This window comes from Schistocerca piceifrons, chromosome 11, assembly GCF_021461385.2.
Source record: "Schistocerca piceifrons isolate TAMUIC-IGC-003096 chromosome 11, iqSchPice1.1, whole genome shotgun sequence".
Taxonomy (NCBI): Eukaryota; Metazoa; Arthropoda; class Insecta; order Orthoptera; family Acrididae; genus Schistocerca; species Schistocerca piceifrons.
In genome coordinates, this window is record NC_060148.1 from 122926036 (window position 1) to 123070214 (window position 144179).

Genomic DNA, 144179 nt, shown 5'->3' on the forward strand with positions numbered 1-144179 from the left:
ACATGTCGCCGCCTTCACCACAAATCCACCTTCTCCAGTACGCCGATGGCACCGCCTTCCTTGCCCTCGCCCCCACCCTGAAGCGTTCCCAACACCTACTCCAGTCACATCTTGACCGGTTCACCACATGGTGCAACCAGTGGTTGCTTAAGGTCAAACCCTCCAATACCTAGGAGATCATTGTAGGCAAAACCACCCCTACCTTCTGCCTCCTCGACTTCTATGTCACCATCTATGGCCGCCCTATCGCCCTCACCCCTACCCTTAAATACCATGGCATCACCCTTGACTGTAGCCTCTTCTGGCCCCCCACCTCCAGACAATCCAAGCCAAGGCACGCTCCCAACTCCGTCTCCTCAAGCTCCTTCCTGGCCGTACATGGGGTTTGGACCCCTCCACCATCCTCCACACCTATAAATCCCTCATATGCCCTATCCTCTGCTACGTCCACCCTGCCTGGATTTCCGATCCTCCTACCTTTACAAATCTCTTCAGATCCTTGAACGCCATGCTCTTCGCCTCGCCTATCACATCCGTCTCCCCTCCCTAATGTGGATCCTGTCCAACCTTATTTCATTCACCCACCTCCTCCTTTTCCCCGAATGGATACGGGTTCTTCTACACTTCCCGTAACCTCAATCCTCCTCTCCTGCTTGTCTCTCCCATCCTCTCCCAACCCCGCCTGCTGCTGTGCCTGTATTTCCACCTCCCACAGGCTCTCCATCTCTCCACTCTTCTTACCCTCTCTCAAGGAGGCTTCCACCAGCTCCCCCTCCCTGATGATGACCTCCTCCCCTCCATCTACCCCTCCTACCAACATTGATACTCCTCTCCCTCTTCCTGTGTTTGTTCCTATGGGTACCCTCTCTCCCTTCTTTCCCCCTTCCCTCCCTCCTCCTTTTCCCCCCTCCTCCCCAGCTTCCCCTGCGCCCATACCTTCATTCCTCCCACCATCTCCTCTGCCATTGGCATCTTCGCTCTCCCCTCTCCCTCCCCCACCACCTTCTTCCCCTCTCGGCAGGTCCCTGGACTCGCACAAGTTCAGTGGACATTTGCACGCCAGATATCATCGCCATCAGTTTCTTGTGTGTGTGCCATTGTGTATGCGATTTAGTGTTTTTCGCCACCACGTTCCTTCGTTCACTTGTACCGTCTAAGTCATCAGTGTCTGTGCATAGTGCTGACAGTTTCTTGTGTTTTTCGTCGAGTGTGAATGCCTTTGTGTTTTTAATTTTTGTATCTATTTTTTTTAACCACCAATCTGTTACTTTCCTGTCTTCATTGTCTCTTTTATTGTAATGCTTGTGGCTGAAGAACACAGTAGATTTATCCGCTGCAAGCCCACATTTGTATAAGGTGAAAAATAACAATAAAGAAAAAAATAATAATTTCCTCTCGGCCAACTGGAATCCCTACCAGGATACCCTCTCTATCCAAGTCGATAGCCACCCGTTCACCTACCACCACCCTGATGATATTACCTGTGCCGCCTCCTTTCTCCTCCAGACATTGTCTGAGGTTGTGGAGGCCCAGTCCCTTCCATCGCCATCCACCCCCATTGTCCTACTTTACCATCACTTCCATTTCCGTTAATCACGCCGTCCCTACCGTTCCTTCCTTCACACGTGTGACCCGGACACACTACAACGCCACCGGCAACTACAACGACACATCAGAAACTTGCTCACGGCTAAGAAATGCTGGGACTGGCGACAGACATGCACCCATCTTAATGCTACACTTCCTATCAACTCGTCCAAGTACTGGTCAGCCTTCTGCCGCCTTACCGGATCTAAACCCCCTCCCTACTACCCTCTCCTTCATGATAATCAATCCTTCCCTGACAACCATAGTAAGGCCAATCACTTTGCCTCCTACCTCTCCGATGTCTTTACCATCCCAGATGGTATCCACTTCCATTACTCCCTCTTGCCAGATGTCCGCAGTCGAACTGACACCTCTGCCTCTCCTCTCGCTCCTGGCTTCCAGTTCTTGGACAATATTGCACAGAACGAATGCAATGCCCCATCACTACTCAGGATCTCATCACTGCACTCCGCATGAAACGCAACACCACTCTTGGTTACGATTGTGTCACCTATTGCCAACTTTGTGAACCTCCTGCCTCCTTCCTCTCCACTCTGGCCAGGCTCTACAATGTAGTTCTGCCGCCGACTACTACTCAGACCTGTGGAAAACCTCCCCCATCCTGATGTTCCTTAAACCTGACAAACCACCATCTGCTGTCTCCTCCTACAGTCCCAGCAGCCTTACCTCGGTCTTCAGCAAGGTCCTGGAATCCATCCTCACCTGACTCATCCACCAGCATCTCCGCCAGCACCGCCTCCTTCCCGTTACCCAGTGTGGATTTCGGCCGTCCTTCTCTACCGATGACCTTTTCCTTCACCTCACTCATCTCCTCTCCAAACCTTTGCCCTTAGTCTTAACTACATCCGTCTGATTGGGTCCTTTCTTTCCCAACGTCCTACCTAGGTCACTATCCATAACACGGATTTCTACACCTTTTTCCCCTCCACTGGTGTGCCCCAAGTTTCTGCCTTCTCCTCTCTTCTGTATCTTTAGTATACGGCGGACAATCCGGCACCTTCACCCCCCCGTCCACCTTCTCCAGTACGCCGATGACACCGCCTTCCTTGCCCCCACCCGCACCCTGCAGCGCTCCCAACACCTTCTCCAATCCCATCCTAACCAATTCACCACTTGGTGTTACCAGTGGTTGCTCAAGGTCAATCCGTCCAAGACCCAGGCGATCATTGTAGGCAAATCCACCCCTTCCTTCCGCCTCCTCGACTTCTATGTCACCATCTATGGCCGTCCTATCGCCCTCACCCCCACCCTTAAGTACCTTGGCGTCACCCTTGACCATTGCCTCTCCTGGACCCCCATCTCCAGACAATTCAAGCCAAAGCACGCCCGTGACTCCGTCTCCTCAAGCTCCTTTATGGTCGCACTTGGGGTCTGGACCCCTCCACCATCCTCCACACCTATAAATCCCTCATCCACCCTATCTTCTACTACGCCAACCCTGCCCAGATCTCCGTCCCTCCTACCTTTTTCAAATCCCTTCAAATCCTTGAACGCCATGCTCTCCGCCTCACCTATCACATCTGTTTCCCCTCCCCCACGTGCATCCTGTACGATATTAATCCATTCCCACACCTCCTCCATTTCCTCAAACGGATACAGATCCTCTACACCTCCTGTAATCTAGATCCCCCTCACTCACTTGTCTCTCCCATCCTCTCCCACCGCTGTCCACTGTCGCACCTGTATTGCCACATCCCACCTCCTCTCCATCTCTCCACTCTCCTAACCCTCTCCCAAGGTGGCTTCCACCAGGTGCCCTACCTTGATGATGCCCTCCACCCCTCCATCTACCCCTACTATCAACTTTGATCTTCCTCTTCCACTTCCAGTGTTTTTTCCTCAGGGCACCCTCCCTCCCTTCTGTCCCTCCTCCCTCCCCCAGACATCCCATACCCGAACACCTTCTAATGTTATTTAAAATCCGTCTTGATTCCAAATTTTTTATTCATATGACCGGTTTCGGTTCATTCAGAACCATCTTCAGATCTGTAAAAATAATGTTACTATTTTACTATTTCACGGAAGCAAATCTTTTTCATCCTATCTAATCAACATCAAATGTACCAGAACGTACCTGATATTTCAGTTACAGGAGTAACCCATCCAAATCCAGTACGATCTAAAAAACATAGGGCGATTTATATATTTATGGTGCTGGTGGGAACTTGTTTTCCTCTACGGTCGATCTGCTTCCGCGGTTTCCGCCATTTCGGTGTTGTGCCGCGGTCCGCTCAGACGTCTGATGTCCATCACCGCGGGCAAGAGGGCTGCACAGGAGGGCCCCGTCAACGACGCCAGGCGCTGCACGCGTCTTCCGGCTTCTCCACCGCGCACCATCTCTCATCCCTCGGTCTGATCTCCACACGCAATCTCTTAGTAGGTCGTCATAAGTGCTAAAATAGGCGTTACGATTGAATTCGCTTTGCTCGTTGAGGATTAAATCCGGATCTTTATTTTTGTGGGTGTATATTTGAATTTCTTCCAAAATGTTAAGAAACCGTCCCTTATGAGCTCTATGCAGTATGTCTAACTTGTTCGTGACTGAGTGCTTTGTCGCAGCCATTTGCACCCCAAAAGCTGTTTTGTTTTGAGAGTAGGTGTGCTCCCTGAATCTGGTTTCAAAGTTCCTACCAGCCTGCCCTATACATTGTTTACAGCAGTCATTCCATTTGATCTTATATACCCCTGAATCCTGAAATTTATTCCTACTATTACATATTCTATGCCGGAGCTTCAATTTTAACGTGTTATTTGTTCGGAACCCTATTCAAACGTCGGATTTACGAAAGCATCTTTCAATTTTATCTGTAATTCTTCCATTGTACGTGAGAGCTACATATTTTTTCTTGTTGTTCCTCTTAACTGCTACTTGACTTCCTTCTATTTGTTCCACTTTCCTCTTCTTTGTCTTCCTATAAATATTCATCACCTGCTTACACGTATATCCGTTCGCTACGGTCACTTCTTTTAAAATACTTAACTACTTTTCTAATACCTGTTAGCTTAGTGGCAATCTTAGTAGCCTGTATACCATCCAAGTAAAATATGCCCATTTGTATCGCGGTGGAGGTGGAGGTGGAGGTGGAGAGAGGGGGGGATACAGTGATACAGGTGCGGCAAACGGGCGGGGGGTGGAGAGGAAGGAGGAATCCAGTGGGTGGGGGGGATCAAGCCTGGGAACAATGTAAAAGATGCAGAGATGTTGGAGGAACAGGAGGAGGTGGGGGAAGGGGATCAGTTCATACAGGAGCCGTGTGGGGGAAGGAAGGCAGATACGGAAGGATAGGCGGAGTGTATGGCGTTCAAGGATTTGGAGGGCCTTCTAAAAGCGAGTGGGGGCGGAGATCCAGGCAACGCTGGCATAACAGAAGATAGGACGGATGAGGGATTTGTAGGTGTGGAGGGTGGTAGAAGGATGCAATCCCCATGTCCGGCGAGACAGGAGTTTCAGAAGGCGGAGGCGGGATTGGGTTTTCTGTTGGACGGTCTGGAGATGAGGATTCCAGGTGAGGTGTCGGTCGAGGGTGAGGCCAAGGTATTTCAGGGTGGGGGTGAGCTGGATAGGACGACCATAAAGGCTGTGGTAGAAATCATGAAGGCGAAAGGAGCGAGTGGTGTGGCCTATGATGATTGCCTGGGTTTTGGTGGGGTTGAGACGGAGGAACCACTGGTTACACCAAGTGGTGAACTGGTTAAGGTGGGTTTGGAGGGTACCTTGAGACCGTTCTTTATTGTAATTTTAAGCACCTCATACAAGGCGGGCTGTCAGCAGCATATTACGCCGCTCTTCAGCCTTAAGGGGTACAATAATATGACATAGAGGTGACACAAACAATACAAGAAAAACGGCGGGCAAAGAAATGTAGATACAAAAACAATAAACATGAAGCCGTTCACGCTGGACGAAAAAACACTAACACTTGTTGACACGGAGCACAGAATAAGGACTACTGCGACGGCACACGTGAACAGTTTAGGCGTGCCAACGAAAGAACACTAACCGCAGACGAGGCACCCACACGAGACACTGGTGGCAATGATCTCAGGCGTTCGAATGTTCACTGAGTGCGTGCGAGTCTGGGGACCTGCCAAGATGGGAGGAGTGGGGGTGGGAGAGGGAGAGGGGAGAGCAGATGCCCTGGGCAGGGGAGATAGGGGGAAGAGATGAAGGGGGAGGGGAAGCCCAGGGCAAGAGTGGTGGAGGCAGGGTACAGGGGAAAAGGAAAGAGAAGTGAGGGAGGGTGCCTAAAGGAAAGGACACAGGAAGCTGGGGGGAGGATCAAAGTTGATAGGAGGGGTAGATGGAGGGGAGGAGGGGATCATCAGGGTGGGGGAGCTGGCGGAAGCCACCTTGGGAGAGGGTGAGGAGGGTGGAGAGATGGAGACCGGGTGGGACGTGGGAATACAGGTGCGGAAGTGGGCGGGGGCGAAAGAGGATGGGTGAGACAAGCAGATGAGGAGGATCGAGTTTGTGGGAGGTGTACAGGATCCATATCCTTTCAAGGAAGAGTAGGAGGAGGGGGAAGGGGATGAGATCATACAGGATCCGCGTGGGGGAGGGGAGACGGATGCGATAGTCGAGGCGGAGAGCATGGCGTTCATGGATTTTGGAGGGATTTATAAAAGGTAGGGGGGGCGGAGATCCAGGCCGGATGGGCGTAACAAAGGATAGGGCGGATGAGGGATTTATAAGTGTGGAGGATGGTGGAGGGGTCCAGACCCCACGTACGGCCGGAAAGGAGCTTGAGGAGACGGACTCGGGAGCGTGCCTCGGCTAGGATTGTCCTGAGATGGGGAGTCCAGGAGAGGCGACGGTCGAGGGTGACGCCAAGGTACTTAAGGGTGAGGGCGATAGGACGGCCATAGATGGTGAGATAGAAATCAAGGAGGCGGAAGGCAGGGGTGGTTTTGCCTACAATGATCGCCTGGGTTTTGGAGGGATTGACGTTGATCAACCACTGGTTGCACGAAGCAGTGAACTGGTCAAGATGGGATTGGAGAAGGTATTGGGAGCGCTGCAGGTTGGGGGCAAGGGCAAGGAATGCGGTGTAATCGGCAAACTGGAGACGGTGGACGGGGGGGTGACGGCGGCGGCATGTGCGCCGTGTACAATAAGTACAGAAGGGGAGAGAGGACGGAGCCTTAGGGCACACCGGCGGAGGGGAAAAAGGTGTAGGAATCCGTGTTATGGATGGTGGCATAGGAAGGACGGCGGGAGGGAAAGGAGCCGATCAGACGGACGTAGTTAATGGGAAGGGCGAAGGTTTGGAGCTTGAAGAGGAGACCGGAATGCCATACGCGGTCATAAGCACGTTAGAGGTCCAGGGAGAGGAAGATTTCGGGAAGCTGTTCGGAAAGGAGATGAGTGAGGTGAAGGAGAAGGTCGTCGGAAGAGAAGGACGGCCGAAAGCCACACTGGGTAACGGGGAGGTGGCGGTGCGTGCGGAGATGCGGGTGGATGCATTGGGAGAGGATAGATTCCAGGACCTTGCCGAAGACCGAGGAGAGTAGGGGGAGGGTTTAGTTCCGGTAAGGCGACGGAAGGCTGACTAGAACTTGGACGAGTTGATAGGTAGGGTATCAGTTAAATGGGTGCATGTCTGTCGCCAGTCCCGGCGTTTCTTAGCCACGAGCAAATTACGAATGTGTCGCTGTATTTGCCGGTGGCGTCGTAGTGTGTCCAGGTCATGCGTGCGGAGGAAGGCACGGTAGAGACGGGGCGGGATTCACGGAGGAGGAGGATGGCTTGTGGGGGTAAGGTAGGACGGTGGGGGTAGATGGCGACAGTAGGGATGTAGGCCTCCACGGCCTCAGACAAGGTCTGCTGTAGAAAGGAGGTGGCATGGGTGACATCAGCGGGGTGGTGGTAGGTGAAAGGGTGGCTATCGACCTGGGTGGAGAGAGTATCCCGGTAGGCATTCCAGTTGGCAGGGGAATAGTCATGGACGTACTTAGGTGAAGGGTCATTACGAGGGTCGGAGCAGGGGCGACGACCGTCTGAAATGGTGAGGAGGACAGGGAGATGGTCGCTAACAATAGGCTGCAGGACATCCACTGTTATGCGGCCAAGGAGGTTGTGGGAGGAGAGGATAACATCGGGAGTGGAGTTGGATTCGGGACGGGTGTACTGGGGGATGGGAATGAGGTCGACTTGAAGGGAGGAGAGGAACCAATGCCACCGCCTTAACTGGGCAGCGGAACGACTATGGATGTTAAGGTCAGCGGCGATCACGTAGGAGGAGAAGGTACGGTCGATGTAGGAGAGGAAGTCGAAGGGAAGAGGGTCGTTGGGGCGGACATAGATGGTGGCGCATGTAATGGTAAGGCCGGGGAAGAAGAGACTAAGGAACAGGTGCTCGGTGGGGTCGGGAAGGAGACGTTGGAGCCGAATGGGGATCTGGCGGTAGTGCCCAGGAGGAGGAGGAGGAGGATATTAGTGTTTAACGTCCCGTCGACAACGAGGTCATTAGAGACGGGGTGGTGCCCGATGGCAACTCCGCCACTCGCAATCGGGAGGGGATTATCAGAGCAGTGGAGGAGGTATGACGAAGTGTGGATGGTGTGATGGGGCTTCAGGAAAGTTTCATTGAGGACGAAGGCATCCACGCAGTGGGTGGCAAGGGTGCGCAGGTAGAGGTTTTTGTTGGTGGGAAGGGAGCGGATGTTGTTGAAAAGGATATGGTGCTGCCGCGTCATGACAGGGATTTAAACGAGTGTGTCAAGACGGGAGAAGGTGAAATGGGCCTGGTTCTTGGAGTAGGTGGCGTACATTCAGAGTTGGAAAACGGAACGGGCGGTGAGGGAGATCTGTTGGAGGGTGTGCGGGCGCTGAAAAGGATGAACATTCTGAAGGACAATGGTGAGGAATCTGAAGATGTCCTCAGCGGTAGGGGGTGGGTGAAGGGAGTTACCGGGAGGGGTGGGGGCGTCCAGAGGGCGGACAGGAATGGTGAGTTCAGGAGTGGTAGGAGGGGGCCGGGCCTTACACTTCTGGGAGTAGGTAGGATGAGGGAGGTTACAGGTATTACAGGGGGGGGGGGGACTGGAGATTGGGGCACTGCCGTAAAAAGTGGGCTTGCCTACAGTGCGTGCAGGTGGGGGCCTCGCGGCACTCAGATGTTGGGTACGCATGATACCACAAGCACCTTTGGCAGCGGAGGGATTGAGGAGGGGAACGGGAGGGGTCAACCTTATAACGCTGGTTAAAAAGGAGGGCACCCTCCTTCAGGAGACGGTCTATTTAGGGGGTGTGCCCAGAAAAAACCCGCATAAGGCTGGTGGGTTCGGCAGTGTTGTGGATGCGGCGAGCAGCACGCACCTCCAGATGGGGATGGGCCTGGAGCTCCGCCAACACCTCCTCCTCTGTGATCACTGGACTGAGCCGAGTGATCACGGCGGTGAGGGTCGGTGGGCGATGCGGGGGTTGGGGTTGGCGGAAGGGAGCTGGGGAAGGAGCAGGGGTGAGGGAGGCATGAGGGTCAAAGCAGGTGACAGGGATGTGGGAAGGAGATCGTTGTGGAGGGTAGGGCTGGGGGAGGAGGTTAGTACCGAATCACGGTGAGGAGTGAGGAGGGAGACTCGGGCACCAGGAAAATTCTGGTGAAGGAAAAGGGTGAGGTTCCGGGCTTCAAGGAGGGAGGGATCAGTACGGGAGATGAGGTAGTGGCAGGAGGAGGGGGTAGGGGAAGAGGAGGAGGGGGCAGGGACAGGTGGAGAGACATCCATGGCATCAGGGGTGGGGAAAGGGGGATGAGGCGGAGCCTTTTTGGGAGCAGAAGAGGCAGGGGTGCCACTGGGGCGCTTGACGGCGGTGGAGGAGGTGGGGGGGATGGGAACAACTGGAATGTGGCGGGTAGTGGCAGGTCCCAGGGCGGGAGTCGGCGTCGGAGATGGTGAGGGCGATGGCGAAGGCGATGGCGAAGACGATGACGAGGACGATGAAGATGAAGGTGAAGAGGAGAGCGGAGCATGGGCCGTAGCCCGCCTGGCGACCACCCTGGCGGGGGCCGCAGAAACGGAAGGAGCAGAGGGAGGGAGTGGAGGGAAGGGATCAGAGGAGGCGTGGAAGGGAGGAGCCGGGGACGGGGCGACAAATAGGGAGGGAGATGAGAGAGTGAGGATTGGGGGGATGGACTGAGGGGGGAGTGAAGCGGCACACCACGTGATAGTGGTGGCAGCAGCAGAGGGAGAGGTGTATATAATGGCAGTGGTGGTGGCTGTAGAGGAGGTGGTGGGGCTTGACATTATGATAAGGGGAAAAAAAACACAGTACTAGACAAAGGAGCAAACAAGAGACGGGCAGGGCAACGAGAGACACAGAGGAGAAAGGGATGGAGAATGACGAAGGAGACCGGGGCCTAAGCACCACTCTGCTGCCACTGGGGAGGGGGGGACCCGGCTGGCTGGCTGGCTGGTGGGGACTCCTCTGCTGCTGCTGCTGCTGCTGCTGCTGGTGGTGGATAGTGGGGGCAGCTAGGACCACAGCTGGGCGCTGGCTGCGACCACTAGTGGCGGGGACTGCTGCTGGCTACTGGCTGCAGCTGGCGCAGGCGAGGACCGCTGCTGGCTGCTGGCATAGACCGCTGCTGGCTGCCAGTGGTGACCGCTGCTGGCTGCCGGCGGGGACCTCTGCTGGCGAGGACCGCCGCTGGCAGAGACCGCTGCTGGCTGCTTCCTGCTGCGTGCTGGCTGGACTGACGCACGCCGACAGGCTGGCTGACTGGCTGGCTGGCTGGCTGGCTGGCTGGCTGGCACCTGCAACACCTATCACTTCGATCGGTACCAGAATAGCACAAATCGAATTCAAACGAATTACCGCCGGAGATGACACTACTACTTGCGATTGCATTTATGAATAGCATTTGCCGTAAATAGCAGAAACGAGTATGAAGCCGTCGTCAGGAACCATTCAATCTAATTCTCACTCACATGATTATCATTAAAGAATAAATATCTTTCTTATCTAAAAGAATAAATATCCGAACAGGGGCCGTAAACCCGACTTTTACGTTAGGCAGGTATCGAAGAATGGCACCACTCCTGCCGTCATCAACAGATGGACGCACAGTAGCCACTCTTGCAATTGCTGCAGTGCCGATTCTTTCTCCCTTCAGTTTTGACTCCAGTTTAGAAGAAAGAGTGAGTTGAATGATTTAATTAGGGTCTGAACGTGTTCGCCAGAAAAAGATAACAGACTACCGCCATATGTATTAAGGCAGTTCCCAGTAATTGCGTGACAAATGCTTTCTACTGTGATGCAGCTGCTTCAGGAAATTGGCGATGTCACCTGAAAGTGGCAACCTCCTGTATCCTGATGTTATCCAAACCAAACAAGCCTCCATCTGATTCCTCTTCCTACCGTCCTATCTGTCTCACATCGGTGTTCAGCAAACTCTTGGAATCCATCCTTACCCGGCGCATCCATCACCACCTCCACCAAAACCACCTCCTCCCTGACACCCAATGTGGCTTTCGACCTTCCTTCTCCACCGATGACCAACTCCTCCACCTCACTCATTTCCTCTCCCTCCAGCTTAACTCCCATCGCTCCGCCATTTTTGTCTCCCTTGACCTCGAAAAGGCCTACGACCATGTCTGGCATCCCGGTCTCCTGTTTAAACTCCAAACCTACACCATTGCTGTCAACTACATCCGACTGATGGCCTCCTTCCTCTCCCGCCGCCCCTCCTACATTACCATCCATAATCCCAATTCCCGCACCTTCTACCCCTCTGCCGGTGTGCCCCAGGGTTCTGTCCTCTCCCCTCTCCTCTACCTCCTGTACATGGCAGATATGCCCCAACCCCCTACCAGTACACCTCTTGCAATATGACGATGACACCACATTCCTCGCCCTCACTCCTACCCACCAACAGTCCCAAAGCCTTCTCCAGAATCACCTTGTCCTTTTTTCCGCATGGTGTAACCAGTGGCTCCTGAAAATCAATTCCTCCGAGACCCAGGCAATCATCATAGGTCATACCACTCGGTCCTTCTGGCTCCTGGATTTCTCCCTTACCATCTGTGCCCGTCCTTTCCACCTCAACCCCACCCTCGCCTACCTTGGCCTCACCATTGACCGTCACTTCACTTGGATCCCTCATCTCCACTCCATCCAATCCAAGGCCCACAACTGCCACCCACTCATCAAACTCCTCTCTGGCCGGACATGGGGGTTGCACCCCTCTACCATCCTCCACACCTACAAATGCTTAATCCGTCCCATCCTCTGTTATGCCAGTCCCGCCTGGATATTTGCTCCCCCCAAATGCTATAAGTCCCTCCAGATCCTTGAGTGTCATGCAGTCCCCCTCGCCTTCTGTATACGCCTCCCATCCCCCATGCGGATCCTCTATGACCTCATTCCTTTCCCCCATCTGCTCCTATTCCTCAAACATATCCGCATACTCTACACCTCCCGCCGCCTAGATCCCCCTCACCCCCTGGTTGCTTCTCTCCTCTCCCATCCCCACCCCCTGCCACCTCTCCACTGTTGAGTCACCCTACCCTCCATCTCTACACTCTTCATCTCCTTTCCCAAGGTGGCTTCCATCAACTCCCCCTCCCTGATGATGCCCTCTCTCTCTCCATTTATCCCTCCTATCAACTCTGATTCTCACCCCCTCCTTACCTCCGTCCTTTTCCTGGGCTCCCCTTCCATCCTCTTTTTTCTCCACCTACCATCTCTGTGCCTGCCTTCTCTCCCCTGAGTCCTCTTGCATTTCCATTCTCTGCCTTTTCCCATTCCCTCTCGCATCTGCCCTGCCCCTCCCCCCCTTATGAGTCCTCTACCTCCTTTGGTTCCTCCCCCTTTCGTTTTTCCTCTCCTCCCTCCTTGTTTTACCCCCCCCCCAATCTGTCCAGCCCCCCTATCAGCCCTCGGCTATGGTGTGACATCTTTGTGCCAACATTTTAGTGCAATGTTTACAGTGAGTTCAAATGGTTCAAATGGCTCTGAGCACTATGGGACTAAACTGCTGTGGTCATCAGTCCCCTAGAACTTAGAACTACTTAAACCTAACTAACCTAAGGACATCACACACATCCATGCCCGAGGCAGGATTCGAACCTGCGACCGTAGCAGTAGCACAGTTCCGGACTGCGCGCCTAGAACCGCGAGACCACCGCGGCTGCCTTACAGTGAGTGTTCAGTGTTGTGTGTCTTTTCCGAAGCGCTGTGAACAGACGTCATACTGTCGCTGGGTGTGATTTTTATATCTCTTGCGAACAGAAACCAGACTGTGGCCGTATTTTTTAATTGTCTGTTTACTATGTTACCTGTCTGCTTCCTGTGTATCTAATTGGCTTTGCCAACCGTTTGCTTTATGTTTTAGCTTTCCACAATTTTCCACCGTTTTACAATTTAAGTCACCGTTTTATCCCCTGCTTTTATTGTTTCTTATTTTCTTCTTACGTTTTAAAAAGTCTGTAGGCTGCAGAGCAGCGTACTAAGCTGCTGCCAGCCCCCCCCTTAGGGTGGAATCGAGATTCAATAAAGGAAAAAAAAAAAAAGAAATGGAAGTGGCAGACGCTAGCGGTAGACATGGCGTTATGGATATGGAGTTCATCATAAGAATAAACCTGGTGTAAAAAAAACACAATCGCGATGATAGGTTAGAAGCATTAGCAGACGTACACTGGTGTTATTACGTTCTTGGAAGTAGGTCCTCCTTACGTATTAGCTACATTAAATGAAACATTATGATGTTCAAATCTATTGAGAGCCACCAACCTTTTTCTTAATAACGCTTTAGCTACGTATTTAAATTTAATTTCAAAAATGCTCGTCCGCAGCTCGTGGTCGTGCGGTAGCGATCTCGCTTCCCACGCCCGGGTTCCCGGGTTCGATTCCCGGCGGGGTCAGGGATTTTCTCTGCCTCGTGATGACTGGGTGTTGTGTGACGTCCTTAGGTTAGTTAGCTTTAAGTAGTTCTATGTTCTAGGGGACTGATGACCATGGCCGTTAAGTCCCATAGTGCTCAGAGCCATTTGAACCAGCCAAAAATGCTCTACAGTCACAGCCTCTTTATTGTTGAGCTCTGATTGTCGGGGTGTTAATACGCGGAATGAAAATACCTGAGGCTGCAGACTGTTCCATAGTGAAACAGGGTTAAACAGAGGGCCGAAAAATAGACTGTTCTTAATGTTTTTCATAAATTTACAGAGGTAATCGGCTTTGAACTTTTCTGAGGGACTGTGTTAGACACAGTGCAGTTACGCATCTAAACTGCAGGTTTCGCTGAATGGTAGCCTGCTGTGGGCGTTTGTTCCCTGGTTACAATTTCCCCATAGTAATTTTTTTCTCATTCGATTTGAAATAGCTACATCCCGTAATTGTAGAACTCATCATAACTTTTTATGAATAATGTACGAATTCTTCTTTCTAATTACATATTACATGCGAAATTCTCGTTTTTATTGGGTATATAAATTCTGAATTATCGATTTTTATAAATGACTGTTAACAAAAGTTGCTTAAATTATGAAAACATAAGAATATAAGTTTTAAGACAAAAATGAAAAACCAAACACTTTTTATTTGAATTATCTTCATCGTTTTATACCACAGATGTAGATAAGCCTCGTAGAAACATGAAAAACAATTCTTTTCACAGCATCGAGCATGGCATACAGATTCTAGATTTTTACATTTGTCACTGTACCATTACAATACGAACTCAGCAGAACTGATATGCTGCCAAATGAAGGGAATTGGCCCAAGAAATAACAAGACTTGCCAACTGCCAGACGTAGACTACTGGTACAAACGCACGCAGATTTTTCACACGTCACGCAGTACGCTGGCGGGATACAGAACGGCTCATCAAAAAAGAAGAAAAGAAAATGGGGCGGCTGTTTGGCATCGTGTATTCTGATGTCGATAGGGTCGTTATCAACGTAGCAGGTGACACTTCTAGAAATGAAATGTATTTCTCCGACTCCGATAACGCAGGAGCTAAGAGATCACCAGATGACTGACTATAATAAATACATTAGTGGTTTCAGTGTTCAACAGTACGATGAAATCCCTGCAGTATTCTTTTACATTACACACAGCTCGCTATGTTTAAGTTGGAAATTTTCATCACTCTTGTTAGTAAATAGAACACCATGTCAGGTGACAACAATTGCATTTCATGCTTGCCGTCTGGTGACTGAGAAGTGAGCGGTAGTGGTGGAGTTTCTCCAAATATAGTTTCATTCTGTTTAAAAATTAAATGACATTCGAAGCTATCTTGTTTCTTTCCTCGTCTCGTTTTACATCTGAACTGCAACTGTTCACATCATTGCAGGTAAGTTGGACTGCTGGCTGGCCAGTGCTGTCCAAGTTTGATGCTCCGGTATAGCTGTTGTCCCGCATTATCGCTCCGTCTGTGTGTGTGTAACACAGCACAAAACGTATCCTTATGATCTTACTTGACTGTACTGGTCTGAGATTGGTTTCCGCTCCACGTGAAACGAAATCCAAGTATATTGAAGCAAACATACAAGAATACATGACGTAATGGTTACATCAGTTTTATTCTTATGATGAACAGATTATACTGACGCTGTGCAGTCTTCCAGCATCGTCATTATATCTGGCCGGCGAGTGCATTGATAGACGACATTCTTTGGAGGCAAACGACCGATCTGAATACTACACGGTTCGCGTTATAACATTGCCCCGATTTTGAGAGAAAAACATACATAAAAATAATCTCAGGGACGTATGAATCAGAATGTGATTGATTAAACTGCGAATGACCGCTAACAGTGTTCGGCCATGACCCCCAAACAATCCCAGAAACAACTTCTCTCCAATACAGCCCGAAACTGCACTAAGAAATCCATACTAAACTCATGTGTAACGTGAACAGCAAGGAAAGGGATCTTCAAATGAAACACGGCTACTTAAGATGAAATTGACATAATTATTTCACTACACTACACAGCTTATCTCGGTACCGCAGGACAAAAGAGAGAGGGGAAAACAAGTCGCCTTCCGCTTTCTTGTCATATCGTTAGACAAACGAGCGTACCTACTACATTTTGTTTCAACATTTTAACTCAAAGATACTTCTTTACAAAATAATTCATAAATAACTAGAAATACATCATCTCATTAGTACATCGTTTCTTTCAATTATAAACAAATATATTTTTATATGCAAAATTATTTACGATATTTTCAGGCGATGATTAAGACCAGGGCTACTTCTTTATACATTTATAACGTAACATTTCAGCACGCTATCTGAACGTGCGTGAAGGGATGTGGCGGGACCGCATGTGATGACCAGTTATGAAAGAAAATGTAGCACTATGGATGTTCGGACATACAACCACCTACATGGTTGAGAACAGCGATGCTACATCCTTCGAATATCTGCCCTACGTTGAAGGGGAATATTTTCGGTTGGCGCGCGATGACAATCATTGGAAAACTTTTGGCAACATGCTGCATATCATGACCATGGAATCCGCGCAAGTACTCTCGATTGCTGCACTTAACCCATAACCGACACGCTATAGAAGAATTCCGTACAATGCTATAGCCTGTTCATGTGGGTGATATAGGTGCCCAAGCACTTCATTTGTGTATATGGGAGAATTTATCTAATTAGTAGTTACTTTATTATATAGAGTGGTACGAAACATGCAGATACATTTTACACTGTGACAGGGGAAAAAGAAGAAAAAGGTGCACCACAAACAACTTGTGCAGATTGGTCAAAAATTGAAATGAATGCAGATATCGACAGAAAATGCAAATTTGTAAACTTTGGTGGTCGATGAATGAATGTGTGACGCTGCAGAGCAATTTCAACGCGCAACTGGCGAAGTTAGTAAACGAGGGACATGTCGGCAGGAAAAAATACAATCTTTACGAATTTCATTCTGTGTACTCTTCTGGACAGCAATTATGCCTGGCAGACAGGTACGTAGACACTATATACAGCTGTAATCATTTGGGAGACTTGTTGGGCCGAAAGAAGGCAGTTGGAGTAATAGACGAATCGCTCGTCATCTGAGGGGAGTGATGGCACTATTTTCCTATGTTAGCAGGAATGGGTAAACAGTGGCCAAACATAGCATCAAGAAGGAAGCGCTTGACCTCGGGAGATGACAGAACGTGAGGTCGGAGCAGTCATCAGAGAGACACTCAGAGCGCCGGATTTATCATTATTGTCGAGCTGACGTGCAACTGGTACTTCATTTACTGCAGGGACTATTAACAGGCGGCTCACAGAAAGGAGCTGTGGCCACGTCGCCCCTGTACAGAATCAAGCTCGTATTCAGTGGTGTCGGGCACATTCGGCCTGGAATCTCATTGAGTCGAGTAGAATTGTCTTCAGTGATTAGTCACACTTCAAACTGAGCCCCGAATACCAACGAACACTTGTCTGGAGATGCTGCAGACAGTGGTGGGATATCAAACAGACAGTCCCAGCATACGGGAACACAATCAGGTGTTATTGTCTGGGGTGCTACTACATTTCCCAGGGTATTTGACAATCTCTCTGTTCAACCAGTTCTCACACATCTGGACTCAATAAAGGGACATAGATGGTTAATTTACGGCCTTTCCCAATCGTACTTCATGATATCTTCTCGCTTGCAAAAGGATGTGCGAAGTACAGGGTTATTACAAATGATTGAAGCGATTTCACAGCTCTACAATAACTTTATTATTTGAGATATTTTCACAATGCTTTGCACACACATACAAAAACTCAAAAAGTTTTTTTAGGCATTCGCAAATGTTAGATATGTGCCCCTTTAGTGATTCGGCAGACATCAAGCCGATAATCAAGTTCTTCCCACACTCGGCGCAGCATGTCCCCATCAATGAGTTCGAAAGCATCGTTGATGCGAGCTCGCAGTTCTGGCACGTTTCTTGGTAGAGAAGGTTTAAACACTGAATCTTTCACATAACCCCACAGAAAGAAATCGCATGGGGTTAAGTCAGGAGAGGGTGGAGGCCATGACACGAATTGCTAATCATGATCTCCACCACGACCGATCCATCGGTTTTCCAATCTCCTGTTTAAGAGATGCCGAACATCATGATGGAAGTGCAGTGGATCACCATCCTGTTGAAAGATGAAGTCGGCACTGTCGGTCTCCAGTTGTGGCGTGAACCAATTTTCCAGCATGTCCAGATACACGTGTCCTGTAACGTTTTTTTCGCAGAAGAAAAAGGGCCCGTAAACTTCAAACTGTGAGATTGCACAAAACACGTTAACTTTTGGTGAATTGCGAATTTGCTGCATGAATGCGTGAGGATTCTCTACCGCCCAGATTCGCGCATTGTGTCTGTTCACTTCACCATTAAGAAAAAATGTTGCTTCATCACTGAAAACGAGTTTCGCACTGAACGCATCCTCTTCCATGAGCTGTTGCAACCGCGCCGAAAATTCAAAGCGTTTGACTTTGTTATCGGGTGTCAGGGCTTGTAGCAATTGTAAACGGTATGGCTTCTGGTTTAGCCTTTTCCGTAAGATTTTCCAAACCGTCGGCTGTGGTACATTTAGCTCCCTGCTTGCTTTATTCGTTGACTTCCACGGGCTACGCGTGAAACTTGCCCACATGCATTCAACCATTTCCTCGCTCACTGCAGGCCGACCCGTTGATTTCCCCTTACAGAGGCATCCAGAAGCTTTAAACTGCGCATACCAACGCCGAATGGAGTTAGCAGTTGGTGGATCTTTGTTGAACTTCGTCCTGAAGTGTCGTTGCACTGTTATGAGTGACCGATGTGAGTGCATTTCAAGCACGACATACGCTTTTTCGGCTCCTGTCGCCATTTTGTCTCACTGCGCTCTCGAGCGCTTTGGCGGCAGAAACCTGAAGTGCGGCTTCAGCCGAACAAAACTTTATGAGTTATTCTACGTATCTGTAGTGTGTCGTGACCATATGCCAATGAATGGAGCTACAGTGAATTTATGAATCGCTTCAATCATTTGTAATAGCACTGTATATTCACGTAAAAGCTTGAAAATTAGCAGCAGTTTCCCCCTACGAAACATACACTATATGATCAAAAGTATCCGGAAACCTGGCTGAAAAAGACTTACAAGTTCGTGGCGCCCTCCATCGGTTATGCTGGAATTCAGTACAGTGTTGGCCCACCTTTAGCCTTGATCACAGCTTCCACTATTGCAGGCATACGTTCAATCAGGTGCTGGAAGGTTTTTTCGGGAATGACAGCCCATTCTTCACGGCGTGCTGCACAGGAGAGGTATTGATGTCGGTCGGTGAGGCCTGGCACGAAGTTGACGTTCCAAAATATCCCAAAGGTGTTCTGTAGGATTCAGGTCGAGACTCTGTGCGGGCCAGTCCTTTAGAGGGATATTATTGTCGTGTAACCACTCCCCCACAGGCCGTGCGTTACGAATAGGTGCTCGATCGTGTTGAAAGGTGCAATCGCCACCCCCGACTTGATCTTCAACTGTGGGAGCAAGAAGGTGTTTAAAACATCAATGTAGGCCCGTGCTGTGAAAGTGCAACACAAAACAACAAGGAGTGCAAGCCTCCTCCATGAAAAACACGACCACTCCATAACACCACCACCTCCGAAGATTACTGTTGGCATTACATACGCTAGCAGATGACGTTCACCAGACATTCGCCATACCCACACCCTGTTCATTGGATCGCCAGATTGTGTACCACGATATGTCACTCAACACAACGTTTTTCCACTGTTCAATCGTCCAATGTTTACTCTCCTTACACCAAACGGGGCGTCGTTTGGCATTTACCGGCGTGATGTGTGGCTTATGAACAGCTGCTCGACCATGAAATCCATGTTTTCTCACCTGCTGCCTGACTTTCATAGTACTTGCAGTGGATCCTGATGCAGTTCTGATTTCCTGTGTGACAGTCAGGATAGATGTCTGCCTACTACACATAACGATCCTCTCCAATTGACGGCGGTCTCAGCGAGTCAACAGACGAGGTCGGTCTGTACACTTTTGTGCTGTATATGTTACTTCTAGTTTCCACTCCACTATCACATCGGAAACAGTGCACCTAGGTATGTTTAGGAGTGTGAAAATTTCGCATACAGACGTATGACGCAGGTGATACCCAATCACTTGACCATGTTCAAAGTCTGTGAGTTCCGCGGAGTGTCCCGTTCTGCTCTCTCATGATGTCATTGATATGGAGTACCTGGCAGTAGGTAGCTGCACAATGCAGCACAGAGCTGGTTGATGTGGTGAATGGTATCTGTGGATCTGAATGCCATCATAAAAATTAGAAATCTAGATTCCAGATTAGTATTATTTTGTCAAATAAAGGGCGCTCAGCCCAATCATGTCGATTTGTCATTCCACTCCCAGCATCATTGTACATACATTTATCCATTTGCTGCCATGGATTAAGTAGCTAGAATTGTCTGTGATTGCTGTGTGTTTTCGCACTAAGAAAAGCCTGGCTTTCCGTTCCAATCTATCACGTAGTCTTTTGGCACTCTGCGCAGCACTCAGAATGGGCCTGTATGTGGTTGGTAGAAATCAGACACGTGTTCTTCAGACGATAGTTTCGTTGTTTTGTCTGTCAGTAGCTCAGCAGAGTGGGAGGGGAAAAGCAGAGAGGAGCTTAAACAAGTGTCTAGGCATATGAAGATAAAGTGGCCCTGGTTGTGAGAGTAAGTGGCGTAGCTATTGAAATGGAAGACGGAGCAGCAGCAAGGGAGATCTGCTGGATCGTGTGGGGATGTTGCAGTGGGTGGATTTCTGCAGAAGAATGGTCAGGAACCAGATGTCTTCAGCTGTAGGGGGAGAGTGGAGGAAATTGATGGGATGGATGGGCTGGTCAGTGTGGTGAATGGGGACAGTGAGCTCAGGATTTGCATTTGGAGTAGTGGGTGGGGTGGAATTCGTAGCAGGTGTTGCAGGAAGGACGAGGCCAAGGTTAGGACATTGTTTAAGGTAGTGGGAGGCACTCCACGAGGTAATGGTGGATGCGGGGCAAGTAGAGGTGTAAATGATGGTGCTAGTGGGTGTGTCCATGATGGAATTCGTTGTCCACTGGCAATAGGAGTCACTGAAATGGGGAAATAGACAAATATGGAGGGTGGCTGTGATGAGGACAGGGGGATGTCGGCGGCGGTGGTGGTGGGGAGCACCGGGCGGCAGCCAGCAGACAGATGGCAAAGGCACCTTGAGAGCAGCCCGGGTGGCATAATCCTCCAATTTGGAAGTGAGGGGATCCAACCCTCGAGATGTTAATTTTTTCCCCTTACTGAATGTCAATCCCCCCTGGCGATAGATGCGTAAAGCCCAAATAAGAAAAGAGAGAAAAAAAACACATTATGGGAAGATAACAAACGATATAAAAAGGCAATACAACGGTGACTTTGTTAAAAACGGTAAAGTGGCGGAAAAGTTGCAGAAGTTAAAACAGAGAAAATATGGGGTTGATGACGCTAATGAAGACGTACAGAAAGTACACAGGCAAAATTTAAAAAACATGGCGACGGTACGTTTTCTGTTTGCAACAACCATGCGTGTGACCCCGCCGGCGACTGTTTCAACAAACCTATTCGTACTTCTCCTATCAACACCACCAAGAAACAAAGCTTCACAACGCCGCTGTGACGTCACAGCTCTGCGACTGAGTTCAGAAACTAGCACTGAAGTAGCTCAAGGGAATGCACATTCGCTATTTAACTAATGATAGAAGTAACGAAAACAATGAAGCCTTCAACTAAGAGAGTACTGCATACTGTATCAAATAGTTTGTAAATGATGAATTGTGGCGTAACACGATCGAGTGAAAAAGATTTATATAAATATTGGATCCTGTATCTTCAAAGGCAGTTCATATAGCCACAACTACCTACTTTTTAGAATTTTAAGCACTTATAGCGTCACCTTGCTGCTGATTAGATCTTACAATTAGGTAACCAACGCAATATTTCGACTACCTAAGGAATAATGATTTTCCTTGAATACAAAAAAAACATAAATAAATAAAAAAAATACACTATGACCTTCAAAATTCGCCTACAAATAAAATAAATCATTTATCCTATTTTTTCAGTCACCACTACCTACTTTTTATGCGACGTAAAATTTTAAGCACTTACAGCATTGCCTTGCTGCATATTCGATTTTATAATTAGGTAACCTTCCACATGATAGTTGAGACTACATAAGTAATAATGATTTTCCTTGATTGTTAATAAAATTACACTAGGACCTTAAAAATTCACCGCAAATAATGTAAATCATTTATTAAAAGTTTTTTCATTTAATAACTCATGAAAAAGGGGCATGTGATACTTAACAAGCTTCACTTTAATAGGTAAATGTCCAGAAAACATTTATTTCACAATTTTTTGTGACAAGGAGTCAGATGTCAAGACTTTTTCATTCTTTTGTAAATACTTACATCTTTTGTCACACACACATCATTTTTTCGTTTTATAAAGTTGTTTAGTAAAATATTTGCGCTGCAAGTCAATATACAATGTATGATAGATTCAAGAGTGTGACCTTTTAAACAATGGAAACCAAGAAGTAAGTCTTTTGGCACATTAATGGCTGCTTCTTTCACAAGCACATTTCTTTGATTTACTTGTTGCAGGAACAAATTTTTCCTTTTCTTTAAGAATTTTTTGTAGTGTTAAGTATACATAGGAAACACATGTGACTACATCACTGCTAGGGTATGTTAAACCTCCCCTGTCATTTGCCATTATCAAATCATCTGCTTGTCTTGTTTCTTCAGATGTTACAAATCCTTCACAATATGGACAATTTATTTTAGATGCACTTGGTGTGAGCAATATAATGGAGTAATGGCCAAGTGTTTTCGTCTATTTCATCAACATCACTATCATCAACTACTACATTTAATAGCTCTGGGTTGTCGATATCTTGAAAGCCTGGGATTCTACAACAAGCAGCATCAACATTATTAGGTCTAACAACAACATCACCAAACACTTTGGACTTTAATACAAGAGAAAACATACTCTGGGCCCTTTCTTTTCCTTGTGTTTCAAATACCTGCCTTAGCGATACATGGTAACTTCCCCCATTAAGTTGGCGGTATTTCCCAAACCTGTCCTTCAAACTGTCTGTCTGTATTTTCCCAAAGAGCAAATATGTTCTCTTCTTCTCACACAGCCAGTATTAACTAAAATCAATAAAGGCTGCAGTAGTATGTTTGAGAGCAAAGTGTGTTTCTCTGGTCAATTTCTTTCCTCCATTGCAACACAACCACGAGAGAAAGTTTCTCAAAAAGTCATGAATATGTTTTGAATTGAGAGTAATCTGTTCTTGGTAAACATTTCTTAGCCTTTTACCCTTCAGCAGCGTTTCAACATTTAAAATCAAACCACTGACTTATTATTTTTACAAATGTGGCAATACTCTCCCAGTTTTCAAATTCTTTCTTGCACCTAGTTGTTGCATTGCAACAACTGTCGTGTTATTAAAAATACGCAATACTAATTTCACATTTTGCCATTCAAAAGAATTTGGATATGGTGACTTAAGTGTTAAAGTGCTGCCATACTGCAATAGTTCACATTTTTCTAGTAATTGTAGTTCCTTCAGTGCTGTAACAGAAGCAAGACCTCCCTTCAAGCTATCACTAAAAGAAGGAAAGCACAAAATTTGGTCCTTTTCGTTACCCCAGTTGTTCCGTTTACATTTTAAAATGTATACAGTATCTACAAAATAGTAAATTGGGCAGTCTGCAGAAGTCAGCTACTACTATTACCTGAAATCCCACTGCTTCTAGTTTAATTGAATTGTGTGAACTGGGAGAATATGCACCACATCTTTGTACACTGAATCCATACTCTGGATCATAAAAACATAAGTACTAGTTGCACACAAAACCACATCTGTGTTAAAAGCACCACCTACAACATTGCCACCTTTATGGTCAAGTTGTGACTTTAAATAAATCTCATCCATCAACAGGACAGTTTTATCATTCACAGATAAAGCACCAACTTTTTGTGGTATGTAACTGAGAAACTGCTCACTCTGAAGCTCAATGATTGGGTTAGTTGGAAGTTTACTGCAAAGTTTTGACAAAGTACTGGGACTTGGAATGGAAAATTTACGAGCACTCGTCAAAAACCTATATGCATGTGGCCTGATAGAATAAGCTAATGACCATAAAATCATTGAAACACTCCCTACCTAATCTCTGTTGGACTATTAAATCCTGGAAATGAAACTTGTTCCTTCAAAAATTTAATTTTATGCTCACTTTCTGGTAATTTTTCTTACAAGTTTTCCAAAATGTCTTCAATGCAAGGCAAACTTGCCTCAAATGGAGCCTCATTTATATGAAACATCACATACAACTCTTTCAAAATATTGCTAACTGTACCAGTATCACTTAGTTGGTTTGATAATTTAATCTTACCAGCACAAATTAGCTCAGCTTCCTTCCCAAATGCACTTAACACTAAATCACTATTTATAACGACATGATACACAACACTTAGATAAGGAGCATCTTTTAACACCCGTGACGCAGTCACTGTGCTTTTCACAATCAGATAATTTTGATTTAAAATCTTCTAAACTAGCAAATGAACTCTTCTCCATCATTTTTCGTGTGATCCCACACTCTGCTCAATGACTTTCTCAAGTGCTTGGTTCCCCAAACGTTCGCGACCCTCTGGATCTTCTCGAGCTGGTGCTTGTTTTGAAGATAAATACGTAGGTCTTCCTGGCAACTTTGATGGTACAGCATCTGCACATAGAGAGAGATAAACATGAGATTCGTATAGCAATGTTTAATGATCTGAGATATTTAACAATATCGTAAGATAATTAAGGAACCTGTACTTTAATCTGTAAACTGATTACAAGTACCCTTTACGATAAATTTTCACGAACGTTTCTTTAAACGTGGACTGTCCAAAGGTGATATAAACTGTAAAGAGTTTGCCAGTTTTGGGTCGTAAGCACTGGTAATTTTCTCAATGACGTCTGCAGTGAAATGCAGTTCACATATCAGAAAAGAAGCATATATTTCACTGTTAACGTAAGGCAGAATGTAAACTGACAAATGAAATCTAACTGAGGACTGCATAAAGTGAGCTTAAAAGTATTATGCTTCGTTATAGATAGGCTATTGATTTGAATATTCAGTTCTGTGACATAACAGTATTAAAAAGGGTAACAATATAGAAATAAATTTAAATTACAGATACTTACAACGAACTGTTTACTGGGTTCCCAGTCATTCCTACGAACTGCAGTTTTTTTTTTTTTTTTTTTTTTTTCTTTATTGTAATTTTGAAACCTGAACAACCAGGTAGGCTGGCAGCAGCACAATACGCCGCTCTTCAGCCGAAGAGAGTACATGGAGATAAAACAAAGAAGAGACATTACATAGAAAAACGGCGGGAAAAAACAGGAGACACAAGAATATAAAAGCACAAGAAGCCGTTCACACTTGAGGACAATCCACACTATGAACTGGAGACCCGACGCACAAACACTGAAGAAGACGATGTCACTGGTGAACAATGGAGCGTGACGGCGAAACTGAACACTAAACATGACGGCACACACGATACACTGATGGCGGTGATCTCCGGCGCGCGAATGTCCACTGAGCGTGTGCGAGTCCGGGGACCTGCCAAGAGGGCAACAGGGATGAGGAGGGGGAGAGGGGAGGTAAAGAGGATGCCATGGCTCAGGAGACGGTGACAGGAGGATAGGGACAGGGGAGGGGGGGCCCGGGGGACGAGGGACGAGAAAAGGAGGAGGGAGGGAAAAGGGAGAGAAGGGAGGGAGGGTGCCCTGAGGAGCAAGCACAGGAGGAGGGCGGGAGGATCAAAGTTGGTAGGAGGGGTAGATGGAGGGGAGGAGGGCATCATCAGGGAGGGGGAGCTGGCGGAAGCCACCTTGGGAGAGGGTAAGGAGGGTGTAGAGAGATGGAGACCGGGTGGGACATGGGAGTACAGGCGCGGCAGCGGGCGGGGGTGCGAGAGGATCGGGGAGACGAGCGGGTGAGGAGGATCGAGTTTACGGGAGGTGTATAGGATTCGTATCCTTTCGAGGAAGAGGAGGAGGTGGGGGAAGGGGATAAGGTCATACAGGATCCGCGTGGGGGAAGGGAGACGGATGCAATAGGCAAGGTGGAGAGCATGGCGTTCAAGGATTTGGAGGGATTTATAAAGGGAAGGGGGGGCGGAGATCCAGGCTGGATGGGCGTAACAGAGGATAGGGTGGATGAGGGACTTATAGGTGTGGAGGATGGTGGATGGGTCCAGACCCCACGTTCGGCCGGAAAGGAGCTTGAGGAGACGGAGTCGGGAACGTGCCTTGGCTTGGATTGTCTGGAGATGGGGAGTCCAGGAGAGGCGACGGTCGAGGGTGACGCCAAGGTACTTAAGGGTGGGGGTGAGAGCGATGGGTCAGCCATAAACGGTGAGATAGAAATCAAGGAGGCGGAAGGAGGGAGTGGTTTTGCCTACAATGATCGCCTGGGTTTTGGAAGGATTGACCTTGAGCAACCACTGGTTGCACCAAGCGGTGAACCGGTCAAGATGGGATTGGAGAAGGTGTTGGGAGCGTCGCAGGGTGGGGGCAAGGGCAAGGAAGGCGGTGTCATCGGCAAACTGGAGAAGGTGGACGGGGGGGTGACGCGAACTGCAGCGATCCGTTTCAATCTTAATGCTTCATCAGACGGGAATGAAAAGACGCTAACTTTTAAACCGTTGTCGTAGTTTCCCCTACAATAGGGCATACAGCACTTGCATGGCATTTTGAGCAGATGCTCAATAACAATCCGAATCGCATATGACAGTGAGAACAAGATTTCCGCCACAAATGTTACAAAAACAAAGCCATGCTTTCAGTCATTGCTACGAAAACAAACCAATGCTGAATGCAGTGACCACGCTTCCAAACATGAAACACCGATTCTACCACAGATAGCACTGCTCAACTGCAGAACGCTAACGTCACAGCTCCCACAGAATTGTGTGCGTAAGCTTTGTTTTTAGGTGTAGTTGCTACAATGCGACTCGTTTTCGGCCAGTCACGAATTGCAGACGGAGCTAAAATGATAGCCATATTTTCTGAGGTGGCGCCTCGCAGTGACATCTGTTGGCAGCGCCCAGCAACACTGAAGTATTCATGCGCTGCTTATTTAATTTACAAGTTCAGCACGAAAATATTGAGAGTGAGAAACAATTCCGTAGTTATATCAAGTATTTATTTCTATACTGCTAATAAAATAACAATAACCACCCTCGCCCTTGGTCTGTCTGTCAAGAATGTATTGCATACCCACAAAATTTCTTGGTAAGGTATTCTTTAGATACAGCAACTTTCTGATGGAACGATCGTCACCATCTCCGGCGGTACACCGCAAGGTTACCGCCCTTCGATAGTGCCATTTTCGCGCTAATCGAAGTGCTAGGGGTTCCAGGTGCCAGCCAGCCAGCCAGCCAGCCAGCCAGCCAGCCAGCCAGCCAGCCAGCCAGCCAGCCAGCCAGCCAGCCAGCAGTTCCCGGTCCCGGCCTGCAGCAGTGGTCCCGCAGCCAGCCAGCCAGCCAGCCAGCCAGCCAGCCAGCCAGCCAGCCAGCCCTCCGGTGGCAGCAGCAGTCCAGCCAGCAGCAGTCCAGCCAGCAGCAGTCCAGCCAGCAGCAGCAGCAGCAGCAGCAGCAGCCGCCGCCGCCCCGGCCCCGTCCGCGGCAGCAGCGTCCCTGCCTCTCGCCGTCGCCGTCGCCGTCGCCGTCGCCGTCGCCGTCGCCGTCGCCGTCCATCGTCCCCCAGTGTGTGTCCTGTCCTTTTAGTGCTGTGTTTTTCTTTCTTCTTCTTGTCGTCATGTCCGCCCCCACCACCACCGTCACTACTACCACCACCGCCATCGTGTATACGTCCCCTTCCGCCGCCTCCACCACTATCACTTGGTGTGCCCAGTCCCACCCCCCTCCTTCCATCCCTCCCCTCCTCTCTATCCCTTCGCCCTCGCTTTTTGTCTCCCCATCTCCCGCCTCTTCCTCTCGTTCTGATCCTTTCCCCCCACTCCCCCAGCCTGTCACAGCAGCTCCGGCTAGGGTGGTGGCCCGTCGGGCCACTGCCCACGCCCAGCTCTCCCCATCGCCATCGCCATCGCCATCACCGCCACCACCGTCATCATCGTCACCATCACCATCACTGCCACATTCGCCTGCACCGTCACAGTCACTATCTCCGGCGCCGACTGCTGCGTCCGTGCCGGGACCTGTCCCTTCCCACCACCTCCCCATCGTTCCCGTCCCTCCTGTCACCACCCGCCCATCTGCCGCTGTCAAACGCCCTAGTGGCGCCTCCACTTCCTCTGCTCCTAAAAAGGCTCCACCCCGCCCGCCATCCCCACCCCAAAATGCCATGGACGTCTCCCCACCAGGCCCCGCTCCCTCCTCCTCCTCCTCCTCCCCACCCGGTCTCTACAAATATCTCCTGTCCCGTCCCGATCCTTCCTTCCTCGAGGCCCGGAATCTCTCCCTCCTCCTCCGCCAACATTTCCCTGGCGCCCCCATCTCTCTCCTTACTCCCAGACGGGATTCTGTTCTTATCTCCTCCCCCAGCCCAACCCTCCATACTGACATCCTCTCCCGCCTCCCCATCACCCGTTTTGGTCCACACGCCTCCCTCACCCCTGCTCCCTCCCCATCTCCTACCCGCCAACCCCAACCCCCGCGTCGCCCGCCGACCCTCACCGCCGTGATCACTCGGCTTAGCCCGTCGATCACGGAGGAGGAGGTGCTGGCGGAGCTGAAGGCCCATCCCACCCTGGAGGTGCGGGCGGTCCGCCGCATTTTCAACGCGACCGGCCCCACCCGCCTTATGCGGGTTTTCTCTGAGGACGCCCCCTCCATTGACCGTCTCCTGAAGGAGGGTGCCCTCCTCTTCAATCAGCGGTACAAGGTCGACCCCTCCCGTTCCCCCCCTCAATCCCTGCGCTGCCAGAGATGTCTGCGCTACAATGCACATCCAACAGCAGAGTGCCGCGAGGCCCCCACCTGCCCGCATTGTCGGCAAGCGCACTTCCTCCGGCAGTGCCCCAACCTCCAATCCCCTCCCTCCTGTAATACCTGCAGCCTCCCCCACCCCACCTACTCCCAAAAGTGCAAAGCCCGACCCCCTCCCACCACTCCTGAACTCACCGTACCTGTCCGTCCCCTGGACGCCCCCACCCCTCCTGGCAATTCCCTTCGTCCCCCCCCCACTGCTGAGGACATCATCAGGTTCCTCACCATTGTCCTTCAAAACGTCCATCCCTTTCAGCGCCCCCACACCTTACAACAGATCTCCCTCGCCGCCCGTTCCATATTCCACCTTAAAATGTACGCCACCTTTTCCAATAACCAGGCCCATTTCACCTTCTCCCGCCTTGACACCCTCGTATAAGTCCTTATCATGGCGCGACAGCATCGTATCCTTTTCAACAATATCCGCTCCCTTCCCGCCAACAAGAACCTCTTCCTGCACACCCTTGCTACCCACCGTGTGGATGCCTTCCTCCTCAATGAAACCTTCCTCCAACCCCACCACTCCATCCACACCTCCCCCTATCTCCTCCACCGCTCCGATAATCCCCTCCCAGTTGCGCGTGGCGGAGTTGCCATTGGCCACCACCGCCAGATCCCCGTTCGGCTCCAGCCTCTCCTTCCCGACCCCACCGAACACCTGATCCTTAGTCTCTTCTTCCCCGGCCTTACCATTACCTGTGCCACCATCTATGTCCGCCCCAACGCCCCTCTTCCTTTCGACTTCCTCTCCCACATCGACCGTACCTTCTCCTCCTATGTGATCGCCGCCGACCTCAACATCCATAGTCGCTCCGCTGCCCAGTTACGGCGGTGGCATCGGTTCCTCTCCTCCCTTCAAGGCGACCTCATCCCCATCCCCCAGCACACTCGTCCCGAATCCAACTCCACTCCCGATGTTATCCTCTCCTCCCCCAACCTCCTTGGTCGCATTACGGTGGATGTCCTGGAGCCTATTGGTAGCGACCATCTCCCTGTCCTCCTCACCGTTTCAGACGGCCGTCGCCCCCGCCCCGACCCTCGTCATGACCCTCCCCCTAAGTACATCCATGACTATTCCCGTGCCAACTGGAATGCCTACCGGGATACCCTCTCCACTCAGGTCGATAGCCACCCTCTCGCCTACCGCCGTCCCGATGATGTCACCCATGCCGCCTCCTTTCTCCAGCAGACCTTGTCTGAGGCCGTGGAGGCCCACGTCCCTACTGTTGCCATCCACCCCCACCGTCCTACCCTACCACCACAGGCCGTCCTCCTCCTCCGTGAATCCCGTCGTCTCTACCGTGCCTTCCTCCGCACGCGTGACCCGGACACACTACGACGCCACCGGCAACTACAGCGACACATTCGAAATTTGCTCGCGGCCAAGAAACGCCGGGACTGGCGACAGACATGCACCCGTTTAACTGCTACCCTCCCTATAAACTCGTCCAAGTTCTGGACCGCTTTCCGTCGCCTTACCGGAACTAAACCCACCCCCTACTATCCTCTTCTCCACGATGATCACCCCTTCCCTGACGCCCTTAGTAAGGCCAATCACTTTGCCTCCTACCTGTCCGATGTGTTTTCCATCCCTGATGATCCCCAGTTCGATTACTCCCTCTTCCCAGATATCCGCGATCGAACTGACACCTCTGTCCCTCCCCTCGCTCCTGGTTTCCAGTACTTGGACAACATTCCACACACGGACCTTAATGCCCCCATCACCACACAAGATCTCATCAATACACTCCGCACCAAACGCAACACCGCTCCTGGTCACGATCGTGTCACCTACCGTCACCTTCGTGAAGCTCCTGTCTCTTTTCTCTCCACCCTGGCCAGGCTCTACAATGTAGTCCTGTCCACCGGTTACTACCCCGACCTGTGGAAAACCTCCCGTATCCTCATGTTCCTCAAACCTGGCAAACCGCCGTCCGCCGTCTCCTCCTACCGTCCCATCAGCCTTACCTCGGTCTTCAGCAAGGTCCTGGAATCTATCCTCACCCGCCGCATCCACCAGCATCTCCGCCAGCACCGCCTCCTCCCCGTTACCCAGTGTGGCTTTCGGCCGTCCTTCTCTTCCGACGATCTTCTCCTTCACCTCACTCATCTCCTTTCCGAACAGCTCAATTCCCGTCGCTCCGCAATCTTCCTCTCTCTTGACCTCGAACGCGCATATGACCGCGTATGGCATTCCGGTCTCCTCTTCAAGCTCCAAACCTTCGCCCTTCCCATTAACTACGTTCGTCTGATCGGTTCCTTTCTCTCCCGCCGTCCTTCCTATGTCACCATCCATAACACCGATTCCTACACCTTTTTCCCCTCCGCCGGTGTGCCCCAAGGCTCCGTCCTCTCCCCCCTTCTGTACTTGTTGTACACGGCGGACATGCCGCCGCCGTCACCCCCCGTCCACCTTCTCCAGTTTGCCGATGACACCGCCTTCCTCGCCCTTGCCCCCACCCTGCGACGCTCCCAACACCTTCTCCAATCCCATCTTGACCGGTTCACCGCTTGGTGCAACCAGTGGTTGCTCAAGGTCAATCCTTCCAAAACCCAGGCGATCATTGTAGGCAAAACCACTCCCTCCTTCCGCCTCCTTGATTTCTATCTCACCGTTTATGGCCGTCCCATCGCTCTCACCCCCACCCTTAAGTACCTTGGCGTCACCCTCGACCGTCGCCTCTCCTGGACTCCCCATCTCCAGACAATCCAAGCCAAGGCACGTTCCCGACTCCGTCTCCTCAAGCTCCTTTCCGGCCGAACGTGGGGTCTGGACCCCTCCACCATCCTCCACACCTATAAGTCCCTCATCCGCCCTATCCTCTGTTACGCCCATCCCGCCTGGATCTCCGCCCCCCCTTCCTTTTATAAATCCCTCCAAATCCTTGAACGCCATGCTCTCCGCCTTGCCTATCGCATCCGTCTCCCTTCCCCCACGCGGATCCTGTATGACCTTATCCCCTTCCCCCACCTCCTCCTCTTCCTCGAAAGGATACGAATCCTATACACCTCCCGTAAACTCGATCCTCCTCACCCGCTCGTCTCCCCGATCCTCTCCCACCCCCGCCCGCTGCCGCGCCTGTACTCCCACGTCCCACCTGGTCTCCATCTCTCCACCCTCCTTACCCTCTCCCAAGGTGGTTTCCGCCAGCTCCCCCTCCCTGATGATGTCCTCCTCCCCTGCATCTACCCCTCCTATCAACTTTGATCCTCCCCCCCCTCCTGTGTCCTTTCCTTCAGGCACCCTCCCTCCCCCCCTTTTCCCTTCCCTTCTCTTTCCTTTCCCCCCTCCCTCCTCCCCTCTCCTCCGGGCTTCACTCCCCCTACCTCCCTCCCCCTCTCTCCTTTGCCCATGGCATCTCTGCTCTCCCCTCTCCCATTTCCCCTTCCTCCTCCTCCACCTCCTCTCTTGGCAGGTCCCCGGACTCGTACACGCTGAGTGGACATTCGCGCGCCGGAGATCGTCGCCATCAGTGTCTCGTGAGTGCCGTCGTGTTTCGTGTTCAGTGTTCCCGTCATCCTCCATCGTTCACCTGTGCCATCGCCATCTTCAGTGTTAGTGCGTCGTGACAACAGTTTGTAGTGAATTTTCGTCAAGTGTGAACGGCTCCGTGTTTGTCTTTATGTGTCTACTGTTTTATTACCCACCGTTATGTCACATTTGTGTATTCTTTCTGTTCTATCTTTATCTCCTCTACGGCTGAAGAGCGGCGTACCATGCTGCTGACAGCCTGCCTGTTTGTACGGGTTTGAAAATAACAATAAAGAAAAAAAAAAAAAAAAAAAAAAAAAAAAAAGATGGAACGATCGTCACCATCTCCGGCGGTACACCGCAAGGTTAACGCCCTTCGATAGTGCCATTTTCGCGCTAATCGAAGTGCTAGGGGTTCCAGGTGCCAGCCAGCCAGCCAGCCAGCCAGCCAGCCAGCCAGCCAGCCAGCCAGCCAGCCAGCCAGCAGTTCCCGGTCCCGGCCTGCAGCAGTGGTCCCGCAGCCAGCCAGCCAGCCAGCCAGCCAGCCAGCCAGCCCTCCGGTGGCAGCAGCAGTCCAGCCAGCAGCAGTCCAGCCAGCAGCAGCAGCAGCAGCAGCAGCCGCCGCCGCCGCCGCCGCCGCACCGGCCCCGTCCGCGGCAGCAGCGTCCCTGCCTCTCGCCGTCGCCGTCCGTCGTCCCCCAGTGCGTGTCCTGTCCTTTTAGTGCTGTGTTTTTCTTTCTTCTTCTTGTCGTCATGTCCGCCCCCACCACCACCGTCACTACTACCACCACCGCCATCGTGTATACGTCCCCTTCCGCCGCCTCCACCACTATCACTTGGTGTGCCCAGTCCCACCCCCCTCCTTCCATCCCTCCCCTCCTCTCTATCCCTTCGCCCTCGCTCTTTGTCTCCCCATCTCCCGCCTCTTCCTCTCGTTCTGATCCTTTCCCCCCACTCCCCCAGCCTGTCACTGCAGCTCCGGCTAGGGTGGTGGCCCGTCGGGCCACTGCCCACGCCCAGCTCTCCCCATCGCCATCGCCATCGCCATCGCCATCACCGCCACCACCGTCATCATCGTCACCATCACCATCACTGCCACATTCGCCTGCACCGTCACAGTCACTATCTCCGGCGCCGACTGCTGCGTCCGTGCCGGGACCTGTCCCTTCCCACCACCTCCCCATCGTTCCCGTCCCTCCTGTCACCACCCGCCCATCTGCTGCTGTCAAACGCCCTAGTGGCGCCTTCACTTCCTCTGCTCCTAAAAAGGCTCCACCCCGCCCGCCATCCCCACCCCAAAATGCCATGGACGTCTCCCCACCAGGCCCCGCTCCCTCCTCCTCCTCCTCCTCCTCCCCACCCGGTCTCTACAAATATCTCCTGTCCCGTCCCGATCCTTCCTTCCTCGAGGCCCGGAATCTCTCCCTCCTCCTCCGCCAACATTTCCCTGGCGTCCCCATCTCTCTCCTTACTCCCAGACGGGATTCTGTTCTTATCTCCTCCCCCAGCCAAACCCTCCATACTGACATCCTCTCCCGCCTCCCCATCACCCGTTTTGGTCCTCACGCCTCCCTCACCCCTGCTCCCTCCCCATCTCCTACCCGCCAACCCCAACCCCCGCGTCGCCCGCCGACCCTCACCGCCGTGATCACTCGGCTTAGCCCGTCGATCACGGAGGAGGAGGTGCTGGCGGAGCTGAAGGCCCATCCCACCCTGGAGGTGCGGGCGGTCAGCCGCATTTTCAACGCGACCGGCCCCACCTGCCTTATGCGGGTTTTCTCTGAGGACGCCCCCTCCATTGACCGTCTCCTGAAGGAGGGTGCCCTCCTCTTCAATCAGCGGTACAAGGTCGACCCCTCCCGTTCCCCCCCTCAATCCCTGCGCTGCCAGAGATGTCTGCGCTACAATGCACATCCAACAGCAGAGTGCCGCGAGGCCCCCACCTGCCCGCATTGTCGGCAAGCGCACTTCCTCCGGCAGTGCCCCAACCTCCAATCCCCTCCCTCCTGTAATACCTGCAGACTCCCCCACCCCACCTACTCCCAAAAGTGCAAAGCCCGACCCCCTCCCACCACTCCTGAACTCACCGTACCTGTCCGTCCCCTGGACGCCCCCACCCCTCCTGGCAATTCCCTTCGTCCCCCCCCCACTGCTGAGGACATCATCAGGTTCCTCACCATTGTCCTTCAAAACGTCCATCCCTTTCAGCGCCCCCACACCTTACAACAGATCTCCCTCGCCGCCCGTTCCATATTCCACCTTAAAATGTACGCCACCTTTTCCAATAACCAGGCCCATTTCACCTTCTCCCGCCTTGACACCCTCGTCTAAGTCCTTATCATGGCGCGACAGCATCGTATCCTTTTCAACAATATCCGCTCCCTTCCCGCCAACAAGAACCTCTTCCTGCACACCCTTGCTACCCACCGTGTGGATGCCTTCCTCCTCAATGAAACCTTCCTCCAACCCCACCCCTCCATCCACACCTCCCCCTATCTCCTCCACCGCTCCGATAATCCCCTCCCAGTTGCGCGTGGCGGAGTTGCCATTGGCCACCACCGCCAGATCCCCGTTCGGCTCCAGCCTCTCCTTCCCGACCCCACCGAACACCTGATCCTTAGTCTCTTCTTCCCCGGCCTTACCATTACCTGTGCCACCATCTATGTCCGCCCCAACGCCCCTCTTCCTTTCGACTTCCTCTCCCACATCGACCGTACCTTCTCCTCCTATGTGATCGCCGCCGACCTCAACATCCATAGTCGCTCCGCTGCCCAGTTACGGCGGTGGCATCGGTTCCTCTCCTCCCTTCAAGGCGACCTCATCCCCATCCCCCAGCACACTCGTCCCGAATCCAACTCCACTCCCGATGTTATCCTCTCCTCCCCCAACCTCCTTGGTCGCATTACGGTGGATGTCCTGGAGCCTATTGGTAGCGACCATCTCCCTGTCCTCCTCACCGTTTCAGACGGCCGTCGCCCCCGCCCCGACCCTCGTCATGACCCTCCCCCTAAGTACATCCATGACTATTCCCGTGCCAACTGGAATGCCTACCGGGATACCCTCTCCACTCTGGTCGATAGCCACCCTCTCGCCTACCGCCGTCCCGATGATGTCACCCATGCCGCCTCCTTTCTCCAGCAGACCTTGTCTGAGGCCGTGGAGGCCCACGTCCCTACTGTTGCCATCCACCCCCACCGTCCTACCCTACCACCACAGGCCGTCCTCCTCCTCCGTGAATCCCGTCGTCTCTACCGTGCCTTCCTCCGCACGCGTGACCCGGACACACTACGACGCCACCGGCAACTACAGCGACACATTCGAAATTTGCTCGCGGCCAAGAAACGCCGGGACTGGCGACCGACATGCACCCGTTTAACTGCTACCCTCCCTATAAACTCGTCCAAGTTCTGGACCGCCTTCCGTCGCCTTACCGGAACTAAACCCTCCCCCTACTATCCTCTTCTCCACGATGATCACCCCTTCCCTGACGCCCTTAGTAAGGCCAATCACTTTGCCTCCTACCTGTCCGATGTGTTTTCCATCCCTGATGATCCCCAGTTCGATTACTCCCTCTTCCCAGATATCCGCGATCGAACTGACACCTCTGTCCCTCCCCTCGCTCCTGGTTTCCAGTACTTGGACAACATTCCACACATGGACCTTAATGCCCCCATCACCACACAGGATCTCATCAATACACTCCGCACCAAACGCAACACCGCTCCTGGTCACGATTGTGTCACCTACCGTCACCTTCGTGAAGTTCCTGTCTCTTTTCTCTCCACCCTGGCCAGGCTCTACAATGTAGTCCTGTCCACCGGTTACTACCCCGACCTGTGGAAAACCTCCCGTATCCTCATGTTCCTCAAACCTGGCAAACCGCCGTCCGCCGTCTCCTCCTACCGTCCCATCAGCCTTACCTCGGTCTTCAGCAAGGTCCTGGAATCTATCCTCACCCGCCGCATCCACCAGCATCTCCGCCAGCACCGCCTCCTCCCCGTTACCCAGTGTGGCTTTCGGCCGTCCTTCTCTTCCGACGATCTTCTCCTTCACCTCACTCATCTCCTTTCCGAACAGCTCAATTCCCGTCGCTCCGCAATCTTCCTCTCTCTTGACCTCGAACGCGCATATGACCGCGTATGGCATTCCGGTCTCCTCTTCAAGCTCCAAACCTTCGCCCTTCCCATTAACTACGTTCGTCTGATCGGTTCCTTTCTCTCCCGCCGTCCTTCCTCTGTCACCATCCATAACACCGATTCCTACACCTTTTTCCCCTCCGCCGGTGTGCCCCAAGGCTCCGTCCTCTCCCCCCTTCTGTACTTGTTGTACACGGCGGACATGCCGCCGCCGTCACCCCCCGTCCACCTTCTCCAGTTTGCCGATGACACCGCCTTCCTCGCCCTTGCCCCCACCCTGCGACGCTCCCAACACCTTCTCCAATCCCATCTTGACCGGTTCACCGCTTGGTGCAACCAGTGGTTGCTCAAGGTCAATCCTTCCAAAACCCAGGCTATCATTGTAGGCAAAACCACTCCCTCCTTCCGCCTCCTTGATTTCTATCTCACCGTTTATGGCCGTCCCATCGCTCTCACCCCCACCCTTAAGTACCTTGGCGTCACCCTCGACCGTCGCCTCTCCTGGACTCCCCATCTCCAGACAATCCAAGCCAAGGCACGTTCCCGACTCCGTCTCCTCAAGCTCCTTTCCGGCCGAACGTGGGGTCTGGACCCCTCCACCATCCTCCACACCTATAAGTCCCTCATCCGCCCTATCCTCTGTTATGCCCATCCCGCCTGGATCTCCGCCCCCCCATCCTTTTATAAATCCCTCCAAATCCTTGAACGCCATGCTCTCCGCCTTGCCTATTGCATCCGTCTCCCTTCCCCCACGCGGATCCTGTATGACCCTATCCCCTTCCCCCACCTCCTCCTCTTCCTCGAAAGGATACGAATCCTATACACCTCCCGTAAACTCGATCCTCCTCACCCGCTCGTCTCCCCGATCCTCTCCCACCCCCGCCCGCTGCCGCGCCTGTACTCCCACGTCCCACCTGGTCTCCATCTCTCCACCCTCCTTACCCTCTCCCGAGGTGGCTTCCGCCAGCTCCCCCTCCCTGATGATGCCCTCCTCCCCTCCATCTACCCCTCCTACCAACTTTGATCCTCCCGCCCTCCTCCTGTGCTTGCTCCTCAGGGCACCCTCCCTCCCTTCTCTCCCTTTTTCTCCCTCCTCCTTTTCTCGTCCCTCGTCCCCCGGGCCCCCCCCCTCCCCTGTCCCTATCCTCCTGTCCCCGTCTCCTAAGCCATGGCATCCTCTTTTCCTCCCCTCTCCCCCTCCTCCTCCCTGTTGCCCTCTTGGCAGGTCCCCGGACTCGCACACGCTCAGTGGACATTCGCGCGCCGGAGATCCCCGCCATCAGTGTATCGTGTGTGCCGTCATGTTTAGTGTTCAGTGTTTACCGTCACACTCCATCGTTCACCAGTGCCATCTTCTCCTTCAGTGTTTGTGCGTCGTCTCAACAGTTTGCAGTGTGGCTTATCGTCGAGTGTGAACGGCTCCGTGTTTGTTTCTCTGTGTCTCCTGTTTTATTGCCCACCATTTTGTAACTTTTATGTTTTTCTCCTGTTTTTGCTGATTGTACCTTCTATGGCTGAAGAGCAGCGTAGTATGCTGCTGACAGCCTGCCTGCTGTACAGGCTTTAAAATAACAATAAAGTAAAAAAAAAAAATAAAAAGATGGAACGATCATCTCCGGCGGTACACCGCAAGGTTACCGCCCTTCGATAGTGCCATTTTCGCGCTAATCGAAGTGCTAGGGGTTCCAGGTGCCAGCCAGCCAGCCAGCAAGCAGCAGCAGCAGCAGCAGCAGTTCCCGGTCCCGGCCTGCAGCAGTGGTCCCGCAGCCAGCCAGCCAGCCCTCCAGCCAGCAGCAGCAGCAGCAGCAGCAGCCGCCGCCGCCGCCCCGGCCCCCTCAGCAGCGTCCCTGCCTCTCGCCGTCGCCGTCGCCGTCGCCGTCGCCGTCGCCGTCGCCGTCGCCGTCCGTCGTCTCCCAATGTGTGTCCTGTCCTTTTAGTGCTGTGGTTTTTCTTTCTTCTTCTTGTCATCATGTCCGCCCCCTCCACCACCGTCACTACTACCACCACCGCCATCGTGTATACGTCCCCTTCCGCCGCCTCCACCACTATCACTTGGTGTGCCCAGTCCCACCCCCCTCCTTCCTTCCCTCCCCTCCTCTCTATCCCTTCGCCATCGCTCTTTGTCGCCCCCTCTCCCGCATCTTCCTCTCGTTCTGATCCTTTCCCCCCACTCCCCCGGCCTGTCACTGCAGCTCCGGCTAGGGTGGTGGCCCGCCGGGCCACTGCCCACGCCCAGCTCTCCCCGTCGCCATCGCCATCACCGCCGCCACCGCCACCGCCACCGCCACCACCGCCACCACCGTCATCATCGTCACTATCACCATCACTGCCACATTCACCTGCACCGTCACAGTCACTATCTCCGGCGCCGACTGCTGCGTCCGTGCCGGGACCTGTCCCTTCCCACTACCTCCCCATCGTTCCCATCCCTCCTGTCACCACCCGCCCATCTGCCGCTGTCAAACGCCCTAGTGGCGCCTCCACTTCCTCTGCTCCTAAAAAGGCTCCACCCCGCCCCCCAACCCCACCCCAAAATGCCATGGACGTCTCCCCACCAGGCCCCGCTCCCTCCTCCTCCTCCTCCCCACCCGGTCTCTACAAATATCTCCTGTCCCGTCCCGATCCTTCCTTCCTCGAGGCCCGGAATCTCTCCCTCCTCCTCCGCCAACATTTCCCTGGCGCCCCCATCTCTCTCTTTACTCCCAGACGGGATTCTGTTCTTATCTCCTCCCCTAGCCCAACCCTCCATACTGACATCCTCTCCCGCCTCCCCATCACCCGTTTTGGTCCTCACGCCTCCCTCACCCCTGCTCCCTCCCCATCTCCTACCCGCCAACCCCAACCCCCGCGTCGCCCGCCGACCCTCACCGCCGTGATCACTCGGCTTAGCCCGTCGATCACGGAGGAGGAGGTGCTGGCGGAGCTGAAGGCGCATCCCACCCTGGAGGTGCGGGCAGTCCGCCGCATTTTCAACGCGACCGGCCCCACCCGCCTTATGCGGGTTTTCTCTGAGGACGCCCCCTCCATTGACCGTCTCCTGAAGGAGGGTGCCCTCCTCTTCAATCAGCGGTACAAGGTCGACCCCTCCCGTTCCTCCCCTCCATCCCTGCGCTGCCAGAGATGTCTGCGCTACAATGCACATCCAACAGCAGAGTGCCGCGAGGCCCCCACCTGCCCGCATTGTCGGCAAGCGCACTTCCTCCGGCAGTGCCCCAACCTCCAATCCCCTCCCTCCTGTAATACCTGCAGCCTCCCCCACCCCACCTACTCCCAAAAGTGTAAAGCCCGACCCCCTCCCACCACTCCTGAACTCACCATACCTGTCCGTCCCGTGGACGCCCCCACCCCTCCTGGCAATTCCCTTCGTCCCCCCCCCCCCACTGCTGAGGACATCATCAGGTTCCTCACCATTGTCCTCCAAAACGTCCATCCCTTTCAGCGCCCCCACACCTTACAACAGATCTCCCTCGCCGCCCGTTCCATATTCCACCTTAAAATGTACGCCACCTTTTCCAATAACCAGGCCCATTTCACCTTCTCCCGCCTTGACACCCTCGTATAAGTCCTTATCATGACGCGACAGCATCGTATCCTTTTCAACAATATCCGCTCCCTTCCCGCCAACAAGAACCTCTTCCTGCACACCCTTGCTACCCACCGTGTGGATGCCTTCCTCCTCAATGAAACCTTCCTCCAACCCCACCACTCCATCCACACCTCCCCCTATCTCCTCCACCGCTCCGATAATCCCCTCCCAGTTGCGCGTGGCGGAGTTGCCATTGGCCACCACCGCCAGATCCCCGTTCGGCTCCAGCCTCTCCTTCCCGACCCCACCGAACACCTGATCCTTAGTCTCTTCTTCCCCAGCCTTACCATTACCTGTGCCACCATCTATGTCCGCCCCAACGCCCCTCTTCCTTTCGACTTCCTCTCCCACATCGACCGTACCTTCTCCTCCTATGTGATCGCCGCCGACCTCAACATCCATAGTCGCTCCGCTGCCCAGTTACGGCGGTGGCATCGGTTCCTCTCCTCCCTTCAAGGCGACCTCATCCCCATCCCCCAGCACACTCGTCCCGAATCCAACTCCACTCCCGATGTTATCCTCTCCTCCCCCAACCTCCTTGGTCGCATTACGGTGGATGTCCTGGGGCCTATTGGTAGCGACCATCTCCCTGTCCTCCTCACCGTTTCAGACGGCCGTCGCCCCCGCCCCGACCCTCGTCATGACCCTCCCCCTAAGTACATCCATGACTATTCCCGTGCCAACTGGAATGCCTACCGGGATACCCTCTCCACTCAGGTCGATAGCCACCCTCTCGCCTACCGCCGTCCCGATGATGTCACCCATGCCGCCTCCTTTCTCCAGCAGACCTTGTCTGAGGCCGTGGAGGCCCACGTCCCTACTGTTGCCATCCACCCCCACCGTCCTACCTTACCACCACAGGCCGTCCTCCTCCTCCGTGAATCCCGTCGTCTCTACCGTGCCTTCCTCCGCACGCGTGACCCGGACACCCTACGACGCCACCGGCAACTACAGCGACACATTCGAAATTTGCTCGCGGCCAAGAAACGCCGGGACTGGTGACAGACATGCACCCGTTTAAATGCTACCCTCCCTATAAACTCGTCCAAGTTCTGAACCGCCTTCCGTCGCCTTACCGGAACTAAACCCTCCCCCTACTATCCTCTTCTCCACGATGATCACCCTTTCCCTGACGCCCTTAGTAAGGCCAATCACTTTGCCTCCTACCTGTCCGATGTGTTTTCCATCCCTGATGATCCCCAGTTCGATTACTCCCTCTTCCCAGATATCCGTGATCGGACTGACACCTCTGTCCCTCCCCTCGCTCCTGGTTTCCAGTACTTGGACAACATTCCACACACGGACCTTAATGCCCCCATCACCACACAGGATCTCATCAATACACTCCGCACCAAACGCAACACCGCTCCTGGTCACGATCGTGTCACCTACCGTCACCTTCGTGAAGCTCCTGTCTCTTTTCTCTCCACCCTGGCCAGGCTCTACAATGTAGTCCTGTCCACCGGTTACTACCTCGACCTGTGGAAAACCTCCCGTATCCTCATGTTCCTCAAACCTGGCAAACCGCCGTCCGCCGTCTCCTCCTACCGTCCCATCAGCCTTACCTCGGTCTTCAGCAAGGTCCTGGAATCTATCCTCACCTGCCGCATCCACCAGCATCTCCGCCAGCACCGCCTCCTCCCCGTTACCCAGTGTGGCTTTCGGTCATCCTTCTCTTCCGATGATCTTCTCCTTCACCTCACTCATCTCCTTTCCGAACAGCTCAATTCCCGTCGCTCCGCAATCTTCCTCTCTCTTGACCTCGAACGCGCATATGACCGCGTATGGCATTCCGGTCTCCTCTTCAAGCTCCAAACCTTCGCCCTTCCCATTAACTACGTTCGTCTGATCGGTTCCTTTCTCTCCCGCCGTCCTTCCCATGTCACCATCCATAACACCGATTCCTACACCTTTTTCCCCTCCGCCGGTGTGCCCCAAGGCTCCGTCCTCTCCCCCCTTCTGTACTTGTTGTACACGGCGGACATGCCGCCGCCGTCACCCCCCGTCCACCTTCTCCAGTTTGCCGATGACACCGCCTTCCTTGCCCTTGCCCCCACCCTGCGACGCTCCCAACACCTTCTCCAATCCCATCTTGACCGGTTCACCGCTTGGTGCAACCAGTGGTTGCTCAAGGTCAATCCTTCCAAAACCCAGGCGATCATTGTAGGTAAAACCACTCCCTCCTTCCGCCTCCTTGATTTCTATCTCACCGTTTATTGCCGTCCCATCGCTCTCACCCCCACCCTTAAGTACCTTGGCGTCACCCTCGACCGTCGCCTCTCCTGGACTCCCCATCTCCAGACAATCCAAGCCAAGGCACGTTCCCGACTCCGTCCCCTCAAGCTCCTTTCCAGCCGAACGTGGGGTCTGGACCCCTCCACCATCCTCCACACCTATAAGTCCCTCATCCGCCCTATCCTCTGTTACGCCCATCCAGCCTGGATCTCCGCCCCCCCTTCCTTTTATAAATCCCTCCAAATCCTTGAACGCCATGCTCTCCGCCTTGCCTATCGCATCCGTCTCCCTTCCCCCACGCGGATCCTGTATGACTTTATCCCCTTCCCCCACCTCCTCCTCTTCCTCGAAAGGATACGAATCCTATACACCTCCCGTAAACTCGATCCTCCTCACCCGCTCGTCTCCCCGATCCTCTCGCTCCCCCGCCCGCTGCCGCGCCTGTACTCCCATGTCCCACCCGGTCTCCATCTCTCCACCCTCCTTACCCTCTCCCAAGGTGGCTTCCGCCAGCTCCCCCTCCCTGATGATGCCCTCCTCCCCTCCATCTACCCCTCCTACCAACTTTGATCCTCCCGCCCTCCTCCTGTGCTTGCTCCTCAGGGCACCCTCCCTCCCTTCTCTCCCTTTTCCCTCCCTCCTCCTTTTCTCGTCCCTCGTCCCCCGGGCCCCCCCTCCCCTGTCCCTATCCTCCTGTCCCCGTCTCCTACGCCATGGCATCCTCTTTTCCTCCCCTCTCCCCCTCCTGATCCCTGTTGCCCTCTTGGCAGGTCCCCGGACTCGCACACGCTCAGTGGACATTCGCGCGCCGGAGATCACCGCCATCAGTGTATCGTGTGTGCCGTCATGTTTAGTGTTCAGTTTCGCCGTCACGCTCCATTGTTCACCAGTGACATCGTCTTCTTCAGTGTTTGTGCGTCGGGTCTCCAGTTCATAGTGTGGATTGTCCTCAAGTGTGAACGGCTTCTTGTGCTTTTATATTCTTGTGTCTCCTGTTTTTTCCCGCCGTTTTTCTATGTAATGTTTCTTCTTTGTTTTATCTCCATGTACTCTCTTCGGCTGAAGAGCGGCGTATTGTGCTGCTGCCAGCCTACCTGGTTGTTCAGGTTTCAAAATTACAATAAAGAAAAAAAAAAAAAAAAAGATGGGACGATTTGTACTTATCTTTATTAATGATCAATTTTTGTAAGGTACGGATTGTATATCCGTCCCTATATAAGAAGCCCAAATTGAGTATCGGTAATTCTTCAGTGCTTTACTATACGTGAAAGATATCTTCTCCTTCCAACATTTGCCTTATCAACTGCAATATGGGGCTGACGTATTTGTATTTATCCCTGGTCTCCCAGTAATTCCCAACAAGCAACTCCTCAAGCTAAGGGTCAAATCGGGTAAACTGGTAGTATTTCCAAACTTCGACTTTCGAAGAAGTCGGAAACTTAGTTTTAAACCTATATCGAGTTTACAGTAAAGCAACCACCTTTCTTTTATTTTCGTGTTTATCTTCCTTGTCTGCCCAGTTTGTAAATTTCATCGATTTAATGGTTGCATGATAGTTTAGTTTTTTGTATGAAATTCCAAGGGTACTATCGCCTTCCCTCGCTCCAGTATTTAAATTACAGTAAGCTTTTCTTTCGTCGAAGGCGCACAGCTTTGGAAATCCAGGCAAGTAGATCCTATTTAGTAATGGGCTTTGTGAGTTCTAAGGGACGAAAAGCGGAACACAAAATTGTTACAGAGAAAACAGGAAATGTAATGTACATTCGGATTCTGGGATGCAAACAGGCTGATCGGTTAATATGATTGTGGCTAGAATATCGTATTTTCCCATAGCATATAAATGTATAGGATCTGTTTAGACTGTGACGTATGTACTAAAGCTGCACGTGAAGTGTTGTACTCATGAACTTTATAAACGGCAGATTTAGTTTCATAGCTGTGTTGTATGCAACTTACTACTGTTGTAGTGGCATCCGTCATATTCATTCCTGAACAAAAAACAACAACTGATTAATTTTACTAAAATTACCACACTATCTACAATAAACAACACTATATTAAGCTTAACACAAAATCGTTAACTCAATGAAACGAATTCCACTACAAACACAGCCGACACTCGAACAATTCTGGATAATGAGCAAAAGCAAACTGCGCCCATTACAGCACACAAACGAAAACCCTGAACACACCACAAGAGAGCACAACAAACCACAACACGACAACATCTACAAACACGCCACACTCACAAGGCAAACTCCGCGCCGTCATGACGTCACACGACAACACCCGTACGTCACGGGTCAAAGCCGACGCGTGGTATCGGACGCTTCTGTCGTCCCCTCTCAGATTATATTAGTGAATTATGTTTTCTTCTAAATTTTGATTAAAATAACCTCATGGCTGGCAGACAGCTATGGTGGTGAAGGGTCATTCATTATTTACATCATTCCACATGGAATGAGCAAGAGCTGCACATGCAATGCAAATAGAGCAAAACATACATTCAGATTTATTGTTGTCATTGTCAGCAGCAGTGGGAAGTACATCAGTGGGGATTGTGGATAGAGCAACAGTTGGCTCTCGCCTTCCTGTGCATCGTACTGCAGCTGAGATTGCTGTGTGGTGCCTAAAAATCAGTCATTATAGTGGGCACATAGGTGTCAAGAAAGAACAGCAGTTGGCTGACTCTTAGTCACTCCCACAATCACAGTTACTTTAATCAAGGCGTAGTGTGGTTGTGAAAAAATCATTTCATGCTGAAATTTGATCTGCACTATCAATACAAGACAGAAATATAACTTTTGTGTAAACTTTGCATCCTTAACTAAGATTTAACAAAGTTATGTATTATGGTATGAAGATATTTGAGAAGCTCCCATCTAACATACAAGAAATTAGTTATCTCAGGAAATTCAAAGGAAAATTTAAAAAATACGTCAGTAGTGACTCCTTCCATTGATTATCTTAGTGCAAGGATTTCATTCCTACTTTAGGTGGATGGCAGGTAGTGTGCTGTAAACTGTCCTATGTAATTACATATGTAGGTTACTGTTTTTTCTAAAAAAATACTTGGTTAATGAACTAAATATCATGTTTCTTATAAGGCATCCTGAAGGTAACTAATGTGACTGAAGTAGCAGCAGCTTTCTTTCTAATTCACTAGAACACATTTAACTGGCATAAAAAGAACTAGCATTAAGCAGTATTGTGATATTTTCTTGTTAATATAGTGTACAGCTTAAACAATGTTTGGTTGTCTTTTGTTAATGTTTACCTTCACTTACTCCCTGTAGGTTCACTTCCTTGGTGGTAGAGTAGAAGAAATTCCTATTCTTTTTCACCTTCTTGGTCGGATGATGAATGAGTAGAATAAATTTCTATTCTTTTGAAATTGTGATGGTTTATTTATGTCAAGAAATGTTAGTAAATGTATATAATGTGAAGGTGATATTAGAACACGTACCTATATAATGAGTGTCGATAAATCCATAGCATCACTATCTTCAGCTGTCTAGTTGCAGTGTGAATGCAATACATGATCAGATTAGCTGACTAAATGTGCCACCATTTGACAACTTAATATGTAGTTAAATGTAGGAGTTTTTTGAAAATGATTTGAACCTAATTGGCCACAGAGTGGTGTATTCTACATACAAAATTCATATTGCTGATCAGTACATACATAATTCTTTTCTAATTTGACATGTATTGCTGTTATTCTAATTTGACATCTAATGATGCTATTCTACTCACGTTTGTTCTTTCCGTTACTGCCAGGTTCTATCTTAAAATATGCAATAATTCATTCAATATATCTCTGATGTATTTTCAGAAACACATTGCAAATCCAGTACCCCAACAGAGTGACTACAGGATTTCACAAACAAACGTTCTCAGCCAACACCCTATATTTTCTGGGATGATTACTAGAGATAGGCAACAGCCAGTACCCAAGATCATTATTTTTATTTTACCATCTGTGTCAAATTAATGTGTCTGGTAATATATTAATAATGTTATATCACTGTCTGTAGTAGTATCATAGATACACTTTAAGAAAATGAAATGGTTTACATTCCACTGTGAAAACCCATGTCATAAAATGTTTACTGCCGTGAATGACACGTGTATCTCTTGTGTTGGAGTTACTGTTGCAGTGAATGTGATTTTTTAGTATGACATGTTAAAAACAACAGCAGTAAAATAAATTTGTTTATTGCAAAAGGAGTTACCGGTGTGTCTTTTACATATGTTGTATTGTCCCATCTTATACATGTGTTGCTCACAATCCCTGCTCCCGTCCCCACCCACAGAAAGTAATTACAGAATCATGAATCTGTGTTGTGATTGGTTCTGCGTGGAATGTTGTTATAATATATTAAATTATTCAAAATTTGTTTGCTTACTGTGAACTATTAGACATCAGCTGTATTAGGTATATTAGTGACATGTGAAAATTTGTGCCAGAGTGCAACTTGAGCCTCATCAAAGATTCACTGTGTATATATTTAAAAGAAGGTATAATGAGCTAATTGTAACACATTCGGCCAGTGATACACAGCTTCTTATATGGCATGTGTTCAGTTCTTTTTCTTTGATTCATTCCACGAATCACCTCTCCTCTGCTTGTAACTTCAGATTGATCAGTCTGTGAGAGTACATAATGGGCTATGAAAATGAACACTTATTTACAACAGTTCCTACTAGATAAGTTCAGTTTGGTTTGATCTTCTGGATGTGACATGATCTCGAATAAAACAAGTTGAAGTAGTAACAGTTATGACCAGTGCTTGATTTATAAAAAAGAAGAGGTACCAGTACTTTGGCTTGTCAGAGGTATCAGTATGGCATACCATCACAAATCGAGCACTGGTTGTAACAACCAAAGCAGTTGTTTGGTTTAGAATAGTGATGGCAGTAACTGTACCTGGATTGCTTCGTCTTGTCACAGCAATGAAACATGAAGATATGTGTTAGACAGTTTTATGAAAAGGATAGTTGCTACCCACCACAAAGTGGAGTCGCTGATTCGCAGATAGGCACAACAAAAAGACTGTCAAACACAGCTTTCAGCTAAACAGGTCTTCATTAGATTTAAACAGCACACAACACAACACACAAACACAACATTCGCAGACGCGGCCACAGTCTCTGGCTGCCAAGGGAAGACTTTTAGCGTCTTTCACTGCTGCTCACATTCTGGCCTTGGCAGCCAGATGCTGAGGCCAGGTATGTGTGTTTGTGTTTACGCACACTGCCGCTGCCACTCAAACAAACTGATATACAAAATAGGTCTTATGAATTTTTGTGTGGTGGAGGGGTTGGAGGCAGAGGGGAAAGTTTGCACTGCTCACATGCAAAAATCTATCTTAGTATGTATTAATTAAGAAATCCCAACCTAATCATGAATCTGCCACTATAGATTTAGCATTGCGTTAACATACCAGAATTAAACAATTATTTGAAAGTGATGAATGAAATCAGAACATTTTGTGATTGGCTCTGTATGGGATCTGATCCCTGTCACATTCATCTTTTTTTGTTGTAATATATATGGTTACACTGACGCAAAACTTCAGAAAGAGTACACAAGATGAATACTCCATAAAACAAGATTGATGGAAAAAAGGAAGTTAACTGTTTAGTATTTCAAAAAGAATCACCATAGCTGTGAATACATTTATGCCCCTGTGAGACAAGATGGTCAATCGCTTCATGGAAAAATGTTTGTGGTGTACTACGAACTCTTGGTGTGAACCAAACGAATGACCAAGAATGGTTCTTTAGGGCTCCAAAAATATGGAAATCACATGAGGAGAGATTGGGACTGTATGGAGGTTGTGTGAAAGCTTCCCAGACAAAACTCTGCATCATAGTTTAAGCAACCTGCCAGTAAAATGCCTGCCAAGACTATATAGAGTATGTTGCAGAAGTTTTGCTGGGAAACACATATTCTCCATAAAGCCCCAATGTCTCTCCATGTGATTTCCATATTTTTAAAGTGCTGAAGAAAGGCATTCATGGCTGTCCCTTTGCTTCAGATAAAGAGGTGTGTGTCTGGCAACATTTTTCCACAAAGGCATTGACCATTGTAAGGCAATTACAGTGGAATAAATGTGTTAACAACTATGGCAAGTACTTCAGTATTAATGAGTAGGTAACTTACATTTTTCCACATTTTTCATATTTGACTGCCCTTGTATGCCACTCTCATAAGTTTGCTTTTGTAGCTCTGTGTACTACGTACACAAGTACTCTATTATTATTTGACAGCATTTTTTCTAATGCCATGTTCCCTTCATGATCTTGCAGCGGTGTGCTGGGTTAAAGCTATCCCAAATTTGGTAGGTTTTCATAATGTAGCTAGATTTATCTGCAGTGCTAAAGCAATCAACAGTAGCTTCAGAAACACTGATTGACATGCATGCACCATTTTGGATTTGAGAACTGTAGACTCACTTTTTTAAGGTGGGAACAGTAGAATACGTACTTCTATTTTACAGTTGACGAACTTGATACTTGTGAAGTTGGAGTAACTGCATTTTGTATAAATCTACTACTTAAATAACTTTCTTATTTCTTTTTTTTATATTCCACTGGCTGTGGATGTGCCACATTTGCACAAAGCACAAAAATTCCTATTTAAGTGATGTTTCAGTAAAATTCATTATCTGTCAGTTTAACTGAGTTCTGCTAATGTAATCATTGCATGTGTTCTTTTAAGAGAAATCTGTAATTTGCATATTGTGAGCTAACAATTGTTTATTTTCAGAATGACATAAATTATTTGAAAGACCTCATTTCACTCTATCAGTAAACATTTTATTATTTGTGAAAATTAATTAACTAAAATGTCATTCACAATTAAATTTCCACATACTGAAAATAATATTATTATTTGGACCTCTGCAAGCCTTCCTGCACTTCAATGCTGCCTTCCAGCTTCTCAGCCTCCATACAGACAAATAGCCTCACATAACTACTGAAGCTCCAGTTACGCAGTATTTCATTCTTTTGCAGTTACATGGAATTTCTATATTTTTTTTTAGTTTGTTTAATTTAAGCAGTATTTTTTCCACCTTCATTTGCATTGTAAGGAAATGGAAATCCATCATTCTGGCAGAAACAGCTGTGCCAAATATGGCAGCTGAGGAAACTCGGGAAAGGAAAGCAGATAAACTGAAATAAATAATAGCCATAAAATCAAACATGAACCATGAATCTTGCCATTGGTGGGGAGGTTTTTGTGCCTCAGCGATACAGATGGCCGTACCATAGGTGCAACCACAACAGAGGGTTATCTGTTGAGAGGCCAGACAAACATGTGGTTCCTGAAGAGGGGCGGCATCATTTTTGGTAGTTGCAGGGGCAAGACTCTGGATGATTGATTGATTTGGCCTTGTAACACTAACCAAAATGGCCTTGCTGTGCTGGCACTGCGGACAGCTGAAGCAAGGGGAAACTACAGCCATAATTTTTCCCGAGGGCATGCAGCTTTACTGTATGATTAAATGATGATGGCATCCTTTTGGTTAAATATTCCGGAGGTAAAATAGTCCCCCATTCGGATCTCCAGGCGTGGACTACTCATGAGGACATCATTATGAGGAGAAAGAAAACTGACATTCTACGGATCAGAGTGTGGAATGTCAGATCCCTTAACCGGGCAGGTAGGTTAGAAAATTTAAAAAGGGAAATAGATAGGTTAAAGTTAGATATAGTAGGAATTAGTGAAGTTCGGTGGCAGGAGGAACAAGGCTTTTGGTCAGGCGAATACAGGATCATAAATACAAAATCAAATAGGGGTAATGCAGGAGTAGCTTTAATAATGAATAGGAAAATAGGAGTGCAGGTAAGGTACTACAAACAGCATAGTGAACACATTATTGTGATCAAGATAAACACGAAGCCCATGCCTACTACAGTAGTACAAGTTTATATGCCAACTAGCTCAGCAGATGATGAAGAAATTGATGAAATGTATGATGAGAGAAAAGAAATTATTCAGGTAGTGAAGGGAGACGAAAATCTAATAGTCATTGGTGACTGGAATTCGAGTGTAGGAAAAGGTATTGAAGGAAACATAGTACGTGAATATGGATTGGGGCTAAGAAATGAAAGAGGAGGCCGTATGGTAGAATTTTGCACAGAGCAAAACTTAATCATAGCTAACACATGGTCCAAGAATCATGAAAGAAGGTTGTATACATGCAAGAATTGTAGATTAAACCTGAAGAAACTGCAAAGAGGTAGGAATTTAAGGAGATGGGCTCTGGATAAACTGAAAGAACCAGAGGTTGTACAGAGTTTCAGGGAGAGCATAAGGGAACAATTTACAGGAATGAGGGAAATAAATACAGTAGAAGAAGAATGGGTAGCTCTGAGGGATGAAGTAATGCAGGCAGCAGAGGATCAAGTAGGTAAAAAGATAAGGACTAGTTGAAATCCTTGGGTAACAGAAGAAATATTGAATTTAATTGATGAAAGGAGAAAATATAAAAATGCAGTAAATGAAGCAGGTAAAAAGGAATACAAACGTCTCAAAAATGAGATCGATAGGAAGTGCAAAATGGCTAAGCAGGGATGGCTAGAGAACAAATGTAAGGATGCAGAGGCTTATCTCACTAGGGGTACGATAGATACTGCCTACAGGAAAATTAAAGAGACCTTTGGAGAAAAGAGACCCACTTGTATGAATATCAAGAGCTCAGATGGAATCCCAATTCTAAGCAAAGAAGGGAAATCAGAAAGGTGGAAGGAATATATAGCGGGTCTATACAAGGGGGATGTACTTGAGGACAATATTCTAAGCAATGAAGGGAAAGCAGAAAGGCGGAAGGAGTATCTAGAGGGTCTATACAAGGGCAATGTACTGGAGGACGATATTATGGAAATGGAAGAGGACGTAGTTGAAGATGAAATGGGTGATACAATATTGTGTAAAGAGTTTGACTGAGCACTGAAAGACCTGAGTCAAAACAAGTCCCCGGGAGTAGAAAACATTCCATTAGAGCTACTGATAGCCTTTGGAGAGCCAGTCCTTACAAAACTATACCATCTGGTGAGCAAGATGTATGAGACAGGCGAAATACCCTCAGACTTCAAGAAGAATATAATAATTCCAATCCGAAAGAAAGCAGGTGTTCACAAAAGTGAAAATTACCGAACTATCAGTTTAATAAGTCACAGCTGCAAAATACTCACTTGAATTCTTTACAGACGAATGGAAAAACTGAAAGAAGCCAACCTCGGGGAAGATTACTTTGGATTCCGTAGAAATGTTGGAACATGTATAGCAATACTGACTTTACAACTTATCTTAGAAGAAAGATTAAGGAAAGGCAAACCTAGGTTTTTAGCATTTGTAGACTTAGAAAAAAGGTTTTGACAATGTTGACTGGAATACTCTCTTTCAAATTCTAAAGGTAGCAGGGGTAAAATACAGGGAGCGAAAGGATATTTTCAATTTGTACAGAAACCAGATGGCAGTTATAAGAGTAGAGGGACATCAAAGGGAAGCAGTGGATGGGAAGGGATTGAGGCAGAGTTGTAGCCTATCCTGTATATTGAGCAAGCAGTAAAGAAAAGTTTTGGTCCTTTTCATTTCTAATTTGATTCGACTGTCTCTCTGTAATCTCACTCCATCTTAAATATGTTCCTTCTTACACTACCTGTAAGATGCTCAGATAATCTGCCCCTCTCCCTCCTGTCCAGGTGCAGGCACTAATTAGCTTATTCCTATCTCCCAACTGGAGCAACAGGCATGGCTTGGATGTAAGTCTTCGTTTCAGTCAAAAGCAATTGCCCTCAGGACTTTGCTTACACAGCTGATAGCTGCATTAACTCAGTGCAGGTTGTGTTGTAGCAAAACCTCCGAAACCCCTCACAAATATGTGCTGTTGCTGCTCTTGTTTCATCCAGATAAGGTTTAATATTCTACGCTGTGTTGATACAACTGTTTAAGTTAAACAAGTCTGTGGCTCAATGTGGACTGTTTCTCTCCATGTTCTGTGTCTTTGTTCATAACCCATTTCCAAATTTTGTTATTTGAAGGAATGTTAAACATTTGTTGCAATTTACAGGTGGATAACATGACTATACAGTTCGCAGTACCAAAAGGCTCAATTGGACTGTTGACTGATGGTGAAAAAAGGAAAGTAAGAGAGGTACAGATACTTTGTTGTAATTCCAAGGTGGTATCATATTGTATCTCAAGTGACCTCTGTCATCCATTGTACAGCAGCATATGATACAACTCAAACAGATGATAAAAGAACATTGTTTCATGTAGTTTACACCACACTGAAAATATATGAAACATGAATTCATAATGCTAAAAGGGTAAGAGTAAGTTCGAGTAGTAATGCTGCTCATAATCAAACATTTTTATTTTTAATGAAACCGTTTAGTTTTGTATGCCAACCCAAAATATGTTTAGTATAATTCACAAGAAATCACATTCAAGGAAGTCCTCTATCGTACAGCAGTAAAGGTTTGTTGGAAATGATCAAGTTTTTTAAATTACCTTTTTGGTTCTTGAATATTTTTTACTTCTCAGGATATGGTTTTTCAGCTCTACTCCCTTAAAGTTTCACCATTACTATACAGTTTAGTTGTATGGGGAACTAATCTTCTAACTTTGTTTGGCCTTGTGTCGTGTTGGGGACTCTCCAGGTACCTGTTCAGTCTGTTATGTGACCACTGTTCTAGATATGTGAAATGTTGCAGGATTAAAGTTAGCTTCTTACTTCTGTAGAGAAAACATAGACAAAGGAGGAGTTGCCAGTTTGTCATAAACTGTTTTGATTTCAAGAATAATGATATTAATAAATTTTGATCAGAGTGGCACTTAGAAGCTTGTGCAACAAAATTAGTGTTTTACAATAAGTCCTTTATAATAGAGGTATTTACAGATCACCTTCAGGAAATTTTAACCTCTTCTTAAGAATTATGAAAGGTCTATTGTCCCTTCTCACAGTAAAAAAATGGATGTAGTGATTACTGGTAATATCAATGTAAGTTTACTGAAAAGCTCTTGTCAGAGAACAATTATGGCACTCAGTAACACTATCTTTCAATTTAGTTCCCACTGTGAACTTTGCAGCTAGGATATGTAAATACTCAAAGATTGCCATTCATAATATCTTTGTATACAAATCAAGGGGAAAAAGGCATATCACAAAACCAATAGTAAATGGGCTATCTGATCATGACATGCAGCATCTTGTGTTATATTTTGAAACTTCTCAGGATAAAAAAATCTATTAAATCTGAGTACAAGAGGATAATACATAAGTAAAAATTTTTATATTGCTCAAAAACATGAACTGGATATATGCTTACAACACTTCTGACTCAAATGGAAAATACAGAGCATTCACTAATAAAATTACCTCCACTTTTGAAAATTGTTGTTCTCTAAAGGTAACTCAAATCACACAGAAGTAAAACAATAAACCACGATTACACAAGGAATAAAGATATCATGTGGGACAAAAAGGAGACTGTATCTACCATCTAGGAACAACTCTGATGTTAACACTGTAATGTATTACAAAGTGTACTGCAAAATATTGAAGCAAGTAATCCAGAAATCGAAGCAGGCTTATTATGAGAAAAAGATAATTACATCGAACAACAAACCAAAAACTGTATGGGATATAGTGAAGACAGACCGGTGGGGCCAAAAAGGAAGGGGAACATATAGCTCTAAAAATAAATGAGACTTCAGTAACAAGTGCATGTAGTGTTGCAAACCTCTTAAACAAGTACTTCATTTCTGTTACAGACAGCTTGGTGTCATCAGGTTCGGTGGGCAGTGCAATTGTGTATCCAAGACAAGTCTTTAAAATCAACTTCACTAAAATAGAAATGGTGCTCAGGTCACCCAGAGAAGTAGCATCCATCATAAAAGAAGTTAATCAGGCCGGCCGCGTTGGCCGTGCGGTTCTAGGCGCTGCAGTCCAGAACCATGGGACTGCTACGGTCACAGGTTCGAATCATGTCTCGGGCATGGATGTGTGTGATGTCCTTAGGTTAGTTAAATTTAAGTAGTTCTAAGTTCTAGGGGCCTGATGGCCTAAGATGTTAAGTCCCATAGTGCTCAAAGACATTTGAACCATTTTTTTGAAGTTAATCAAAGAGTGCTCGTGCGAGTTGAGTTCTATCTTAAGTTGTTTCTGTAATCCTCAAGCACCTGACTGTAAATAATATACTGTCAAAGTCACAGTGTGTGTTACTTAAATGTTCTGATATAGTGAAAGCTATTAGAGGCTACTGGCATTTTCTTTGACCTGTCAAAATCCTTTGACTATGTGAACCACACCATTCTCTTAAGTAAGTTACAATATTATGGTGTCACTGGCAGTGCTGTGAAATTGTTAGTCTCTTATCTAACAGGAAAGAAAGGGTGTTGTTGTGAAAAACCTAAGCAGTCAGCCTTCATCCGATTGGGAAGTAATTACATGTGGTGTTAAAGGTTCCATCTTGGGTCCACTGTTTTTTTCTTGTTTACATTAATGACCTCATCTGTTACATTGCCTACTCAGATTTTCACTGACATTGAAAAGTGATAGTGTTGGAGGTACTGCGCCAGGTCTTCGCCAGAAATCGCAGTTCATTAGAAGTTGAGTGATTGGAGATATGTTGTTTCATTTACTTGTTAAATTATACTAGTTTTCTTGGTGAGGTCACCAGCTGCTTTGTTTTGTAATCGTCCCACCATTCTTCTCCACTTGCCCACCCATGGGAAATTGGTTATTTATGAATTGGGTCGTCCATTTTCCCTTGTGGAGTGGGGGCAACTTAGAGCAATCTGCAGTTCAGGTTGTTCAGTAATCCCCCTGTCAATCTGCCATACGTTAATAGCTGCCTCTGTCATGTTTGTTGGATTCGGTGTTAATGAATTTATTGCTTAAGGTGTAAAGGCCAAATTCCTGAAATATGTTTTTATCTTGTCTATCATCTTGCGAGGTGGTATATGTGTAATGTAGAGCATGTTGGTACATTTTATGCAAAATTGCATTTCATGGATTTTATTTAAATGGTCAATTAATCATATAAAGTTGCCACCCTTCCACCGTAAGGGTTCTTTTAAAACAAGTTACACTTTTGGTGGCAAATAATTTTTAATGTGAGTGTTTTGTACCATTTACAACCCTCTTACAGGGCGCATAGTTTATGTGTTTGTGTGAGTTGTTAAAAATTTTAATTTAGGGTAATGTGGTGTGTTGCAGATTTGCACCAGTGTAGTCTTTAAGAGGTGTTGTGAGCGGTCGTGTCTACAGCCATGTTAAAAGGGAGTGGCAAGGTTCTCAGCCCAAAAGCTCATACCACAAAAAAAAAATTGTTATTTCTGCCTCTGAATAGATTGTAACTTTATATTTTACAGGGTGCTTTCTAATTATAATTTTAAATCTGTTTAAAAAACAGGCTTTTAGGAATAAAATTTCCATTTATTAAAATAAATTTTTTAATTTGTTTTTTCAGTTACCATTGGTAACTACTTTCACGATCGCATAGTCCAATTAAATGTGTTAATGTTCTTCATGAATCGCTAGTAAATAAAATAAATTCTTATGGATTTTCTTTGAAAATAAATCAGGTTCAATGGAGGAGGGGATACTGTGGGGAGGGTTGAGATACAGTAAGGTGATGGAAGGCTGACCAGTACTTGGATGAGTTTATAGTTAGGGTATCATTTAGGCAGGTGCAAGCCTGGCGCCAGTCCCAGCGTTTTTGGCTGCGAGGAAATTACGGGCATGTCTTTGGAGTTTCTGGTGGCATCGGAGTGTATCCTGGTCCTGTGTGTGGAGAAAGGCATGGTGGAGATTATGGGATTCACAAACGAGGATGGCATGTGGGGGTAAAGTGTGGTGGTGTGCGCAAATGGTGGTGGTGGGGATGTGAGCCTCAATGGCCTCAGACAGGGCCTGTTGGAGAAAGGAGGCAGCATGCTGATATCATCCAGATGCTGGATGGTCAGAAGATGGCCACTGACCTGGGTATCTAGGGCTGCCCAGTAGCCATTCCAGTCAGCACGGGAGTAGTTATGGACGAAATTTGGGGGAGGATTGTTGTGAGGAGTGAGGCATGGGTTCTGTCGGTCTGTCACAGTAAGGAGGACACAGAGATGGTCGCTACCAGGGGGGTCTAGTACGTTCGCCATAATGTGTCGAAGGAGGTCACTGGAGGCCAGGACTACATCGTGAGTGGTATTGGAATCAGGGCAGGTGTGGCGGGGGAGTGGAGGAGCTCATCTTGCAGTGAGGCGAGGAACCGATGCCACCATTGTAGCTGTGCATCAGTACGACGGTGGATGTTTAGGTCAGTGGCAATCACATAGGAGGAGAAGGTGTGGTCAATGTGGCAAAGGAAGTCAAACAGGATGAGAGCAGTGGCACAGACATAGATGGTGGTGCTGTTTATGGTAAGACCAGAGAACAAGAAGCTGAGGATAAGGTGTTCAGTGGACTCAGGAAGGAGGGTTTGGAGCCCAACAGAGGTCTGGTGAAGGTAGCCGATGGCAACTCCACCATGCGCAATCAGGTGGGGATTATTGGATTGTTGAAGGGGGTATGGTGATGTGCTGATGATACATGGGGGCTGGAGAAATGTTTCATTGAGGAGGGAGGCATCCACAAGGTGGGTTGTAAGGATGTGCATGAAGAGTTGTTTGTTGGTAGGTAGAGAACGGATGTTATTGAACAAGTTACGAGGCTGCTGCGCCATGGTGGGGTTTAAACTAGGGTGTCAAGATGGGAGAAGGTAAAATGGGCTTGGTTATGGGAGTAGGTGACGAAGGTGTTAGGGTGAAAGATTGAACGGCAGCTAGGGAGATCTGTTGGATGGTACGGGGGCCTTGAAAATGGCGGATATTTTGTAGGATGATGGTTACGAATCTAACGATGTCCTCGACTGTGGGGAGAGGGCAAAGGCTGTTTCCAGGAGGTGTGGGATCGTAAATAGGTCAGACGGGGACAGTGAGTTAGGGAGATGTGTATGTGCGTGGGGGGGGGATCTGGCCTTACAGTTTTCAATAGTTTCTTTTTCCTTTATTGTAATTTCCATTCACGATTAGGGACAGGCTGGCAGCAGCTTAAGCAGGAAGACATGTAAAACAATATAACGAAGAAACATGGCGGAATATAGAAACAAAAAATCAAAAAACACACACTAGATTAAATGGCACCAGGCAAATTATGGAAACCAGGGGGTGGGGAGGATCTAGCCTGCAGACAGTGTAAAGGATGCAGATATGTTGGAGGAAAAGGAGGAGGTGGGGGAAGGGGATGAGGTCGTACAGGAGGTGTGTGGTGGAAGGAAGGAGGATATGGAGGGTAAGGCACAGCACATGCCATTTGAAGATTTGGAGGGTCTTGTAAAAGCTGGTGGGTGCGGAGATCCAGGCAACACTGGCATAACAAAGGATGGGACAGATGAGGGATTTGTAGGTGTGGAGGATGTTGGAAGGATGTAACACCATGTCCGGCCAGACAGGAGTTTCAGGAGGCAGAGGCATGAATGGGCTTTCTGCTGGATGGTCAAGAGGTGAGGGGTCCAGGCGATGTGAGGGTTGAGGGTGAGGCCAAGGTATCTCAGGGTGGGGGTGAGCTGGATGAGACGACCATAAAGGGTGAGGTAGAAGTCATGGAAGAAGCAGGTGGTGCGATCTATGATGATTGCTTGGGTTTTGGAGTGGTTGAGATGAAGGGACCACTGGTTACACCAAGTGGTGAACAGGTCAAGGTGGTTTTGGAGGGTGTGTTGAGACCATTGAAGGGTAGGATAGAAAGCCAGGAAGGTGGTGTAATCAGCATATTGGAGAAGGTGGACAGGTGGGGAATGCTTGGGCATATCAGCAGTGTACAGGAGATAGAGGATAGGGGAGAGGATGGACCCTGGGGCACAGCACCAATGGGATAAAAGGTTGGTGTTGTGGAGGATGACATAGGAAGGACAGTGTGAGAGGAAGGAAGCGATCAGATGTACAAAATTGATAGGCAAGGTGTAGGTAGGTGTAGGTGGAGGAGACCGGGATGCCATACATGGCCATAGGAATTTTGGAGGTCGAAGGAAACAAAAATGGTGGAGCAAATGGAGTTAAGCTAGTGGAGATGAAGATGAACTACGTTAAGGAGTTGGTTTTCTGCTGAGAAGCAGTGTTGGAAGCCACACTGGGTAAGTGGGAGGAGGTGGTGTTGATTAAGGTGCTGACAGATATGATGGGAGAGGATCGATTCGAAGATCTTACTGAAGATGGAGGTGAGGCAGATGGGACGATAGGAAGAGGCGACGGAAGGTGGTTTGTTGGGTTTGAGGAATAAAAGGATGGGGGTAGAGAGGATGACGTTATAGAAATGGGCAAGGACAGTCAAGAAGGAGATGGGGCTTTCTATAAGGTGGCAGTAGATGACACAGTCATGAGACAGTGGGCCTTGTTGCATTTGGACCAGAGAAGTTTAATGTCTTGTGCTGTGATTGGAGTGGAGAGAAACTGATGTCACTACTGAAGGGCGGCAGGGGAGCAGCTATGGATGTTTATGTCGATGGCTATTACAAATGTGCAGAAGGTGTGGTCAACGTGGGAATTGTTGGGATGGATGGGGGACAATAGGACAAACAGGGACAGTAACCTCAGGGTGGTATGAGGGGGTTTACCTTTACACATGTGGCAGTAGGTGGGATGGGGGTGTTGCAGGTGTTACGGGAAGGAGGGGTGGCTAGATTGGGGCAATTTTTAAGAAAGTGGGAGACCTTGCAATGGGGACAGCTGGGGACGTGGGGTGTAGGTGGGGGGACGATTGGGAGGCTGTGGCTGACAGAGAGAAGAAGAGGAGAGGAAGGGAGTCAGGGATGTGTGGGGGCCAAACATAATGTGCAGTAGTTTACGGAGGAGATCTGTGTGAAAGAAGGGGTCTCGATGAGGACTGAGACCCTGCAAGGAATCGAAAAATGGTTCAAATAGCTCTGAACACTATGGGACTTAACATCTGTGGTCATCAGTTCCTTACAACCGGTGGTCCCGGTCGCCTACAGTGGGCTGGATGGCCGAGCGGTGACCTCCCCAGCTGTCAGGATGCTAGGAAATGGCTGTAAAAGCATCAGAAACGCCAAAGAAACATTATAATTCGTGCCGGTACAATGTGGCTTGGTGATATCAACGACCTTCCCCGAGTCCTCGCTGACTCGTAGCGATGACACCAGATCCGGGCCGCACCAGTCTTGTTAGCGCAGCGCTGCGTGCAGTGACGTAGCGGAGGAATGTCCTCACTTCCGCGGCGCGTGGTTGCCGGCGCCCCTCTGGTCAGCCAGCTCGCGGCAGACAGCAGGCTGCTGCATGTAGAGGCTCCGGGTTGGAGTCACCGGCGCTGTCGGCACCAGAAGCGTTCTCGTATTGCGGATTGTACTCTATCCCACCCCATCTCCTTCCCTGCTCCTCCTGGTGGCTCGTCCGCAGTAGACTGGCGGAACAGGCTGCAGACCCCCAGCGTCGTGGGCTCACCGGGTTGTGATGGCGGATGCACAGGGCCTAGGCCCCGCACGATCTCGACGACGGTTCACTGATGTGGTCAGCATTGGCGGCGAGCGAGTCTGCCGCGATGTCTGCTAATCCTGGGTCGATGGCTGACAGTGGCAGCGGAGAGGACCAGAGCTGGTACTGTCCCCTCACGTCTATTGCTGGACGGGCCGCCCTTACTGCAACATCTCCTTAATAAAGATTAACATGTCGATCACCGCCGTGAGCGTTATGCAGCGACCCAGTACACATCTAACTGCAAGTCTAACTGCGAGTGCGAGTGCCCTGTTGCTATCAAAGCTGGCGTATTTAAAGGAAGCACGAGAGACGTCCTGACGTCATGCTTGTTTGTAATGACCACATTTGTTCCACTTATAGTGCTGACGTATCTGTCATACTCGCCCCTTGGGTGTTCTTGCCACAGAGTTAGTCCTACGTGTTGTTTCGACAGACTTACGCGAAGTTGTGAAATGCAGTACAGCTGACGCTATACCTCTGTCTTGCACTCTACGAAAGTCTCCGTCTAACACAAACCCACGTGCAAAGCAATTCTCTCTCGCCTGTTGTGTGGAACCAGGACATTGCCCCTGCATGACGACACATTCCATACATATGCAATCCTCTTACTTCTTCGCCAACCTACTGGCTCTGGCTTTCGGCATAGGCAACGAAACCTTGTCAATATTCCACATCTCCAACTCTTTATTATTCCGTGACACTACAGAACTACTTAAACCTAACTAATCTAAGGACATCACACACATCCATGCCCGAGACAGGATTCGAACCTGTGACAGTAACAGTTGCGCAGTTCCAGACTGAATCGCGCACTACCACTCGGTCACAGTGGCTGGCTGCAAGAAATCAGCTAAGAGATGCGAGCACCAGTGTCTGGGGTGGACAGGACGAAGGTATGGAGGGTGGGGTGTGGGGTACGGTTGTCAGGAGGAGTGGTAGTGTCCATGGAGTCAATGGGGGACGGGGAGGAGGTGGTGCCTTTTTGCTGGAGGGGTAGAGTCGGCAATGACGTGTTTGTGGGGTTTTTTGGAGACCATAGGCTGGGAGGAGGAGAGAGGGAGGTGGCGAGTGGCAGATCCTGTAGGCGTGGTGGACATTGTGGGAGAAGCAGCTGGTTCAGTGGCGATGATTGTCGCATGGCATGGCGTGGTGAATGCGGTGGATGCAGATGATGAAGTGACAGGGGGGGTGAGAGGGAGCAAAGGGAGCAAACCGACAACCTGAGAGGTGGCAGCGGAGGCGGCAGCAGAGGTGTACTTGAGGGTGGGGGCAGGAGCTGTTGTTTGGGGGAGGGAAACGAGGTATAAGGAGGGAGGCGAGAAGCAGCACTCCAGGAAGGGACAGTGGAAGAGGGGTAGGGGGACGTGTAGATGACAGTGGAGGGGGGAAGGTTTATGATGGACGGATGGCGACGGATAGACGGACAGCAGGCAGCGTCGACGATGGACAATGGATGGACAAATGGACAAAGGGACGGACAGCTGGACAGCAGTTAGCATAGGCGATGGATGTCGGTGAACGGGCAGGTGGGCAGGCTGTCTGCCTGACATCCAGGGCCGCACTGACACCTCTCCCCCCCACTTGCTCCTAGCTTCCAGTACTTGGGGGCCACACCACCATCCTATGTCAACACCCCCATCGTCACACAAGACATCGTCACCACACTACACACCAATCGTAATATGGCTCCCGGGCACGACCGTATTACATACTGCCAACTCAAAGAAGCCCCCCTCTCCTTCCTTACAGTCCTAACCACCCTCTATAATGTTATCCTCTCCACCGGCTTGTACCCTGACATTTGGAAGTCTTCCCGGATCCTTAATGTTTCTCAAACCTGCCAAACTCCATTCCAATTCCTCCTCCTAGCGCCCTATGGGTCTCACGTCGGTTTTCAGCAAGGTCCTGGAGTACATCATTACCTGCCGCATTCACCACCACTTCCACCAGCACCGTCTCCTTCCCTTGACCCAATGTCGCTTCCAACCTTCCTTCTCTGTTGACGATCTCCTCCTCCACCTGACACACCTCCTTTCCACTCATCTGAATTCCCATTGCTCCGCCATCTTTGTGTCCCTTTACCTAGAACGTGCCTATAACCGTGTATGGCATCCCAGGCTCCTCTTCGAACTCCAGACTTACACCTTCCCCATCAACTATGTTCGCGTGATAGCCTAGTTCTGCTCTCACTGCCCCTCCTATGTTACCATCCGCAGCTCCAATTCTTACACCTTCTACTCCTCCACAGGCATGCCCCAAGGATCCATCCTTTCCCCTCTCCTCCACCTGTTATACACGGCGGACATGCCGCAGCCTCCACCACCTGCCCATCTCTTGTAAAATGCCGATGACACTGCCTTCCTTGCTCTTGCCCCTCCCTCCAACACTCCCAGCCCCTCCTCCAGTCCCACCTTGACTTGTTCACCACATGGTGCAACCAATGGCTCCTTAAGATCAATCCCTCCAAGACCCAGGTAATTATCGTAGGCCACACCACCCCCTCCTTCCGCCTCCTAGATTTCCACCTTACCATCACTGGTTGTCCCATCGCCCTCACTCCCACCCTCAACTACCTTGGTATCACCCTCTACTGCCACCTTTCTAGGACCCCCTATCTCCTCACAGTCCAAGCCAAGGCACATATCCGACTCTGTCTCCTCCTTGGTCGAACATGGGGATTAGACCCACTATCCTACATACCTATAAGTCGCTCATCTGCGCCCTCCTATGTTATGCACACCCCACGATCTCCACCTCCCCCACCTATTACAAATCCCTCCAATTCATTGAGCGCCATGCACTCCACCTCACTTATTGCACCTGTCTCTTGTCCCCCATGCGGATCGTTTATGATCTGATTCATTTCCCCCATCTTTCCTGTTCCTAGAATGGATACGGATCCTATAAGTCTACCACAAACTGGATCCCCCCCATCCTTTGGTTTCTCCCATCCTCTCCCACCTTAGCCCACTGCCACACCTGCACCACAGTGTACCGCCTGGTCTCCATGTCCACACGCTCCATACCCTCGCCCAAGGTGGCTTCCGCCAACTCCCCCTTCTGGATGATGCCCTCATGTCTTCCATCTACCCCTCCTACCAGATCTAATCCCTACTTTTTCTCTCTCCTCAGGGCTCCCACCCTCTCCCCCTTCCCACCTTCTTCCTTTTCCCATGCCAAACACCTTCTTTTCCTTTTAACCTGCCCCCTCCTTTCGTTCTCCCCTCCTTTGTCCCCTCTAACCCCTCCTTGTTTCGTCCTACCATCTCTACCCCCTTCTCTTCCCCTCTCATCCCTTCACCCAGTGGTAGGTCGCCTTCGGTGCAGTGATATTTATCGTTTTTGTTATGGTGTCAGCATTACTCTAGTGCCATGTGCAGTGTCGCCAGAATCACTCATTTGTGTTCACACTGTGGTATTTCTTTATTTTTGTGTCAAATTACAGTGTTCATTCTCCACATGTGTGTGTGGCTCCCGTCTATGTTGTTTTTAAATCTACCATTTATACTCATCTATTTTTGTTCTCGTTTCTTCATCACTTTATACCATTCTATGTTATGTGTTCTTTTCTCATTTGACTATGATTTTTCTGTAACTCTCTTGGCTGAAAAGCGGCGTATTGTGCCACTGTCAAGCGACCCCATTTTGGGGAGTGAAATATCAATAAAGAAAAAAACCATAAAAAACTTTGGGCTGGTATGGAAAATCGGGCCATGCGGCTGTCGCTTGGCGCCACTAACGGATGACAGGGCAGTAGCCGCACTTGATTTTGCTGCAGTGTCGGTCCGTTTCCCCACAGTATTTGACGCTAGTTTCGAAGAAAGAGCGAGTCAAATGTGTGAATTTGTGTCTACAATGTGTTCGCCAGATAAAACAACTGACTAGGGACGTATCTATTAAGGTCGTTTCCCAGCAACAGCGGCGACAAATGCTTTCCGCGGTGACGCGGCTGTTTGAGGAATTGGCAGTCCCAGCTACAAGCGGCAGACGCTAGCAACAGAGAATGACTGTGCAGGTTGGGACCCACTCAGACGCGTGATGAATTTCATTAACTATACCACGAACCTACACGAAAGAAAGACGGAGTTGCGTGAAGACATACGAAGTTTTCATTTTCTTTGCAAAATATTCTTCCACATCTTTCATTATTCATGTTTTCTTACTTCATCATAAAGAGACTGGACGAATTACTGTTCATGACTGTCCCCTGTCTCATTATGTAGTGGACAATATTTAGGAAACCGATCATCCCAGAACTAAAACTTGCTGTGACTCTCATAACAACTTTTAGTATTGACACTTGCAGTACCGAAGTGCAGTTTACCATAATTATTGCACATCACCTCTTGTGGAGTAATATCTATAACCGAAAATGTGTGGCAGTTGATCCTTACTATATATGAAGAAGATATGTGTTAACCCCTTTGTTATTGAAACAATCAGTGAAGCAGTATCACAATACTTGGCTCCATCGCTAACCTGCCATTAACTTTATATGAAAAATAAACATAAATCCAAAATCCACCCACCACAGTGGTACAAGTGAACGTGCCTGTCAACACCACAGATGAACAGATTGAATCACTGTACGATGAGATAACAGTACTTATTCAGATAGTTAACGGGTCTTTGAGGAAGAGGCGGAGGGGTCGAGTGTGTTCCACACCTGTTTCCAGCTTCATGGTGGTGACAAAACCTGCCAGGTTATGTTGTGGCACAAGTACTATAAACTGGACAACATTTTGCTTGTCCTGCTCATCTGACTTGCTTTCTTCTCTACGCCATAAACATGGACCAATAGTCGGGTATTCTGCGCCGCAAATTTAGGTGTGTCCTGTATCTTGACGGAGAACTCGATAGCATGAAAGTTATAACAATTACGAAAATCGAAGTACCTACCATATCGAGATGAACGCTGTGGTTTTTCCTCATAATTTTCTCACGAGCCTGGACTGACCATACAAAACAAGCCTTATGCTTTTCATTTTGAACATTAATGCATGGTGCTATATAGCTAGGCCCTGCATTTACCGGATCGTAGACGGATATGCAGTGGTACGATGAAAAAAATATATGGTCTGGTTACAATGGCGTTCCTGCCGCTGCCGCTGCCGCTGCTGTTGCTGGCTTTCAAGAGCCCGGTTGTCAATTATCCGGTGGACATATACTGAAAGAAAACGAAATTCTTAATGAAAAGAAAAGAAGTAACGCTTAATCGATCTCTGAAATCGCCTACAACAACAATATACACTGAATCGCCAAAGAAACTAATACGGGTATTGTGTATTGAAATACAGAGATAATTAAGGAAGAATAAGGCGATGCAGTTGGCAACGCCTATATAAGACAACAAGTGGCTGGCGCAGTTGTTAGATCAGTTACTGCCGCTACAGTGGCAAGTTATCAAGATTTCAGTGCATTTGGGCGTGGTGTTACAGACTGTGCTCGAGGGATGCGATACAGAATCTTCGAGATAGCAATGAAATCGGGACTATCCCATAGGGGTATTTCAGAGTGTATCGTGAATATCAGGAATCGGTAAAACATCAAATCTCAGATATCGATGGGCCCGGGAAAAATCCTGTAAGAATGGGATCAACTAAGACTCTTGAGAATCGTCTAATGGGACATAAATGCAATCCTTTCGCAAATTGCTTCAGAATTGAATGCTGTGCCATCAAAAAGGGTCAGCATGCGAACCATTGTACGGAACATCATCGATACACTCTTTTGGAGGTGAAATCCACTGGTGTACACTTGATGACTGCCAACACAAAGCATTACACCTCGTCTGCGTCCATCAACACTCACAGTGTACTGTTGATGACTTAAAAAATGTTGACTGGTTGGATGCATCTCGTTTAAAATTGTACTGAGGGGACGGACATGTACAGGTACGGAGACAACCTCATGAACTCTGTTATGGTGTGCGGCTTGTGCAGTTGGAGTGATTTGGGAGCCGTGATATGTCTAGATACGACTCTGACAGGTGACACGTACATAATGATCCTGTCTTAATACCTGCATGCATTCACGTCCATTTGCATTCCGTCAGACTTGGGCAATTCCAGCAGGACAATGCGACAGCCCACACATCCAGAATTGCTACAGAGTGGCTCCAGCAACGTTAGTTTAAACACTTCCACTGGCCACCAAATTCCCCAGACATTATTGAGCATAACAGGCATGGCTTGAAACGTGATGTTCGGACGAGATCTCCACAAAAGATTGCTTTTATTTAACTTGAAGAATAAAAAATTTCTTTCATGCAGATATATTTATTTTTCTGCACATTTGCAGAAGAAAGGATTTTTTAACCTCATGAATTCAGAATCACTACATAATCCTAAATAATTCTTCATGTCCATACTATTATTAAAGACAATTGGTCAGTTGGACGTCACATGGCACAAGCCAGCCGTTCTGCACCCAAGCATGACATGAATGTAAATGGGAGAATTATCTAACTCGTAGTTACTTTAGCATATAGTGCGATGTGAAACATACATTTTACAGTCTGAGAGGTGAATAAAGAAAAAAAGGGTGCGCAATGAACAACTTATGCCGATTGCTCACAAACTGAAACGAATACAGGTATCGGCAGAAAATAAAAAATTATAAACTTTGGTGCCTGATGGATGAACATGTGACGCTGCAGTGCAATATCAATGCGTGACTGGCAAGGCTAGCAAACAGGGGATGTGTCGATACCAAGGTATAAAGTCTTTGTGAATTTCATTCTATGTACTCAGCTACGCAGTAAGTACGCCTGGCAGGTAGGCATGTGCACAATATACGCAGAAGTTAACATTTGAGAGAGGACGTGTAGTTGGGTTAAAGAAGGTAGTCAGAGTAATTGGCAGATCACTCAACATCTGAGTGGGATGATGCCACTATTTGCTGATGGTAGCAGGAATGGGTGAAGCATGGAAGAAAAACACCATCAAGAAGGAAGCAGTCAACTTCGAGAGACGACAGAATGTGAGGACTGAGGAAATGTCAGAGAGGCGCTCATAGCCTACATCAGGGACAAGTATACATTCAGAGGCCAACCTATTGTTCTCTTTTGATTGACAGGTCATTAACCTAATGTTCTGCTAATAGGATTATGACCCCATGGGGATTATCCTTCTCTTCGATTAACAGGCCTTTAACCTAGTGTCCCCACCCATCACCCTACCCTTCCCTTCTCCCACGTCCATCCCCATCCCTCTGTGAACTCCCCTCGCTGATACGAGCACACTTTTGATATCTATTTGAATGATTGATTAATGATATCGATCAACTGATTAATCCCATCTGGGAAACCCCTCCCCCACTGTGAAATTCAGTGTATGGAGTATTGTTTAATTATTTGTATTTGTTTATTTATTTACTGAATTTAGTTGGGAAATCGATTGCAGAGTATGGAACATTGTTTAAACAGTTTAGGCAATATAGTTTATTTATTTAAAGAATTCAGTGGGAAATTGATGTTGCTTCATGGAATATTATGTGAAGAATTTAGACAATGTGTGGAATATTGTTAATTTAAGCAATTTATGGGATATGAATCTCTGAATGAAATTTAGTTTATTTGTTTATGTATAGATTTTGGTGGGAAATCGATTGCAATGTATGGAATGCGTGCATTATTGTTTGTTTGTATAGTTCTTTATTTATATTATTGTTTATTTATGTAATTTATGGCACAGAAGGAAATGTATAGAAAATTTAAACGATTGCAATGCTTTTTCATTCATAATGCACAAGCAAACACATATTTACACTGTCACAGAGTGCTTAAACACATCTGGAAAACTTGCTTCTTTTTCACCACATGTGGAGGCTACCCGGATTTGGGACGCACTAGAGGAATTTAATTCGACTACAGTCCATTATCCTTGTTTTGCTTTTGTTGACTTTCATCTTGTATCTTCCTTTCAAGACACTGTCCATTCCGCTCAACTGCTCTTCCAGGTCCTTTGCTGTCTCTGACAGAATTGCAATGTCATCAGAAACCTTCAAGTTTTTATTTCTTCTCCATGGATTTTAATTCCTATTCCGAATTTTTCTTTTGTTTCCTTACTGCTTGCTCAATATACAGATTGAATAACATTGGGGATAGTCTACAAACCTGTCTCACTCCCTTCTCAACCACTGCTTCCCTTCCATGCCCCTCAACTGTTAAAACTGCCGTCTGGTTTCTGTACAAATTGGAAACAGCCTTAGACTCACTGTATTTGAACTCTACCACCTTCAGAATTTGAAAGAGTGTATTCCAGTCAACATTGTCAAAAGCTTTCTCTAAGTCTACAAATGTTAGAAACGTAGGTTTGCCTTTCCTTAATCTATCTTCTAAGATAAGTCATAGGGTCAGTATTGCCTCATGTGTTCCAACGTTACTGTGGAATCCAAACTGAACTTCTGCGAGGTCGTCTTCTACCAGATTTTCCATTCACCTGTAAAGAATTCGTGTTAGTTTTTTACAGCCATAACTAATTAAATTGATAGTTCAGTAGTTTGGCTTCTACCATATTTTCCGTTCACCTGTAAAAAATTTGTGTTAGTATTTTACAGCCATGACTAATTAAATTGATAGTTCGGTAATTTTCACATTTGTCAACACCTGCTTTCTTTGAGATTGGGATTATCATATTCTTCTAGAAGTCTGAGGATATTTCACGTGTCTCATACATCTTGCTCACCAGATGGTAGAGGTTTGTCAGGGCTGGCTCTCCCAAGGCTATCAGTAGTTCTAACGGAAAGTTGTCTACTCCAGGGCCTTGTTTCGACTTAGTTCTTTCAGTGCTCTGTCAAACTCTGCACGCAGCATCATATCTCCAATTTGATCTTCCATTTCCATAATATTGTCTACAAGTACATCGCCCTTATATAGACATACCATATACTCCTTCCACCTTTCTGCTTTCCACTCTTGGCTTTGGACTGGTGTAATGCACGTGCATTCCTGTCACGTGTTTAAGCCAAGTATTACACACATTTAAGCTATCGGGAATGTTCAGTAGCTGCCAGGCCAGCCACCACAGAGACTAAGCCTGAGTTGTTCACTCAAGGTTCCCAATAGAACCGACCACCCCTGACAACGCTAAGTCCGACGCTCGGCACAATCTGGCAACACAGTAAGATGCGGAAGTGGCACGAGGAAAGGTAGTATACCTATAATTTGTTATTTTAAACATATTTATCGGTTTTAGCTTTGGATTTAGTGATTGTGTTACTAAAGAATCACCAAAGGATGCATCCAGTGTGAAAGTGAGTTCATAATAGACAATTTTCCTTTGTTACAAATATGGTTAGATTAGGTTGTTTCTGTAACGAGTACATAAAAAAATGTTTTCGGTCATTATTCTCTCAAAATACATGTTATTTTTATGCAAATAAGAGTTTGAAGATCATTAAATATCAAGACATCGCCTCTGCTTACGTATATTACATGAGTGTGAACTGACGTTACTAGTGACTTCTTGTACTTTTTCCCACAAATGGTTTAGTTAGTAATAATCGAAACGTGTTTATAACTTTGAAGTAACGAAGGAAAGCAATTATTTGAAACCTGATACTGGAAACCTTCCAAACTATCATGTATTTATGACTTACGGAGCACCATTAAGCAACGAAGTCAGCCTATGTTACTCTGAACAATAGTATAAGAACTGAGCGCTATGTTTCTGTTGTTTGGCGTGGCCAAGTGGTAGCTGGCACGGTAGATCAGCGTGTTCGGTCAGAGGGTTAGCTACCCTCTGTAACAAAAAAGCTGAGTTAATGGATGAAAAACAAACTGAAATGGATGTCTTTCTACGTCCACGCCGAGCAGATATAACGAACGAAAAGGAACGAAATGAGAGTGTATAAAAAAAAATAGTGGTTAGCGTATGGGTATGCTGTATACAAGCATCTGGGTTCGTACATGGATGGGTGAAAAAATTTTTTTCCGCCTCATGTATCCAGCACGTTGTGAGACATTGTTATTCGTGTAAGTTAAGATTTTTGAGCAATATTCGTTATTACTTACATGTAAGAGCGCACTTCCTCAGTAATGATTTCGTGATTAGTGTGTGTTTAAAAAACGAAATACGAAATTGCTGGAGATGAAATTGCTGTGGGTGAAACAACCGACAGTGGTCTATATATTTTTTCTTGTCAGAAATAATTTTCCATTTTTTTCCGAATATATAGAGATTTCCTGGTTTCGGTTAGACAGGAATCTAAGAGCACAACTTGAATTACTGGGAATGTAACTAGCAGCAGTCATCTTCAGAAGCTTTCTTGTCACAACTGTTTATCTGCGATTGAATCCTCAACCACAGTAGACAGAGATGAATGGTCTCCATCGTAATATTTTTGGACTGTAGCGCCATATACGAAACGTTTTCATTCATAAGATGCATATTATAAACTTCGACGAACTGCAGGAGCTCCCTAAAATGTTTTTTTTTCAGTTTTGTTTTTACGACCCAAATCGTTGACCTATCATATAGGGAAGTGGGCTACTTAATCATGTGAATCTCTAGGAGTGAGTTATAACAACATTCTGTTCATCATCTTATTCTTTGAAACTCTCAGAATCAATTTTTCTGGTGTTTTTTAGGTATATTAGTACAATGTGGTACTTCACAGTATTCCTTAACTCATTTTCCGAAATGTAAACTCCACCATAACCCAATGTCAGTGTCAATGAGAATAAGATGACATAATGCAGCCTTTACGACAATCTGCAGAATACAGCCAAATACGCTATCGTTATTATGCATGCATGGAAACATGCCGACAGAGAAACTGTAAAAATTTCTATGCATTTCAGCTGAGGAACATGGAAATGAATATACTGCGCCTGATACTTTTAAGGAGGAGGCACGACCGATGAAGGCAGACACATCAGCTCGATGGAATGCGGCGTCATGCGTTATGGCAACGTAAGCGCAATTTTCGGTACTTGGAAGAATAGCGCGCCTGTGTCATGTGCTACCAACTTTGTGTCCATGGTGCTGTGTGCGCTGCAGTGTGCATGCGCGGATCTGCAGCTGCTTGCTTTTGATTGGCTTGCGCAACGCGAACCGACAACAGCGTTTTGGTTCTCTAGACCCGAACGTTATCACTACCGAAATGCATACTGAATAATGCAGGGACTCTAATTCGAGTACTAGAGCTTTCGGTGCTCTGGAGTACCGAAACGATCGGCATAATGCCGAAAAGATACAGAATAGGCACCCAGAGGCCACCCACTGCATGGAATCCGGCGCCGCCCAGGTGAACGAGGTGCGATACTGTCGTGTATGTATCAACCGTCATTTTAGAATTTGAAGTTCTAGTTATATCTTGCAGTTAAGCATTGGATTTTGCATACTTGAAAATCATGAACTACAGTTAAGCGTTGTAAAATTTGTGTCGCAAGTGGAAAAAGGTATAACATCAGCAACACGATATTTGCTTTTTGTACAATAGAGGGCTGAATGCAGAGGAGGCAACTCGAAAAATTTGAACTGTGTCTGGAGCGAGTGCTTTTGGTAAAAATACGCCAGAAACAGATATTCTTGGTTCAACAAAGATCGTTCTGGCATTAATGATTTTTCACGTTAAGGAAGTCTTGACTACTGTAATAAGTGATGGATTACCATTTAACCGTCATGCGACATTTGCGTTCAACAGGCAAGGTTCAGAAGTCTGGTGTAGGAGTACTGAGTGCTCTAATTCGAAACAACAAAAATCAATGCAATGAGTATTATTACGGTTTGGCTTGAACGTCATCAGGTCGCTCATTGAGCATTCCTATGCAATTCTGTTACTGGTGACGTGTTATGATGCTTTCATCGTTAACTTTCTAAGAAGAAATGAAAGGCTGAGTCCTACCAAAAGACGTAAACTCGAGCAAAGAGTAGTGTGAACATAATATTTTCCATCTGATAGCTCCAACAGTGTGTTTTGCACTACTACTACAGCTGGAATTTGTTGCCAAGAATTGAGACACCATTCGGTCGCAGTGTCTCTGCGTAATTGATTGGTGCATGTGTTGTTCAACAGACAGCAGTCGTCACTCTCACTGCAATCAGTGACTCTGTGTGTGTGTGTGTGTGTGTGTGTGTGTGTGTGTGTGTGTTTCCATGTTCGTGCCCGATCTGAATCAATACCATCAACATAAGAGAGAGACAAGCAACAATAAATATTGCATCAAATGTAACTGTTAACCACTGTAATGCAGTGGCTAGTTACTACAAATTGAATTTTTACCCAACACATGTCCTGCAAATTACGGTAAGCAAGTAAGATGTATAAACTCCATTACATCGTTGCCAGAGACAGTGCGCTCTTGTTGTCGCTACCTGCGACAAGTGCAACGATTAGCACTGCCCATTGCCGTCACGATTTGTTTATGTTGGCTGAGCGTGGACGCTGCTGCAGACGCTTCTCCATAAACAGAAGGAAATAAACATGGCTCTGACTGCAGTGAGTGGACATCACTGCCTGCATTTTCTTATAGTAACAAACGTGAGACTCTACTCACAGTTTCATGGAGCAATTAGAACTGATATCACGTCATTAGTCATCATGTTATTAACCAGTGATGAAATTTCCACGCTTTTTGAATCCCAAAAGTCGGAACCTTCTCACAAAGTAATGTGAGATGATATCAAAATTTATCCAACACACAAAAATTAACTGCCGAGCTTTCATGCATGCAGTAGTTGCACACGACGAAATATTATGTCTTGGAAGCGTATACTTCATTTCCTCCTCTCATATCAACGCCCTTGTTTTAGTATGAAGTGAGGAAATAAACACAAAAAGCTGAAGTTTCTGAGAGGCACGTAAGCCATTTTCTCTTCTCATATTATAGGTGTTGTTTTCGTATGAAGTAAAAAAATAAACAGTTTAGGGTTCTGAAGTATAATATGACACCAGATCCTTGTCATACGATCTATCGGAAACGCAAAAAGCAGGGAGCTCTCCATTCTTTTGTCCAACAGTTTGTTTCCCTTCATGCATTACTTCCGCATGGAGATTCTTATTTAAGGACTTGCGGGCATCAAGTTCTTAAGCAGAATGAGCCTTAAGTTATTTTGCTAATTATGGTACGAAAAAATGCAACAAAGACGAGTTCTCCTAGAGCAGTGAAGATATTTGCACATGTCTGTATTCAGAAATGACTGCCAGGATCGCACCTACATGGAACCTGGTACCTGAGCGTTACTAATGTGCAACGAGGGACTACCGAAGCAGCAGGACACCAGGTTAGTGATACTAAACCAGAGACGTAAGGCAGAGTCGCTTCCTTCTCACTACAATGCCACTGTCGAAACTTAAGTAGGTAATTGTGGTTGCAGGAGTTACAATGAGTTCTTCCAGACGTATAGACGTATGTGGAAAAGAACTTGTATTTAGATGATCCCCTGAAAGAAACGGATTTAATATCAATCATTTTGATCAAGTTGCCTCTGAGGGTACAAGGAAAACTGATAGGAATATATAAGTCAGATGTAAAAGCAATTGTGCAAGCGCTGGACCAATTGGATTCATTTTCAGGGAACAATCAGAATCTAGAAGGTTGGAGAAGGAACCCCTGGGAAAATAACGGACCTAATGAAGATAGGATACAAGGAGAACTGACAAACAGACAGATACAATATCCTCAACACACAGATAATGGAATAACTCTGCAGGAGACAATGATAGACAGGACACACACAACTGGTCAAAGGATCAACTGAAAACCTCAGTTGGCTGGGGTGGCCGAGAGGTTCTAGGCGCTACAGTCTGGAACCGAGCGACCGCTTCTGTCGCAGGTTCGAGTCCTGCCTCAGGCATGGATGTGTGTGATGTCCTTAGGTTAGTTAGGTTTAAGCAGTTCTATGTTCTAGGGGACTGATGACCTCAGAAGTTCAGTCCCATAGTGTTCAGAGCCATTTTTTTTTAACCTCAGAGGGCGTAGTGTTCTGTGCAACACAAGGTGTTTAACAAACACCTGGCACTCAAGTTACTGACAATTTTATTTCAAAAAAAGGTTCAAATGGCTCTGAGCACTACGGGACTTAACATATGTGGTCATCAGTCCCTTAGAACTTATAACTACTTAAACCTGACTAACCTAAGGACATCACATACATCCATGCTCAAGGCAGGATTCGAACCTGCGACTGAAGCGAATATTATTTCAGTTTCCCTTCATATTGTCAATCTTCATCTTCTTTCAGTCAGAACTATTTACTATCATCTTTAATTCATCATATTGCCAATATTCCCTTGTTTCTGTCAAAATGATGCTGTATCATCAGTCCCTGCTTTATCTTAGAATATAGGAACATGGGAATAGTGAGTAACATTGGTAAGTGAGAAAAAGAGACGGTACAAAAAAGGAAAAGCTATTTATAAAATTGTGCTATCCTGTTGGAAAATGTTTAGCAAAATCTGAAATTATGTGATTATAACATGTTACAACCCTAAAAGACAGTCAGTACAACAAGGAAAAAGCTATGATTAGAGTAAACAAGGTATACAGAGACAAAGAATATTATCCTGTTGGAAACAAATTTAACAAATTCTAAAAAGACACCATGGAGACAGTGAACAAACAACTTAGCGAAAACAGGAAAAATAGATATAAGTGGGTATCATTCTGCAATTGTGCTTAGATAAGAGAACAGTAAAGAGATCGAATGGTAACAAAATTCGAAACATATGTTTAGCCAACTGACAAGGTAAATCGTGACCAAAGGATAAAGAGGTAAGTGCAGCAGAATAAGATGAAGAATTGAAGTTATGTAAGTATGGGAACTGGGTCCAAACCCCATAGAATAAAAGAAAGAAAAGGTATAAGTTAATGAGTGGCCGAGGGTGGTATCACTATACATTATGAAGTATAAAGATGATGAGGGTCATACAAAGGTGTCCCCACATCCAACAATGGGTAATGGTAAACCGAGAGGTACCTTGAGTAAAGATAAGAAGTTTTGAAATAAGTTAGAGGGAATGCTTTATAGTTGTAATAGTGAGAAGGACGGTATTCGCTGGTGAAAAAGAAACAAAAAATAGTGAACCAGTGACTAATAGGACGGCAATTACTTAGCCAATGATTATGGAACATGTTCTTGTATGTAGTAGAAAATGGGCATTATAAAGTAAGATTAGCCAAATGCGAGTTTTATAAATTTTTGATTAACTTGGATGTAGAAATAATTAATATGTAAATGTTTAGATGAGCTAAAAGTAAGGGGCATATGAGTAGATGTTCCATCTCAGATAAAACAGAAGTGCATCAGAATAAGTATTCAATTTTAATTAAGGTATGTATTATATAGTGTTCATGGTATATTCAGAAATGATTTAAAGCTAAAATGGTGCCACTCTCAAGGCATCAGATAAAGATCGAATCAGATAACGATCAGAAGTAATTTTAAAGATACATACTCACTTCAATGGGACATGTATCTGTATAGCTATATCGTGTTAAGGATAGTGTAATAATAAGAACAGTAGTCGATAAGCAATGATTGTAGAGTATGTGTAAGATGAAGTAATACCAATGATTAAAGATGTAAACCGAGGGCAAGAGACACCCAACCGACAATATTTCAAAATTAAACAGGGTCTTCGAGCATATTGAATTTTGAAAATAAAAGAAGAGGGGGGAATGTGTAATGCACGTGCAATCCCTTCACATGTTTAAGCCAAGTATTACGCTCAGTAGCAGCCAGGTTACATGTCCATTGAAACCATAGGAGGCAATGTTCTGCAACCTTAGTATGGACGAGATCTGTCTACTCGGGCGTAGGATCTTACAATCTGAGACAGTGTTACGAGACAAACTTCGGTCACAATTCCCGCAAACATGATGTCAGATCCGCCTAGCAACAGCGATCTGAACGCCCATTGGCTGAAAGTTTGGATATATATATATATATATATATATATATATATATATATATGCGTGTGTGTAGGAAATGAGCGAAGTGTCCTCACTGGCTGAGAGAGAAAGGTGGGGTTTCTCTTGTCCGGCGGGAAGAGAGGGCGAGTTAGTAGCGAGGCGCCACTGAAAAAGCACGTTCGAGTTACTGGGGGTGGCTCCAAAAGAACGATGACGAATAAATGTTCCAGCTGTTAAACATGAGATAGTGAAAGTTAGTTATCAGTGAACGCCACGTGTCGTGGGCAGTGTGTATTACGATTATGGAAAGTTAGAAAAGTGTTAATGGGTTGTAAATGGTTGAATAACGGCGTAGCCAAGAGCCGCCATATTGGAAGTTCGGTGAAGTGTGTTTCAAAGTATTTTCTTTATTAAAATGGGTATAGTACAAAGCGTTGTTGACATTTAACTACTGGCATCCAGAAACTCTCCACTTCAGCAAGATGGCCCCTTCATTGAACCTAGTGCCTGAGTGCTAATACTTGGGATGAGGGACTACCGAAGCAGCAAGACACCAGGTTAGTGATACATAAACCAGAGAAGTAAGGCAGAGTTGCTTCCTTCTCGCTACATTGTCACTGAGGGCATTGTACTGGGTTTCCATCTGAGCTCTTGATATTCAAACAAGTGGTTCTCTTTTCTCCAAAGGTCTCTTTAATTTTACTGTAGGCAGTATCTATTACTTCCCTGGAGATATATGTCTGTACCTCCTTTCTTTTGTCCTCAAGCCATCCCTGCTTAGCCATTTTGCACTTCCTGTGGATCTCATTTTCGGGACGTTTGTATTCCTTTTTGCCTGCATCATTTACTGCATTTCTAAATTTTCTCCTTTCATCAATTAAATTCAATATTTCTTCTGTTATCCAAGGATTTCTAATAGCCCTCATCTTTTTACCTACTTGATCCTCCGCTGCCTTCACTATTCCATGTATCAAAGCTACTGATTCTTCTTCTACAGCATTTATTTCCCCCATTCTTGTCAAGCATTCCCTAATGGTCTCCCTGAAACACTCTACAACCTCTCGTTCTCCCAGTATATCCAGGTACCAAGTTCTTAAATTTCCCACCTTTTTGCACTTTCTTAATTTTTGATCTACAGTTCATAACCAATAGATTGTGGTCGAGTCCATGTGCGGATCTAGTTGGCACATAAACTTGTTCTATTGTGGCAGGTGTCGGCTTCGTGTCTATCTTCGTTACAATAAGGTGTTAACTATGCTGTTCACTGTAGCTCACCCGCACTCCTATTTTTTAAATTCATTATTAGACCCTCTCCTGCATTATTCTATTTGATTTTTTATTTATAACCCTGTATTCACCTGACCAGAAATCTTGTACCTCCTGCCACTGAACTTGACTAATTCCCACTATATGTAACTTTAACCTATCCATTTCCCTTTATAAATTTTCTAACCTGCCTGCCTGATTAAGGGATCTGACATTCCACACTCCCATACATAGAACAACAATTTTTTTTCTCCTGATTGCGACGCCCTCCTCAGTAGTCCCCACCCAGAGATCCGAATGGTGGCTACTTTACCTCTGGAATATTTTACCCTAGAGGACACCATCATCATTTTACCATACACTGAAACCGCACGCCCTCGGGAAAAATTACGACTGTAGTTTCCCCTTGCTTCCAGCCATTCCCAGTACCAGTACTAGAGGTGGCAAAAAATAACGTAACTGATAGAAATAACCAGTTACTGAGAAGTAACGGTTACTGCTATAACCGTTCCTCTGATACAGGCAGTTATTTCAATAACTGTCTAGTGTCAACAGTGCCTCACGCCATCTGTTGACTAAGATCATACTATGCTTTCCCGTCAACTCATCAGAGATCAGGCTACGAACGAAAGAGAGGGATACACCATTTGGAAGGCGTTCTATAGGCCATGGGAATAACTGTGAGACTGCGCGCCATCTATTGACAAGAGCTGTGTACTATTTTGTGTGCCTTCGTTACTTTTAGCACAAACAATTAAATAAAGTTAATGTCCGAGCAGTGGCTGATAGGAGCTGCAGTACAGGCATTAACAAGTACGGTTGTTCTCTTGAGCTACCGCCTTATATGTCAATTTAGCGTGGATGGGTAGTATAAAGAGAGTTACCATAAGGAATTCGAGCGACTATGGAAACATCTGTCAGCGATCCATAATTTCCTCAACGTCCGTCTGATCGGCCCCGCTCTCTCCCACCGTCCTTCCTACGTCACCATCCATAACACGGATTCCTACACCTTTTTTCCCTCCGCCAGTGTGCTCCAAGGCTCCATCCTCTCCCCCCTTCTGTACCTTTTGTATACGGCGGACATGCCGCCGCCGTCTCCCCCCATCCACCTTCTCCAGTTTGCCGATGACACCGCCTTCCTTGCCCTTGAACCCAACCTGCAGCGCTCCCAACACCTTCTCCAATCCCATCTTGACCGGTTCACAGCTTGGTGCAACCAGTGGTTGCTCAAGGTCAATCCCTCCTTTTCCTCAAACGGATACGGGTCCTCTACACTTCCCGTAACCTCGATCCTCCTCACTCGCTTGTCTCTCCCATCCTCTCCCGACCCCGCCCGCTGCCGTGCCTGTATTTCCACTTCCCACAAGCTCTCCATCTCTCCACCCTCCTTACCCTCTCTCAAGGAGGCTTCCACCAGCTCCCCCTCCCTGATGGTGACCTCCTCCCCTCCATCTACCCCTCCTACCAACATTGATACTCCTCTCCCTCTTCCTGTGTTTGTTCCTATGGGCACCCTCTCTCCCTTCTTTCCCCCTTCCCTCCCTCCTCCTTTTCCCCCCTCCTCCCCAGCTTCCCCTGCGCCCATACCTTCATTCCTCCCACCATCTCCTCTGCCATTGGCATCTTCGCTCTCCCCTCTCCCTCCCCCACCACCTTCTTCCCCTCTCGGCAGGTCCCTGGACTCGCACAAGTTCAGTGGACATTTGCACGCCAGATATCATCGCCATCAGTTTCTTGTGTGTGTGCCATTGTGTATGCGATTTAGTGTTTTTCGCCACCACGTTCCTTCGTTCACTTGTACCGTCTAAGTCATCAGTGTCTGTGCGTAGTGCTGACAGTTTCTTGTGTTTTTCGTCGAGTGTGAATGCCTTCGTGTTTTTAATTTTTGTATCTATTTTTTTTAACCACCAATCTGTTACATTCCTGTCTTCATTGTCTCTTTTATTGTAATGCTTGTGGCTGAAGAACACAGTAGATTTATCCGCTGCAAGCCCACATTTGTATAAGGTGAAAAATAACAATAAAGAAAAAAATAATAATTTCCTCTCAGCCAAATGGAATCCCTACCAGGATACCCTCTCTATCCAAGTCGATAGCCACCCGTTCACCTACCACCACCCTGATGATATTACCTGTGCCGCCTCCTTTCTCCTCCAGACCTTGTCTGAGGTTGTGAAGGCCTGGTCCCTTCCATCGCTATCCACCCCCATTGTCCTACTTTACCATCACTTCCATTTCCGTTGATCACGCCGTCCCTACCGTTCCTTCCTTCACACGTGTGACCCGGACACACTACAACGCCACCGGCAACTACAACGACACATCAGAAACTTGCTCACGGCTAAGAAATGCTGGGACTGGCGACAGACATGCACCCATCTTAATGCTACACTTCCTATCAACTCGTCCAAGTACTGGTCAGCCTTCTGCCGCCTTACCGGATCTAAACCCCCTCCCTACTACCCTCTCCTTCATGATAATCAATCCTTCCCTGACAACCATAGTAAGGCCAATCACTTTGCCTCCTACCTCTCCGATGTCTTTACCATCCCAGATGGTATCCACTTCCATTACTCCCTCTTGCCAGATGTCCGCAGTCGAACTGACACCTCTGCCTCTCCTCTCGCTCCTGGCTTCCAGTTCTTGGACAATATTGCACAGAACGAATGCAATGCCCCATCACTACTCAGGATCTCATCACTGCACTCCGCATGAAACGCAACACCACTCTTGGTTACGATTGTGTCACCTATTGCCAACTTTGTGAACCTCCTGCCTCCTTCCTCTCCACTCTGGCCCGGCTCTACAATGTAGTTCTGCCGCCGACTACTACCCCGACCTGTGGAAAACCTCCCCCATCCTGATGTTCCTTAAACCTGACAAACCACCATCTGCTGTCTCCTCCTACAGTCCCAGCAGCCTTACCTCGGTCTTCAGCAAGGTCCTGGAATCCATCCTCACCCGACTCATCCACCAGCATCTCCGCCAGCACCGCCTCCTTCCCGTTACCCAGTGTGGATTTCGGCCGTCCTTCTCTACCGATGACCTTTTCCTTCACCTCACTCATCTCCTCTCCAAATCTTTGCCCTTCCTCTTAACTACATCCGTCTGATTGGGTCCTTTCTTTCCCAGCGTCCTACCTAGGTCACTATCCATAACACGGATTTCTACACCTTTTTCCCCTCCACTGGTGTGCCCCAAGTTTCTGCCCTCTCCTCTCTTCTGTATCTTTAGTATACGGCGGACAATCCGGCACCTTCACCCCCCGTCCACCTTCTCCAGTACGCCGATGACACCGCCTTCTTTGCCCCCCCCCGCACCCTGCAGCACTCCCAACACCTTCTCCAATCCCATCTTGACCAATTCACCACTTGGTGCTACCAGTGGTTGCTCAAGGTCAATCCTTCCAAGACCCAGGCGATCATTGTAGGCAAATCCACCCCTTCCTTCCGCCTCCTCGACTTCTATGTCACCATCTATGGCCGTCCTATCGCCCTCACCCCCACCCTTAAGTACCTTTGCGTCACCCATGACCATTGCCACTCCTGGACCCCCATCTCCAGACAATTCAAGCCAAAGCACGCCCGTGATTCCGTCTCCTCAAGCTCCTTTATGGTCGCAATTGGGGTCTGGACCCCTCCACCATCCTCCACACCTATAAATCCCTCATACACCCTATCTTCTACTACGCCAACCCTGCCCAGATCTCCGTCCCTCCTACCTTTTTCAAATCCCTTCAAATCCTTGAACGCCATGCTCTCCGCCTCACCTATCACATCTGTTTCCCCTCCCCCACGTGCATCCTGTACGATATTAATCCATTCCCACACCTCTTCCATTTCCTCAAACGGATACAGATCCTCTACACCTCCTGTAATCTAGATCCCCCTCACTCACTTGTCTCTCCCATCCTCTCCCACCGCTGTCCACTGTTGCACCTGTATTCCCACATCCCACCTCCTCTCCATCTCTCCACTCTCCTTACCCTCTCCCAAGGTGGCTTCCACCAGGTGCCCTACCTTGATGATGTCCTCCACCCCTCCATCTACTCCTACTATCAACTTTGATCCTCCTCTTCCACTTCCAGTGTTTTTTCCTCAGGGCACCCTCCCTCCCTTCTGTCCCTCCTCCCTCCCCCAGGCATCCCATACCCCCACGCCTTCTAATGTTACTTAAAATCCGTCTTGATTGCAAATTTTTTATTCATATGACCGGTTTCGGTTCATTCAGAACCATCTTCAGATCTGTAAAAATAATGATATTCTTTTACTATTTCACGGAAGCAAATCTTTTTCATGCTATCTAGTCAACATCAAATGTACCAGAACGTACCTGATATTTCAGTTACAGGAGTAACCCGTCCAAATCCAGCAACTTTCACATGCTACGTCACATAAAATTGGTTGGCAGAGTGCCCGCCATTTATATTAATTATAACACTATTACCGACAGGTAGCGTCTGGTACATTTGTTACATTCCATTTGCACATACTGTATTCAGTAGATCTTTTTTTATATTAAAAATACTTAATTAAAATATGCAGATGTCAAGGTTAAAATCTGTACTTGTCAGAATTCAAAAACAGTAAAATTATCGTTTTTATACGATCTAAAAAACATAGGGCGATTTATATATCTATGGTGCTGGTGGGAACTTGTTTTCCTCTACAGTCGGTCTGCTTCTGCGGTTTCCGCCATTTCGGTGTTGTACCGCGGTCCGCTCAGTCGTCTGATGTCCATCGCCGTGTGCAAGAGGGCTGCACAGGAGGGCCCCGTCAACGACGCCAGGCGCTGCACGCGTCTTCCGGCTTCTCCACCGCGCACCATCTCTCATCCCTCGGTCTGATCTCCACACGCAATCTCTTAGTAGGTCGTCATAAGTGCTAAAATAGGCGTTACGATTGAATTCGCTTTGCTCGTTGAGGATTAAATCCGGATCTTTATTTTTGTGGGTGTATATTTGAAATTCTTCCAAAATGTTAAGAAACCGTCCCTTATGAGCTCTATGCAGTATGTCTAACTTGCGTTCAATGTTCGTGACTGAGTGCTTTGTCGCAGCCATATGCGCCCCAAAAGCTGTCTTGTTTTGAGAGTAGGTGTGCTCCCTGAATCTGGTTTCAAAGTTCCTACCAGCCTGCCCTATACATTGTCTACAGCAGTCATTCCATTTGATCTTATATACCCCTGAATCCTGAAATTTATTCCTACTATTACATATTCTATGCCGGAGCTTCAATTTTAACGTGTTATTTGTTCGGAACCATATTTTAACGTCGGATTTACGAAAGCATCTTTCAATTTTATCTGTAATTCTTCCATTGTAAGTCAGAGCTACGTTTTTTTTTTGTTGTTCCTCTTAACTGCTACTTGACTTCCTTCTATTTGTTCCATTTTCCTCTTCTTTGTCTTCCTATAAATATTCATCACCTGCTTGCACGTATATCCGTTCGCTACGGTCACTTCTTTTAAAATACTTAACTACTTTTCTAATACCTGTTAGCTTAGTGGCAATCTTAGTAGCCTGTATACCATCCAAGTAAAATATGCCCATTTGTATCGCGGTGGAGGTAGAGGTGGAGGTGGAGAGAGGGGGGGATACAGTGATACAGGTGCGGCAAACGGGCGGGGGGTGGAGAGGAAGGAGGAATCCAGTGGGTGGGGGGGATCAATCCGGCGAACAATGTAAAGGATGCGGAGATGTTGGAGGAACAGGAGGAGGTGGGGGAAGGGGATCAGTTCATACAGGAGCCGTGTGGGGGAAGGAAGGCAGATACGGAAGGAAAGGCAGAGTGTATGGCTTTCAAGGATTTGGAGGGCCTTGTAAAAGCGAGTGGGGGCGGAGATCCAGGCAACGCTGGCATAACAGAAGATAGGACGGATGAGGGATTTGTAGGTGTGGAGGGTGGTAGAAGGATGCAATCCCCATGTCCGGCCAGACAGGAGTTTCAGAAGGCGGAGGCGGGATTGGGTTTTCTGTTGGACGGTCTGGAGATGAGGATTCCAGGTGAGGTGTCGGTCGAGGGTGAGGCCAAGGTATTTCAGGGTGGGGGTGAGCTGGATAGGACGACCATAAAGGCTGTGGTAGAAATCATGGAGGCGAAAGGAGCGAGTGATGCGGCCTATGATGATTGCCTGGGTTTTGGTGGGGTTGAGACGGAGGAACCAATGGTTACACCAACTGGTGAACTGGTTAAGGTGGGTTTGGAGGGTACCCTGAGACCGTTCTTTATTGTAATTTTAAGCACCTCATACAAGGCGGGCTGTCAGAAGCATATTACGCCGCTCTTCAGCCTTAAGGGGTACAATAATATGACATAGAGGTGACACAAACAATACAAGAAAAACGGCAGGCAAAGAAATGTAGATACAAAAACAATAAACATGAAGCCGTTCACGCTGGACGAAAAAACACTAACACTTGTTGACACGGAGTACAGAATAAGGACGACTGCGATGGCACACGTGAACAGTTTAGGCGTGCCAACGAAAGAACACTAACCGCAGACGAGGCACCCACACGAGACACTGGTGGCAATGATCTCAGGCGTTCGAATGTTCACTGAGTGTGTGCGAGTCTGGGGACCTGCCAAGACGGGAGGAGTGGGGGTGGGAGAGGGAGAGGGGAGAGCAGATGCCCTGGGCAGGGGAGATAGGGGGAAGAGAGGAAGGGGGAGGGGAACCCGGGGGAAGAGTGGTGGAGGCAGGGTACAGGGGAAAAGGAAAGAGAAGGGAGGGAGGGTGCCTAAAGGAAAGGACACAGGAAGTTGGGGGAGGATCAAAGTTGATAGGAGGGGTAGATGGAGGGGAGGAGGACATCATCAGGTAGGGGGAGCTGGCGGAAGCCACCTTGGGAGAGGGTGAGGAGGGTGGAGAGATGGAGACCGGGTGGGACGTGGGAATACAGGTGCGGAAGTGGGCGGGGGCAGAAGAGGATGGGTGAGACAAGCAGATGAGGAGGATCGAGTTTGTGGGAGGTGTACAGGATCCATATCCTTTCAAGGAAGAGTAGGAAGAGGGGGAAGGGGATGAGATCATACAGGATCCGCGTGGGGGAGGGGAGACGGATGCGATAGGCAAGGCGGAGAGCATGGCGTTCAAGGATTTGGAGGGATTTATAAAAGGTAGAGGGGGCGGAGATCCAGGCCGGATGGGCGTAACAAAGGATAGGGCGGATGAGGGATTTATAAGTGTGGAGGATGGTGGAGGGGTCCAGACCCCACGTACAGCCGGAAAGGAGCTTGAGGAGACGGACTCGGGAGCGTGCCTCGGCTAGGATTGTCCTGAGATGGGGAGTCCAGGAGAGGCGACGGTCGAGGGTGACGCCAAGGTACTTAAGGGTGGGAGTGAGGGCGATAGGACGGCCATAGATGGTGAGATAGAAATCAAGGAGGCGGAAGGCAGGGGTGGTTTTGCCTACAATGATCGGCTGGGTTTTACAGGGATTGACGTTGAGCAACCACTGGTTGCACGAAGCAGTGAACTGGTCAAGATGGGATTGGAGAAGGTATTGGGAGTGCTGCAGGTTGGGGCAAGGGCAAGGAATGCGGTGTAATCGGCAAACTGGAGAAGGTGGACGGGGGGTGACGGGGGCGGCATGTCCGCCGTGTACAATAAGTACAGAAGTGGAGAGAGGACGGAGCCTTAGGGCACACCGGCGGAGGGGAAAAAGGTGTAGGAATCCGTGTTATGGATGGTGGCATAGGAAGGACGGCGGGAGGGAAAGGAGCCGATCAGACGGACGTAGTTAATGGGAAGGGCGAAGGTTTGGAGCTTGAAGAGGAGACCGGAATGCCATACGCGGTCATAAGCACGTTCGAGGGCCGGCGAGAGGAAGATTTCGGAGCGACGGGAAGCTGTTCCGAAAGGAGATGAGTGAGGTGAAGGAGAAGGTCGTCGGAAGAGAAGGACGGCCGAAAGCCACACTGGGTAACGGGGAGGTGGTGGTGCGTGCGGAGATGCGGGTGGATGCATTGGGAGAGGATAGATTCCAGGACCTTGCTGAAGACAGAGGTAAGGCTGATGGGACGGTAGGAGGAGACGGCGGACAGCGGTTTGCCAGGTTTAAGGAACATGAGGATACGGGAGGTTTTCCACAGGTCGGGGTAGTAACCGGTGGACAGGACTACATTGTAGAGCCTGGCCAGGGTGGAGAGGAAAGAGACAGGAACTTCACGAATGTGACGGTAGGTGACACGATCGTGACCAGGAGCGCTGTTGCGTTTTGTGCGGAGTGCAGCAATGAGATCCTGTGCAGTGATAGGGGCATTGAGTTCCGTGTGTGCAATGTTGTCCAAGTACTGGAAACCAGGAGCGAGGGAAGGGACAGAGGTGTCAGTTCGATCGCAGATATCCGGGAAGAGGGAGTAATCGAACTGGGGATCATCAGGGATGGAAAAGACATTGGAGAGGTAGGGAGTCAGGGAAAGGGTGATCATCATGCAGAAGAGGAGAATAGGGGGAGGGTTTAGTTCCGGTAAGGCGACGGAAGGCTGACCAGAACTTGGACGAGTTGATAGGTAGGGTATCAGTTAAATGGGTGCATGTCTGTCGCCAGTCCCGGCGTTTCTTAGCCGCGAGCAAATTACGAATGTGTCGCTGGAGTTGCCGGTGGCGTCGTAGTGTGTCCAGGTCACGCGTGTGGAGGAAGGCACGGTAGAGACGGGGCGGGATTCACGGAGGAGAAGGATGGCCTGTGGGGGTAAGGTAGGACGGTGGGGGTAGATGGCGACAGTAGGGACGTGGGCCTCCACGGCCTCAGACAAGGTCTGCTGTAGAAAGGAGGTGGCATGGGTGACATCAGCGGGGTGGTGGTAGGTGAAAGGGTGGCTATCGACCTGGGTGGAGAGAGTATCCCGGTAGGCATTCCAGTTGGCAGGGGAATAGTCATGGACGTACTTAGGTGAAGGGTCATTACGAGGGTCGGAGCAGGGGCGACGACCGTCTGAAATGGTGAGGAGGACAGGGAGATGGTCGCTAACAATAGGCTGCAGGACATCCACTGTTATGCGGCAAAGGAGGTTGGGGGAGGAGAGGATAACATCGGGAGTGGAGTTGGATTCGGGATGGGTGTGCTGGGGGATGGGAATGAGGTCGACTTGAAGGGAGGACAGGAACCGATGCCACCGCCATAACTGGGCAGCGGAACGACTATGGATGTTAAGGTCAGCGGCGATCACGTAGGAGGAGAAGGTACAGTCGATGTAGGAGAGGAAGTCGAAGGGAAGAGGGTCGTTGGGGCGGACATAGATGGTGGCGCATGTAATGGTAAGGCCGGGGAAGAAGAGACTAAGGAACAGGTGCTCGGTGGGGTCGGGAAGGAGATGTTGCAGCCGAACGGGGATCTGGCGGTGGTGCCCAGGAGGAGGAGGAGGAGGATATTAGTGTTTAACGTCCCGTCGACAACGAGGTCATTAGAGACGGGGTGGTGCCCGATGGCAACTCCGCCACGCGCAATCAGGAGGGGATTATCAGAGCAGTGTAGGAGGTATGACGAAGTGTGGATGGTGTGATGGGGCTTCAGGAAAGTTTCATTGAGGATGAAGGCATCCACGCAGTGGGTGGCAAGGGTGCGCAGGAAGAGGTTTTTGTTGGTGGGAAGGGAGCGGATGTTGTTGAAAAGGATATGGTGCTGCTGCGCCATGACAGGGATTTAAACGAGTGTGTCAAGACGGGAGAAGGTGAAATGGGGCTGGTTCTTGGAGTAGGTGGCGTACATTTAGAGTTGGAAAACGGAACGGGCGGCGAGGGAGATCTGTTGGAGGGTGTGCAGGCGCTGAAAAGGATGAACATCCTGAAGGACAATGGTGAGGAATCTGAAGATGTCCTCAGCGGTAGGGGGTGGGTGAAGGGAGTTAGCGGGAGGGGTGGGGGCGTCCAGAGGGCAGACAGGAATGGTGAGTTCAGGAGTGGTAGGAGGGGGCCGGGCCTTACACTTCTGGGAGTAGGTAGGATGAGGGAGGTCACAGGTATTACAGGGGGGGGGGGGGGACTGGAGATTGGGGCACTGCCATAAAAAGTGGGCTTGCCTACAGTGCGGGCAGGTGGGGGCCTCGCGGCACTCAGATGTTGGGTACGCATTATACCGCAAGCACCTTTGGCAGCGGAGGGATTGAGGAGGGGAACGGGAGGAGTCAAACTTATAACACTGGTAAAAAGGAGGGCACCCTCCTTCAGGAGACGGTCTATTTAGGGGGTGTGCCCAGAAAAAACTGCATAAGGAGGGTGGGTTCGGCAGTGTTGTGGATGCGGCGAGCAGCATGCACCTCCAGATGGGGATGGGCCTGAAGCTCCGCCAACACCTCCTCCTCTGTGATCACTGGACTGAGCCGAGTGATCACGGCGGTGAGGGTCGGTGGGCGATGCGGGGGTTGGGGTTGGCGGAAGGGAGGTGGGGAAGGAGCAGGGGTGAGGGAGGCATGAGGGCCAAAGCAGGTGACAGGGATGCGGGACGGAGATCGGTGTGGAGGGTAGGGCTGGGGGAGGAGGTTAGTACCGAATCACGGTGAGGAGTGAGGGGGGAGATTCGGGCACCAGGAAAATTCTGGTGAAGGAAATGGGTGAGGTTCTGGGCTTCAAGGAGGGAGGGATCAGGACGGGAGATGAGGTAGCGGCAGGAGGAGGGGGTAGGGGAAGAGGAGGAGGGGTCAGGGACAGGTGGAGAGACATCCATGGCATCAGGGGTGGGGGAAGGGGGATGAGGCGGAGCCTTTTTGGGAGCAGAAGAGGCAGGGGTGCCACTGGGGCGCTTAACGGCGGTGGAGGAGGTGGGGGGATGAGAACAACTGGAATGTGGCGGGTAGTGGCAGGTCCCAGGGCGGGAGTCGGCGTCGGAGATGGTGGGGTGATGGCGAAGGCGATAGTGAAGACGATGACGAGGACGATGAAGATGAAGGTGAAGAGGAGAGCGGAGCATGGGCCGTAGACCGCCTGGTGACCACCCTGGCGGGGGCCGCAGAAACGGAAGGAGCAGAGGGAGGGAGTGGAGGGAAGGGATCAGAGGTGGCGCGGAAGGGAGGAGCCGGGGGCAGGGCGACAAATAGGGAGGGAGATGAGAGAGTGAGGATTGGGGGGATGGACTGAGGGGGGAGTGAAGCGGCACTCCACGTGATAGTGGTGGCAGCAGCAGAGGGGGAGGTGTATATAATGGCAGTGGTGGTGGCTGTAGAGGAGGTGGTGAGGCTTGACATTATGATAATGGGGAAAAAACACAGTACTAGACAAAGGAGCAAATGAGAGACGGGCAGGGCAACGAGAGACACAGAGGAGAAAGGGACTGAGAATGACGAAGGAGACTGGGGCCTAAGCACCACTCTGCTGCCGCTGGGGAGGGGGGGGGACCCGGCTGGCTGGCTGGCTGGTGGGGACTCCACTGCTGCTGCTGCTGCTGCTGCTGGTGGATAGTGGGGGCAGCTAGGACCACAGCTGGCCGCTGGCTGCGACCACTGGTGGCGGGGACTGCTGCTGGCTACTGGCTGCAGCTGGCGCAGGCGAGGACCGCTGCTGGCTGCTGGCATAGACCGCTGCTGGCTGCCAGTGGGGACCGCTGCTGGCTGCCGGCGGGGACCTCTGCTGGCGAGGACCGCCGCTGGCAGAGACCGCTGCTGGCTGCTGCCTGCTGCGTGCTGGCTGGACTGACGCACGCCGACAGGCTGGCTGACTGGCTGGCTGGCTGGCTGGCTGGCTGGCAGGCTGGCTTTCACCTGCAACACCTATCACTTCGATCGGTACCAGAATAGCACAAATCGAATTCAAACGAATTACCGCCGGAGATGACACTACTACTTGCGATTGCATTTATGAATAGCATTTGCCGCAAATAGCAGAAACGAGTATGAAGCCGTCGTCAGGAACCATTCAGTCTAATTCTCACTCACATGATTATCATTAAAGAATAAATATCTTTCTTATCTAAAAGAATAAATATCCGAACAGGGGCCGTAAACCCGACTTTTACGTTAGGCAGGTATCGAAGAACGGCACCACTCCTGCCGTCATCAACAGATGGACGCACAGTAGCCACTCTTGCAATTGCTGCAGTGCCGATTCTTTCTCCCTTCAGTTTTGACTCCAGTTTAGAAGAAAGATCGAGTTGAATGATTTAATTAGGGTCTGAACGTGTTCGCCAGAAAAAGATAACAGACTACCGCCATATGTATTAAGGCAGTTCCCAGCAATTGCGTGACAAATGCTTTCTACTGTGATGCAGCTGCTTCAGGAAATCGGCGTTGTCACTTGAAAGTGGCAACCTCCTGTATCCTGATGTTATCCAAACCAAACAAGCCTCCATCTGATTCCTCTTCCTACCATCCTATCTGTCTCACATCGGTGTTCAGCAAACTCTTGGAATCCATCCTTACCCGGCGCATCCATCACCACCTCCACCAAAACCACCTCCTCCCTGACACCCAGTGTGGCTTTCGACCTTCCTTCTAAACCGATGACCAATTCCTCCACCTCACTCATTTCCTCTCCCTCCAGCTTAACTCCCATCGCTCCGCCATTTTTGTCTCCCTTGACCTCGAAAAGGCCTACGACCATGTCTGGCATCCCGGTCTCCTGTTTAAACTCCAAACCTACACCGTTGCTGTCAACTACATCTGACTGATGGCCTCCTTCCTCTCCCGCTGCCCCTCCTACATTACCATCCATAATCCCAATTCCCACACCTTCTACCCCTCTGCCTGTGTGCCCCAGGGTTCTGTCCTCTCCACTCTCCTCTACCTCCTGTACATGGCAGATATGCCCCAACCCCCTACCAGTACACCTCTTGCAATATGACGATGACACCACATTCCTCGCCCTCACTCCTACCCACCAACGGTCCCAAAGCCTTCTCCAGAATCACCTTGTCCTTTTTTCTGCATGGTGTAACCAGTGGCTCCTGAAAATCAATCCCTCCGAGACCCAGGCAATCATCGTAGGTCATACCACTCGCTCCTTCTGGCTCCTGGATTTCTCCCTTACCATCTGTGCCCGTCCTTTCCACCTCAACCCCACCCTCGCCTACCTTGGCCTCACCATTGACCATCACCTCACTTGGATCCCTCATCTCCACTCCATCCAATCCAAGGCCCACAACTGCCACCCACTCATCAAACTCCTCTCTGGCCGGACATGGGGGTTGCACCCCTCTACCATCCTCCACACCTACAAATCCTTAATCCGTCCCATCCTCTGTTATGCCAGTCCCGCCTGGATATCTAATCCCCCCGAATTCTATAAGCCCCTCCAGATCCTTGAGTGTCATGCAGTCCCCCTCGCCTTCTGTATACGCCTCCCATCCCCCATGCGGATCCTCTATGACCTCATTCCTTTCCCCCATCTGCTCCTATTCCTCAAACATATCCGCATACTCTACACCTCCCGCCGCCTAGATCCCCCTCACCCCCTGGTTGCTCCTCTCCTCTCCCATCCCCGCCCCCTGCCACCTCTCCACTGTTGAGTCACCCTACCCTCCATCTCTACACCCTTCATCTCCTTTCCCAAGGTGGCTTCCATCAACTCCCCCTCCTTGATGATGCCCTCTCTCTCTCCATTTATCCCTCCTATCAACTCTGATTCTCACCCCCTCCTTACCTCCGTCCTTTTCCTGGGCTCCCCTTCCATCATCTTTTTTCTCCACCTACCATCTCTGTGCCTGCCTTCTCTCCCCTGAGTCCTCTTGCATTTCCATTCTCTGTCTTTTCCCATTCCCTCTCGCATCTGCCCTGCCCCTCCCCCCCTTATGAGTCCTCTACCTCCTTTGGTTCCTCCCCCTTTCGTTTTTCGTCTCCTCCCTCCTTGTTTTACCCCCCCCCCCCAATCTGTCCAGCCCCCCCATCAGCCCTCGGCTATGGTGTGACATCTTTGTGCCGACATTTTAGTGCAATGTTTACAGTGAGTTCAAATGGTTCAAATGGCTCTGAGCACTATGGGACTAAATTGCTGTGGTCATCAGTCCCCTAGAACTTAGAACTACTTAAACCTAACTAACCTAAGGACATCACACACATCCATGCCCGAGGCAGGATTCGAACCTGCGACCGTAGCAGTAGCACAGTTCCGGACTGCGCGCCTAGAACCGCGAGACCACCGCGGCCGGCTTACAGTGAGTGTTCAGTGTTGTGTGTCTTTTCCGAAGCGCTGCGAACAGACGTCATACTGTCGCTGGGTGTGATTTTTATATCTCTTGCGAACAGAAACCAGACTGTGGCCGTATTTTTTAATTGTCTGTTTACTATGTTACCTGTCTGCTTCCTGCGTATCTAATTGGCTTTGCCAACCGTTTGCTTTATGTTTTAGCTTTCCACAATTTTCCACCGTTTTACAATTTAAGTCACCGTTTTATCCCCTGCTTTTATTGTTTCTTATCTTCTTCTTACGTTTTAAAAAGTCTGTAGGCTGCAGAGCAGCGTACTAAGCTGCTGCCAGCCCGCCCCCTAAGGGCGGAATCGAGATTCAATAAAGGAAAAAAAAAAGAAATGGAAGTGGCAGACGCTAGCGGTAGACGTGGCGTTATGGATATGGAGTTCATCATAAGAATAAACCTGGTGTAAAAAAACACAATCGCGATGATAGGTTAGAAGCATTAGCAGACGTACACTGGTGTTATTACGTTCTTGGAAGTAGGTCCTCCTTACGTATTAGCTACATTAAATGAAACATTATGATGTTCAAATCTATTGAGAGCCACCAACCTTTTTCTTAATAACGCTTTAGCTACGTATTTAAATTTAATTTCAAAAATGCTCGTCCGCAGCTCGTGGTCGTGCGGTAGCGATCTCGTTTCCCACGCCCGGGTTCCCGGGTTCGATTCCCGGCGGGGTCAGGGATTTTCTCTGCCTCGTGATGACTGGGTGTTGTGTGACGTCCTTAGGTTAGTTAGCTTTAAGTAGTTCTATGTTCTAGGGGACTGATGACCATGGCCGTTAAGTCCCATAGTGCTCAGAGCCATTTGAACCAGCCAAAAATGCTCTATAGTCACAGCCTCTTTATTGTTGAGCTCTGATTGTCGGGGTGTTAATACGCGGAATGAAAATACCTGAGGCTGCAGACTGTTCCATAGTGAAACAGGGTTAAAAAGAGGGCCGAAAAATAGACTGTTCTTAATGTTTTTCATAAATTTACAGAGGTAATCGGCTTTGAACTTTTCTGAGGGACTGTGTTAGACACAGTGCAGTTACGCATCTAAACTGCAGGTTTCGCTGAATGGTAGCCTGCTGTGGGCGTTTGTTCCCTGGTTACAATTTCCCCATAGTCATTTTTTTTCTCATTCGATTTGAAATAGCTACATCCCGTAATTGTAGAACTCATCATAACTTTTTATGAATAATGTACGAATTCTTCTTTCTAATTACATATTACATGCGAAATTCTCGTTTTTATTGGGTATATAAATTCTGAATTATCGATTTTTATAAATGACTGTTAACAAAAGTTGCTTAAATTATGAAAACATAAGAATATAAGTTTTAGGACAAAAATGAAAAACCAAACACTTTTTATTTGAATTATCTTCATCGTTTTATACCACAGATGTAGATAAGCCTCGTAGAAACATGAAAAACAATTCTTTTCACAGCATCGAGCATGGCATACAGATTCTAGATTTTTACATTTGTCACTGTACCATTACAATACGAACTCAGCAGAACTGATATGCTGCCAAATAAAGGGAATTGGCCCAAGAAATAACAAGACTTGCCAACTGCCAGACGTAGACTACTGGTACAAACGCACGCAGATTTTTCACACGTCACGCAGTACGCTGGCGGGATACAGAACGGCTCATCAAAAAAGAAGAAAAGAAAATGGGGCGGCTGTTTGGCATCGTGTATTCTGATGTCGATAGGGTCGTTATCAACGTAGCAGGTGACACTTCTAGAAATGAAATGTATTTCTCCGACTCCGATAACGCAGGAGCTAAGAGATCACCAGATGACTGACTGTAATAAATACATTAGTGGCTTCAGTGTTCAACAGTACGATGAAATCCCTGCAGTATGCTTTTACATTACACACAGCTCGCTATGTTTAAGTTGGAAATTTTCATCACTCTTGTTAGTAAATAGAACACCATGTCAGGTGACAACAATTGCATTTCATGCTTGCCGTCTGGTGACTGAGAAGTGAGCGGTAGTGGTGGAGTTTCTCCAAATATAGTTTCATTCTGTTTAAAAATTAAATGACATTCGAAGCTATCTTGTTTCTTTCCTCGTCTCGTTTTACATCTGAACTGCAACTGTTCACATCATTGCAGGTAAGTTGGACCGCTGGCTGGCCAGTGCTGTCCAAGTTTGATGCTCCGGTATAGCTGTTGTCCCGCATTACCGCTCCGTCTGTGTGCGTGTAACACAACACAAAACGTATCCTTATGATCTTACTTGACTGTACTGGTCTCAGATTGGTTTCCGCTCCACGTGAAACGAAATCCAAGTATATTGAAGCAAACATACAAGAATACATGACGTAATGGTTACATCAGTTTTATTCTTATGATGAACAGATGATACTGACGCTGTGCAGTCTTCCAGCATCGTCGTTATATCAGACCGGCGAGTGCATTGATAGACGACATTCTTTGGAGGCAAACGACCGATCTGAATACTACACGGTTCGCGTTATAACATTGCCCCGATTTTGAGAGAAAAACATACATAAAAATAATCTCAGGGACGTATGAATCAGAATGTGATTGATTAAACTGCGAATGACCGCTAACAGTGTTTGGCCATGACCCCCAAACAATCCCAGAAACAACTTCTCTCCAATACAGCCCGAAACTGCACTAAGAAATCCATACTAAACTCATGTGTGACATGAACAGCAAGGAAAGGGATCTTCAAATGAAACACGGCTACTTAAGATGAAATTGACATAATTATTTCACAAAAGCACACATGTGACACTACAGAGCTTATCTCGATACCGCAGGACAAAAGAGAGAGGGGAAAACAAGTCGCCTTCCGCTTTTTTGTCGTATCGTTAGACAAACGAGCGTACCTACTACATTTTGTTTCAACATTTTAACTCAAAGATACTTCTTTACAAAATAATTCATAAATAACTAGAAATACATCATCTCATTAGTACATCGTTTCTTTCAATTATATACAAATATATTTTTATATGCAAAATTATTTACGATATTTTCAGGTGATAATTAAGACCAGGGCTACTTCTTTATACATTTATAACGTAACATTTCAGCACGCTATCTGAACGTGCGTGAAGGGATGTGGCGGGACCGCATGTGATGACCAGTTATGAAAGAAAATGTAGCACTATGGATGTTCGGACATACAACCACCTACATGGTTGAGAACAGCGATGCTACATCCTTCGAATATCTGTCCTACGTTGAAGGGGAATATTTTCGGTTGGCGCGCGATGACAATCATCGGAAAACTTTTGGCAACATGCTGCATATCATGACCATGGAATCCGCGCAAGTACTCTCGATTGCTGCACTTAACCCATAACCGACACGCTATAGAAGAATTCCGTACAATGCTATAGCCTGTTCATGTGGGTGATATAGGTGCGAGACTAGTTATAGAAGTGGGCAGCACGGGGGAAACAAGCACATGGATCAAAGGCACTTCATTAAAAATAGAAACAAATCAAACGTGACATATGCTTAAATTCATGTCATCCTGACGATGACGATGGGGGCTATCGTCGAAAGCTCGCGATTTTATCCCGAATTGATGCGGCAAGAAAACCGAGAACGTTTTACATATAAATGCCGTTGCGAAAGACTTTTTTCTCATGATGATTAAATTCAGTCCGCTATTTATCTTCAACTAAGGAATTTTGTTACTTACCAAGTCAGAAGAACGACGAAATCCTATCTATTTCTTCATTTCCATATCATTATTTTAAAAAATTGGCAGTTGACAAAAGGCTGCCCAAGCACTTCATTTGTGTATATGGGAGAATTAATCTAATTAGTATTTACTTTATTATACAGCGTGGTGTGAAACATACAGATATTTTTTACACTGTGACAGGGGAAAAAGAAGAAAAAGGTGCACCACAAACAACTTGTGCAGATTGGTCAAAAATTAAAATGAATGCAGATATTGACAGAAAATGCAAATTTGTAAACTTTGGTGGTCGATGAATGAATGTGTGACGCTGCAGAGCAATTTCAACGCGCAACTGGCGAAGTTAGTAAACGAGGGACATGTCGGCAGGAAAAAATACAATCTTTACGAATTTCATTCTGTGTACTCTTCTGGACAGCAATTATGCCTGGCAGACAGGTACGTAGACACTATATACAGCTGTAATCATTTGGGAGACTTGTTGGGCCGAAAGAAGGCAGTTAGAGTAATAGACGAATCGCTCGTCATCTGAGGGGAGTGATGGCACTATTTTCCTATGTTAGCAGGAATGGGTAAACAGTGGCCAAACATAGCATCAAGAAGGAAGCGCTTGACCTAGGGAGATGACAGAACGTGAGGTCGGAGCAGTCATCAGAGAGACACTCAGAGCGCCGGATTTATCATTATTGTCGAGCTGACGTGCAACTGGTACTTCATTTACTGCAGGGACTATTAACAGGCGGCTCACAGAAAGGAGCTGTGTCCACGTCGCCCCTGTACAGAATCAAGCTCGTATTCAGTGGTGTCGGGCACATTCAGCCTGGAATCTCATTGAGTCGAGTAGAATTGTCTTCAGTGATTAGTCACACTTCAAACTGAGCCCTGAATACCAACGAACACTTGTCTGGAGATGCTGCAGACAGTGGTGGGATATCAACAGTCCCAGCATACGGGAACTCAGTCAGGTGTTATTGTCTGGGGTGCTACTACATTTCCCAGGGTATCTGACAATCTCTCTGTTCAACCAGTTCTCACACATCTGGACTCAATAAAGGGACATAGATGGTTAATTTACAGCCTTTCCCAATCGTACTTCACGATATCTTCTCGCTTGCAAAAGGATGTGCGAAGTACAGGGTTATTACAAATGATTGAAGCGATTTCACAGCTCTACAATAACTTTATTATTTGAGATATTTTCACAATGCTTTGCACACACATACAAAATCTCAAAAAGTTTTTTTTAGACATTCGCAAATCTTAGATATGTGCCCCTTTAGTGATTCGGCAGACATCAAGCCGATAATCAAGTTCTTCCCACACTTGGCGCAGCATGTCCCCATCAATGAGTTCGAAAGCATCGTTGATGCGAGCTCGCAGTTCTGGCACGTTTCTTGGTAGAGGAGGTTTAAACACTGAATCTTTCACACAACCCCACAGAAAGAAATCGCATGGGGTTAAGTCAGGAGAGGGTGGAGGCCATGACACGAATTGCTAATCATGATCTCCACAACGACCGATCCATCGGTTTTCCAATCTCCTGTTTAAGAGATGCAGAACATCATGATGGAAGTGCAGTGGATCACCATCCTGTAGAAAGATGAAGTCGGCACTATCGGTCTCCAGTTGTGGCGTGAGCCAATTTTCCAGCATGTCCAGATACACGTGTCCTGTAACGTTTTTTTCGCAGAAGAAAAAGGGCCCGTAAACTTTAAACCGTGAGATTGCACAAAACACATTAACTTTTGGTGAATTGCGAATTTGCTGCACGTTTGCGTGAGGATTCTCTACCGCCCAGATTCGCGCATTGTGTCTGTTCACTTCACCATTAAGAAAAAATGTTGCTTCATCACTGAAAACGAGTTTCGCACTGAACGCATCCTCTTCCATGAGCTGTTGCCACCGCGCCGAAAATTCAAAGCATTTGACTTTGTCATCGGGTGTCAGGGCTTGTAGCAATTGTAAACGGTATGGCTTCTGGTTTAGCCTTTTCCGTAAGATTTTCCAAACCGTCGGCTGTGGTACGGTTAGCTCCCTGCTTGCTTTATTCGTTGACTTCCACGGGCTACGCGTGAAACTTGCCCGCACGCGTTCAACCATTTCCTCGCTCACTGCAGGCCGACCCGTTGATTTCCCCTTACAGAGGCATCCAGAAGCTTTAAACTGCGCATACCAACGCCGAATGGAGTTAGCAGTTGGTGGATCTTTGTTGAACTACGTCCTGAAGTGTCGTTGCTCTGTTATGAGTGACCGATGTGAGTGCATTTCAAGCACGACATATGCTTTCTCGGCTCCTGTCGCCATTTTGTCTCACTGCGCTCTCGAGCGCTTTGGCGGCAGAAACCTGAAGTGCGGCTTCAGCCAAACAAAACTTTATGAGTTTTTCTACGTATCTGTAGTGTGTCGTGACCATATGCCAATGAATGGAGCTACAGTGAATTTATGAATCGCTTCAATCATTTGTAATAGCACTGTATATTCACGTAAAAGCTTGAAAATTAGCAGCAGTTTCCCCCTACGAAACATACACTATATGATCAAAAGTATCCGGAAACCTGGCTGAAAATGACTTACAAGTTCGTGGCGCCCTCCATCGGTAATGCTGGAATTCAGTACAGTGTTGGCCCACCTTTAGCCTTGATCACAGCTTCCACTATTGCAGGCATACGTTCAATCAGGTGCTGGAAGGTTTTTTCGGGAATGACAGCCCATTCTTCACGGCGTGCTGCACAGGAGAGGTATTGATGTCGGTCGGTGAGGCCTGGCACGAAGTTGCCGTTCCAAAATGTCCCAAAGGTGTTCTGTAGGATTCAGGTCGAGACTCTGTGCAGGGCAGTCCTTTAGAGGGATATTATTGTCGTGTAACCACTCCCCCACAGGCCGTGCATTACGAATAGGTGCTCGATCGTGTTGAAAGGTGCAATCGCCACCCCCGACTTGATCTTCAACAGTGGGAGCAAGAAGGTGTTTAAAACATCAATGTAGGCCCATGCTGTGAAAGTGCAACACAAAACAACAAGGAGTGCAAGCCTCCTCCAAGAAAAACACGACCACTCCATAACACCACCACCTCCGAAGATTACTGTTGGCATTACATATGCTAGCAGATGACGTTCACCAGACATTCGCCATACCCGCACCCTGTTCATTGGATCGCCAGATTGTGTACCACGATACGTCACTCAACACAACGTTTTTCCACTGTTCAATGGTCCAATGTTTACTCTCCTTACACCGAACGGGTCGTCGTTTGGCATTTACCGGCGTGATGTGTGGCTTATGAACAGCTGCTCGACCATGAAATCCATGTTTTCTCACCTGCTGCCTGACTTTCATAGTACTTGCAGTGGATCCTGATGCAGTTCTGATTTCCTGTGTGACAGTCAGGATAGATGTCTGCCTACTACACATAACGGTCCTCTCCAATTGACGGCGGTCTCAGCGAGTCAACAGACGAGGTCGGTCTGTACGCTTTTGTGCTGTATATGTTACTTCTAGTTTCCACTCCACTATCACATCGGAAACAGTGCACCTAGGTTTGTTTAGGAGTGTGAAAATTTCGCATACAGACGTATGACGCAGGTGATACCCAATCACTTGACCATGTTCAAAGTCTGTGAGTTCCGCGGAGCGTCCCATTCTGCTCTCTCATGATGTCATTGATATGGAGTACCTGGCAGTAGGTAGCTGCACAATGCAGCACAGAGCTGGTTGATGTGGTGAATGGTATCTGTGGATCTGAATGCCATCATAAAAATTAGAAATCTAGATTCCAGATTAGTATTATTTTGTCAAATAAAGGGCGCTCAGCCCAATCATGTCGATTTGTCATTCCACTCCCAGCATCATTGTACATACATTTATCCATTTGCTGCCATGGATTAAGTAGCTAGAATTGTCTGTGATTGCTGTGTGTTTTTGCACTAAGAAAAGCCCGGCTTTCCGTTCCAATCTATCACGTAGTCTTTTGGCACTCTGCGCAGCACTCAGAATGGGCCTGTATGTGGTTGGTAGAAATCAGACACGTGTTCTTCAGACGATAGTTTCGTTGTTTTGTCTGTCAGTAGCTCAGCAGAGTGGGAGGGGAAAAGCAGAGAGGAGCTTAAACAAGTGTCTAGGCATATGAAAATAAAGTGGGCCTGGTTGTGAGAGTAAGTGGCGTAGTTATTGAAATGGAAGACGGAGCAGCAGCAAGGGAGATCTGCTGGATTGTGTGGGGATGTTGCAGTGGGTGGATTTCTGCAGAACAATGGTCAGGAACCAGATGTCTTCAGCTGTAGGGGGAGGGTGGAGGAAATTGATGGGATGGATGGGCTGGTCAATGTGGTGAATGGGGACAGTGAGCTCAGGATTTGCATTTGGAGGAGTGGGTGGGGTGGAATTCGTAGCAGGTGTTGCAGGAAGGACGAGGCTAAGGTTAGGACATTGTTTAAGGTAGTGGGAGGCACTCCACGAGGTAATGGTGGATGCGGGGCAAGTAGAGGTGTAAATGATGGTGCTAGTGGGTGTGTCCATGATGGAATTCGTTGTCCACTGGCAATAGGAGTCACTGAAATGGGGAAATAGACAAATATGGAGGGTGGCTGTGATGAGGACAGGGGGATGTCGGCGGCGGCGGTGGTGGTGGGGAGCACCGGGCGGCAGCCAGCAGACAGATGGCAAAGGCACCTTGAGAGCAGCCCGGGTGGCATAATCTGCCAATTTGGAAGTGAGGGGATCCAACCCTCGAGATGTTAATTTTTTCCCCTTACTGAATGTCAATCCCCCCTGGCAATAGATGCGTAAAGCCCAAATAAGAAAAGAGAAAAAAAACACATTATGGGAAGATAACAAACGATATAAAAAGGCAATACAACGGTGACTTTGTTAAAAACGGTAAAGTGGTGGAAAAGTTGCAGAAGTTAAAACAGAGAAAATATGGGGTTGATGACGCTAATGAAGGCATACAGAAAGTACACAGGCAAAATTTAAGAAACATGGCGACGGTACGTTTTCTGTTTGCAACAACCATGCGTGTGACCCCGCCGGCGACTGTTTCAACAAACCTATTCGTACTTCTCCTATCAACACCAAAAAGAAACAAAGCTTCACAACGCCGCTGTGACGTCACAGCTCTGCGACTGAGTTCAGAAACTAGCACTGAAGTAGCTCAAGGGAATGCACATTCGCTATTTAACTAATGATAGAAGTAACGAAAACAATGAAGCCTTCAACTAAGAGAGTACTGCATACTGTATAACCTAGTTTGTAAATGATGAATTGTGGCGTAACACGATCGAGTGAAAAAGATTTATATAAATATTGGATCCTGTATCTTCAAAGGCAGTTCATATAGCCACAACTACCCACTTTTTAGAATTTTAAGCACTTATAGCGTCACCTTGCTGCTGATTAGATCTTACAATTAGGTAACCAACGCAATATTTCGACTACCTAAGGAATAATGATTCTCCTTGAATACAAAAAAAAACATAAATAAATAAAAAAATACACTAGGACCTTCAAAATTCGCCTACAAATAAAATAAATCATTTATCCTATTTTTTCAGTCACCACTACCTACTTTTTATGCGACATAAAATTTTAAGCACTTACAGCATTGCCTTGCTGCATATTCGATTTTATAATTAGGTAACCTTCCACATGATAGTTTAGACTACATAAGTAATAATGATTTTCATTGATTGTTAATAAAATTACACTAGGACCTTAAAAATTTACCACAAATAATGTAAATCATTTATTAAAAGTTTTTTCATTTAATAACTCATGAAAAAGGGGCATGTGATACTTAACAAGCTTCACTTTAATAAGTAAATGTCCAGAAAACATTTATTTCACAATTTTTTGTGACAAGGAGTCAGATGTCAAGACTTTTTCATTCTTTTGTAAATACTTACATCTTTTGTCACACACACATAATTTTTTAGTTTTACAAAGTTGTTTAGTAAAATATTTGCACTGCAAGTCAATATACAATGTATGATAGATTCAAGAGTGTGACCTTTTAAACAATGGAAACCAAGAAGTAAGTCTTTTGGCACAATAATGGCCGCTTCTTTCACAAGCACATTTCTTTGATTTACTTGTTGCAGGAACAAATTTTTCCTTTTCTTTAAGAATTTTTTGTAGTGTTAAGTATACATAGGAAACACATGTGACTTCATCACTGCTAGGGTATGTTAAACCTCCCCTGTCATTTGCCATTATCAAATCATCTGCTTGTCTTGTTTCTTCGGCTGTTACAAACCCTTCACAATATGGACAATTTATTTTAGATGCACTTGGTGTGAGCAATATAATGGAGTAATGGCCAAGTGTTTTCGTCTACTTCATCAACATCACTATCATCAACTACTACATTTAACAGCTCTGGGTTGTCGATATCTTGAAAGTCTGGTATTCTACAACAAGCAGCATCAACATTATTAGGTCTAACAACAACATCACCAAACACTTTGGACTTTAATATAAGAGAAGACATACTCTGGGCCCTTAATTTTCCTTCTGTTTCAAATACCTGCCTTAGCGATACATGGTAACTTCCCCCATTAAGCTGGTGGTATTTCCCAAACCTCTCCTTCAAACTGTCTGTGTGTATTTTCCCAAAGAGCAAATATGTTCTCTTCTTCTCACACAGCCAGTGTTCACAATAAAGGTTGCAGTAGTATGTTTGAGAGCAAAGTGTGTTTCTCTGGTCAATCTCTTTCCTCGATTGCAATCTTCCCATGAACACAACCACGAGAGAAAGTTTCTCAAAAAGACATGAATATGTTTTGAATTGAGAGTAATCTGTTCTTGGTAAACATTTCTTAGCCTTTTACCCTTCAGCAGCGTTTCAGCATTTAATATCAAACCACTGACTTATTATTTTTACAAATGTGGCAGTACTCTCCCAGTTTTCAATTTCTTTCTTGCACCTAGTTGTTGCATTGCAACAACTGTCATGTTATTAAAAATATGCAATGCTAATTTCACATTTTGCTGTTCAAAAGAATTTGGATATAGTGACTTAAGTGTTAAAGAGCTGCCATACTGCAACAGTTCACCTTTTTCTAGTAAATATAGTTCCTTCAGTGCTGTAACAGAAGCAAGACCTACCTTCAAGCTATCACTAAACGAAGGAAAGCATATAATTTGGTCCTTTTCATTACCCCAGTTGTTCCGTTTACATTTTAAAATGTGTACAGTATCCACAAAATAGTAAAGTTGGCGGTCTGCATAAGTCTGCTCAGGATGAACATATTTTATCTGTACACTAGGAGGGAGAGGGGGGGGGGGAAGAAAAGTACGAAATAGCTTTCTTATTGATAGCATTATTGTCAGCTACTACTCCTATTACCTGAAATCCCACTGCTTCTAGTTTAATTGAATTGTGTGAACTGGAAGAATATGCACCACATCTTTGTACACTGAATCCATACTCTGGATCATAAAAACATAAGCACTAGTTGCACACAAAACCACATCTGTGTTAAAAGCACCACCTACAACATTGCCACCTTTATAGTCAAGTTGTGACTTTAAATAAATCTCATCCATCAACAGCACAGTTTTATTATTCACAGATAAAGCACCAACTTTTTGCGGTATGTAACTGAGAAACTGCTCGCTCTGAAGCTCAATGATTGGGTTAGTTGGAAGTTTACTGCAAAGTTTTGACAAAGTACTGGGACTTGGAATGGAATAATTACGAGCACTCGTCAAAATCCTATATGCATGTGGCCGGATAGAATAAGCTAATGACCATAAAATCATTGAAACACTCCCATACCTAATCTCTGTTGGACTATTAAATCTTGAAAATGAAACTTGTTCCTTCAAAAATTTAATTTTATGCTCACTTTCTGGTAAATTTTCTTACAAGTTTTCCAAAATGTCTTCAATGCAAGACAAACTTGCCTCAAATGGAGCCTCATTTATATGAAACATCACATACAACTCTTTGAAAATATTGGTAACTGTACCAGTATCACTTACTTGGTTTGGTAATTTAATCTTACCAGCACAATTTAGCTCAGCTTCCTTCACAAATGCACTTAACACTAAATCACTATTTATAACGACATGCCACACAACATTTAGATAAGGAGCATCCTTTAACACAAGACACAAATTATTTGATTTGGTTACCGTGACCCAGTCACTGTGCTTTTCACAATCAGTTAATTTTGATTTAAAATCTTCTAAACTAGCAAATGAACTCTTCTCCAACATTTTTTGTGTGATTCCACACTCTGCTCAATGACTTTCTCAAGAGCTTGGTTCTCCAAACGTTCGCGACTCTCTGGATGTTCTCGAGCTAGTGCTTGTTTTGAAGATAAATACGTAGGTCATCCTGGCAACTTTGATGGTACAGCATCTGGAAATAGAGAGAGATAAACATGAGATTCGTATAGCAATGTTTATTGATCTTAGATATTTAACAATATCGTAAGAAAATTAAGGAACCTGTACATTAATCTGTAAACTGATTACAAGTACCCTTTACGATAAATTTTCACGAAAGTTTCTTTAAACGTGGACGGTCCTAAGGTGCTGTAAAGAGTTTGCCAGTTTTGGGTCGTATGCACTGGTAATTTTGTCAATGTCGTCTGCAGTGAAATGCAGTTCACATATCTGAAAAGAACCATATATTTTACTGTTAACGTAAGAGCAGAATGTAAACTGACAAATGAAATCTAACTGAGGACTGCATAAAGTGAGCTTAAAAGTATAATGCTTCGTTATAGATAGGCTATTGATTTGAATTTTCAGTTCTGTAACATAACAGTATTAAAGAGTAACAATATAGAAATAAAGTTAAATTACAGATACTTACAACGAACTGTTTACTGGGTTCCCAGTCATTCCTATGAACTGCAGCGATCCGTTTCAGTCTCAATGCTTCATCAGACAGAAATGAAATGACGCTAACTTTTAAGCCGTTGTCGTAGTTTCCCCTACAATAGGGCATACAGCACTTGTGTGGCATTTTGAGCAGATTCTCAATAACAATCCGAATCGCATATGGCAGTAAGAACAAGATTTCCGCCACAAATGTTACGAAAACAAAGCCATGCTTTCAGTCACTGCTACGAAAACAAACACATGCAGTGACCACGCTTCCAAACATGAAACACCGCTTCTACCACAGATAGCACTGCTCAACCGCAGAACGCTAACGTCACAGCTCCCACAGAATTGTGTGCGTAAGCTTTGTTTTTAGGTGTAGTTGCTCCAATGCGACTCGTTTTCGGCCAGTCACGAATTGCAGACGGAGCTAAAATGATCGCCATATTTTCTGAGGTGGCGTCTCGCAGTGACATCTGTTGGCAGCGCCCAGCAACACTGAAGTATTCAAGCGCTGCTTATTTTACTTTACAAGTTCAGCACGAAAATATTGAAAGTAAGAAACAATTCCTTAGTTATATCAAGTATTTATTTCTATGCTGCTAATAAAATAGCAATAACCACCCTCGCCCTTGGTTTGTCTGTCAAGAATATATTTCACACCCACAAAATTTCTTGGTAAGGTATTCTCTAGATATGGTAACTTTCTGCTGTAACCTGTCATACATTTGTTCTTTCAATTTTCGTAAGGTACGGATTGTATATTCCGTCCCTATATATGATGCACGAAGTGAGTATCGGTATCTTGGGAGATGAGGAAGCTTGCACAGGATAGAGTAGCATGGAGAGCTGCATCAAGCCAGTCTCAGTTCTGAGGACCACCACGACAACAACAACTGATTGAGATTAATAACCTTAGGTGAACCAGTAGTAATTTTGCGGTTCACCCGTGTCAGTTCTCACTGCTGATTGCTAAAGTGGCCCAAGGGTAGCGGCTAATTGCTAAAGTGGCCCAAGGGTAGGAGGGCGGAAATCGTCTGCCGGATTGAGGTGTTTTTCTGTGACCAGTAAAGCATCCACACGATAGCCATTACAACAATAATTGACCAAGCCCCTTCACGGTAACACACCATATTGCGAGGGCGGAAATCGTCTGCCGGATTGAGGTGTTTTTCTGTGACCAGTAAAGCATCCACACGATAGCCATTACAACAATGTGAAATATATCTTCTCCTTACAACATTGCTCTTCTCAACTGCAATATGGTTTGCTAGTGCGTTATGGGGCCTGACGTATTTGTATATATCCCTGTCTCCCCCAGTAATTCCCAAAAAGCAACTCCTCAAGCTAAGGGTCAAATCGGGTAGACTGGTAGTATTTTCAAACTTCGACTTTCGAAGAACTCGGAAACTTAGTTTTAAACCTACATCGAGTTTACAGTAAAGCAACCACCTTTCTTTTATTTTCGTGTTTATCTTCCTTGTCTGCCCAATCTGCAACTTTCATCGATTTAATGGTTGCATGATAGTTTAGTTTTTTTTATGAAATTCCAAGGGTACTTTCGCCTTCCCTCGCTCCAGTATTTAAATTACAGTAAGCTTTTCTTTCGTCGACGGCGCACAGCTTTGGAAATCCAGGCAAGTAGATCCTATTTAGCAATGGGCCTTGTGAGTTCTAAGGGACGAAAAGCGGAACACAAAATTGTTAGAGAGAAAACAGGAAATGTAATGTACATTCGGATTCTGGGATGCAAACAGGCTGATCGGTTAATAAGATTGTGGCTAGAATATCGTATTTTCCCACAGAATATAAATGTATAGTATCTGTTTAGAGTGTGACGTATGTACTTAAGCTGCACGTGTAATGTTGTACTCATTAACGTTATAAACGGCAGATTTAGTTTCATAGCTGTGTTGTATGCAACTTACTACTGTTGTAGTGGCATCCATCATATCCATACCTGAACAAAAAACAACAACTGATTAATTTTACTAAAATTACCACACGATCTACAATAAACAACACTATATTAAGCTTCACACAAAATCGTTAACTCACTGAAACGAATTCCACTACAAACACAGTTGACACTCGAACAATTCTGGATAATGAGCAAAAGCAAACTGCGCCCATTACAGCACACAAACGAAAACCCTGAACACACCACAAGAGAGCACAACAAACCACAACACGACGACATCTACAAACACGCCACACTCACAAGGCAAACTCCGCGCCGTCATGACGTCACACGACAACACCTGTGCGTCACGGGTCAAAGCCGACGCGTGGGATCGGACACTTCTGTCGTCCCCTCTCAGATTATATTAGTGAATTATATAAGAAAACTTTTGTGGTTGTTGTTGAACGCATTTGTGAACCTTTGGCAGACTTAGTGATAAACAATTGTTATGTTTTCTTCTAAATTTTCATTAAAATAACCTCATGGCTGACAGACAGCTATGGTGGTGCAGGGTCATTCATTATATACAACATTCCACATAGAATGAGCAAGAGCTGCACATGCAATGCAAATAGAGCAAAACATACATTCAGATTACTTTTATTGTTGTCATTGTCAGCAGCAGTGGGAAGTACATCAGTGGGGTGGTGGATAGAGCAACAGATGGCTCTCACCTTCCTGTGCATCGTACTGCAGCTGAGAAAGCTGTGTGGTGCCTAAAAATCAGTCATTATAGTGGGCACATAGGTGTCAAGAAAGAACAGCAGTTGGCTGACTCTTAGTCATTCCCACAATCACAGTTACTTTAATCAAGGCGTAGTGTGGTTGTGAGAAAATCAGTTCATGCTGAATTTTGATCTGCACTATCAATACAAGACAGAAATATAACTTTTGTGTAAACTTTGCATCCTTAACTATGATTTAACAAAGTTATGTATTATGGTATGAAGATATTTGAGAAGCTCCCATCTAACATACAACAAGAAATTAGTTATCTCAGGAAATTCAAAGGAAAATTTAAAAAATAAGTCAGTAGTGACTCCTTCCATTGATTATCTTAGTGCAAGGATTTCATTCCTTCTTTAGGTGGATGGCAGGTAGTGTGTTGTAAACTGTCCTATGTAATTACATATGTAGGTTACTGTTTTTTCTAAAAGATCCTTGATTCATGAACTAAATATCAAGTTTCTTATAAGGCATCCTGAAGGTAACTAATGTAACTGAAGTAGCAGCAGCTTTCTTTCTAATTCAGTAGAACACGTTTAACTGGCATAAAAAGAACTAGCATTAAGCAGTATTGTGGTAGTTTCTTGTTAATATAGTGTACAGCTTAAGCAATTTTTGGTTGTCTTTTGTTAATGTTTACCTTCACTTACTCCCTGTAGGTTCACCTCCTTGGCGGTAGAGTAGAAGAAATTTATATTCTTTTTCACCTTCTTGGTGGGATGTACAGAATATGATGAATGAATAGAATAAATTTCTGTTCTTTTGAAATTGTGATGGTTTATTTATGTCAAGAAATGTTGGTAAATGTATATAATGTGAAGGTGATATTAGAACACGTACCTATATAATGAGTGTCGGTAATCCGTAGCATCACTATCTTCAGCTGTCCAGTTGCAGTGTGAATGCAATACATGATCAGATTAGCTGATTAAATGTGCCACCATTTAACAACTTAATATGTAGTTAAATGTGGGAGTTTTTTGAAAATTATTTGCACCTAATTGGCCACAGAGTGGTGTATTCTACATACAAAATTCATATTGCTAATAAGTACATACATAATTCTTTTCTAATTTGACATGTATTGATGTTATTCTAATTTGACATCTAATGATGTTATTCTACTCATGTTTGTTCTTTCCATTACTGCCAGGATCTATCTTAAAATATGCAATAATTCATTCAATATATCTTTGATGTATTTTCAGAAACACATTGCAAATCCAGTACCACAACAGAGTGACTACAGGATTGCACAACCAAACGTTCTCTGCCACCACCCTATATTTTCTGGGATGGTTACTAGGGATAGGCAACAGCCAGTACCCAAGATAATTATTTTTATTTTATCATCTGTGTCAAATTAATGTGTCTGGTATCGCCCTCACTCCCACCCTTAAGTACCTTGGCGTCACCCTCGACCGTTGGGTCTCCTGGACTCCCCACCTCCGGAAAATCCAAGCCAAGTCACGCTCCCGACTCAGTCTCCTCAAGCTCCTCTCCGGCCGTACGTGGGGTCCGGACCCCTCCACCATCCTCCACACCTATAAATCCCTCATCCGCCCTATCCTTTGTTATGCCCATCCGGCTTGGATCTCCGCCCCCCTCCCTTTTATAAATCCCTCCAAATCCCTGAACACCATGCACTCCGCCTCGCCTATCGCATCCGTCTCCCCTCCCCCACGCGGATCCTGTATGATCTAATCCCCTTCCCCCACCTCCTCCTTTTCCTTGAAAGGATACGGATCCTGTACACCTCCCATAAACTCGATCCTCCTCACCCGCTCATCTCCCCGCTCCTCACCCATCTCCGCCCGCTGCCGTGCATGTATTCCCATGTCCCACCCGGTCTCCATCTCTCCACCCTCCTTACCCTCTCCCAAGGTGGCTTCCGTCAGCTCCCCTTCCCTGATGATGTCCTCCTCCCCTGCATCTACCCCTTCTATCAACTTTGATCCTCCCCCCCACCTCCTGTGTCCTTTCCTTTAGGCACCCTCCCTCCCTCCTTTCCCTTCCCTTCTGTTTTTTCTTTCCCCCCTCCCTCCTCCCCTCTCCCCTGGGCTTCCCCTCCCCCTTCCTCCCTCCCCCTCCCTCCTTTTCCCATGGCATCTCTGCTCTCCCCTCTCCCATTTCCCCTTCCTTCTCCTCCACCTCCTCTCTTGGCATGTCCCCGGACTCGTACACGCTCAGTGAACATTCGCGCGCCGGAGATCGTCGCCATCAGTGTATCGTGTGTGCCGTCATGTTTAGTGTTCAGTTTCGCCGTCACGCTCCATTGTTCACCAGTGACATCGTCTAGTGTGTGTGCTTCGTTTTGTGTTTCATGCAGTTTCAACTCAACTGTTCACATGTGCCATCGCCGTTCTCCGTGTTTTGTGCGCCGTGTCACCAAGTGTTAGTGTTTTTATCGTCCAACGTGAACGGCTTCTTGTTTTTTTGTTTTTTGTAACTACTTTCTTTGCCCGCAATTTTTTTGTATTGTCTCTGTCACCTCTATCATATTATTGTATCACATAAGGCTGAAGAGCAGCGTATTAAGCTGCTGCCAGCCCGCCTGTATCAGGTGCTGAAAATTACAATAAAGGAGAAAAAAAAGGCTGCTAGTTGTGGATTGCATCCTTCTACCATCCTCCACACCTACAAATCCCTCATCCGTCCTATCCTCTGTTATGCCAGCGTCGCCTGGATCTCCGCCCCCAACCCGCTTTTACAAGGCCCTCCAAATCCTTGAACGCCATGCGCTCCGCCTTGCCTTCCGTATCCGCCTTCCTTCCCCCACACGGCTCCTGTATGAACTGATCCCCTTCCCCCACCTCCTCTTGTTCCTTGCCGCGCGTCTATCGCTGTATCCCTCCCTCTCTCCATCTCCACACCCTCCATCAGGGCAATTTCCAACGCCCCCCCGCCTCCCCCTCCCGGATGACGAACTTCGCTGTGACATCTACCCTTCCTTCCACCTATAACCTGCCTTGTTCCCCCCCCCCCCTCCCCAGGGCCCCCTTCTCCCCTTTCCTCCTTCTCCCAGAGCGGATTTTCCTCCATCCCCCCCTCCCCTGAGACCCTGCACCCCATACTTGCCTCTCTCCTTCCCACATCCTTCCTTACCTGGCCCTCTTCCGCGCGCCCCTCATTCCCCTCCCCCATCTCTTCCCCTCCCTTCCTTCTTCAGGTCTCCCTCCTCTCCTAGAACCTGGCAGATCCTCTGAATTGATCATCAGTGTGCCACATCAGTGTTGTGTTTAATGCTGTTTCTCGTGTGCGTCAAGAGGTGTGATTTTAATTGTGTACTGCCTTGAGGTTCGCCGTCAGTGTTACGTTATGTGCTATGCCATCCGTCAACACCTTTATGCTCCAGTCATACAGTGCCTTCTGTTCTTTTAATCGTCGCAGTGTGAGGCTTTTTGTGTGTGCTACTTTTAAACAATTTCTTATCTCCATTTTACAGTCACCCCGTTTTTTTGTGTATTGCCTTCCATGATGTTCTCCCTTTTTTATATCTATGTTCGCCTTCTTCTCTCCTTTGCTGTTTTTAAATGTCTTCTATTGTTTTGTTCTATGTCTTTCGGCTGAAGTGCAACGCATATGCTGCTGCCAGCCCACCCCAATGGGGAATTGAAATACAATAAAGAAAAACAAAAATGCTGCTAGTTGCGCCCCTCCTGTAGTACCTGTAACCTCTCTCATCCCACCTACTCCCAAAAGTGTAAAGCCCGACCCCCTCCAACCACTCCTGAACTCACTCCTCATGTCAATTCACTTTGTCCCCCCCCCCACCACTGAGGACATCATCAGGTTCCTCAAAATCGTCCTTCAAAATGTTCATCCCTTTCAGCGCCCCCACACCCTCCAGAAGATCTCCCTCGCCGCCTGTTCCATATTCTAACTCAAGATGTACGCCACCTACTCCAACAACCAGGCCCATTTCACCTTCTCCCGCCTTGGCACCCTCGTCTAAATCCCTGTCATGGCGCGACAGCACCGTATCCTTTTCAACAACATCCACTCCCTTACCGCCAACAAGAACCTCTTCCTGCACACCCTAGCCACCCACCACGTGGATGCCTTCTTCCTTAATGAAACCTTCCTCCAACCCCACCACACCATCCACACTTCACCCTACTTCCTCTACCGCTCCGATAATCCCCTCCCAATTGCGCGTGGCGGAGTTGCCATTGGGCACCATCGCCAGATCCCCGTTCGGCTCCAACCTCTCCTCCCCGACCCCACTGAACAACTGATCCTTAGTCTCTTCTTCCCCGGCCTTACTGTTACCTGCGTCACCATCTATGTCCGCCTTAACGCCCCTATTCCCTTCAACGTCCTCTCCCACATTGACCGTACCTTCGCCTCCTATGTGATCGCTACCGACCTCAACATCCATAGTCGTTCCGCCGCCCAGTTACGGCGGTGGCTTCGGTTCCTCTCCACCCTTCAAGGCGACGTCATTCCCATCCCCCAGCATACCCGTCCCGAATCCAACTCCACTCCTGATGTTATCCTCTCCTCCCCCAACCTCCTTGGCCGCATAACGGTGGATGTCCTGGAGCCTATTGGTAGTGACCATCTCCCTGTCCTCCTCACCATTTCAGAAGGTCGTTGCTCTCGCCCCAACCCTCGTACTGACCCTCCCCCTAAGTATGTCCATGACTATTCCCGTGCCGACTGGAATGCCTACCGGGATACCCTCTCCACCCAGGACGATAGCCACCCTTTCACCTACCACCACCCTGATGATGTTACCCATGCTGCCTCCTTTCTCCAGCAGACCTTGTCTGAGGCCGTGGAGGCCCACGTCCCTACTGTCGCCATCCACCCCCACCGTCCTACCTTACCCCCATAGGCCCTCCCCCTCCTCCGTGAATCCCGCCGTCTCTACCGTGTTTTCCTCCACACGCGTGACCCTGACACACTACGACGCCACCGGCAACTCCAACGACACATTCGCAATTTGCTCGCGGCTAAGAAATGCCGGGACTGGCGACAGACATGCACCCATTTAAATGCTACCCTACCAATCAACTCGTCCAAGTTCTGGTCAGCCTTCCGTCGCCTTACCAGAACTAAACCCTCCCCCTACTATCCTCTGCTCCATGATGATCACCCCTTCCCTGACACCCTTAGTAAAGCCAACCACTTTGCCTCCTACCTCTCCGATGTCTTTTCCATCCCCGATGATCCCCAGTTCGTTTACTCCCTCTTCCCGGATATCCGCAATCGAACTGACACCTCTGTCCTCCCCTCGCTCCTGGTTTCCAGTACTTGGACAACAACACACGCGGAACTCAATGCCCCTATCACTACACAGGATCTCATTGCTACACTCCGCACCAAACGCAACACCGCTCCTGGTCACGATCGTGTCACATATCGTCACCTTCGTGAAGCTCCTGTCTCTTTCCTCTCCACCCTGGCCAGGCTCTACAATGTAGTCCTGTCCACCGGTTACTACCCCGACCTGTGGAAAACCTCCCGTATCCTCATGTTCCTTAAACCTGGCAAACCGCCGTCCGCCGTCTCCTCCTACCGTCCCATCAGCCTTACCTCGGTCTTCAGCAAGGTCCTGAAATCTATCCTCACCCGCCGCATCCACCAGCATCTCCGCCAGCACCGCCTCCTTCCCGTTACCCAGTGTGGCTTTCGGCCATCCTTCTCTTCCGACGACCTTCTCCTTCAAATCACTCATCTCCTTTCCGAACAGCTTAATTCCCGTCGCTACGCGATCTTCCTCTCCCTGGACCTCGAACGTGCATATGACTGCGTATGGCCCTCCGGTCTCCTCTTCAAGCTCCAAACCTTCGCCCTTCCCATTAACTACGTCCGTCTGATCGGCTCCTTTCTCTCCCACCGTCCTTCCTATGTCAGCATCCATAACACAGATTCCTACACCTTTTTCCCCTCTGCCGGTGTGCCCCAAGGCTCCGTCCTCTCCCCCCTTCTGTACCTTTTGTACACGGCGGACATGCCGCCGCCGTCAGCCCCCATCCACCTTCTCCAGTTTGCCGATGACACCGCCTTCCTTGCCCTTGCCCCCACCCTTCAGCGTCCCAACACCTTCTCCAATCCCATCTTGACCAGTTCACCGCTTGATGCAACCAGTGGTCGCTCAAGGTCAATCCCTCCAAAACCCAGGCGATCATTGTAGGCAAAACCACCCCTTCCTCCCGTCTCCTTGATTTCTACATCACCATCTATGGCCATCCTATCGCCCTCACTCCCACCCTTAAGTACCTTGGCGTCACCCTCGACCGTCGCCTCTCCTGGACTCCCCACCTCCGGACAATCCAAGCCAAGGCATGCTCCCGAATCAGTCTCCTCAAGCTCCTCTCCGGCCGCACGTGGGGTCTGGACCCCTCCACTATCCTCCACACTTATAAATTCCTCATCTGCCCTATCCTTTGTTATGCCCATCCAGCTTGGATCTCCGCCCCCCCTTCGTTTTATAAATCCCTCCAAATCCTTGAATGCCTTGCTCTCCACCTCGCCTATCGCATCCGGCTCCCCTCCCCTATGCGGATCCTGTACGATCTCATCCCCTTCCCCCACCACCTCCTTTTCCTTGAAAGGATACGGATGCTGTACACCTCCCGCAAACTCGATCCTCCTCACCCGCTCGTCTCCCCAATCCTCTCCCACCCCCGCCCGCTGCCGCGCCTGTATTCCCACGTCCCACCTGGTCTCCATCTCCCCACCCTCCTAACCCTCTCCCAAGGTGGCTTCCGCCAGCTCCCCCTCCCTTATGATGTCCTCCTCCTCTCCATTTACCCCTCCTATCAACTTTGACCCTGCCCCACCCACCACTTCTGGTGTCCTTTCCTTTCGGCACCCTCCCTCCCCCCCTTCTCTTCCCTTCCCTTCCCTTCTTTTTCCCCCGTCCCCTTACTCCACCCCTCTTCCCCCCGGGCTTCCCCTCCCACTTCCTCCCTCCCCCCTTTCTCCTCTCCCCGTGGCATCTCTGCTCTCCCCTCTCCCTCTCCCACTCCCCTTCCTCCTCCTCCTCTCTTGGCAGGTCCCCGGACTCGCACACGCATAGTGAATATTCGCGCGCCGGAGATCGTTGCCATCAGTGTCTAGTGTGTGTGCATCGTTTTGTGTTTAGTGCAGTTCCAACTCAACTGTTCACATGTGCCGTCGCCGTTCTCTGTGTTTTGTGCGCCGTGTCACCAAGTGTTAGTGTTTTTATCGTCCAACGTGAACAGCTTCTTGTTTTTTTGTTTTTTGTAACTCCTTTCTTTGCCCGCCACCTTTTGTATTGTCTGTGTCACCTATATCATATTTTGTACCCCATAAGGCTGAAGAGCAGCGTATTAAGTCGCTGCTAGCCCGCCTGTATCAGGTGATGAAAATTACAATAAAGGAAAAAAAAAAGCTGCTAGTTGGGGATTGCATCCTTCTACCATCCTCCACACCTACAAATCCCTCATCCGTCCTATCCTCTGTTATGCCAGCGTCGCCTGGATCTCCGCCCCCACCCGCTTTTACAAGGCCCTCCAAATCCTTGAACGCCATGCGCTCCGCCTTGCCTTCCGTATCCGCCTTCCTTCCCCCACACGGCTCCTGTATGAACTGATCCCCTTCCCCCACCTCCTCTTGTTCCTTGCCGCGCGTCTATCGCTGTATCCCTCCCTCTCTCCATCTCCACACCCTCCATCTCCTTCATCAGGGCAATTTCCAACGCCTCCCCGCCTCCCCCTCCCAGATGACGAACTTCGCCATGACATCTACGCTTCCTTCCACCTATAACCTGGCCTTGTCCCCCCTCCCTCCCCAGGGCCCCCTTCTCCCCTTTACTCTTTCTCCCAGAGCGGATTTTCCTCCATCCCACCTACCCTGAGACCCTGCACCCCATACTTGCCTCTCTCCATCCCACATCCCTCCCTACCTGGCCCTCTTCCGCGCGCCCCCCATTCCCCTCCCCCATCTCTTCCCCTCCCTCCCTTCCTCAGGTCTCCCTCCTCTCCTAGAACCTGGCAGATCCTCTGTATTGATCATCAGTGTGCCACATCAGTGTTGTGTTTAGTGCTGTTTCTCGTGTGCGTCAAGAGGTGTGTTTTTAATTGTGTACTGCCGTGAGGTTCGCCGTCAGTGTTACGTTATGTGCTATGCCATCCGTCAACACCTTTATGCTCCAGTCATACTGTGCCTACTGTTCTTTTAATCGTCGAAGTGTGAGGCTTTTTGTGTGTGCTACTTTTTAAACAGTTTTTTATCTCCATTTTACAGTCACCCCGTTTTTTTGTCTATTGCCTTCCATGATGTTCTCCCATTTTTATATCTATGTTCGCCTTCTTCTCTCCTTTGCTGTTTTTAAATGTCTTCTATTGTTTTGTTCTATGTCTTTCGGCTGAAGTGCAGCGCATATGCTGCTGCCAGCCCGCCCCGATGGGGAATTGAAATACAATAAAGAAAAAAAGAAAAAATGCTGCTAGTTGCGCCCCTCCTGTAGTACCTGTAACCTCTCTCATCCCACCTACTCCCAAAAGTGTAAAGCCCGACCACATCCAACCACTCCTGAAATCACCCCTCCTGGCAATTCCCTTCGTACCCCCCCCACCACTGAGGACATCATCAGGTTCCTCAAAATCGTCCATCAAAATGTTCATCCCTTTCTGCGCCCCCACACCCTCCAGCAGATCTCCCTCGCCGCCCGTTCCATATTCCAAGATGTACGCCACCTACTCCAACAACCAAGCCCATTTCACCTTCTCCCGCCTTGACACCCTCGTCTAAATCCCTGTCATGGCGCGACAGCACCATATCCTTTTCAACAACATCCGCTCCCTTACCACCAACAAGAACCTCTTCCTGCACACCCTTGCCACCCACCGCGTGGATGCCTTCCTCCTTAATGAAACCTTCCTCCAACCCCACCACACCATCCACACTTCGCCCTATCACCTCCACCGCTCTGATAATCCCCTCCCAGTTGCGCGTGGCGGAATTGCTATTGGTCACCGCCGCCAGATCCCCGTTCGGCTCCAACCCCTCCTTCCTGACCCCACCGAACAACTGATCCTTAGTCTCTTCTTCACCGGCCTTACTGTTACCTGCGCCACCATCTATGTCCGCTCCAACGCTCCTCTTCCCTTCGACTTCCTCTCCCACGTCGACCGTACCTTCTCCTCCTACGTGATCGCCGCCGACCTCAACATCCATAGCCGTTCCGCTGCCCAGTTATGGCGGTGGCATCGGTTCCTCTCCACCCTTCAAGGCAATCTCATCCCCATCCCCCAGCACACCCATCCCGAATCCAACTCCACTCCCGATGTTATTCTCTCCTCCCCCAACCTCCTTGGTCGCATAACGGTGGATGTCCTGGAGCCTATTGCTAGTGACCATCTCCCTGTCCTCATCACCATTTCAGACGGACGTCGCCCCCGACCCGACCCTGGTACTGACCCTCCCACTAAATATGTCCATGACTATTCCCGTGCCGACTGGAATGCCTACCGGGATACCTTCTCCACCCAGGTCGATAGCAACCCCTTCACCTACCGCCAACCTGACGATGTCACACATGCCGCCTCCTTTCTCCAGCAGACCTTGTCTGAGGCCGTGGAGGCCCACATCCCTACTGTCGCCATCCATCCCCACTGTCCTACCTTACCCCCGCAGGCCGTTCTGCTCCTCCGTGAATCCCGTCGTCTCTACCGTGCCTTCCTCCGCACGCGTGACCCGGACACACTACGACGCCACCGGCAACTCCAGCGACACATCCGTAATTTGCTCGCGGCTAAGAAACGCCGGGACTGGCAACAGACATGCATCCGTTTAAATGCTACCCTACCAATCAACTCGTCCAAGTTCTGGTCAGCCTTCCGTCGCCTTACCGGAACTAAATCCTCCCCCTATTATCCTCTTCTCCATGATGATCACCCTTTCCCTGACACCCTTAGTAAGGCCAATCACTTTGCCTCCTACCTCTCCGATGTCTTTTCCATCCCCGATGATCCCCGGTTCGATTACTCCCTCTTCCCGGACATCCACGATCGAACTGACACCTCCGTCCCTCCCCTCGCTCCTGGTTTCCAGTAATTGGGCAACATTGCACACACAGAACTCAATGCCCCTATCACTACACAGGATCTCATTGCTACACTCCGCACCAAACGCAACACCGCTCCTGGTCACGATCGTGTCACCTACCGTCACCTTTGTGAAGCTCCTGTCTCTTTCCTCTCCACCCTGGCCGGGCTCTACAATGTAGTCCTGTCCACCGGTTACTACCCCGACCTGTGGAAAACCTCCCGTATCCTCATGTTCCTTAAACCTGGCAAACCGACGTCCGCCGTCTCCTCCTACCGTCCCATCAGCCTTACCTCGGTCTTCAGCAAGGTCCTGAAATCTCTCCTCACCCGCCGCATCCACCAGCATCTCCGCCAGCACCGCCTCCTTCCCGTTACCCAGTGCGGCTTTCGGCCGTCCTTCTCTTCCGACGACCTTCTCCTTCACCTCACTCATCTCCTTTCCGAACAGCTTAATTCCCGTCGCTCCGCAATCTTCCTCTCCCTGGACCTCGAACGTGCATATGACCGCATATGACTTTCCGATCTCCTCTTCAAGCTCCAAACCTTCGCCCTTCCCATTAACTACGTCCGTCTGATCGGCTCCTTTCTCTCCCGCCGTCCTACCTATGTCACCATCCATAACAAAGATTCCTACACCTTTTTCCCCTCTGCTGGTGTGCCCCAAGGCTCGGTCCTCTCCCCCCTTCTGTACTTTTTTGTACACGGCCGACATGCCGCCGCCGTCAGCCCCCGTCCACCTTCTCCAGTTTGCCGATGACACCGCCTTCCTTGCCCTTGCCCCCACCCTACAGCGCTCCCAACACCTTCTCCAATCCCATCTTGACCGGTTCTCCACTTGGTGTAACCAGTGGTTGCTCAAGGTCAATCCCTCCAAAACCCAGGGGATCATTGTAGGCAAAACCACCCCTTCCTTCCGCCTCCTTGATTTCTGCATCACCATCTATGGCCATCCTATCGCCCTCACTCCCACCCTTAAGTACCTTGGCGTCACCCTCGACCGTCGCCTCTCCTGGACTCCCCACCTCCAGAAAATCCAAGCCAAGGCACGCTCCCGACTCTGTCTCCTCAAGCTCCTCTCCGGCCGTACGTGTGGTCTGGACCCCTCTACCAACCTCCACACCTATAAATCCCTCATCCGCCCTATCCTTTGTTATGCCCATCCGGCTTGGATCTCCGCCCCCCTCCCTTTTATAAATCCCTCCACATCCTTGAACGCCATGCTCTCCGCCTCGCCTATCGCATCTGTCTCCCCTCCCCCACGCTGATTCTGTATGATCTCATCCCCTTCCCCCACCTCCTCCTTTTCCTTGAAAGGATGCAGATCCTGTACACCTCACGTAAACTCGATCCTGCTCACCCGCTCGTCTCCCCGATTCTCACCCACCCCTGCCCGCTGCCCCGCCTGTATTCCCACGTCCTGCCCGGTCTCCATCTCTCCACCCTCCTTACCCTCTCCCAAGGTGGCTTCCGCCAGCTCCCCCTCCCTGATGATGTCTTCCTCCTCTGCATCTACCCCTCCTATCAACTTTGATCCTCCCCCCCCACCTCCTGTGTCCTTTCCTTTAGGCACCCTCCCTCCCCCCTTTCCCTTCCCTTCCCTTTCCTTACTCCCCTCCCTCCTCCCCTCTCCCCCAGGCTTCCCCTCCCCCTTCCTCTCTCCCCCTCCCTCCTGTGCCCATGGCATCTCTGCTTTCCCCTCTCCCATTTCCCCTTCCTCCTCCTATACCTCCTCTCTTGGCAGGTCCCCGGACTCGTACACGCTAAGTGAACATTCGCACGCCGGAGATCATCGCCATCAGTGTTTAGTGTGTGTGCATCGTTTTGTGTTTCGTGCAGTTACAACTCAACTGTTCACATGTGCCGTCGCCGTTCTCCGTGTTTTGTGCGCCGTGTATCCAAGTGTTAGTGTTTTTATCGCCCAACGTGAACGGCTTCTTGTTTTTTTTTCTTTTTTGTATCTCCATTTTTTGCCCGCCGTTTTTTGTATTGTATATATCACCTCTCTGTCATGTTTATTGTTCCACTTAAGGCTGTTGAGCAGCGTACTATGCTGCTGACAGCCCGCCTGTGTAGGTGTTTAAAATTACAATAAAGAAACAAAAACCCTCTTCCTTTCGACTTCCTCTCCCACATCGACCATACCTTCTCCTCCTACGTGATCGCTGCAGACCTCAACATCCATAGTCGCTCCGCTGCCCACTTACAGCGGTGGCATCGGTTCCTCTCCTCCCTTCAAGGCGACCTCATCCCAATCCCCCAGCACACCCGTCCCGAATCCAACTCCACTCCCCATGTTATTCTCTCCTACCCCAACCTCCTTGGTCGCATTGCGGTGGATGTCCTGGAGCCTATTGGTAGCGACCATCTCCCTGTCCTCCTCACCCTTTCAGACGGTCGTCGCCCCCACCCCGACCCTCGTAATGACCATCCCCCTATGTACATCCATGACTATTCCCGTGCCAACAGGAATGCCTACCGGGATACCCTCCCCACCCAGGTCGATAGCCACCCTCTCACCTACCGCCATCCCGATGATGTCACCCATGCCGCCTCCTTTCTCCGGCAGACCTTTTCTGAGGCCGTAGAGGCCCACATCCCTACTGTTGCCATCCACCCCCACCGTCCTACCATACCCCCACAGGCCGTCCTCCTCCTCCGTGAATCCCATTGTCTCCACTGTGCCTTCCTCCGCACGCGTGACCCGGACACCCTACGACGCCACCGGCAACTCCAGTGACACGTTCGTAATTTGCTCGCGGCTAAGAAACGCCGGACTGGCGACAGACATGCACCCGTTTAAATGCTACCCTGCCAATCAACTCGTCCAAGTTCTGGTCCGCCTTCCGTCGCCTTACCGGAACTAACCCTCCCCCTACTATCCTCTTCTCCATGATGATCATCCCTTCCCTGACGCCCTTAGTAAGGCCAATCACTTTGCCTCCTACCTCTCCGATGTCTTTTCCATCCCCGATGATCCCCAGTTTGATTACTCCCTCTTCCCGGATATCTGCGATCGAACTGACACCTCTGTCCCTTCCCTCGCTCCTGGTTTCCAGTACTTGGACAACATTGCATACACGGAACTCAATGCCCCTATCACTGCACCGGATCTCATTGCTGCACTCCGCACAAAACGCAACAGCGCTCCTGGTCACGATCGTGTCACCTACCTTCACCTTCGTGAAGCTCCTGTCTCTTTCCTCTCCACCCTGGCCAGGCTCTACAATGTAGTCCTGTCCACCGGTTACTACCCCGGCCTGTGGAAAACCTCCCGTATCCTCATGTTCCTTAAACCTGGCAAACCGCTGTCCGCCGTCTCCTCCTACCGTCCCATCAGCCTTACCTCTGTCTTCAGCAAGGTCCTGGAATCTATCCTCTCCCAATGCATCCACCCGCATCTCCGCACGCACCGCCACCTCCCCGTTACCCAGTGTGGCTTTCGGCCATCCTTCTCTTCCGACGACCTTCTCCTTCACCTCACTCATCTCCTTTCCGAACAGCTTAATTCCCGTCGCTACGCGATCTTCCTCTCCCTGGACCTCGAACGTGCATATGACCGCGTATGGCACTCCGGTCTCCTCTTCAAGCTCCAAACCTTCGCCCTTCCCATTAACGACGTCCGTCTGATCGGTTCCTTTCGCTCCCACCGTCCTTCCTATATCACCATCCATAACACAGATTCCTACACATTTTTCATCTCTGCCGGTGTGCCGCAAGACTCTGTCCTCTCCCCCCTTCTGTACCTGTTGTACACGGCAGACATGCCGCCGCCGTCACCCCCCGTCTACCTTCTCCAGTTTGCCGATGACACCGCCTTGCTTGCCCTAGCCCCCACCCTACAGCGCTCCCAACACCTTGTCTAATCCCATCTTGATCGGTTCACAGCTTGGTGCAACCAGTGGTTGCTCAAGGTCAATCCCTCCAAAACCCAGGCGATCATTGTAGGCGAGACCACCCCTTCCTTCCACGTCCTTGATTTCTATCTCACCATCTATGGCCGTCCTATCGCCCTCACTCCCACCCTTAAGTACCTTGGCGTCACCCTCGACCGTCGCCTCTCCTGGACTCCCCACCTCCGGACAATCCGAGCCAAGGCACGCTCCTGACTCGGTCTCCTCAAGCTCCTCTCCGGCCGTACGTGAGGTCTGGAACCCTCCACCATCCTCCACACCTATAAATCCCTCATCCGCCCTATCCTTTGTTATGCCCATCTGTCTTGGATCTCCACCCCCCTACCTTTTATAAATCCCTCCAAATCATTGAACATCATGCTCTCTGCCTCGCCTATCGCATCCGTCTCCCCTCCCCCACGCAGATCCTGTACGATCTCATACCCTTCCCCCACCTCCTCCTTTTCCTTGAAAGGATACGGATGCTGTACACCTCCCACAAACTCGATCCTCCTCACCTGCTCGTCTCCCCAATCCTCTCCCACCCCCGCCCGCTGCCACGCCTGTATCCGCACGTCCCACCCGGTCTCCATCTCTCCACCCTCCTAACCCTCTCCCAAGGTGGCTTCCGCCAGCTCCCTCTCCCTGATGATGCCCTCCTCCCCTCCATCTACCCTTCCTACCAACCTTGATCCTCCCGCCCTCCTCCTGTACTTACTCCTCTGGGCACCCTCCCTCACTTCTCTCCCTTTTCCCTCCCTCCTCCTTTTCTCCCCCCTCCTCCCCCAGGCCTTCCCTCCCCTGTCCCTCTCCTCCTGCCCCCGTCTCCTAAGCCATTGGCATCCTTTTTTCCTCCCCTCTCCCCCACCTCATCCCTGTTCACCTCTTGGCAGGTCCCTGGACTCGCACACGATCAGTGGACATTTGCGCGCCGGAGATCACCGCCATCAGTGTATCGTGTGTGCCGTGATGTTTAGTGTTCAGTTTCGCCGTCACACTCCATTGTTCACCAGTGCCATCGTCTTCTTCAGTGTTTGTGAGTCATGTCAACAGTTCGTAGTGTGGATTGTCATCGAGTGTGAACGGCTCCTTGTGTTTTTATGTTCATGTGTCTACTGTTTTTTTTTTCGCGCCGTTTTTCTAAGTGATGTCTCTTCTCTGTTTATTTCCTTGTACTCTCTTCGGCTGAAGAGCGGCGTATTGTGCTGCTGCCAGCCTACCTGATTGTTCGGGTGTCAAAATAACAATAAAGTAAAAAAAAAGCTGCTAGTTGCGCCCCTCCTGTAATACCTGTAACCTCCCTCATACCACCTACTCCCAAAAGTGTAAAGCCCGACCCCCTCCAACTACTCCTGAACTCACCGCACCTGTCCGTCCTCTGGACGCCCCCACCCCTCCTGGCAATTCCCTTCGTCCCCCCCCCCCTCCACTGAGGACATCATCAGTTTCCTCACCATCGTCCACCAGAATGTTCATCCCTTTCAGCGCCCCCACACCCTCCAACAGATCTCCCTCGCCGCCCGTTCCATATTCCACCTTAAAATGTACGCCACCTATTCCAACAACCAGGCCCATTTCACCTTCTCCCGTCTTGACATCCTCGTCTAAATCCTTGTCATGGAGCGACAGCACCGTATCCTTTTCAACAATATCCGCTCCCTTCCCGCCAACAAGAACCTCTTCCTGAACACCCTTGCTACCCACCGTGTGGATGCCTTCCTCCTCAATGAAACCTTCCTCCAACCCCACCACTCCATCCACACCTCCCCCTATCTCCTACACCGCTCCGATAATCCCCTCCCAGTTGCGCGTGGCGGGGTTGCCATTGGTCACCATCGCCAGATCCCCGTTCGGCTCCAACCTCTCCTTCCCGACCCCACCGAACACCTGATCCCTAGTCTCTTCTTCCCTGGCCTTACCGTTACCTGCGCCACCATATATGACCGCCCCAACGCCCCTCTTCCTTTCGACTTCCTCTCCCACATCGATCGTACCTTTTCCTTCTATGTGATCGCCGCAGACCTCAACATCCATAGTCGCTCCGCTGCCCACTTACAGCGGTGGCATCGGTTCCTCTCCTCCCTTCAAGGCGACCTCATCCCCATCCCCCAGCACACCCGTCCTGAATCCAACTCCACACCCGATGTTATTCTCTCCTCCCCCAACCTCCTTGGTCGCATTACGGTGGATGTCCTGGAGCCTATTGGTAGCGACCATCTCCCTGTCCTCCTCACCCTTTCAGACGGTCGTCGCCCCCTCCCCGACCCTCATAATGACCCTCCCCCTAAGTTCATCCATGACTATTCCCGTGCCAACTGGAATGCCTACCGGGATACCCTCCCCACCCAGGTCGATAGCCACCCTCTCACCTACCGCCATCCCGATGATGTCACCCATGCCGCCTCCTTTCTCCAGCAGACCTTGTCTGAGGCTGTGGAGGCCCACATCCCTACTGTTGCCATTCACCCCCACCATCCTACCTTACCCCCACAGGCCATCCTCCTCCTCTGTGAATCCGGTCGTCTCTACTGTGCCTTCTTCCACACGCGTGATCCAGACACCCTATGACGCCACCGGCAACTCCAGCGACACGTTCGTAATTTGCTCGCGGCTAAGAAACGCCGGGACTGGCGACAGACATACACCCATTTAAATCCTACCTTCCCTATCAACTCGTCCAAGTTCTGGTCCAGCTTCCATCGCCTTACCGGAACTAAGCTCTCCCCCTACTATCCTCTTCTCCATGATGATCACCCCTTCCCTGACGCCCTTAGTAAGGCCAATCACTTTGCCTCCTACCTCTCCGATGTCTTTTGCATCCCCGATGATCCACAGTTTGATTACTCCCTCTTCCCGGATATCCGCAATCGAACTGACACCTCCGTCCCTCCCCTCGCTCCTGGTTTCCAGTACTTGGACAACATTACACACACGGAACTCAGTGCCCCTATCACTACACAGGATCTCATTGCTACACTCCGCACAAAACGCAACACCGCTCCTGGTCACGATCGTGTCACCTACCGTCACCTTCGTGAAGCTCCTGTCTCTTTCCTCTCCACCCTGGCCAGGCTCCACAACGTAGTCCTGTCCACCGGTTACTACCCCGACCTGTGGAAAACCTCCCATATCCTCATGTTCCTTAAACCTGGCAAAACGCCGTCCGCTGTCTCCTCCTACCGTCCCATCAGCCTTACCTCGGTCTTCAGCAAGGTCCTGGAATCAATCCTCACCCGACACATCCACCAGCATCTCCGCCAGCACCGCCTCCTTCCCGTTACCCAGTGTGACTTTCGGCCGTCCTTCTCTTCCGACGATCTTCTCCTTCACCTCACTCATCTCCTTTCCGAACAGCTCAATTCCCGTCGCTCCGCAATCTTCCTCTCTCTTGACCTCGAACGCGCTTATGACCGCGTATGGCATTCCGGTCTCCTCTTCAAGCTCCAAACCTTCGCCCTTCCCATTAACTACGTCCGTCTGATCGGTTCCTTTCTCTCCCGCCGTTCTTCCTATGTCACCATCCATAACACAGATTCCTACACCGTTTTCCCCTCCGCCAGTGTGACCCATGGCTCTGTCCTCTCCCCCCTTCTGTACCTGTTGTACACGGCGGACATGCCGCCGCCGTCAGCCCCCGTCCACCGTCTCCAGTTTGCCGATGACACCGCCTTCCTTGCCCTTGCCCCCACCCTACAGCGCTCCCAACACCTTCTCCAATCCCATCTTGACCGATTCACCGCTAGGTGCAACCAGTGGTTACTCAAGGTCAATCCTTCCAAAACCCAGGCGATCATTGTAGGCAAAACCACCCCTTCCTTCCGCCTCCTTCATTTCTATCTCACTGTCTATGGCCATCCCATCGCCCTCGCTCCCACCCTTAAGTACCTTGGCGTAACCCTCGACCGTCGCCTCTCCTGGACTCCCCATCTCCAGACAATCCAAGCCAAGGCACGTTCTCGACTCCGTCTCCTCAAGCTCCTTTCCGGCCGTACGTAGGGTCTGGACCCCTCCACAATCCTTCACACCTATACATCCCTCATCCACCCTATCCTTTGTTACGCCCATCCCACCTGGATTTCGGCCCCCCCCCCTACCTTTTATAAATCCCTCCAAATCCTTGAACGCCATGCTCTCCGCCTTGCCTATTGCATCTGTCCCCCCTCCCCCACGCGGATCCTGTATGATCTCATCCCCTTCCCCCACCTCCTCCTATTCCTTGAAAGAATACAGATCCTTTACACCTCCTGTAAACTTGATCCTCCTCACCCGCTCGTATCCCCAATCCTCTCCCACCCCCGCCCGCTGCCGCGCCTGTATTCCCACGTCCTGCCCGGTCTCCATCTCTCCACCCTCCTTACCCTCTCCCAAAGTGGGTTCCGCCAGCTCCCTCTCCCTGATGATGTCTTCGTCCCCTCCATCTGCCCCTCCTATCAACTTTGACCCTGCCCCGCCCCCCACTTCTGGTGTCTTTTTCTTTCGGCATTCTCCCTCCCTTCTCTTCTTTTCCCTTCTTTTCCTTTTCCCCGTCCCTCCCTCCCACCTCTTCCCCCAGGCTTCCTCTCCCCCTTCCTCCCTCCCCCATCTCTCCCCTGCCCGTGGCATCTCTGCTCTCCCCTCTCGCTCTTCCACTCCCCTTCCTCCTCCTCCTCTCTTGGCAGGTCCCCGGACTTGCACACGCATAGTGAACAATCGCGCGCCAGAGATCATCACCTTCTGTGTCTCGTGTGTGTGACGTCGTTTAGTGTTTTTGGTGTCCGCCGTCCCACTATTACGTTCAATAGTGCCGTCGGATTCGTCAGTGTTCTGTGCGCCGTGCCAACGTGTTTTCAGTGTTGTTCTCGTCATGTGTGAACGACTCCGTGTTTTTATGTGTCTCTGTGACCTCTCTCTTTTGCCCGTCACCTTGTTCAATATACTTCTGCATTCCTATACTGTTGTAACGCTCTGGCTGAAGAGCGGCGTAGTGTGCCGCTGCCAGCCTACTTGATTTGTACAGGTTTTAAAATAACAATAAAGTAAAAAAAAAAGCTGCTAGTTGCTGTATTACTTAACTTTAATCCAATTTTTTAGGTACGGATTGTATATTCCGTCCCTAGATAAGAAGCCCAAATTGTGTATCGGTATTCATCTTCGGCGGTAATTCAGTCGAATACCGCCCTTCGAACTGTGCTCTTCTGGTACCGATCGAAGTGTTAGGTGTTGCAGGTGCCAGCCAGCCAGCCAGCCAGCCAGCCAGCCAGCCCATCGACGCGCAGCAGCCAGCAGCCAGCAGTCAGCAGCGGTCCTCGCCAGCAGCGGTCCCCGCCAGCAGCGGTCCCCACCAACAGCGGTCCCCACCAGCAGCCAACGGCGGTCTACACCAGCAGCGTCCCCGCCAGCAGCACGCAGCGGTCCTCGCCTACGCCGGCCCCAGCCAGCAGACAGCGGCCACCAGGCCGCGGCTACCACCCAGCATCCAGCATCCAGTGGCCAGCGTCGGTCCCGCCACCAGCTGTTGCAGCCAACGGCCAGTGGTGGTCCTAGCTGCCCCCAGCAGCAGCAGCAGCAGAGGCGTCCCCACCAGCCAGCCGGCCGGGTGGCCCCCCTCCCCCCCCAGTGGCAGCATAGTGGGGCTTCGGCCCCAATCTCCTTCTCCATCGTCATTCTCCGTCCCTCTCTCCTCTGTCTCTCTCGTTAGCTCCTTTGTCTAGTACTGTGTTTTTTCCCCCTTATCATAATGTCCACCCCCACCACCTCTTCTACAGCCGCCACCACTGCCATTATATACACCTCCCCCTCCGCTGCTGCCACCACTATCACGTGATGTGCCACTTCACTCCTCCCTCAGTCCATTCCCCCTCTCCACACTCTCTCATCTCCCTCCCTATTTGTCGCCCTGTCCACGGCTCCTCCATCCCGCGCCTCTTCTGATCCCTTCCCTCCACTCCCACCCTCTGCTCCTTACGTTTCTGCGGCCCCCATCAACGTCTTTGCCATCGCCTTCGCCATCGCCCTCACCGTCTCCGGCGCCGTCTCCCGCCACGAGACCTGCCACTACCCGCCACATTCCAGTAGTTCCCAACCCCCATACCTCCTCCACCGCCGTCAAGCGCCCCAGCGGCAAACCTGCCTCCTCTGCTCCCAAAAAGGCTCCGCCTCGTCCCACTTCCCCCACCCCTGATGCCATGGATGTCTCCCCACCCGTCCATGCCCCCTCCTCCTCTTCCTCTACTCCCTACTCCTACCGCTACCTCCTCTCCCGTCCTGATCCCTCCCTCCTTGAAGCCCGGAACCTCACCCTATTCCTTTGTCAGAATTGTCCTGGTGCCCCCATCTCCCTCCTCACTCCTCGCCATGATTCGGTACTCATCTCCTCCCCCAGCCCTACCCTCCACACAGACCTCCGTTCCCGCATTCCTGTCACCCGCTTTGGCCCTCATGCCTCTCTCACCCCTGCTCCTTCACCACCTCCCTCCCGCCAACCCCAACCTCCGCGTCGCCCGCCAACCCTCACCGCCGTGATTACTCGGCTCAGTCCAGTGATCACGGAGGAGGAGGTGTTGGCGGAGCTTCAGGCCCCTCCCCATCTGGAGGTGCGTGCGGTTCGCCACATCCATAATGCTGCCGGCCCCACCCCCCTTATGCGGGTTTTCTCTGAGCACGCCCCCTCCATAGACCGTCTCCTGAAGGAGGGTGCCCTCCTTTTTAACCAGCGTTATAAAGTTGACCCCTCCCGTTTCCCTCCTCAATCCCTCCGCTGCCAAAGGTGCTTGTGATACAATGCGCAAGCAACATCTCAGTGCCGCGAGCCCCCCACCTGCCCGCACTGTAGGCAAGCCCACTTTTTACGGCAGTACCCCAATCTCCAGTCCCCCCCCTACTGTAATACCTGTAACATACCTGTAACGCCCCCACCCCTCCCGGCAACCCCCTTCGCCCACCCCCTACCGTTGAGGACATCATCAGATTCCTCACCATTGTCCTGCTGAATCTTCATCCTTTTCAGCGCCCACACACCCTCCAACAGATCTCCCTCGCCACCCGTTCCGTTTTCCACCTCAAAATGTACGCCGCCTACTTGAACAACCAGGCCCATTTCACCTTCTTCCGTCTTGACACCCTCGTTTAAATCCCTGTCATGGCACGGCAGCACCGTATCCTTTTCAACAACATACGCTCTCTTCCCGCCAACAAGAACCTCTTCCTACACACCCTTGCCACCCACCGCATGGACGCCTTCCTCCTTAATGAAACCTTCCTCCAACCCCACCACACCATCCACACTTCGCCCTACCTCCTCCACCGCTCCGATAATCCCCTCCCAATTGCGCGTGTCGGAGTTGCCATTGGGCACCATCGCCAGATCCCCGTTCGGCTCCAACCTCTACTTCCCGAACCCACCGAACACCTGATCCTTAGTCTCTTCTTCCCCAGCCTTACCGTTACCTCCGCCACCATTTATGTCCGCCCTAACGCCCCTATTCCCTTCGACTTCCTCTCCCACATTGACCGTACCTTCTCGTCCTACGTGATCGCCGCCGAAATCAACATCCTTAGTCGTTCCGCCGCCCAGTTACGGCGGTGGCATCTGTTCCTCTCCTCCCTTCAAGGCGACCTCGTCCCCATCCCCCAGCACACCCGTCCCGAATCCAACTCCACTCCTGATGTTATCCTCCCCTCCCCCAACCTCCTTGGCCGCGTAATGGTGGATGTCCTGGTGCCTATTGGTAGCGACCATCTCCCTGTCCTCCTCACCATTTCAGATGGTCGCCGCCCTCGCCCCAACCCTCATAATGACCCTCCCCCTAAGTATGTCCATGACTATTCCCGTGCCGACTGGAATACCTACCGGGATACCCTTTCCACCCGGGTTGATAGCCACCCCTTCACCTACCACCACCCTGACGATGTCACCCATGCCGCCTTCTTTCTCCAGCAGACCTTGTCTGAGGCCATGGAGGCCCACGTCCCTACTGTCGCCATCCACCCCCACCATCCTACCTTACCCCCACAGGCCGTCCTCCTCCTCTGTGAATCCCGTCTCTCTACCGTGCCTTCCTCCGAACGCGTGACCCGGACACATTATGGCGCCACCGGCAACTCCAGCGACACATCCGTAATTTGCTCGCGGCTAAGAAACGCCGGGACTGGCGACAGACATGCACCCGTTTAAGTGCTACCCTACCAATCAACTCGTCCAAGTACTGGTCGGCCTTCCGTCGCCTTACCGGAACTAAACCCTCCCCCTATTATCCTCTTCTCCATGATGATCACCCTTTCCCTGACACCCTTAGTAAGGCCAATCACTTTGCCTCCTACCTCTCTGATGTACTTTCCATCCCCGATGATCCCCGGTTCGACTACTCCCTCTTTTCGGATATCTGCGATCGAACTGACACCTCTGTCCCTCCCCTCACTCCTGGTTTCCAGTACTTGGACAACATTACACACACGGAACTCAGTGCCCCTATCACTACACAGGATCTCATTGCTACACTCCGCACAAAACGCAACACCGCTCCTGGTCACGATCGTGTCACCTACCGTCACCTTCGTGAAGCTCCTGTCTCTTTCCTCTCCACCCTGGCCGGGCTCTACAATGTAGTCCTGTCCACCGGTTACTACCCTGTGGAAAACCGCCCGTATCCTCATGTTCCTTAAACCTGGCAAACCGCCGTCCGCCGTCTCCTCCTAGCGTCCCATCAGCCTTATCTCGGTCTTCAGCAAGGTCCTGGAATCTATCCTCACCCGATGCATCCACCCGCATCTCCGCCAGCACCGCCTCCTTCCCGTTACCCAGTGCGGCTTTCGGCCGTCCTTCTCTTCCGACGACCTTCTCCTTCACCTCACTCATCTCCTTTCCGAACAGCTTAATTCCCGTCGCTCCGCAATCTTCCTCTCCCTGGACCTCGAAGGTGAATATGACCGTGTATGGCATTCCGGTCTCCTCTTCAAGCTCCAAACCTTCACCCTTACCATTAACTACGTCCGTCTGATCGGCTCCTTTCTCTCCCGCCGTCCTTCCTATGTCACCATCCATAACACCGATTCCTACACCTTTTTCCCCTCTGCTGGTGTGCCCCAAGGCTCTGTCCTCTCCCCCCTTCTGTACCTGTTGTACACGGCGGACATGCCGTCCCCGTCACCCCCCGTCCACCTTCTCCAGTTTGCCGATGACACCGCCTTCCTTGCCCTTGCCCCCCCCCCTGCAGCACTCCCAACACCTTCTCCAGTCCCATCTTGACCGGTTCACTGCTTGGTTTAACCAGCGGTTGCTGAAGGTCAATCCTTGCAAAACCCAGGCGATCATTGTAGGCAAAACCACTCCCTCCTTCCGCCTCCTTGATTTCTACATCACCATCCATGGCCGTCCTATCGCCCTCACTCCCACCCTTAAGTACCTTGGCGTCACCCTTGACCGTTGCCTCTCCTGGACTCCCCACCTCCGGACAATCCAAGCCAAGGCACGCTCCCGTCTCAGTCTCCTCAAGCTCCTCTCTGGCCGTACGTGGGGTCTGGACCCCTCCACCATCCTCCACACCTATAAATCCCTCATCCGCCCTGTCCTTTGTTATGCCCATCCGGATTGGATCTCTGCCTCCCCTACCTTTTAAAAATCCCTCCAAATCCATGAACGCCATGCTCTCCGCCTCGCCTATCGCATCCGTCTCCCCTCCCCTATGCGGATCCTGTATGATCTCATCCCCTTCCCCCTCCTCCTCCTTTTCCTCGAAAGTATACGGATCTTGTACACCTCCCGTAAACTTGATCCTCCTCACGCACTCGTCTCCCTGATCCTCCCCGCTGTTGCGCCTGTATTCCCATGTCCCTCCCGGTCTCCATCTCTCCACCCTCCTTACCCTCTCCCAAGGTGGCTTCCGCCAGCTCCCCCTCCCTGCTGATGTCCACCTCCCCTCCATCTACCCCTCCCATCAACTTTGACCCTGCCCCCCCACTTCTGATGTCCTTTCCTTTAGGCACCCTCTCTCCCTTCACTTTCCTTTTCCCCCATCCCCTCCCTCCACCCCTCTTCCCCAGGGCTTCCCCTCCCCCTTCCTCCCCCCCTTTCTCCCCTGCCCATGGCATCACTGCTCTCCCCTCTCGCTCTCCCCTTCCTCCTCCTCCTCTCTTGGCAGGTCGCCGGACTCACACACGCATAGTGAACATTCGTGCGCCGGAGATCATCGACATCAGTATCTCGTGTGTATGCTTCGTTTTGTGTTTCGTGCAGTTGCAACTCCACTGTTCACATGTGCCGTCGCCGTTCTCCGTGTTTTGTGCGCCGTGTCCACAAGTGTTAGTGTTTTTATCGTCCAACGTGAACGGATTCATGTTTATTGTTTTCTTTGTATCTCCATTCTTTGCCCGCCGTTTTTTGTATTGTCTGTATCACCTCTATGTCATGTTATTGTTCCACTCAAGGCTGAAGAGCAGCGTAATGTGCTGCTGACAGCCCGCCTGTATAGGTGATTAAAATTACGATAAAGGAAATAAAATGTATCGGTATCTCTTCAGTGATTTACTATACGTGAAATATATCTTCTCCTTCCCACATTTCCCTTATCAAATGCGATATGGTTTGCTAGTGCCTTATGGGGCGTGACGTATTTGTATATATCCCTGTCTCCCCCAGTAATTCCCAACAAGCAACTCCTCAAGCTAAGGGTCAAATCGAGTAGACGTAGTATTTCCAAAATTCGACTTTCGAAGAAGTCGGAAACTTAGTTTTAAACCTATATCGAGTTTACAGTAAAGCACCCGCCTTACTTTTATTTTCGTGTTTATCTTCCTTGTCCGCCCAATCTATAAGTTTCATCGATTTAATGATTGCGTGATAGTTTAGCTTTTTGTATGAAATTCCAAGCGTACTTTCGCCTTCCCTCGCTCCAGTATTGAAATGACAGTAAGCTTTTCTTTCGTCGCCGGCGCTCAGCTTTGGAAATCTAGGCAAGTAGATTCTAGTTAGTAATGGGATTTGTGGAATTGTGAGTTCTAAGAGACGAAAAGCGGAACACAAAATTGTTGGAGAGAAAACAGGAAATGTGATGTACATTCGGATTCTGGGATGCAAACAGGCTGATCGGTTAAAATAATTGTGGCTAGAATATCGTATTTTCCCATAGAATATAAATGTATAGGATCTATTTGGACTGTATGTACTAAAGCTGCACGTGTAGTGTTGTACTCGTGAATGTTATAAACGGCAGATTTAGTTTCATAGCTGTGTTGTATGCAACTTAGTACTGTTGTAGTTGCATCCGTCATATCCATTCCTGAACAAAAAACAACAACCGATTAATTTTACTAAAATTACCACACGATCTACAATGAACAACACCAAATTAAGCTTCACACTCACTGAAACGAATTCCACTACAAACACAGCCGACACTCGAACAATTCTGGATAATGAGCAAAAGCAAACTGAACCCATTACATAACACAAACGAAAATCCTGAACACACCACAAGAGAGCACAACAAACCACAACACGACGACATCTACAAACACGTCACACTCACAAGGCAAACTCCGCGCCGTCATGACGTCACACGACAACACCCGTTCGTCACGGGTGAAAGCCGACGCGTGGGATCGGACACTTCTGTCGTCCCCTCTCAGATTATATTAGTGAATTATATAAGAAAACTTTTGTGGTTGTTGTTGAACGCTTTTGTGAACCTTTGGCATACTTAGTGATAAACAATTGTTATGTTTTCTTCTAAATTTTCATTAAAATAACCTCATGGCTGGCAGACAGCTATGGTGGTGCAGGGTCATTCATTATATACAACATTCCACATAGAATGAGCAAGAGCTGCACATGCAATGCAAATAGAGCAAAACATACATTCAGATTAGTTTTATTGTTGTCATTGTCAGCAGCAGTGGGAAGTACATCAGTGGGGATGGTGGATAGAGCAACAGTTGGCTCTCGCCTTACTGTGCATTGTACTGCAGCTGAGAAAGCTGTGTGGTGCCTACAAATCAGTTATTATAGTGGGCACATAGGTGTCAAGAAAGAACAGCAGTTGGCTGACTCTTATTATGGTATGAAGATATTTGAGAAGCTCCCATCTAACATACAACAAGAAATTAGTTATCTCAGGAAATTCAAAGCAAAATTTAAAAAATACGTCAGTAGTGACTCCTTCCATTGATTATCTTAGTGCAAGGATTTCATTCCTTCTTCTAGGTGGATGGCAGGTAGTGTGTTGTAAACTGTCTTACGTAATTACATATAAAGGTTACTGTTTTTTCTAAAAAATACTTGATTAATGAACTAAATATCAAGTTTCTTATAAGGCATCCTGAAGGTAACTAATGTAACTGAAGTAGCAGCAGCTTTCTTTCTAATTCACTAGAACACATTTAACTGGCATAAAAAGAACTAGCATTAAGCAGTATGGTGATAGTTTCTTGTTAATATAGTGTACAGCTTAAGCAATGTTTGGTTGTCTTTTGTTAATGTTTACCTTCACTTACTCCCTGTAGGTTCACCTCCTTGGTGGTAGAGTAGAAGAAATTTCTATTCTTTTTCACCTTCTTGGTGAGATGTACAGAATATGATGAATGAGTAGAATAAATTTCTATTCTTTTGAAATTGTGATGGTTTATTTATGTCAAGAAATGTTAGTAAATGTATATAATGTGAAGGTGATATTAGAACACGTACCTATATAATGAGTGTCGGTAAATCCGTAGCATCACTAGCTTCAGCGGTCCAGTTGCAGTGTGAATGCAATACATGATCAGACTAGCTGATTAAATGTGCCACCATTTAACAACTTAATATGTAGTTAAATGTGGGAGTTTTTTGAAAATTATTTGCACCTAATTGGCCACAGAGTGGTGTATTCTACATACAAAATTCATATTGCTGATCGGTACATACATAATTCTTTTCTTATTTGACATGTATTGATGTTATTCTAATTTGACATCTAATGATGTTATTCTACTCATGTTTGTTCTTTCCGTTACTGCCAGGTTCTATCCTAAAATATGCAATAATTCATTCAATACATATTTTATGTATTTTCAGAAACGCATTGCAAATCCAATACCACAACAGAGTGGCTACTGGATTGCACAACCAAACGTTCTCTGCCAACACCCTATATTTTCTGGGGTGGTTACTAGGGATAGGCAACAGCCAGTACCCAAGATCATTATTTTTATTTTACCATCTGTGTCAAATTAATGTGTCTGGTAATATATTAATAATGTTATATCACTGTCTGTAGTAGTATCATAGATACACTTTAAGAAAATGAAATGGTTTACATTCCACTGTGAAAACCCATGTCATAAAATGTTTATTGACATGGATGACATGTGTATCTCTTGTGTTGGAGTTACTGTTGCAGTGAATGTGATTTTTTAGTATGACATGTTAAAAACATCAGCAGTAAAATAAATTTGTTTATTGCAGAAGGAGTTACCGGTATGTCTTTTAAATATGTTGTATTGTCCCATCTTATACATGAGTTGTTCGCAATCCCTGCTCCCGTCCCCACCCACAGAAAGTAATTACAGAATCATGAATCTGTGTTGTGATTGGTTCTGCATGGAATGTTGTTATAATATTCAAAATTTGTTTGCTTACTGTGAACTATTAGACATCATCTGTATTAGGTATATTAGTGACATGTGAACATTTGTGCCGGAGTGCAACTTGAGCCTCATCAAAGATTCACTGTGTATATATTTAAAAGAAGGTATAATGAGCTAATTGTAGCACATTCGGCCTGTGATACACAGCTTCTTATTTGGCATGTGTTCAGTTCTTTTTCTTTGATTCATTCCACGCATCACCTCTCCTCTGCCTGTAACTTCAGATTGATCAGTCTGTGAGAGTACATAATGGGCTATGAAAATGAACACTTATTTACAACAGTTCCTTCTAGATATGTTCAGTTTGGTTTGACCTTCTGGATGTGACATGATCTCCAATAAAACAAGTAGAAGTAGTAACAGTTATGACCAGTGCTTCATTCGAATAAAACAAGTAGAAGTAGTAACAGTTATGACCAGTGCTTCATTTATAAAAAAGAACAGGTACCAGTACTGTGACTTGTCAGAGGTATCAGTATGGCATACCATCACTAATCGAGCACTAGTTATAACAACCAAAGCAGTTGTTTGGTTTAGAATAGTGATGCCAGTAACTGTACCTGGATTGCTTCGTCTTGTCACAGCAATGAAAAATGAAGATATATGTCCGACAGTTTTATGATAAGGATAGTTGCTACCCACCATATAGTGTACTTGCTGATTCGCAGATAGGCACAACAAAAAGACTGTCAAACACAGCTTTTGGCTAAACAGGTCTTCATTAGATTTAAACAGCACACAACACAACACACAAACACAACACGCGCTGACTTGGCCACAGTCTCTGGCTGCCAAGGCAAGAGTTTGAGCATCTTGAACTGCTGCTCACATTCTGGCCTTGGCAGCCAGATGCTGAGGTCAGGTATGTGTGTTTGTGTTTACGCACACTGCCATTGCCACTCAAAGAAACTGATAAACAAAATAGGTCTTATGAATTTTTGTGTGGAGGAGGAGGGGAGGGGGATGGGAGGGGTTGGAGACAGAGGGGAAGGTTTGCAATGCCCACATGCTAAATTCTATCTTAGTATGCGTTAATTAGGAAATCCCAACCTAATCATGGATCTGCCACTATAGATTTAGCATTGCGTTAACATACCAGAATTAAACAATAATTTGAAAGTGATGAATGAAATCAGAATATTTTGTGATTGGCTCTGTATGGGATCTGAACCCTGTCACATTCATCTTTTTTTGTTGTAATATATTTGGTTACACTGATGCAAAACTTCAGAAAGAATACACAAGATGAAAACTCCATAAAACAAGATTGATGGAAAAAAGGAACTTAACTGTTTAGTATTTCAAAACTAATCACCATAGCTGTGAATACATTTATGCCCCTGTGAGACAAGATGGTCAATAGCTTCATGGAAAAATGTTTCCGGTGTTCTGCGAACTCTTGGTGCGAACCAAACGAATGACCAATTTTCTCCATGTGATTTCCATATTTTTAAAGTGCTGAAGAAAGGCATTCATGGTTGTCCCTTTGCTTCAGATAAAGAGGTGTGTGCCTGGCAACATTTTTTCACAAAGGCATTGACCATTGTAAGGCAATTACAGTGGAATAAATGTGTTAACAACTATGGCAAGTACTTCAGTATTAGTAAGTAGTTTACTTACATTTTTTCACATTTTTCATATTTGACTGCCATTGTATGCCACTCTCTTAAGTTTGCTTTTGTAGCTCTGTGTACTATGTACACAAGTACTCTATTATTATTTTACAGCATTTTTTTAATGCCATGTTCCCTTCATGATCTTGCAGCTGTGTGCTGGGTTAAAGCTATCCCAAATTTTGTAGGTTTTCATAATGTAGCTAGATTTATCTGCTGTGCTAAAGCAATCAACAGTAGCTTCAGAAACACTGATTGACATGCATGCACCATTTTGGATTTGAGAACTGTAGACTCACTTTTTTAAGGTGGGAACAGTAGAATACGTACTTCTATTGTACAGATGACGAACTTGATACTTGGAAAGTTGGAGTAACTGCATTTTGTATAAATCTACTACTTAGATAACTTTCTTATTTCTTTTTTTTATATTCTACTTGTTGTGGATGTACCACATTTGCACAAAGCACTAAAATTCCTATTTAAATGATGTTTCAGTAAAATTCATTATCTGTCAGTTTAACTGAGTTCTGCTAATGTAAACATTGTATGTGTTCTTTTAAGAGAAATCTGTAATTAGCTTTATTCAGAAGCCATATGCTCAGGAACATATTGTGAGCTAACAATTGTTTATTTCCAGAATGACTTAAATTATTGAAAGCCCTCATTTCACTCTATCAGTAAACATTTTATTATTTGTGAAAATTAATGAACTAAAATGTCATTCATAATTAAATTCCCACACACTGAAAATAATTATATTATTTGGACCTCTGCAAGCCTTCCTGCACTTCAATGCTGCCTTCCAGCTTCTCAGGCTCCATACAGACAAATTGCCTCACATAACTACTGAAGCTCCAGTTACGCAGTATTCCATTCTTTTGCTGTTACATGGAATTTCTATATATTTTTTAGCTTGTTTAATTTAAGCAATATATTTTCCACCTTCATTTGCATTGTAAGGAAATGGTAATCCATCATTCTGGCAGTAACAGCTGTGTCACATATGACAGCTGAGGAAACTCGGGAAAGGAAAGCAGATAAATTGAAATAAATAATAGCCATGAAATCAAACATGAACCATGGATCTTGCTGTTGGTGGGGAGGTTTGTGTGCCTCAGCGATACAGATGGCCATACCGTAGGTGCAACCACAACAGAGGGGTATCTGTTGAGAGGCCAGACAAAGGTGTGGTTCCTGAAGAGGGGCAGCATCATTTTTAGTAGTTGCAGGGGCAAGACTCTAGATGATTGACTGATTTGGCCTTGTAACACTAACCAAAACGGCCTTGCTGTGCTGGAACTGCGAACAGCTGAAAGCAAGGGGAAACCACAGCCATAATTTTTCCCGAGGACATGCTGCTTTACTGTATGATAAAATGATGATGGCATCCTTTTGGGTAAAATATTCTGGAGGTAAAATAGTCCCCCATTCGGATCTCCAGGCGTGGACTACTCATGAGGACATCATTATGAGGAGAAAGAAAACTGATGTTCTACGGATCGGAGTGTGGAATGTCAGATCCCTTAATCGGGCGGGTAGGTTAGAAAATTTAAAAAGGGAAATGGATCGGTAAAAGTTAGATATAGTGGGAAGTAGTGAAGTTCGGTGGCAGGAGGAACAAGACTTTTGGTCTGACGAATACAGGATCATAAATACAAAATCAAATAGGGGTAATGCAGGAATAGCTTCAGTAATGAACAGGAAAATAGGAGTGCAGGTAAGCAACTACAAACAGCATAGTGAACTCATTATTGTGGCCAAGATAGACACAAAGCCCATGCCTACTACAGTAGTACAAGTTTATATGCCAACTAGCTCTGCAGATGATGAAGAAATTGATGAAATGTATGATGAGATAAAATTAATTATTCAGGTAGTGAAGGGAGACGAAAATTGAATAGTCATTGGTGACTGGAATTCGAGAGTAGGAAAAGGTATGGAAGGAAACATAGTAGGTGAATATGGATTGGGGCTAAGAAATGAAAGAGGAGGTCGTCTGGTAGAATTTTGCACAGAGCATAACTTAATCATAGCTAACACATGGTTCAAGAATCATGAAAGAAGGTTGTATACATGGAAGAATTGTAGATTAAACCTGAAGAAACTGCAAAAAGGTAGGAATATAAGGAGATGGGACCTGGATAAACTGAAAGAACCAGAGGTTGTACAGAGTTTCAGGGAGAGCATAAGGGAACAATTTACAGGAATGAGGGAAATAAATACAGTAGAAGAAGAATGGGTAGCTCTGAGGGATGAAGTAAAGGCAACACAGGATCAAGTAGGTAAAAAGATAAGGGCTAGTGGAAATCCTTGGGTAAGAGAAGAAATATTGAATTTAATTGATGAAAGGAGAAAATATAAAAATGCAGTAAATGAAGCAGGCAAAAAGGAATACAAACGTCTCAAAAATGAGATCGACAGGAAGTGCAAAATGGCTAAGCAGGGATGGCTAGAGAACAAATGTAAAGATGCAGAGGCTTATCTCACTAGGGGCACGATAGATAATGTCTACAAGAAAATTAAAGAGACCTTTAGAGAAAAGAGAGCCACATGAATGAATATCAAGAGCTCAGATGGAATCCCAATTCTAAGCAAAGAAGGGAAATCAGAAAGGTGGAAGGAGTATATAGAGGGTCTATACAAGGGCAATGTACTTCAGGACAATATTCTAAGCAAAGAAGGAAAAGCAGAAAGGTGGAAGGAGTATCTAGAGGGTCTATACAAGGGCAATGTACTGGAGGACGATATCATGGAAATGGAAGAGGACGTAGATGAAGATGAAATGGGTGATACAATACTGTGTAAAGAGTTTGACTGAGCACTGAAAGACCTGAGTCGAAACAAGTCCCCGGGAGTAGAAAACATTCCATTAGAGCTACTGATAGCCTTTGGAGAGCCAGTCCTTACAAAACTATACCATCTGGTGAGCAAGATGTATGAGACAGGCGAAATACCCTCAGACTTCAAGAAGAATGTAATAATTCCAATCCCAAAGAAAGCAGGTGTTGACAAATGTGAAAATTACCGAACTATCAGTTTAATAAGCCACAGCTGCAAAATACTAACACGAATTCTTTACAGACGAATGGAAAAACTAGTAGAAGCCGACCTCGGGGAAGATAAGTTTGGATTCCGTGGAAATACTGGAACACGAGAGGCAATACTGACCTTACGACTTATCTTAGAAGAAAGATTAAGGAAAGGCAAACCTACGTTTCTAGCATTTGTAGACTTAGAGAAAGCTTTTGACAATGTTCACTGGAATACTCTCTTTCAAATTCTAAAGGTGGCAGGGGTAAAACACAGGGAGCGAAAGGATATTTACAATTTGTACAGAAAGCAGATGGCAGTTATAAGAGTCGAGGGACATGAAAGGGAAGCGGTGGTTGGGAAGGGAGTAAGACAGGGTTGTAGCCTCTCCCCGATGTTTTTCAATCTGTATATTGAGCAAGCAGTAATGAAAAGTTTTGGTCCTTTTCATTTCTAATTTTTTTCGACTGTCTCTCTGTAATCTCACTCCATCTTAAATATGTTCCTTCTTACACTACCTGTAAGATGCTCAGATAATCTGCCCTTCTCCCTCCTGTCCAGGTGCAGGCACTAATTAGCTTATTCCTATCTCCCAACTGGAGCAACAGGCACGGCTTGGATGTAAGTCTTTGTTTCAGTCAAAAGCAGTTGTCCTCAGGACTTTGCTTACACCACTGATAACTGCATTAACTTAGCGCAGGTTGTGTTGTAGCAAAACGTCCAAAGACCCCTCACAAATATGTGCTGTTGCTGCTCTTGTTTCATCCAGATAAGGTTTAATATTCTACACCATGTTGATACAACTGTTTAAGTTAAACAAGACTGTGGCTCAATGTGGACTGTTTCTCTCCATGTTCTGTGTCTTTGTTCATAACCTATTTCCAAATTTTGTTATTTGAAGGAATGTTAAATATTTGTTGCAATTTACAGGCGGAAAACATGACTATACAGTTCGCAGTACCAAGGGGCTCAACTGGACTCTTGACTGATGGTGAAAAAAGGAAAGTAAGAGAGGTACAGATACTTTGTTGTAATTCCAAGGTGGTATCATATTGTATCTCAAGTGACCTCTGTCATCCATTGTACAACAGCATATGATACAACTCAAACAGATGATAAAAGAACATTGTTTCATGTAGTTTACACCACACTGAAAATATATTAAACATGAATTCATAATGCTAAAAGGGTAAGAGTAAGTTCGAGTAGTAATGCTGGTCATAATCAAACATTTTTATTTCTAATGAAACCATTTAGTTTTGTATGCCAACTCAAAATATGTTTAGTATAATTAACAAGAAATCACATTCAAGGAAGTCCTATATTCTACAAGAGTAATGGTTTGTTTGAATTGATCAAGTTTTTTAAATTATTTTGTTGGTTCTTGAATATTTTTTACTTTTCAGGATATGGTTTTTCAGCTCTACTCCCTTACAGTTTCACCATTACTATACAGTTTAGTTGTGTGAGGAACTAATCTTCTAACTTTGTTTGGCCTTGTGTCGTGTTGGGGACTCTCCAGGTGCCTGTTCAGTCTGTTATGTGACCACTGTTCTATATATGTTAAATGTTGCAGGATTAAAGTTAGCTTCTTACTTCTGTAGAGATAACATAGACAATCGAGGAGTTGCCAGTATGTCAGAAACTGTTTTGATTTCAAGAATATTGATGTTAATAAATTTTGATCAGAGCGGCACTTAGAAGCTTTGTGCAACAGAATTAGTGTTTTATAATAAGTCCTTTATAATAGAGGCATGTGCAGATCACCTTCAGGAAATTTTAACCTTCATAAGAATTATGGAAGCTCTGTTGTCCCTTCTCACAGTAAAAAATAAAGGAAATAATAGTTACTGGTGATATTAATATGAGTTTATTGAAAAGCTCTTGTCAGAGAACAATTATGGCACTCAGTAACACTATCTTTCAATTTGGTTCCAACTGTGGACTTTGCAGCTAGGATATGTAAATGCTCTGACATTGCCATTCATAATATCTTTGTATACAAATCAAGGGGAAAAAAGGCATATCACAAAACCAATAGTAAATGGGCTATCTGATCATGACATGCAGCATCTTGTGTTATATTTTGAAACTTCTCAGGATAAAAAAATCTATTAAATCTGAGTACAGTAGGATAATACATAAGTAAAAATTTTAGATATTGCTCAAAAACATGAACTGGATATATGCTTACAACACTTCTGACTCAAATGGAAAATACAAAGCATTCACTAATAAAGTTACCTCCACTTTTGAAAATTGTTGTTCTCTAAAGGTAACTCAAATCACACAGAAGTAAAACAATAAACCAAGGATTACACAAGGAATAAAGATATCATGTGGGACAAAAAGGAGACTGTATCTACTATCTAGGAACAACTCTGATGTTAACACTGTAATGTATTACAAAGAATACTGCAAAATATTGAAGCAAGTAATCCAGAAATCGAAGCAGGCTTATTATGAGAAAAAGATGATTACATCGAACAACAAACCAAAAACTGTATGGTATATAGTGAAGACAGAAACGTGGGGCCAAAAAGGAAGGGGAACAGATAGCTCTAAAAATAAATGAGACTTCAGTAACAAGTGCATGTAGTGTTGCAAACCTCTTAAACAAGTACTTCATTTCTGTTACAGGCAGCTTGGTGTCATCAGGTTCGGTGGGCAGTGCAATTGTGTATCAAAGACAAGTCTTTAAAAATAACTTCACTAAAATAGAAATGGTGATCAGGTCTCCCAGAGAAGTAGCATCCATCATAAAATCCATCAAATGTAAGTATTCTGGTGGGTATGATAGTATATCAAAAGAAGTTAATCAGGCCGGCCGCGTTGGCCGTGCGGGTCTAGGCGCTGCAGTCCAGAACCGTGGGACTACTACGGTCACAGGTTCGAATCCTGCCTCGGGCATGGATGTGTGTGATGTCCTTAGGTTAGTTAGGTTTAAGTAGTTCTAAGTTCTAGGGGACTGATGACCTAAGATGTCAAGTGCTCAAAGACATTTGAACCATTTTTTTTAAGTTAATCAACGAGTGCTCGTGTGAGTTGAGTTCTATCTTAAGTTGTTTCTGTAATCCTCAAGCACCTGACTGCAAATAATATACTGTCAAAGTCAGAGCGTGGGTTACTTAAATGTTCTGATATAGTGAAAGCTATTAGAGGCTATTGGCATTTTCTGTGACCTGTCAAAAGCCTTTGACTATGTGAACCACACCATTCTCTTAAGTAAGTTAATATATTATGGTGTCACTGGCAGTGCTGTGAAATTGAATGTCTCTTATCTAACAGGAAAGAAAGGGTGTTGTTGTGAAAAACCTAAGCGGTCAGCCTTCATCTGATTGGGAATTAATTACATGGGGTGTTAAAGGTTCCATCTTGTGTCCATTGTTTTTTTCTTGTTTACATTAATGACCTCATCTGTTACATTGCCCTACTCAGATTTTCACTGACATTGATAAGTGATAGCATTGGAGGTGCTGCGCTAGGTCTTCACCTGAAATCGCAGTTCATTAGAAGTTAAGTGATTGGAGATATGTTGTTTCATTTACTTGTTAAATTATACTAGTTTTCTTGGTGAGGTCACCAGCTGCTTTGTTTTGTAATCGTCCCACCATTCTTCTCTGCTTGCCCACCCATGGGAAAATGGCTGTTTATGAATTGGGTGGTCGATTTTCGCTTGTGGAGTGGGGGCAACTTAGAGCAATCTGCAGTTCAGGTTGTTTGGTAATCTCCCCGTCAATCTGCCATACGTTAATAGCTGCCTGTGTCCTGTTTGTCGGTTTTGGTGTTAACGAATTTATTGCTTCAGGTGTAAAGGCCGAATTCCTGAAATATGTTTTTATCTTGTCTATCATCTTGCGAGGTGGTATATGTATAATGTAGAGCATGTTGGTATATTTTATGTAAAATTGCATTTAATGGATTTTATTTAAATGGTCAATTTATCATATAAGGGTTCTTTTAAAACAACTTACACTTTCGGCAGCAAATAATTTTTAATGTGAGTGTTTTGTACCATTTACAACCTCTTACAGGGCGCATAGTTTATGTGTTTGTGTGAGTTGTTAAAAATTTTAATTTAGGGTAATCTGGTGTTTTGCAGATTTGCACCAGTGCAGTCTTTAAGAGGTGTTGTGAGCGGTCTTGTCAACAGCCATGTTAAAAGGGAGCGGCAAGGTTCTCAGCCTGAAAGCTCATACCACAAAAAAAAAAAATAATTATTTCTGCCTCTGAATAAATTGAAACTTGGTATTTACAGGGTGCTTTCAGATAACAATTTTAAATCTGTTTAAAAAAAGGCTTTTAGGAATAAAAATTCCATTTATTGAAACTAAAATTTTTAATTTGTTTTTTCAGTTACCATTGGCATCTACTTACACGTTCACATAGTCCAATTAAATGTGTTAATGTTCTTCATGAATCGCTAGTAAATAAAATAAATTCTTATGGATATTCTTTGAAAATAAATCAGGTTCAATGGAGGAGGGGATACTGTGGGGAGGGTTTAGATCCAGTAAGGTGATGGAAGACTGACCAGTACTTGGATGAGTTTATAATTAGGGTATCATTTAGGCAGGTGCAGACCTGGCGCCAGTCCTAGCGTTTTTTGGCTGTGAGGAAATCACGGGCATGTCTTTGGAGTTGCCGGTGGCATCGGAGTGTGTCCCGGTCCCGTGTGTGGAGAAAGGCATGGTGGAGATGATAGGATTCTCAAAGGAGGATGGCATGTGGGGGGTAAAGTGTGGTGGTGTGCGTGAATTGTGGTAGTGGGCCTCAATGGCCTCAGACAGGGCCTGTTGGAGAAAGGAGGCAGCATGGCTGATATCATCCAGATGCTGGATGGTCAGAAGATGGCCACTGACCTGGGTATCTAGGGCTGCCCAGTAGCCATTCCAGTCAGCATGGACGAAATTTGGGCAAGGATTGGTGTGAGGAGTGAGGCATGGGTCTTGTCCATCTGTCACGGTAAGGAGGACACAGAGATGGTCAGGGAAAAAGAAGCTGAGGATAAGGTGTTCAGTGGGGTCAGGAAGGAGGGTTTGGAGCCCAACAGAGATCTGGTGAAGGTAGCCGATGGCAACTCCACCATGCGCAATCAGGTGGGGATTATTGGATTGTTGAAGTGGGTGTGGTGATATGCTGATGATACATGGGGTCTGGAGAAATGTTTCATTGATGAGGGAGGCATCCACACGGTGGGTTGTAAGGATGTGCATGAAGAGTTGCTTGTTGGTAGGTAGAGAACTGATGTTGCTGAACAAGATACGAGGCTGCCGCGCCATGGTGTGGTTTAAACTAGGGTGTCGAGATGGTAGAAGGTAAAATGGGCTTGGTTATGGGAGTAGGTGGCGAAGGTGTTAGGGTGAAATATTGAACGGTAGCTAGGGAGATCTGTTGAAGGGTATGGGGGCGTTGAAAATGGCGGATATTTTGTAGGATGATGGTTACGAATCTAACGATGTCCTCGACTGTGGGGAGAGGGCAAAGGCTGCTTCCAGGAGGGGTGCGATCGTAAATCGGTCGTACGGGGACCAAGAGTTGGGGAGATGTGTGTGGTGGGGGGATCTTGCCTTACATTTTTCAATAGTTTCTTTTTCCATTCATGATCAGGGGCAGGCTGGCAGCAGCTTAAGCAAGAAGACATGTAAAACAATATAACGAAGGAAACATGGCGGAATATAGAAACAAAAAAGTCGAAACAGAAGAAAAGAAAGCATACAAAGCACTGACATTAAATGAGAGTTAAAAATCTAAAAAAATTATGGTACACAAAAAACACACACTAGATTAAATGGCACCAGGCAAATTATGGAAACCATGGGGTGGGGAGTATCTAGCCTGCAGACAGTGTAAAGGATGCAGGGATGTTGGAGGAAAATAGGAGGTGGGGGAAGGGTATGAGGTCGTACAGGAGGTGTGTGGTGGAAGGAAGGCGGATATGGAAGATAAGGCACAGCACATGCCATTTGAAGATATGGAGGGTCTTGTAAAA

At 47.8% G+C, this 144179-nt stretch overlaps 1 protein-coding gene across 1 annotated transcript; it reads left to right on the forward strand.

Annotated features, from left to right (window-relative positions):
* The first annotated feature begins 9938 nt into the window (after positions 1 to 9938).
* On the forward strand, positions 9939 to 88437 carry LOC124719786. The gene is made up of 2 exons (XM_047244983.1): positions 9939 to 10386; positions 88103 to 88437. Exons 1-2 carry the CDS (start codon positions 9939 to 9941, stop codon positions 88435 to 88437), a joined length of 783 nt encoding a protein of 260 aa, XP_047100939.1.
* Positions 88438 to 144179: the final 55742 nt, after the last annotated feature.

What these genes read in the sequence shown, in the direction of transcription:
- LOC124719786 (XM_047244983.1), top strand. Translation starts at nt 9,939, where the DNA reads ATGGAGAATGACGAAGGAGACCGGGGCCTAAGCACCACTCTGCTGCCA. An exon ending in AACACCTATCACTTCGATCG is followed by an intron (nt 10,387 to 88,102) that starts GTACCAGAATAG and finishes GCTGGTGGATAG; the next exon opens with TGGGGGCAGCTAGGACCACA.